This window comes from Rhipicephalus microplus, unplaced genomic scaffold (assembly GCF_043290135.1).
Source record: "Rhipicephalus microplus isolate Deutch F79 unplaced genomic scaffold, USDA_Rmic scaffold_274, whole genome shotgun sequence".
Taxonomy (NCBI): domain Eukaryota; kingdom Metazoa; phylum Arthropoda; class Arachnida; order Ixodida; family Ixodidae; genus Rhipicephalus; species Rhipicephalus microplus.
In genome coordinates this window covers 58,329-194,000 of record NW_027464845.1, presented here as the reverse complement: position 1 = coordinate 194,000, position 135,672 = coordinate 58,329, and the positions used below count along the sequence as shown (strand labels likewise).

The 135,672-nt window shown below is 45.6% G+C and overlaps 1 protein-coding gene, 2 long non-coding RNA genes and 2 pseudogenes across 3 annotated transcripts; 2 read left to right on the top strand and 3 right to left on the bottom strand.

Moving 5' to 3' along the window:
• Nucleotides 1-16,187: 16,187 nt before the first annotated feature.
• Nucleotides 16,188-104,167, top strand: LOC142793090 (uncharacterized). Its single transcript, XR_012891435.1, has 2 exons — nucleotides 16,188-16,400; nucleotides 103,122-104,167. It is a non-coding gene; the product is annotated as an uncharacterized LOC142793090 (long non-coding RNA).
• On the bottom strand, nucleotides 40,022-41,381 carry LOC142793089 (uncharacterized; annotated as a pseudogene).
• LOC119187655 (uncharacterized) lies at nucleotides 69,873-73,013 on the bottom strand (annotated as a pseudogene).
• LOC142793087 (uncharacterized) lies at nucleotides 88,729-89,733 on the top strand. Its single transcript, XR_012891434.1, has 2 exons — nucleotides 88,729-89,361; nucleotides 89,469-89,733. It is a non-coding gene; the product is annotated as an uncharacterized LOC142793087 (long non-coding RNA).
• Nucleotides 89,357-90,894, bottom strand: LOC142793086 (uncharacterized). Its single transcript, XM_075885733.1, has 3 exons — nucleotides 90,391-90,894; nucleotides 90,137-90,238; nucleotides 89,357-89,667 (listed from the first exon to the last, which is right to left on the bottom strand). The coding sequence occupies exons 1-3, from the start codon at nucleotides 90,794-90,796 to the stop codon at nucleotides 89,471-89,473; spliced, it is 705 nt and encodes a 234-aa protein (XP_075741848.1). The 5' UTR covers nucleotides 90,797-90,894; the 3' UTR covers nucleotides 89,357-89,470.
• Nucleotides 104,168-135,672: the final 31,505 nt, after the last annotated feature.

The following is a 135,672-nucleotide window of genomic DNA, read 5'->3' as shown; positions in this document are numbered from 1 at the left end:
CCCCCTTTCTTGCCCCTATTTCTCCACCCCCAGTGCTGGGCAGCAAACCGGATGCCAAGATCTGGTTAATCCCCCAGCCTTCCTTTCTCTGTCTCGCCATCTTACTGCCTTGGCATCTTCATCCCGGATATCTGATAAAGGCATCAAATATTTTCTGCAGCATGTTGAGATGCTGCATATAAGTGGTCATCCTCGAAAATTATCAACTTTAACACCACGGACAGGTGACGATATACCCTGAGTAGGTTCGAGCACGTATTATGCCTCGACGCTTCTAATCTCCATCAAACTTCTCCCTTTCGATTCCATCCTTCGGGGCTTTGCGTAGTTCTTCACCTAACGCGCTGCACTGCTACCATTTCATTTCTTCTGTGTATACGCCCTGTTTCGGGCACGATCATAGGCTGCCATCTTGGACTGCTTATGATGCTGTTTTGCATCCATTAGAATATTCGAATAGTGGTACGGTGAACTCACATGCATCAACACGCTGGGCCAGTACATTCAACGTTGTATGACCAAAATAATTGCTAATTACGACATAGAAAACCAGCAAAAATTGATTTTAAGCCTAAGATTGCAGCGTCTATGCATTACTGTAACTGTTACATTTATTTTTTGTCAATTTGTCCAATATGTCATTTCGTGCAGCGGCCGCCGAACTTGTGCCGGTGTTCATAGTGGTACTCTCGGTCTGTGAAGCTGGATGAAGATAACGAGAAGCCTGTTTTTTACTGGCTACATAAATGTGAAACGAAGCTATAAATCAAGATGAAAAAGAAAGAGACAAATCTGTGAAAATTCGGTACTGGTGCATAAATGGCGCGCCGATTGCGCCGTCGGCGCGCCGATCAGTTCGCGTCGGCGGCGGCAGCGTGGCGAAAACTCTCGGCGGCGGCGCGCCGACCAGTCAACGCACACCTCTATGCGCAAGCCGGCGCGTTCCTCATACCTAGAGGTGTGCGCCGACTGGTCGGCGCGCCGCCGCCGAGAGTTTTCGCTACGCCGCCGCCGCCGACGCGAACTGATCGGCGCGCCGCCGCCGCCGCCGACGTTTTTCATCGGCGTAATCGGCGCGCCATTTATGCGCCAGTACTGACTTTTCACAGATTTGTCTTCTTTTTCATCTTGATTAATAGCTTCGTTTCACATTTTATGTAGCCAGTAAAAATCAGGCTTCTTAGTTATCTTCATCCTGCTTCAGAGACCGAGAGTACCACTATGAACAGCGCCACAAGTTCAGCATGAATTGACATATTGGACAAATTGACAAAAAATAAATGTAACAGTTATAGTAAAGCATAGACACTGCCATCTTAGGCTTAAAAGCAATTTTTGCTGTTTTTGTGTAGTGATTAGCTATGGTTATGGTCATGCGACGTTGAATGTAATGGCCCAGCGTTTTGATGCGTGCGAGTTCACCATAGCACTATTCGAATATTTATACGGATGCAAAACGGCATCATTATCAGTCTAAGATGGCAGCCTATAATTGTGCCCGAAACAGTTCGTATATACAGAAGAATTGAAGTGGTAGCAGTGCAGCACGAATGCAGCGCGTTAGATGAAGAACTACATAAAGCTCCGAAGGATGAAATTGAAAGAGAGAAGTTTAATGAAGATTAAAAGCGTCGAGGCATAATACATGCTCGAACCTACTCAGGGTACATCATCACCTGTCCGCGGTGTTAAAGTTGATAATTTTCGAGGATGACCACTTATATCTAGCGTCTGAACATGCTGCAGAAAATATTCGCCATCTGTTTTATTCTTTAACTTATCTATTTGTACCGGCCTTTTAAGGCATTGGATATCCGGGATGAAGATGCCAAGGCAGTAAGATGGCAAGAGAGAGAAAGGAAGGCTGGGGGATTAACCATATCTTGGCATCCAGTTGGTTTGCTGCCCAGCACTGGGGGTGGAGAAATAGGGGCAAGAAAGGGCGCGTAGAGAGACAGAAAGGAAAACGCATGTGAATTCAGGAGTAAGATGGCAAACTTAACAGAGGATTTATTACATTCTGTACAGACAGGGCGAGAGATCTCTTGCGAATGAGCTGGGTGGCTCACTATAAAGTGTGCGTTTTGACTAAATCAGGGAATGGGTCCAGAATGTGCTGTTGAATCACGAGACACACACCATTTCTGACGGTGCCGCTCACACTCGCTCAAGCCAAGATCTTTGATTGGGGCGTGGCCACCACACTGCACCTGTGACACCAAGAAACCACTGTGATCGCCTCATCGAACGTATTATGTTGTCGGAATGCCACCTCACTTCCCGGCTAAGATGGACGATACACGGCGGACAGCAGGCTGGCAGCCCTTCGGTGGCTTGTTTGATGAACAAAGAACACGGCCCTCTCCCTTCGGCCCAGGCGCCGCGCGTAACAACGGCTATCCAGTGGTTAGAAGCGACGTAATAAGCTTGTCTGAGGCCACCAGTTTTAAAAATAACAAAACAAATTTTAAAAAAAACTTGCCAGTAGAGACTTAACAAAGGCGGCTGGATTCATCAAAAATGCAGAGACCGAAATTTGAGCGACATGTCATATCTGATATAGTCCAGCAATCTGGTTTTCATCACATAACTTGAACGGACCTACTGGCACTGGGAGAGGTCAAGAATGATTGTCGCTGACAGATGTACTTCTGTTGCAAAGATAATGCTCAAAATCAACGAAATAAAACTTAACATTATATTCAAGTCTTGATAAAAAAGTAAGTCAAGTTAGAAAGCTCCTTAGGTGGCCGAATAATAAATTACTTCACCATACTTTATGAAGAAGTAATTTGCAAATAAATAATGCAGCCGCTGTTTAATTGACATTCAATGACGTGACCGCAATCAACGGTGTGTCGTCACTATAAAAACTGGAAAGTTATATGTGGACACGATCGGGCGAATGCGGTGGAGAGCGAATATGTCACGTAATAGAAGCGATGTGATGTTGCACATTTTCATCTTAACAACTCCGTGCCTTTTTGCTTGCTCGTGATGTATTCGAAGGAGCTAGCCAAGTGTCAGGTAGAAGTCAAGAAGAGTAGCCGGTGCTGACAAGAGCAACGTTTATATACACTATTTACACACTAAAGGTAGCGTAATACTATATCTTGATGGTAGCATCATGGAAGCTTGATGAGAGCTTCTGAGAGCTGGTTCAGAGCGTCTCGGTGCTCGCGTTTTAAGCCGTGGTCTTCCTAAAACTCTCTGCAGGAGAAAACATTGGACAGTTTGCAATAATCTGCAAGGTAGCTTTTCTGTAAGGTTAGTTTTCCAACCAAAAACTCTCGTTCAGAGACTGCTTTTCTCGCTCATTTTGTTTTTGCCATTCACCTTTTTGAGATCTTGTTGTGCTCGCGTGCCTTAGCTGGAATTCGGAGAGGTGACATTTTGTTGTACTCGCGTGCTCGCGTGCATTCGCTGGAATTCGAAAAGGTAAAGGCACAATGAGGGAGAAAAGCAGTCTGTGAACAAGAGTTTTTGGTTGGAAAATAAACCTTACAGGAAAGCCGCCTTGCAAATCACTGTAAACGGACAGACTGCAAGTCCATTCAGTCCAGGGCAGTCCAAAGAAATTGTCGTCTTCATCTCCGTCCCCCAAATGGGGGGGTAGTGGTTAGAAGAAGGCGCCTAATTTCTGCAGCCCAGCAGGGAGCATGGCACAGCGAATAAGGACTAAAAAATCGAGAGAGGTAGAAAGAGAGAGAAAGTCAAACACTGCCTTCTTTTCAACCCAGGAAAGAGAGAAGATGCACGTTCAGTTCGTCGCACGGCGAGAGAGAAACATAACGTAGGTCACAGTGCAATAATACGCACGACACATCACAGTGCAATAGGGAGTTTTAGTGCTGGGTACGCAGGCGGCTTGCGTACGTAGGACGATGGGGCGGCGGTATTGAGCATGCGCGAAGCCCCAAAGAGATGCGTCGCAAGATCGCTGGGGCGATGCGTCTGTGCGGCCATAAACAACGCTGCCACCACTGGCCTCCTAGCGGAGATAAGCTGCCGTGGCGCACATGCTGGCGCATCATGTTACCTTGATGGCGAGCAAAGCTGAGGCTGGCCTGAGCCACCACTTTGACTTTTAAGTTTTAAGCGCAAATATTATAGTGGCTAGCCACTATACGAATAGCATGACACAAAGGCGCGAAATCTCGGACAGCATGGATCGGCCGCCTTGTAAGGTCCACCTTCGCGAAAATTCACGGTATCCGCACTGCGGATACTCTTGCCGTCGAGTTCAAATAAGCCAAAGTGCGATCACTTATAGCGATTACACGGTTTCAGCCAGATTTCCACAGCTAGAATGGCCTGGAACATAGAACTAAAAATTTGCCATCTCCCGACCAGCTTACTAGGTGGCGCCATCTAGCGAGGTCATAGTGAAACAGACAACCACACTTCTGTTATTGCAGAAACATTGTGCATGGTACATCTGGTGCAAAAACTGCGCAGCGACAATATTACAAATGAGTAACGATTTTATTCATTTTCACCTCAGAAACATTACGCGTAAGCTAACATGTTCATGACTGTGGTTGCACGAAGTGTCACAAGATGTCGACACTGCCGTTACATTAACTTTGTCTTTTCACTTTTTTGCGTATACCAGGATACTGTACACAATAAAAAGTGTCCTGATCGCTATGTATGTTTAATTTAACATTTTAAATCATAAAAATACCTAAATAATACTTACGCGACAAGACGCTATGGCGCTGCGAGCGCGTGTGACCTTCGTGCGGCTTGCGTTTGCGTGCGTGGCATGGTGGCGCCAACTAAAAGGCATTCCGGTTGGGTATGGGTTGGGCACGCAACGCCGCACGCTCCCAAGCCCGCAAGGCCCCAAGAGAATGCGTACCCAGCACTAAAACTCCCTAATAACATTGCATCGCATGCGCAGAATAGGGTCTGCAGCGCTAGGCAGGCTAGGGCTTGTGAGAATGGAAGACTTGCAAGCGCCACAGAGTGTGGGAAACATACCTAACCAGGCATCCCAAGCTCTCGGCCAATTGTTCAGCACGTCTCATGGCACGTCGAACAAATCAAGCAGCCTCGATTTCAAACAGCTCTTCCTAGGCCGTCAGTCAGTCAGGCGTGTTCAAAGAGTCTTTGACGAGGGGAGCCAACAGCCCTAAATAATTCGAAGAATGACTTTCGTGTTGTCGCCGCTTTTGGCGCACCTCGAGAGCGTTGATCCGGAACAAATCAGGGTAGGCTTAGCTGCAATCGTCCAAGCGGCGCCTAGCCAGGGAGGCCGATCTCAACATCTTTTACAGACACACACACATAAGCACGAACAGTTTCACTCCAAGAGAGAATTGGCAGTGGTCGCAATGACGTATGTAACGTGCATCAACTATAAAAAGGCGTGCAGTGTATGTCATAGCTTATTTTCTTTGAACGTCTTGTAATTATAGTATATATTCATTATATAGGTGAGGTAAGAGGCGGTTGTTAGCCGCATATAATTGGGTTAAAGTACTACAAATATTTATCCGACGTGCATGACTTCTAGAAATGATACCCCGAGAAAAAGGAAATCGCTCCAACATTTTTAAAACTAAGTTTGCTCGTGGGAGTACTTGTTCTTTGTCTGCGCTTTTCTATGGTTCATGAGTGTTAAGCCCCCCTGGCGCTTCTATAGAATGGTGTACAATAAGCCGTATCAGCGCAGTTACAAGAATTTCTACAGACTACCAAGCATACGATCACCAGGCATTTTCCCTCCGGCATATTTTGATGAAAAGAAGCGACATATTTTTGCTGAACACCCGATTTATGCACTGGGGCCCGGTGCACAGATGTTGCATGTTGTAACTCTTGATAATAGCGAGTGCGAAGACGGCAAGTAAGAGCCTCTATGCTATTGTCTGCGCATCCGGTGTGACGAAAACCTCTAGTCTTGAGAGTGTTGGGTTAAACCAAGCACTTTTCCCATTACTATTTTTCATCATGGCGTTTCTGAATAAAATTTTTGAGTGGTGCTATGTGGAGCACGCGGAAGTAGTGCCGGTGTGCTATTTGGTGCTGGTACAAATAGAAAACTAGCTTGTATCTCTTCTTCAATGAGTCCTTCAATTAAACCTATTTTAGGGGGCTACATAGAAGACTATACGCATGACGCAGTTGGAAAAGTAAAGCACGTTCTAAGAGACCACTTCTGCTAATTGAAGGACTTGTAGACCATCAGCATCTAGACTGTGGTGTTCTGCAGAAAGATGTTGAGCCAATGACGCGCCGCGTTAGGTTCTGAATTTAACATTGATGTGTCCAGAGCGCATTTGCTAGCAGCCTGCCCTGTGTACCGACTGTAAGTTTTTTTTTTCAAAAAAGCTTTATTTTGTTTTTAGTCTGCTGGATAATTTTAAATTGGCGTTCTACTGATCTCAGTCCTCGCATGTGTTTATACTAAGGTGGTTGTTTGTGGTGGTTTCTAGCATTAAGTGCAATCTTAGCATTAAGTACAAGCAGAGTGGACGTGAGAAACATATAGACAGTATATGCAGCTCTCTAAGTACTTATTCAAACTATTTCCGCGCAAGTAAGTTAGCTTTGGTCATCGAGGAATTCGAATACTTTTAGAGTGCACCACGTGGATCTCTTGTGACACTGTGAAGGAATACTGACGTGTAAAGCACCTCGTTAATTACATCCGAAGAATAATAAATTGATAGAGAACAACGAGCAAAAAATCCGCGAAAATAAAAAAGGTATGTTTCGCGGCGGATGAGTTGCAATTATAAACCAACGCATGATTACTGGTTAATTAAACATGGTCCCTCCAATACTATTCAGTTAGTTCAGAACTGTGACTTTGCTATGCAATATTTTTTTTCATGAATTATTTGCTTTTGTCGCACAGGTTGGTATCACTTCCCGGTAAGCGGAGCGCTGCATGTGGTTTAAATGCACCTTGGTAGAGTTCGCATTTTTTGTTGACTAAAGCTATAATAATGCGGCACTCGAAACGCCGAAAATCGAAATGACGAACAATTGGAATGCCGAAAGTTAGTACACCGAAAAATCAAAAAGCCGATTAAACAAGATACCGAAAGTGTAAAATGGCAATGGCGCTGTTCTTTCTTCTCTTCTGCTCTTCCTGCTTCACGATATGTTTTTTTTTTTTTTGCGCCTCAGTCTTCTGCACCAAGTCGAAAAATCAAAACACCTAACTACCGAAACGCCGAAATATCAAAATGTCTGCGCCACCTAGCTATACTGGAAGATGAGGTACCTACCTAAATTAGAGGTTACGCCAGCACACTCTTTCACCCTCATTTCCAGTTGTCCCTTTACATTTATCTCAACTCTTCATACAAATAGCAAACTATATATTTTCCACCTCTAATCGCACATCAGAGTGATTTCTTGCTTATCGCAAACAGCTTGTGTGCAATTCGTTGTCGAAAAATTGAAACGTCGTCATTGTCCGGTTTGCCCAAAGCAGCATCAAGCAATTTTGCAAACAGAACGCAAACAGAGCATTTCGGAAAGATTTCTGGATGCTTGTAGGACAGAAAAATAGCAGCAATATTGTTCAGCTTTTAACACCTGGAACAAACGATTTTGCTTAATATGAAAACCAAATTGCATTGGCGCCTCCTAATGTAAAGATGATAGCATATAAATCTCTCATAAGGCCGATCCTCGAGTACGCCAGCATTGTTTGGAACCTCCACCAAAAATATCTTTCCGACAAATTAGAAATGGTCCAACGCAAGGCCCTTCGCTTTATCTATTCTAAGTATTCGAGGCATGACAGTGTCACTGAGCTGCGCAGGCGGGCATGCTTGCCGACCCTTGCAGCCCGTCGCCGTGTCTCTTCCTTATAGTTTATTTTTCTTTTGTATCACAACGGTTTAAACATAGATAAAGACAACTATATAAAGCCGCCTAACCATCACTCCCGTCGTACCAACCACAATAAGTGCATTAGACCATTTATGTCACGCTGTGACACTTTTAAATATTCATTCTTCCCGTCAGCAGTGGAAGAGTGGAACAAATTGCCACGTGAATGCGTTAATCATTCCTCTGTAGATTCATTTGTTCGGAATGTAGAAAGCCTGTTTTATGAAGACTAAAAGCAACTTTTGTTTTTTTTTTATGTTTGTGAGCGCTTCCTCTGTAGATTCATTTGTTCGGAATGTAGAAAGCCTGTTTTATGAAGACTAAAAGCAACTTTTTTTTATGTTTGTGAGCGCTTCCGAACACACTGATCACAGTACCCCCTGCTGATACCTTGATGTTTTGTGACCTGTCCATGATTTTGTACAATTGCTTTCATCGTACAAGTTTTATTTTCACCATCATCTTGTGATTCTGTTTCTTCCGCTATGTGCGATATTGCCTGGTTTGTACGCGACTGTGTATATTTGCTCGCCCACCCTGTATGAGCCTGAGAAAGGCTTACAGTATTAAATAAATAAATAAAATAAAAAAAATTCGCCATTCAAACGAGCAAAGTTATAGTAAATTTCGCAAACAACACTCAGACTACACCCTGCGGAATACGGAAAGATCCCACGTACGGCATAGGTTGGCAAAATAAATGGAACTCACTCAGAATAACTCAATAACCATATATAAAAATATTTTGCTTTGGACTCACTCGGACTAAAAATGAGCGATATTCGACGTGGTCCGGCTCATACAATAAACGTCGAAGGCTCACCATTAAAAACACATGTGAAAGAATTGCAATTGTATGTTGAAAGCTGTATATATATATATATATATATATATATATATATATATATATATATATATATATATATATAGCTTTCAACATACAAAAACAAGTTATTTCCCCTCTACATATTAATATTAAAGAGAAACCTAACATAACATGCAATTTCCGCGACAGGCACATGCGCGCTGATAGCACTATATACAATGAGTACCACATGAATTGGCTGCTGTAAATACCTGTGCTATTTTGAAAATTGGTGATACTATGCTGGTCAATACATTCGCCTACGCTTGTAATTTGGTCATTGTGCGGAATGGTGTAATATAAAATTTTTGTAGCATAAAATCTGAGAACCATGACTTGACAGGGTCGCGTTCTTTAAAAAGTCTGTTACCTGTCGTGAGTTTCGAATCAGGTAAGGTGCATTCATGGTTCATCATTCATCAAGTCTTCCTGCAAAACACTGCAAGAAAAACTTGTCTTCATTGTATGCTCCAGTGCTAGTGCACATGTACGTGTTATCCTACATAAGCTGAGTCTTTCGACAATACCTCATCAGTTGCAATACAGCGCCTGTGTTTGCGTTTTTTTTTAGGTGGGCATGATTGTGTTGTATTGTATGATGCTTCCTCAAAAATAATATAATGGATAGGTCGTTAGCTACCTGGTGCAAAAAAAAAACCAAGATGCAACACTTTTTCGTCAGTACTCCTCTCTCTACCCCCCCCCCCCCCTTGCACACACATGCACGCGAGAGCTATAAGCGTCCAAGAAGGAAGAGGGGCTGCTTACGGTTGCGCACCTGTCATTGCTTCTCTAAATGTTTCAGTGTGAGGGGGTTTGTCGGGGCAGCGAGGATATACGACTGTAATCAAAGGTGAACATTCGACATAAGCCGGTCTGTAGGAATGAGAACTCCAACCAAAATATATTTAAGGGAAAAAAACCGATGTTTCGAAGCTCGTCCGGCTTCTTCTTCAGGGGTGAGAGATTGGCTTCAGAACGTCGTTTTTTTTTTAATATGTTTCGGTTGGACCTTTCTCATTACTTCAATGTACGAATAGAAGTGGGGATGGTGGTAGAGGAAAGGGTTGCCCCAGTGGCTTTCGCAATACTTCATTAGGCAAAATATCTTCTCTTTTCATCTTTCTGTGTAATCTAGCCTTCTCGTGACTCTCGGCTAAGCTTTGTATTGTGTTCGGTAGCTCAGGGTGAGGTGAGTTTCCGCGAACATTACCTGCCTTCCAAACCAGTTACTGCATGCAAGCTTCCCCTGAATGGATGAGTCTGTGGTTGAAGAAAAAAAAAAGACACTATCTTTCCTTGCGAGACCACGGCTCAGTCGCTTGAAGGGAAAGGGGAGAGTGGAGAAAAGAGTTTAGAAGTAGGTAGGAGGAGAAGGTTTGGAAGAACGTGACGGTCATGGCTGCTAGAGCAGAAAGAGAATAGGGGACGTCGGCAGGGCAGTCCGAGTCGTACGACTTGGAAATGTGGAGCTGCAACCACATACGCACATACCTATGGTCATTCCCACGAGAAAAAAAAATGTTCTGAATCACCTTTCTTGGGCAGGAATACAGAAAACTAGCTAAACGAGAAAACTAAAATAAATAAAGAAATAACCGATAATCTAACCACCTATTGTCACCACAGCTGCGGAAGGAAAGAAGGAAAAACGTAATCCGTGACCTTGGCACCAGCGGCTAAACAGAGGCATTTATTCGCAGAACACTGTGTATAAGAAAAGACACGGGAAACACGACACCAATGGCGCCGCAACGACGCCTCGTGTCGACCCAACTTGAGCTCTGGGAACAGCGAACGGAGTGCAATGGCAGAACACTGCGAGACCACTCGCACCAAGTTTGCGCCATGCATACCAGTCCCGACGGCACGGTGTAGAGCTCGTTGGGTTTAGAAGTGTGGCAGCTTGGGCTAGTTGGTATGGCATGACGATAGTTATAGCGCGAGAGCAAAACGACGACACAGTTATAGCGCGAGAACAAAACGACGACACAGAGACAAGAAGGACACTGTGTCGTCGTTTTGTTCTCGCGCTATAACTATCGTCATGCCTCTTTGGGTTGTTTTGCAGTCTTTCTGCATTCCTTGAAGTGCACAAAGAGCGCGAAAGGATGGGTACGAGGAACTTGAACATGGAAAACGACTTTGCCATCAAGCCTTTTCCAGTGTGTACTGGACGAACGCAACGACGGGTGACGAACGACAGGAAGTTCTTACGCGCTTCAAAAATGACTATGAATGGAATCGTTTTTGAATGGGAATGAAAAAAAAAATCTTCAGAAACTTGGGCGTTGCTAAGTCGGTACAACAAAACTGCAGGACTGTTGGAAAAATATGGCAGCAATATCTCGTAAAGAGACTCGAGAATTAAAAGCCTCTCTGATTGCCGAGAAGTAACAGAATTCTTACACCATGTTGCAGCTTTAATAAATTTATTTCCGCGTGTGATGAAGGATCACGTATGGCATGAACGGTGCGTTTCTGCCTCCTTCCTTCTTGAAATATGACCGTGACAATTTTCATGGTACCCTAAATTACGCCGCCGCTGTTTAAATGGTAGTAAATGACACGACAAAAGCCCATGGTCTGTGCCATCGCCACTTTTTAACAAAACTTGAAATCCAGCCAGATGGCACATTGCTATCGGCAAATTTTGAGCACAAACTAATGGTTCCACACGACGTTCGCAAGCATCCGTCCTGTCTCTCTCGTTCTTGTTAACGTCTGGTTTGGCGCTCACAACTTTCCCAATCACCTCAATTATTCAAGAAAAAACTGAAGTGGCATCTGAGGGCACAAGCAGTTCAACGCAATAGAAAGACAGAACGGGTGCTCGATTGCTCATGGATCGTGCTGATTTCTCGTCTTTGAAGCCACATTAATAATGAAACCGGAGCTTAGCACTCATTCTCAGTTGATTAGGTACATAATCATAGATCATGCTCAGTGTGGATTCCAATGTCACGTAATAAAGGTGACCTGAAGTGGCACATGCGTCACAACATGCTGCAGAACCCAATTCCATGCCTTTGTACCGTCATGCTCGTTTAATATGAACGTTTGTAGATTGGACTACAGAAACAACGTTAAAGACCGAGAATTATTTAATTCTTCCGTTCTTCGTTATGCTCTTCGTTATGCTCTTCGTTATGCATTCTTCTGTTCTCTGGGAGCAGGTCACGTGAGTTTTGTAGCATGAATTAACATAAATTGCTGTTTCTATTTTACCACAGTCAACGAACGGTGTACTCTATAATAAACTGGTTTTTATAAAAACCTCTATATAAGACTGGTTTTTATAAAAGGACCAACCCTAGAACGAGTTCCGGGGAGGGGGGAAATATGAACAGTCTTATAATTTGAAAAATAAAATTTTCGGCTTTACCAGCCGGAACGTCAATATGACAACAAGGCACGCCATCGTGGGAGGTTTTAAATATTCGGAACCATGGGTCGGCAAAATAAATGGAGCCTACATAGACTCACTCAGTAAATGTTCTTTTATCTTGGGACTTGATATAGGGCCCAGCCTATTGCCGGAATTTTGGTCACATATAGGTGACCAAAAACATTTTTTCTCTGCAAAACATTTTCGCAATAGACTGCGTTCAATAGAGTAAATCAGCCCGACATTTTTCGAATACACCTGAGATAGTCGCCAAAACGCCTTGGACGTTTGGCGTGGAATGACCGATCGAACTTTACGTCGATACCTATCACTTTTCGTCCCCACTGTCTCTTTCCAAGTTCGTGTTCTTCCTTTCTTCACATTCAACTTCACAGTAATTTAACAAATCCGCATCATATTGGTTCTATAGAAGAAAATAGCTTGTGGTATACGCATCTCAAATCAAACTTGGGCGTGCACTTACGCCCCATCTCACTGTTTTGTATCGATCATTTCAGCGCTCTCATTTCACTTACGGTATTGCCACGTGGTTGTGACGTTAAAGAAGATGGTACGTGGGTTGCTCAAGACGACACTTTTTATTGAGTGAACATGTGCATAGGAAAGTGCGAAGTGCTAGAAATTCGTGCTTTACACAGATAGCAGTAATCAGAGCATTGGTCGTTGGTAATATGATCTGCGCGAAGGTACGTCGCCATTTATACACGTGGCATCCATATCGTAGGTGTCTCGAGCTTATCAGAAGATTCTAAAATCATGTAGAATTTTCGCAGACAGCCAAGCGTCCTTTGCGCAAGGCAACTGATTAATATGTGGTGTTTAACGCTTCAAAACCACCACATGATTATGAGAGATGCCGAAGTGGAGGACTCCAGAAATTATGACAACCTGGGGTTCTTTAACATGCACCCAAATCGCAACACATGGACCTACAGCATTTTCGCCTCTATCGAAAATAAAGCAGCCGCAGGTGGGACTTGATCCCGCGACCTGCGGATCAGCAGTCGAGTACCTTAGCTACTGAACCACTACGGCAGTGCCTTTGCGCAAGACAGTGACATAAAAATACAAGCGAGCGTGGCAGTATAATAATGTTGCGATAAAATTTCAGCAGATGCAACATGTTTCACTGTGGATGCCATTTTCATACAGAACCGCAAGCGGGTGGCCACGCGTTGCAAGGTGGATCGACGTCTTTGGGTATTTTGAGTAGGATAAATTTCTACCTAAAACATACGGCGTGACGACAGGACTCACGTTGACTGGTAAACTTTAACGAAACGAAGTGCGCGCTTTGGTGGGATGATAGGCATATCATTAAGAAGCTGTTGTGTATTTCTCAAAGGTCGAGATCCTCAATGGTCAAGCAACCCTTCCCTATCAAGTGCTGGGTGAAAGGAATATATCCATGTAATGTTTACAGCCAGCCTATAGACCGCAACAACAACTGACTGTGTGGGCCGACATCACTCCAGTAAGTCTATTTAGTGATGTATCCGTTACAGTAAAAAGTAACTAAATACCTCACTCGTTACTCTAATAAGAAAAAGGGGAACGTTTCACGGCTCCACGTTATATAAATACATAAAAAATGTAACGCATTACCGTTACCGTAACCGAAAAAAACATAACGAATGTTACCTCTGCCGTAGCTCCGAAGTCATCAATTTTAATCAATGTGTCTTTGCTACAGAAACCCACAAGGAGAATCTTTAAAACTCAAATTTATGTTTCACACATGCTAACCCAAGCAAGGATTATACTCAAAATGTTCGATTAACGAGAATTATTTGTACAAATGTACTGAATCTTAGCAATGTTATATATAAGCTTAATGGTGCCTGCACATGTGATGGCTTCTGACTCTGCAGTGACACAGGATGAAACCATTTTTTTTTCATTGTAGGATTACACTCAAAGTGAGGTTCAATAATCCACGGTATTCACAAAGAAACTATCACTGAACTCTCAAGAAATTTACAAATATCGGCGTTTTCTTGATACCTCAGCACCTCCAATAAAGCAAGTCGAAATCGGCACTGTTGGTCCTAGCCACCGGAATGGCCCGCCACGCACCAGTAGGCAATCACGGAGGCCTACGAAGGCCTACATTGGTGCCTTTTTATTAGAGAGGGAGGGGGGTGATCGGGAGATGTCGTGGGGAGGAGAGGGGACACTTGCAAGTTCGTGACACCAGATGTGGATTGCAAGGCGTAAGTCTAAAAAAATCACGAAGAGGGACACACATCTTGCAATAGCAGCCATTTTGTTTTAATATGTTACAGGTTTTATTTTTGTTTATATAGGAAATAAAATCATGCCTAGAAATCAAACTGACAAACGAACATAGGTTCACAGCACTCGTAGTTGTATTCTTCTATTGAGTCTTTTCAGGAACAAGTCGAGAGTGGCAGTTGCTATTTCGATTGTCTCACACATCTGATGGGTATTGAGCACGTGTACACGGTACAAAAAAAGCATGGAAAAGTTGAATGTTTTATACATACTTATCAAGCATTCTTATTTCTGACGTTTTTAAGGAAAATTTTAATGGGGCCCACTTTCAAGGGGTGTCCTCCTCCCCTGACCAAACACCAAGGGGTCGGGGAGTCAACGTTGAAGCAATACTTTCGAGTCAACGTTCTCGGCAGGCGTGGTCAATGGACGCCCAGCTTGTGACCACTAAAGGCTGTGAATCTGAGCAAATATTGCATTTGCTCTCATCTGCACATATGACCATCGACAGGTTTTTGTCTTGGGGGGACGCAAACCCTTCTTTCAACTTGCATCACGACTGAGGGAGTGGGTCGTGTTGGTGTCGCTAGAGTGAATAGCAAGTGCTGGTGGAGCTTGAAGGGTTCAAGTGTCCGTGTTGCACCACCCGCATCGCCCACGCCCATGTCTACACTTCATTCATTGAACACCGTGCTGAGAACTAGTTGAATAAATGCGCAGATTTGTTTCCTTCCGCATCCTATACCGCTGAATAAAAAATTCTCACATTGTGAAAAGTAGGTATTTTGATTCGTTTGAAGGAAAGTTACATTCAAAGAATGACAGATACTCAAAAAAGCGGTTTCATGCAATCGCAATAAGAAAACTCGAAGCAGAGGTGCTTCTTTTTTGTGCCGCGTACAGTGTAAAAGTAAGATCGGATTCGGAAAAAGCGAAATGAGTGACGTGCGTCACTGCTTGCTCATTGTTCAATGAAAGAAGGTTTCATAAAGTATGACGTAGCCAACAACAGCAACAAACTGCTGTATCGTAAATTAAAAAAATCAAAGTGCTGCACATTTACGGTAGAACATGAACATAGATTAAAATGCGCGTTATTTTTTTATGAATGGAAAATAAAAACTATTTTACAAAACGCTTTGCATTCATCGGGATGTCGACACCTCTGTGTAGTGTCATTTATGCTATTTGGATGAAAATCCCTGAATTTCAACGAATTCAGTAACCTGTGGCAGAAGAGCCTTATGAATTTTCAGTTTCGGTTTCTGCGCCGCCGACGCCGCCGCCGCCGACGTAAGTTGGGCGCACGCCGCCGCCGATGAAAAAACTGGCGTGCGCCGACAACGCCGCCGACTCTGGACGACCCCCACGCCGCCGCTGGTCAAAATCGCCTCGGCGCACACCTCTACTCATACCACAGAACACCTACCATACTTTTCTAGTCTAGCCACTTAAACCAGGTTCCTCTCTACGGAACAACTTGTATGAAACTCTATGACCCAAGAATAACCTGTGTCACTTGTCCTGACACACAAACATTTTAAGTAATCACATATTTCATCTTGTTTTTGTTCTAAGTGCATGATCTGTTTTTTAATGAATTAATTATTTCTTCGTGAATGAAATAGTTTTGTGTCAGTTTATGATAATTAAAATTGTTTTATCTTGATTTCTTGTTTTTGGCTCTTCGGGGCTACTTTTTTGAGTTACCTAAGTTTCGTTTGGTTATTTTTGGCCTATTATTGGCCCTGAACATGGTGGGTTGCTTTCCGAGCACCTGGCAACCCCGTCCAATCCATGTGCGCGCCCTGCGCGCGCCGAAGTCCAATGCGCCGGCGCTGATCCGCACGCCAAGATGAACTTTGCTGCACTTCTGTGCGCGTGAGTTATGCTGATATTGCGGCCGCGAATGCCTAGGCAACACAAGGTGCCCAACTGCATCGTCAGGCTTCCTGCACCACGCAACTAGAGCAGCAATCATGGCGGCAACAAAGAGTGCGTCGACTTCGCTGCGCAACGTGAGGCGGTGGTCAGGTTTGTGTGTGTATGCTGCATGTACATCTTTTACCGCATGTGTAGTACTTACAGCATTCTTGTCCATCAACAACAAGAGCGGGACGTCACCGGCTAGCGGCGCCTGCATTTTGATAAACTGTCGTGTGTCCGGAACATGCAGCTGTCGTAGTAAGCGCGTTTTGATTTTGGTCCCACGTGTTGCTCAAACCTTACTCACGAGAGATCTATCGAACTTTTAAGTAGGAAATTGCCAAGGAAAGGAACTATGATAATACTCTGGGTAGTTCTCTACTGTTTGAGGCTTGGACGGGAGTATAGGAGGGTTGCACAGGGGCGTGGCCCACGAGATGGCGCCAGCGTCGAAGAGACAGCGCATCCATCTTTGTGGTCTTCCTCCCTGCCGCCGCGGGCAAGCAGTCGCAGAACGTACACTAGTACGAGGTACACTCACGGCTGCGTGCCTGTGCAAGATTCCTGTGCTCATAATTGTGAACTGTGCCTTATTTGGTTGCTACAATCACTCGAGGAAGAGGCTGGTCATGACAATGCGTCTGATGTCGGCTTTATTTTCATGCCTAAAATGATTGTAAACCAATCGAAGAGGTTTGAATGGTTCAGCCACACACTATGCCACATCACAGAGGTTCGCGTTTGTGGTGAAAAACTTAAGTTTTCGCGACGTGCGCTATGAAGCTTTGTTTACACAGCAAGAGACGAGCGCGCGGACTACGACCGCGATCGCTGCTTATCACCGGTATCATTCAGGTAGATGTGACGTGTTACTGATTTCGGTGTGTTAGTAAACAGTCATCGACGCAGTGCGTTCTCGTTTACCCATGCCTTAAAGGGCCGAGCACATTAACTTCGATCAGTTACAATCGAGACCGTATGTGATTTCTGGGTGCGCAACTGCCCGACGCGCGTCATTGGACCCTGCAGCAAAGAGCATTTTTGATCGCAAGCGGCTTGGGCTCAACCACGAACGAACTATGACAATTGTATCACCTCACATGCTCTTGCAAATGGTGAAGCCCTTCCACACAAAGAATTCGTGAAGCGCCACCACCGCGGTGAAAAAAAATTATTCGTCCGAGCACTGAGCAAGAAAAACGAGTCACATTTCCGACGACGACGCGGTGGCCGTCTCCGAGGTCTCCAACTCGATGCTGTTGGACCCATCCGCTATTCACATAGTTGTGGACGTCCATAAATTTACAGGCTTTAAGCTCGTCCCTTGTTGCGAAGCTTGTGCTGCCAACAAGGTGGTTCTTAATGTCCGTGAGCTCGATGCGGGAATAACACTTCACATCACACACAGCTTCATCGCTGCTGAAGTCGAACAGGGCGATATCCGCCGAAAATGTGAACCTTATGTTCGTAGCGAAGTTTCACCGGACTTCGGAAGTCGCGCGCGTAAGCACGCAGCCGAGTTTCACCACGTTGGTACAGTACGTAGCGGCACGTACACAACCTCTTACTGCTGCTCGCCGCTTCAAAAAGGGCGCGCTAAGACCACTGACATGGCGGTAGAGGCAAACGCCGCTAGCGCCTCAAGCGGATGACGTCACGTGCAACCCTCCTATTGCGAACCAAGACATATCGGGTTAAATACGGAGGGGTAGACACGGTATGCAGGGCGTGTGGAGAGAAGAAAGAAACTGCCGAACACTCGATAATGTTCTGTAAAGGGCTTCACCCTATAGTTCAGGATGGTGGCGCAGAGTTTTTCAAAGCACTGGGGTTTAGAGACTGGGAGGGCAAAATAGAATTTAAGCGGGTAGAATTAACTAGAAGGAGGTTATCTGGTTGGTGGCTAAAGTCAAGGCACGAGTGAAAATTAAACCCTTCACTGCAAAGTATGAATCCTCAACCTCACTATTTAAGGGAAAAAAAAATCTAGTTTTTGGTTTAATAATTATTACGGCTTGGTGGTGCCAGCCACCGCCCGATCTAAAGGGTACAGCCATATCCATCCATCCATCATCATGGCGGCGGATGGTAACAGCTGGGAGAGTCTATTTGCACCTCAACAGCTCGGGGTCACGTGACCCAAGTTGCAACGTCACATATGACGTCATTGGTTAAAACGATCGGCTTCAACTGGCTACGTCTTATTGTGACTATGTCTTGTCAAGCGACTCCGAGGTCACGTGATAAAAAAAAATAACGAAGGCGCGTTTTGTTGTCATCACGGTTCGTGTGCACGAGTTCCAGTTATCATGTGACCGTCATCCACACTTCCACGCTGCGTGCCCTGGATTAAAGAGCTCGACCAAGGAAGCCCGCGTTATCGAAGTCACTCCACTGTGCCGCTCATGAACTTAGTGCTGTCGAGGAGAGTGCCAAGTGTGTTGTGTCACAGGTTGCGTGTAGGGAGCCTACATGAACTACCGGTCATGTAGGCTCCCTAGTTGTGTGGTGCTACGAAGGCTAGGGCACGCGATAGGAACAGGTATGTTTGCCGGCATTTGCTGCTACCGCTGTTAGCGCCATATGCTCTACATCGAAGGAATTTACTGAAGTCTACAGGTGTACAGCCCGAAGTCCTCCCGATGACCATTCGGCTGAGCTTCGCGTCGTTACACAGATAGCTGATTCTCATTTTCTGAAGAACCAGTGAGCAGTCGACTGTTAAATTTCATGTGCAACCTACAGAGGTCAAGTGGAAATTATAAGGGCTCGTTTTTCTTTGTTAGACACAATATTAACGAGAGCTGGTCGCGTACTGTGAACTGGTCGTGAACTGAAACTTGTCTAGAATGCCGGAATGGCACGCACCAACACTCTCTGGCGCCATGTATACCGATAACTAGTTGACAGCCCTCACTCAAGCATTAAACCTTAGCGGCTTTGCATGCAAGAATTTGGGCTCTTTCTAACCAGTTGTAATCAGAAAATGCCGTCAGCGCAGTCCGGAGCGTGCCTTTTCGGTGTTTTAGACAAATGTGCTCACTAGTGACCTGTACTGTACTACGTTACGTATCCGCACGGCAACACACCTGACTCGCCAGTGAGACGAGCACTCGCTCTGGTCCCTGCTTAGGTGATCTAGTGGTTATGGCGCTCGGCTGGCGATCCGAAGGTCGCGGGACGGAATCCGCGGCGGTAGCATTTTCGATGGAAGCAAATATTTGTTTGAGACCCGTGTGCCGAGATTTAGGTGCCTGGTAAAGAACCCCCAGGTGGTCGAAATTACCGCAGCCCTCCACTACGACGTCCCTCATAATCTTATCTGCTCTTGGGGCTTTAAACCCAAACAAATATTACTCTTTGGTGGAGTGGCGAGGCGGTATGAAGAGGTGCAAAAGAGAACAGGGTACCGTGGCGCAATGTAGCAAACTAAGGGAAGAAGCAGGAGACCGTAAGTGAATTTGGCCCGCATCCTAGCGTCTTTTTTTTTTCTTTATAGTGTAGTCTACGTACATTGCATCATAGTTCACTGATTGATGTGCACAATCTTGTACTACTTGCCGCACTTGAACAACTGCAATATTCTATGAACTTGCCAACGCACATGAATAGTTGCAGTACACAGTGTCAGTTCAGGAAGCACTACTTTCTTGTACGTCAGTGCTCGTATCGTACCATATGTAGTTCCTGAGCCACAATATTGGCATGAGGCTGCAAAGCTATAGCTTCTTTAATGACAACATGCACGAGGAGGTATAGTGCTTACCAGTAAATACTTGGCAGGCATTACCTTGGAATTCAAGGCGACTTTAGGGGTATGTTTTTACTTGCAGTTTGTCACATTGTTTCTGAACCTGTATCTTGAAGCTTGAGTTCGGTATGGCATGACTGGGCACTTACTGTAGTTCCCGCTCAATTGAAATGCTCAAAGCAGACGTGTGTTTTACATTTTCATCTATAAACTAACTTATATGTAATTAAATATTAGCAAACTTTAAACTGAAATAAAGGTGCATAGAGGACAGAACACAAGTAGAAGTAGACATGACAAGTGCAATCCTGTCTACTCCTTCTTGTGTTCTATCCCCTGCATGGCTTTATTTCAGTACCAACTAGCCCCTCAACTGAACTATGTTGATTGTTTCCAAGTGAAGAAAAGTACTAAAATAAGAACTGCCAGATATCTAATGTAATGCATTATGTTCAAGTCTCGTAACACTCTGCCACCTGTTATACAATACCATAGTTTATAATGAGTTCTGACATGACACTTATGCACTGTACACTTTAACACACTTCGGTCAGACCCTGCTGCTCAAACAACAGCGTCTTGGCAGACTCACACGCTTCAACTTCAGGCTTGGCCCTGCAATGCTTGAAAGGTCTTGAAGTGGTACATTTCAAATTTTCGTTGACCAGTCGACCTGTGTGGGGTGTGTTGTGATGTTCAGGATGACTGACAGATTCATTGAGAATACAGAGATATGTGATATAAGGACAAGCAACCGTTTAATTAGAAAGAGGGCAATGGCAAGAGACACACAGTTAACTAAGAGGAAACAAAAATATGTGCAATGAAAGAAAGAATGGCACCAGAAACCACACTGAATAACTACAGATACAAAATACAGACAATGGGGTAGGTTAATAAAATAGAGGATTGACTTGAAAATAAATGCAGAGAAAGAAACACTGTGCTTATACTGCAGAGCTTCTCGTGCAACTCAAATGCAAAGTTGGCTAAATAAAATAGCAACAAAAAATAAAACACTTAAAAGACAGTGAAGCTGGTCGATTCTCAAGTTTTTAGAAGGTTTTTGCTAGGTTTTTGCAGATGTGACAGGCGTGCCCAAATTCCGTGCTCAGAAACTCTTGACGAAACCAGTTATCCGCTGAATCAGTACTCTGCTGGACCCTGCCATAGAAGCTCTCATCCACATGCAGGCCGGGCACGTACTCGCAAGGGTTTCTGTATGTATTCCCTTTGCCAAGCAGCACACCTTGGCTCTTCCGCTTAATGGCGAAACTTGGTAGCAGCCTCTTCGGCTTGATGTCTGAACATATTCCCACTTCGCGGCACGTTGTCATTCTTTATATGTGGCTTCTTCTTCCGAAGTTGATTTATTTACGTCTACCCATGGCGAAAGCAAAGATTCAGCACATGATGACGACATGGCTCCTGCTGGTACAATGTGGTGACAAGTCAGTGCGCAGGAACGGTCATGCTTAGTATCAAGGCAGGTGCGCACAGCTTCGTGAAGGTTGTGGGCGATGTGCAGATGGCCTGGTTGCCATGGCTATGCTAGGCGACATCATAGCGAGGCAATGTTTTTGATCGACAAGCACTGTTTTGTGGATAGCTCGAACAGCTCTGCTGTTAAAATTTCAATAAAAGGTTCCTCACAGACCATGCCAGCTTAAAAGAGTGTGAATACGAGCCAGTTGGTACGTATCTATAGTTAAAAATAGCGCGAAGTAGACGCGGACAAGAATTGACACAGGACCGCGCTGCCTGTGTGAATTCTTGTCCGTGTCTACTTCGCGCTGTTTTTAACCATGCCAGCTTACAGTACTCGTAGACGAATCGACGTGGTGCCCGCCGCTCGACTCTCTTGCCAGCTTCTGTAGACGAGGATTCCCGACGGGACAGTCAACTCTATTCGTTGCACAGGACACTCCACACTCGCTGCCTACTTGTGACACCGATGACCACACTCTTCACTGGTTCAAAGACAACTGCCAAAGCAGCCAAAAATTCTTCCCTGGCTTGTGCATCTCTACCGTAGGTGCACTCCCCCAACACATTCCATTTGTTGCAGCTGTGAGAAAGTCCCGGAGGTGCCGATTACCCAAAGCCAGCCATGGGAAGTTTCTTTTCCAACAAGTCGCCCTTCCCTCGACGAAGGGTCCATCGCGGTGAAGCAGTGGTTATGGTGCTCGGCTGTTGACCCGAAGGTCGCGGGTTCGATCCCGACTGCAGCGGTCGCATTTTGATGGAGGCTAAATGGTAGAGGACAGTGCTGTGTGATGTCATTGCATGTTAAAGAATACCAGATGGTTGAAATTTCCGCAGCCCTCCTCTACGACGCCTCTCCTAATCATATCATGGTTTTGGGATGTAAAACCTCAGATATTATTATCCCTCGATGAAGGGGCGCACGCGCGAGCATCAGACGTTTATGGTGCAACGTTAAATGTTGCTCTAAGTTCGCTGGCTTGCTTGCCTACCCTGCCTCTTGTTTTCCAGCTCTCCGCATGGCGTCTTGCATGCTGGAGTGCTTTTAGGCGGATTCGTTTTGCTTGTTGTGTAGTGCTTGCCTGGCCAGAGCAACCCTTTGTCGGAGATCCACGAATGACTAAGCCACTACTTGAACTCTCACACCCACTTCTCAGAATGTTGTATGCTTGAAGCATCAGCTCATGTGCCTCCTTTCTCTTTCTTTCATCTTTGCAGTAGATGACAACACTTGTAATTTTGTGGGCTGTGTCTGTGATCATTCTCCTGGATAACTTGCTAGTTTCCCGGATTTTCTTTGGCAGTTCAGCAACACATTCCTCTTCTGAGGGCACCTGCAAAATGTTGTCATCTGTGCCTTCGGTAGAGAGTGCCGGTAAAATGCACCCACTTTCTGGTGTGCTGAGAATGTTGCTGTGCAAACTTAGCATTGGGCCTTCAATGTATTCTCTTGGGAGCTGTTCAAATGACCATTCTTTGAAAAACCGAAAAATTGCACAGAAGTGCTTGCATGGCAATTTATGTCGAAGAAAATCCTGGCAGGTACACTGTGGTTTATGGAAGTTTACCGTGTGTAGCAAGCCTGGATTGCTTGACTTCACAGAAAAAATGCCAGGTTCAGTAAATACAGCAACATCTTCAGGCTCATAGTCTAAGGCTGTGTCGATACGAGCCATGATATGCCTTATTACTTTTGGAGGTCTGTTATGCAGGTACTTTGGCACATATTCATGGTACTTGCGGTACATTGCCGATCTTTCTACATTCTGCTGAATAAAGACGCTTTGTCTCTCTGGAAGAAACTTTTTCACCACTACTGTAATAAGGCTCGAAAGGCTCCTTCTCCCGTGACTCCACCTCAGGTAATGCTCCTTGAGGATGCGGTTCTGTGTCTCTGTTCCGTTGTTTGTTGTAACGACGACACCAAACTTCATTCTGTGGTATTGAACCCACATCTTGGCTGCTGGCATCCACTGCGTTTCAAAGTAGCTAGCTACTTTGTCGTTCCTCCAAAAGACTGAGTTCTTCAGACATTTGTAGGCCTCGTCAAATTCCTCCCTGCTGCTTGAATTGGCTATTTTGCGAAAGAGACCAAGCAGGGCATCTTTTTGGTCTGGAGGGACATCATTTTCCTTCTTTTTCACCCACCTCTCCCAAGCCTGTTCACGGTGAAAGTTGCACAGCATGACTTCACTCTGTGGGAAGACTTCAGAAATCGCACTTATTTCAGCCTGGCAAAAGTCCACCATGAAATACTTAGGCAAGTACTCAGGATCCCAGCTTTTAAACACACTGAGTGCCTCACTGATGCACGCACTTGTTTCGTACTGCACCACAAAAACACCTGCCACCATGTAATTCGTGGGTGTTTTTACAACAAGGAAAAACAGTGGCAAGCTGTAATCTGTTGTCTTGTTTGTGGCATCAAGGCATGTCACATTGTTGCCATACTGCTTTAGTAGTTCTGCCATGAAGCGAGACTGATAGCAGAACAGCAAGGTCCTGTCGCATTGTTTTGCCAAGGTCTCCTCTACATTAATCTGTCATCGTCGGCCTCGGGGATTGTCGTTTTTGCTTCACTTGTGTAGCAATATGGCCGGAAGAGCACCTTTGATGTTGGTTCTTCTCTCTCCAGTGCAGATACCAGCATTGCAACATTCTCCTGATCCAGATTGCTACAGCGCCCTTGCCTCAAAGATTCCTGAATATGGTTGCGGATGTCTTTGGATGTCGGGTAAAATGCTCTGCAATCTAGATCAGGTTTTTCCTTGCCATTGAAGAGCACGTCCTGTACATAGTAGCGAAGGCATGTCTTCACTTCATGCACAGACGTAATGCCTTCCTGAACGAGGTCATTAATTCTTTCAATAATACTGTGGTCCACCGTCTGTCCATACTTCATGAAGTTGCCAAAGTCATGTTCTGTGTGGCATGACATCTTTGTTATTGTGACGTAAAGTTGCATTTCTGACCTTGGTGGATTGTCTCCATTAAGTTGTTGTGACAAGTTAGTCAATGCAGCAGACTTCAGCATGGTGATCCGGTTCTTCGTACATCCTTGCACTGCAATCTAAGGGCGATCAAGAGAACAAGTTATGCAAACATGTTAAGAATTTTTTCAAAGGCACTTTTCTTGGCAAATATGTAGCACTACCATAAGATATGCAGACTTTACAGTAATGTCGCCGCTGTTAACATAGTGAAATACAGCTAGCATTGTGAAGTGTTATTGCTGCACCTAATTCACTAGTGATCACAAGCATGCCGAAAAAATTGGGGGACCTTTAAGCTTCGCCTTTAAGAGTTGAACGCAACAGCGAAATCTGGCCCCTAGTGCGCACTTCAACCACTAAGTGCATACTTATTAATGTGTGTTGTTACACACACACGCACATAGACGCGCGCGCGATGTATCTATAGTAATGGTACAAGTTTTCGATCTAAAGCACTTCCCTGTGCTAGTCAAGACATATTTCTCACAATGCCTCGCAGATGGCAGCACATTATCTAATTTTTACTGTTTGCTTGATCAATGCCTCCTCTAGAAAGGAGGCGTTGGCTTGATATGTTTTCCGCTAGATGGACATAGTTGTCCATTTTTGGAGCTCTTTGGAAGTTCGTCTGTGTTTTTAGCGGCGATGGCTGCACTATCCCGGCTTTTTTCGAAGCATGGCGTCGCGCAAAAAACGTAGTTTGATGGCCTCGCCAATGCGCCTACAAATTGCCGAATGGGCTCATTTTCGTCGCGACACCTGCCAAACAAAATGCGTTAAGGAGACTCCTTCCACTACATGACATTTATGTAGTGTTTTTTTCCAAAGCAGTTGCAAGTAACATCGTGGCTTTGTGGTAGGACGCCTGCTTGCCACGCAAATGGCCCCGGGTTCGATCTTCAATGGGACCGAAGATTTTTATTGTTTATTTTATTTGCACCTTTCTCGATTTTTCGCTCACAGGCGACGCTGTTACCGACGTCGGCGACGGGATTTATGCGAAACGAGCTCTCCAACGCTATCGCGTTAATATAGTCGCTAGGACATTGTGCACAAGCCTGAATGATCTCCACGAGGTAGATATATGTCGGCCGTAACCCACCATGAATAGGTCTTGTGTTGGCAAAGAGTGCTATATATGAGAGCTGAGAATATAACAAAACATGAGGGCAGTGCTTTTGTGCTATTCCGAGTCCTGCTTTTGCACCATTTACCGCAAGATGCAATACGAAGGTGTGACAAGTATGGTGAAACACTTGAAACAGAGGCTTATCATACTACATCTTGGGTTAGAATATTTATGAAGCTCTTTAGTTGAACAGCATGCACATTGAATGCATTGAACAGAAAACTAGATAATGTAGATGGAATGGCCGCCATTTAATGGATATTCATACCTCAAAGTCTGGGAACACCTCAACCTTCTTAATGTGCATAGTTGCTGTGCATCCCTTCTTCTTTGTGCTTTGGAGTTTCACTCTTTTTTTCTTGAACGTCTCTGCTGTCCAGTCCACATCAGGTTGGCCTCCATTGTCTGCCATCTGAGTGGAAGCCATGCAATGAGCATTAAAAAAATACAAAAGCTATTCATTGTAGCGTTTTATTAGATGGCAGTAGGGAGCAACTTGTTTTTTATGCTTGAGGGTAAACATGATATAATGCAGTATAAAATGTTCCACTGTTCAATTAACTGAAGAAATTGTTTGCCAGCTTTTTTGCATACATTGGCTTTCTTGAAATACCAAACTAGTTTTTACTAGTTTCTCATAATCTGAACATGTGCAGGGGTGCAATAGCCAAAATAGAATTTGAAGCAGTTTTTGTAGCAGCAAAATGTTGCTTTTGGAGCACGAAAATCAAGATTCGGATTCAGAAGAGCTTGTGTAGGGGCTAGTTGCAACATAGGGGAAGATAAAGGCAGTGCCGCAAAGTTAGAGTGCCGACAGGAATGAGACACAAAAAGTGTATCTCTAACAATTGATTTAATGAAACAAAAACACCAAAAAGGGGAGGGCAAAGACTTGAAATTCAAAAGAGGGCGCTGTGGGCAAACTGCGAATAAGCAAACATGAATGCTAAGAGTAAAAAAAAAAATTGCATTTATCTCTTGGAAATTAACATTTAAAAAATGCCTTATCAAAATCAAGGTGAAACATGTGCAGCATTTAAAATTATCTTTGTTTTCCTAGAAATGCCACTTGCCTGTCTGTAAGTGCTGTGGACGGAAAGCTCATGCATGCGGTTAGCTTCTCCAGCAGCATACAAGATGTTTCTACAATTGTTCTTTTAATTTTGTCCTTGCTGTATACCAAAATAGTTGTCTCTGAAATTCGGGTTACACTTACAGGCAGAGCAGTGCTGAGCAAGATTTCCGTCGATTTAAATTCTACTGCATAAATTCTTGTGTTCCTGAAGCCTTTTGTTGAGGCACCTGCTCTTCTGTCCAATGTAGGGTGCCCGGCAGGACAGAGGGATTCTACAAACTTCTAACTTGCACTAAAAAAATTTCTTGACATGTTTGATGTTACATGTTGCACCTCTAGTGCCCTTCATTACTGCTCTGCATGTTACCTTTTCAATACACAACACTACCAATTTTTGGGGTGCTGGGAATATCACCTGCACATCGTACCAGGAAGACACTTTTTTTAATATATGTGCTATTGTGTGCATGTACGGTAACACAATAAAAGTGCCCACATGAAAGCACGCAACCCTTGGCAGCTGCAACAGGAGCCAGCTGTTCTGGCCGTCTTGGCGGCAAGGCACGTTGATGCAGACAGCACTACTGCATTGCCTTTGAGCAGTCTTGACCTGGTGTTTTGTCATTGAGTCTGCAGACAAGCCACCTGTCTAGGTGTGGATACAGGGCTTGACAAGCACCAAATGCCAGTGATATCAACAAGGGGTGGTGTCGCCAGTGCACGGACATGCTATAATGACATTTACGCCACATGAACTGCCTCCTGTTCACAGAGCACATACATAGTGTGTGCTTTGCTGGGGGATGTAGGGATGCTCTCGTTCCCTGATAGCGTTTACATGCCTTGTCAGCCAGCTCCCCCACAGTGGTGCTACCTGATAGTGAGGACACGTAGGGCCCAAAGGGATGAATGCCTCTTTTTTGTTCTTTGGAGCGCATTGCATGTCATAAGGAGCTCCACAGGCTCCTTTCCATTGACCCGAATACACCTCTATTTGTGATACATGACCCCAAACTGCATATGCTTGGCTTTCTTGCAGGGTTAAACTTTACTCGCTGCTTAACTGGGCATGGTGAGTCAAACATTGTCGATTCTACAGCGTGTTACACTGACATGCTATTATTTGTATAACTCCGCTAGCGGGCTTGCTGTGTAAAAGGTGCAAATAAATGCCTATTTCTTGGTTTGCACTGTGATGTACTGTGTCCTTTGTTCCTTAAGTGTGTGGAGATAGGTTTGCACGACGCTTAACCTACGAGGCGACCGGGCAGGGACGCGACGTTCTCCACTGCCGCAGCGAACAAAGACGCTGCAGCTGGGTTCGTCGACTCTCCAACACGGCGCAGAAAAGGCACTCGAGGCAGGTTGTCAACAAACACGGGTTTATTAACCCAAGATGCAGCACAGTGCGACAATCATGGGTTTGCGGGCCGTCAGGGTAACTCCCAAGACCGATCATGTACGCTTGCCAGTGGCGCTACGACTATTACACAAAGGGGCAGCAGTCGAGTGCACGAACGAGAAGCCGCCTGCCAGAGCAGCGCGTCAACCTCTCGTGCGGGCCTGAGAGCATCTGACGCGGGCAAGCCCGCGCCAGACAGAAGCGAGCTCAGGGGGAAGGGGGTTGTCACTGGCGGCCAATGAGGACAGGCGTTGCACAGTGACGTAAGCTAGCGCGGTGGCTTGTCCAGATATGCCCGGACGTGTGCCGCGCGCCGGGAAGCCGACACATGGCTCGCACCAGACAAAGAGGCCTGGCGCCACCACCGTGGTCGCCATACTGCCGATTAGCAGCGGTTCCCGGCGCTCGAGCCGCGTGGGGCCAACACACACGCTAGCTGGGGAACGAGGCGCCAAAGGGGACGGCACGCTCGATTCCCACATTCCCCCCTCCTAAAGACCGAGGCCAGCCTGTGAAAGAGGCTGTCCGAGGCCAAGTGGCAAGGTCAGCTCAGCCGCAAGGGGACTGGCAAACGGGGCAAAGTCCAAAAGGGTGATGTCGTCTTCCCGAAGATACGAGTCCATAGGTCGGCCATGGTCACACTTAACGTCCCACCAAAAGTTCCACCACCAGGGAGAGCCCACTGCAACGCGATATGCCCGTGCGCTTGCTCACTATCATACTGAAGGTAACCATGTGCTCGAAGAAAAGAAAGCGCTCACATGCGCATGACATAACTTCTTTTTCCTGTGCGAAATTCCCCTGCTTAGCTTCCAGCGTGCTTGTGGAGACGTAATAAGAGAGGAAGTGCCTACAGAGTGTGACAAACCTAACTCCACTCGTACTCAACAGATTCTAAACGCTTTTGTGGCAGTTGATTCGTGAGGCGTGCACCTCTAGCAGACGCTGCCTGCGTTGAACGGTTGTGAACGATAGGAGCCGTTGAATGGCTCCTATCGTTGCGTCTAGAAGTAGCTCTTGCGTAAGGTGTAGTTACGTCCAGCCGTAACGATAATCAGCTGCTAAGGTTACGTCCACCGTCTGCTTCACAATGCACACTTGAGTTTAATAATTATCCAAGGCGATTTCCTTAAAAAAAAATATTACGGCGCCCGGGAAGAACTAAAGAAAAAAAAAACGAAAAGAAAAAAAAGTGTAGCACAGCAGCGAGGTTCGAACCAACGTCCTCGCAGTTTCGAGCACGACGCATTACCCTCTGCGCCACTGGAGACGATCGGTTCAGCGAGCCTAACAGACTGCATTTGTGTTGTTGTCACGCTGGACGTAACTTTAATCTTACGTAAAGACGTAACTGCAATGGCTGCTGTCGTTACGTCTAGACGTAACGCTAGACACTCCCTTTTGTCTAATGGTGCACGCGCGTCAATCCCGGAGGTATAGTGAACTATGGGGTTCGCAAAGGAACGCAGATTTTATCCTTGAGAAGCGCGCAAGAAAACACAGGGACAAAGAAGAGATACACACCGGACAAGCGCTTTCTAACAACTAGTTTTATTGAAGAAAACTCAGACTTCTTATCCTAACAGAACTGCGTAAGGTACATGTACATATCACCGCACTTAGTAATACTCGTGAAAATGGCTAAACAATCACAAAAAAAGCAGAAATGCCCTTAGATTTTAATAATCAACGCTTATATACTTACGCTTTCCTGCCTTATGTAGGTTTTCTTCGGCATGTTTCCTGGAGGATGTCACCTTGAATGACACTCCTAGGCCGAGAAGGGCTCTTTCTAGGTGCTCCAGTTCTTGATCGGTCTTCACGTATCCACGCCAGTTGTGTTCGCCACTCTCAAAGTCCAGGAGATGCGATCGTACGATTGCTTCATCTGCCATAATCAAGCCGCCAACGAACTACGCAGCGTGGATGACGACCACGCGTAGTAGAGTAGAGTAGATCCTAGAAACTATAGGCACACAACCACGCTGGGGGATTCGCGAACCATGACAACAAAACAAGCCTTCCCTCTTTTTTTTTTTTATCACGTAACCTTAGCAACCTTAGAGTCGCTTAACAAGACGTAGTCACAATAAGACATAGCCAGTTGAAGCCGATCGCTTTAACCAATGACGTCATACGTGACGTTGCAACTTGGGTCACGTGACCCCGAGCTGTTGAGGTGCAAATAGACGCTCCCGTAACAGCTAGGCGTTTTTCATATGCGGCGCATAGGGGCTCGTCAGTCGAGAGTTGTTTAATGTCCCTCCATAATTTTCAAGGTAGCGACATCTGCCGCGCGCGCCACCTAGAAAGTTCCTGTAGCAGACGACGCCCAGCTTTAAGCACGGCATTCAGCTGTTGGAAAAATATCTGACATGCCAGGAAATAAAAGCTACTGATGCCTGACTGTGATGAAAGCCGAAATAAGGGCCCAAAATGTTAAAGCTGTGCCTTTATTTCAAATAAACATTGAAAAAGAGAGCGGAAAAAAATGTTTGATCGCCTAGATTCGGCATGTTTACATCTTGTTTATTCGCGTTCGTATTACATTGCGTTGTTCAACCTAAATTAGCTGCATATAATTAAAAAAACGAAGGCGCGTTGATTCGCTTTCATTTCACAAAATAGTCGAAGCCCTTCACGGAAAGAACAACGAGCCGGGACCGAAGACAACACGAGGCGAGTTTACCCGCGGCTGCCCATGGCGCCTGCCTTGGTCGCTGTATTGGCCATACCTTCGCGACTGCGTGCGCTTAATCCGATTGCTCTCCGCCTTTCTTGCTCGTAAGTGTGCTGTGTACATATAGCGGTCACTTCGGTCGAACAATGCATCTGACAGCCATACGAAGTGAAAAAATTTCGACATGGCGTTGCTGAAACGCGATCCTCGCTGAAAGTAAACATCCTGCGCACGTGTGTGGAAGCTAAAATTTGGTGGAAACGCTTGCGCTAACAGTTTTCTTCTCACTGCGTGCGGCGATTTCCCGACCACTTGAGTGTCTTTTGCTATTCTGTGCTACAGGTCAACGCAAGCGCCACGACATTCCAAAGCGGCGTGTCATCGCCGATCGTCGAATTTGTTCGTGTTGCAAATGCGACCTACCTGCGCGGAACACCATGGTGTAGTTAAATTTCTTCGACAAGGCTTCTTGTGTGCGCGTGTGTGAATGCGGTTGTATTCCTGATATTGTAACGGTAGGATGAGAACGACGAAGAAGACAAAGAGAAAGACGATGTTGTCAGATCTGTGAGCCAACTGGGCGCCATCTTGTCCACCACCGAGTTTATTCCTCGTTTTATAAAGTAAAGTTATTCTTCCGTAACATCATTGGTGGGAGGTGCGGGGTACTCACTTCACGCAAAACGGAGCTTCGTAGCGGGCGCCTAGTGGTCTCCCCCATGGCGACTGCAGTCAACAATGCCGACCCTTCCCCGACTACCGTGCCTTCTCCAACTACGTCCGTGCTTTCTCCAACTGGACCGTCAACCCTCATCTTGGAGCCCCCGAGAGATCCAGGTACCTTTTCTGGCACTGATGGCATTGACGTAGAAGCCTGGCTGAAGTCATACGAACGAGTGGGTGTACGTATGCGATGGGATCCAACGCTCATGCTGGCCAACGTGATTTTTTATCTCAGAGGTACCGCAAAGGTCTGGTACGAGACGCACGAGGAAGAACTGACTAGCTGGGAGTTATGCAAGCAAAAGCTCCGGGAGCTATTTGGCAGGCCTGTGGGAAGTCAACGCGCCGCCCAAAACGAGCTCGCACGTCGAGTTCAGACGTGCACCGAATCATACCTCACGTACATTCAGGACGTGCTCGCTTTGTGCCGCAAGGTAGACTCGCAGATGTCCGAAGCCGATAAGGTTGGCCATATTATTAAGGGCATAGCAGATGACGCCTTTCACCTTCTTGTGTTCAAGAATTCATCTACGGTCCACGACATTATTTCTGAATGCCGGCGCTTTGAAGAAGCGAAGAGCCGCCGTGTTCTCCACCAGTTTGCCCGGCTTCCAAACACGGCTGCAACATCCACATGCGAAGACCCTCGCCTGCCTTCTACGGAAAGTCCCGGTGACGTTGTCCGTATTGTCCGTCGGGAAATAGAAGCCGCAGCTCCACTCGTGTCAGCCTCCCCCAACTCCGAAAGCTATCACGCCACCGTCTCTCTCATACAGACCGTCGTGAGGCAAGAACTGGCCAACGCCGGCTTAAACGTCTGCTCCATTCATCGTCCAGACTACGCCACACCAAATCCACCCGTGACTGTTCCGCCCAACCGACGTTTTTCTGCCAGCCCACATTATCGCGACCCGGCGGTATGGCGCACCCCAGACGACCGGCCGATATGCTTCAATTGCGGTCGTATAGGCCACATTTCGCGTCACTGCCGTGCTTGGTCCAGCTCTGCTCCGTGGCCTCACCCTCCGCCCCATCGCCCACCTGTCTGGAATTCACGCTCATCACCGAAAACAGAGCCGCTAACGCCTGAGAATTCCTCGCGCCCCCGATCCAGCCGCTCCCCTTCGCCACAACGCCGTTTCTCCCGCTCGCCCCCATCTCGCCGATCGCCGTCCCCAAGCTCGTTCCGGCGTTCACCTCCGGAAAACTGACGGGAGCAGCTCTTGGAGGTGATGCTGCAATACCGACCCGATGCCAAAATCCTCTACTGACCTTGCCCGCACATCAGAACCTTATCAATGTTGACGTCGACGGTGTACCTACTACAGCCCTCATTGACACTGGCGCACACGTGTCTATCATGAACGCTGACCTTAGAGCACGGCTGAAGAAAGTCCTTACTCCTGGCCCAACTCCTGTGGTCCGAACGGCCGATGGTGGAAAAGTCGCCGTAATTGGTGTGTGCTCAGCTCGCGTCAGCGTCGCCGGACACCACACATCAGTTCTGTTTTATGTTTTAGAACACTGCCCTAATGACATAATTTTGGGCCAAGACTTTTTGTCTGAACATTCGGCCTTGATAGACTGCTCTGCCGGTATAGTGCAACTCGCTCTACCTAATGTTGTTGATCCTCCAAGTTGCCCTCCAAGTCGGCTTTGTTCTACAGAACACCTGCGTCTCCCTCAACGAACAGTAGCTTACATAGGCGTCTCCCCTGTTCCACCTGTCCCAGACGGTGTTTATATTGTGTCCCCCAATGTTGACGTCCTGCTTTCGCACAACGTTGCGTTTCCTCACACCGTCATCACTATTACGGCCAATGCATCCTGCCTACCCTTAGTGAATTTTTCACTATGTACACAAGTCCTCCCTCGTGGTATATCTCTAGCCGAGATCGTGCCGGCGGCAGAGTGCCATATTTGCACTCTAAGTTATGACAGCATCCCGAGTGCCGAAAAAACTTCGTCTACTCCTCCATCAGACCAAAGTGTGTTAACCAAGATGATTGCCCCCGACTTGCCGAAAGAACAAGCTAACGACCTGCGTTCCCTGCTTGCATCTTTTTGGGACATCTTCGACCTTGGCGACCGCCCACTCGGCCAGACGTCCATTGTTAAGCACCGGATTGATACAGGCGATACGAGTCCCATCCATCGGAGACCCTACCGTGTTTCCCATGCAGAGCGGCGCATCATCCAACAGGAGGTCGACAAAATGCTTTCTCGGAATATCATCGAGCCTTCATGCAGTCCCTGGGCGTCCCCTGTTGTACTTGTAAAGAAGAAGGACAACAGCTGGAGATTTTGCGTCGATTATCGCCATTTAAACAAAATAACGAAGAAGGACGTCTACCCTTTACCACGCATAGACGATGCCCTGGATTGCCTTCACGGCGCAAAATATTTTTCCTCCATTGACCTCCGCTCTGGGTACTGGCAGATTGCCGTTGATGACATGGACCGTGAGAAGACGGCGTTTATCACTCCCGACGGCCTTTACGAGTTTAAAGTGATGCCATTCGGTTTATGTAATGCGCCCGCCACATTCGAACGTATGATGGACGCTCTGTTGCACGGCTTCAAGTGGTCCATCTGCCTGTGCTACCTGGACGACGTTATCGTTTTTTCGCCTTCTTTTGCGACGCACCTTGAAAGGCTATCGAAAATCTTATCTGTCTTTCGTAAGGCGGGCCTGCAACTCAATTCGGCAAAGTGCCACTTCGGCCGTCGTGAAATTTCTGTCCTCGGACACCTCGTTGATTCCGTGGGGGTTCGCCCTGATCAAGATAAAATACGCGCAGTAAGAGATTTCCCTGTACCAACCTGTACCAAAGACGTTCGCAGTTTCGTTGGCCTCTGTTCTTACTTCCGCCGCTTTGTTAAAAACTTCGCCGACGTAGCACGCCCTCTCACTCAACTTCTCAAAAAAGACGCTGGCTTTATCTGGGGCCCTGAGCAAGCAGATGCGTTTCAAAATCTAGTGTGTCTGCTTACGTCTCCGCCTATCCTCGCCCACTTTGATATTTCATCTCCAACAGAAGTTCGTACAGACGCAAGTGGCTATGGCATCGGTGCAGTCCTCGCCCAGAAACAACAAGGACGAGACCGTGTTGTTGCTTATGCCAGCCGCCTTCTTTCGCCTGCTGAAAGAAAATATTCAATAACCGAACGGGAATGTTTGGCACTTGTCTGGGCAGTCGGTAAATTTCGTCCCTATTTGTACGGCCGGCCATTCACAGTAATCACAGATCACCACGCCTTGTGTTGGCTTTCGTCCCTTAAAGACCCTTCAGGCCGTCTTGGCCGTTGGGCGCTGCGCCTTCAAGAATTTGATTACTCAGTCCTGTATAAAACCGGCCGCCTGCATCAAGATGCGGACTGCTTGTCCCGGTATCCTGTCGACCCTCCAGACGGCGACTCCTCTAAAACCACCCTTCCTATCGACGTTTTCTCTCTATCCGCGTTTCATGACATTGGAATCGAGCAGCGACGAGATACTTTCTTGGACGGTATTATCCGAAGGCTCACATCGGTGAGGCCCGACCCTTCCCTTCGAATGTTTGAAATACATGATGGTGTATTGTACCGTTGCAATATGCGTCCTGACGGCCCCGAAAGACTACTCGTCGTTCCCATTCAATTGCGTCACACTGTTCTCGCCCAGCTTCATGATGCACCTACAGCGGGTCACCTCGGCGTGTCACGGACCTACGACAGAGTTCGCCGGCGCTTCTTCTGGCCTGGCATGTACCGCGACGTCTGCCGTTATATTGCAGCCTGCGACCCTTGTCAACGACGGAAAAAACCAAATGCCCCTCCGGCCGGACGTCTTCAGCCACTGCACATCCCACAAGACCCATTCTACCGTGTTGGCGTGGACCTGCTTGGCCCTTTTCCTACGTCAGCTGCGGGTAATCGGTGGATTGCAGTAGCAACCGATTATGCTACCCGATACGCGATCACACGGGCCCTTCCAACCAGCTGTGCAACTGACGTGGCCGATTTCCTTTTGGAGGACGTCATCTTACATCATGGCGCCCCTCGACAACTCCTTACCGACCGAGGCAGCTACTTCCTTTCCAAAGTGGTTGATGACCTCCTCCGCTCCTGCGCCACTAAACACAAGCTCTCGACTGCTTACCATCCACAAACAAATGGTCTAACGGAGCGCCTCAATCGCACTCTCACCGACATGCTCTCCATGTATGTCTCCGCCGATCACCGCGACTGGGACACTACGTTACCGTTTGTAACATTCGCGTACAATTCTTCCAGACACGACACCGCTGGGTTCTCTCCTTTTTTTCTGTTGTTCGGCCGTGACCCTGCGCTACCTTTCGACACCCTCCTGCCGGCCGGACTAAATGACAAGTCTCAGTACGCTCGTGATGCAATAATGAAGGCCCAAGCGGCACGCCAAGTTGCTCGACGACGCTTACTCGACTCCCAGGACAATCAGAAGAGCGTATACGACGCCCGCCATCGTGACGTCCACTTCACACCCGGAGATCTCGTTCTGTTATGGTTCCCCTCGCGCCGCGTTGGACTTTCGGAGAAGTTACTCCCACGCTATTCAGGTCCCTACCGTATCTTACGCCAAGTAACTGACGTCACATACGAAATCACCCCTACGGACCCCGCCATCCTTCACCCTCACACTGACGTAGTGCATGTTACGCGACTCAAACCGTATTACTCCAGTGCCTCCTGATTAGCACCGGGTCGGTGCTCCAGCCGCCGGGGAAATCATGTAACGGTAGGATGAGAACGACGAAGAAGACAAAGAGAAAGACGATGTTGTCAGATCTGTGAGCCAACTGGGCGCCATCTTGTCCACCACCGAGTTTATTCCTCGTTTTATAAAGTAAAGTTATTCTCCCGTAACAATATGAGCAACGTCGGTACGTAACCTTGAATCACCGCGTGGATTTTTAATAGTGTGTTTATGCTTTTTCGATTTGCCTTTGTGCCTCCCTGAAGCGCACAAGCTTCTCAAGAATTAAAGATCCTTAAGTGAAACGCCCGCGAATTGGCCTAGCTATTGTTGCACTTTATTTTGCTGACGATTTTATATCGCTTCTGATGTTTTTCCTATGTTAGTTCGCAGCTTGGTGCTTTTCATCAGTGAAATAGCATTGCTGCTTACCGAGACATTTCGTTTAGTATCCGAGTGTGAGGGTAACCTAAGAGTAACAGAGAAGACAATAATGTACTTTATGATATAGTTTTATTATTTGGTGGCCAGTAGCTGTGGATATGGGGTATTTATTTATTTATTTAAGAAGATACTGCCTGTCAGAATGCCATACTTTAGGCAGTGGTGAGCGATACATATAGGAAATATACGGTGATGGCCAGTGGCTATAGGAGGGTTGCACTGGGGCGTGGCCCACGAGATGGCGCCAGCGTCGAAGAGGCAGCGCATCCATCTTTGTGGTCTCCCTCCCTGCCGCCGCGGGCAAGCAGTCGCAGAACGTACACTAGTACGAGTTACACTCACGACTGCGCGCCTGTGCAAGATTCCTGTGCTCATAATGGTGAACTGTGCCTTATTTGGTTGCTACAATCACTCGAGTGAGAAGGCTGGTCATGAGAATGCGTCTGAGGTCGGCTTTTTTTTTTCTTCCATACCTAGAATGATCGTGAACCTATTGAAATGGTTTGGATGGTTCAGCCACACAATATACCACGTGTGCGTTAAACATTTAATTTCCGATAAGTGTTCAGAACCTATGCAACATCTTAGAGGTTCGCGTTTGTGGTGGAAAACTTGGGTTTTCGCGACGTGCTATGGAGCTTTGTTTACGCAGCAGGAGACGAGCGTGCGCACTACGACCGCGATCGCTGCTTATCTGCGGTATCATTCAGGTAGGTGCTACGTGTTACTGATTTATCTGTGTTAGTAAACAGTCAGCGACGCAGTGCGTTCTCGTTTACCCATGCTTTAAAGAGCTGAGCACATTAACGTCGATCAGTTACAATCGAGACTATGTGATTTCTGGGTGCGCAACTGCCCGACGCGCGTCATTGGACCCCGCAGCAAAGAGCATTTTTGATCGCAAGCGGCTTGGGCTCAACCATGAACAAACTATGACAATTGTATCACCTCACATGCTCTTGCAAATGGTGAAGCCCTTCCACACAAAGAATTCGGGAAACGACATCACCGCGGTGAAAAAAAAAAAGAATTATTCGTCCGAGCACTGAGCAAGGAAAAGCAGTCACGTTTTCGACGACACGGCGGCCGTCTCCGAGGTCTCTAACTCGATGCTGTTGGACCCATCCGCTAGCGACATAGTTTTAGGTGTCCATCAATTTACAGGCTTTAAGCTCGTCCCTTGTTGCAAAGCTTGTGCCGCCAACAAGGTGGTCCTTAATGTCCGTGAGCTTGATGCGGGAATAACACTTCAAATCCCACACAGCTTCATCGCTGCTGAAGTCGAACGGGTCGATATCCGCTGCAAATGTGAACCTTATGTTCATAGCGAAGTTTCGCCGGACTTCGGAAGTCACGCGCTTAAGCACTCAGTCGAATTTCACCACGTTGGTACCGTACGTACAGCATGCACACAACCTCTCACTGCCGCTCACCGCTTCAAAAAGGGCGCGCTTAGACCATTGACATGGCGGTAGAGGCAAACGCCGCTAGCGCAAGCGGATGACGTCACGTGCAACCCTCCTATATGGTATTTATTTATTTATTTAAGAATATACAGTTAGTCCGAATGCCATACTTTAGGCAAGGGTCAGCGATACAGTGGGAAAAACACAATTCAGGAAATACAGTGATGGCCAGTAGCAATGGCTATGTGGTATTTCTTTATTTATTTTAGAACATACAGCCAGTACGAATGCCATACTTTAGGCAGGATCAGCAATACAACGGGAATGACACAATACAAGAAATAGACAATGCGTACAGAACAATATGAAATATAGAAGAGATCATAATGTAGGAACAAGAGTATTATTTGTTTAAAACGAAAGCGTGAATGATACACAAACTTAGACAAATTTTCATAATACCACACAATTATCACTACATGAGCAGTACAGTAACAGCAACTACCACCTATTTACCATAACGGCTTGACATATACACATTCCGCCTTGCAGGAGCTGAACAAAGTTTTTCATCCATCCATCCATATACACATGCAGCACAAAAATATAATGACACTAAGTTGTACAACTCCGTAAGGTTATGCTTGCAGACAAAAGCTGCGGCACAGGCCACCCACAATGCAAAGTACAGAGTAATGCAGGTACTTACTAGTGTATTTAATTACACATTCAATGCATGAAATACGCTCAGGATGTGCTTCCAAGTGAACAAAAGGACATGACACGAAGCTGGCACTGAACAGTAAGGGTAGCTTAAATAACTATTAAAATGCAAAAACAAAGAATAGCCACACTTACAATAGTACAAGAGACATCATACATTTTACACAAACTTTTCTACCAGCAGGGTGTCTAGCAAATTATTATTTTAAGATTCCCTGACTTCTCCAGGTTTTCCCTGACAATTTCAAGTGAAATTTCCTGACCTCTGCATAGGCGGCAATACATGTAAGATCATTAGTGCAGACGACAAAACATTGTTTTATTTATAGGGCAAACATAAATAATTCACCGCAAATTATAGTCGCTGACTAGAGTATTATTGCACAAAGTCTATGCAAACACACATCGGCTTCTGCTGTGTGTGTCAGCCACTGCACAAGAGTTCTTGAAGCACTCATCTGTTACTTCTTAAGAGCATCTATTTTTTCTTGCAGGAGACTAGCTTCCGTCAGCGAGTCACTAAGCAGCCTTCGCTTCTTTTCTTCCAGTTCTTTGACAAGAGCCACTCTTTTCTTGTTCTTCTGAACACCTGACTCCACTCATCTTTCTGCCTTCTTTTTCTGCAGTTCCTCTCTGAAGACGCTGTAGGAATTCCGAACCATCTGCAGCATCTTGTCAGTAATTAGAACTTTTTCCACGCCGCCTGCCGCCAACACCGCATCATGCACCAGTCGTTGTGCTATCAGCGAGTCTTCTTTCAAGTTTTCGACGAGGCATTCTTTGTTGACCGAGAAGCCTCTTTCTACGGCAGTGTTGCCGTGAGACAAACAGAGGATGATCTTGATAAAAGACAGCAGCTCTTTGTGATCATGTGAGCAGAGATCTGGCCACAGAACGTCCAGTCTCTGCTCTTTCCTGTCAAAATTTTTCAATTTTTCTTGGTTGAGAGTCGATGAACAGACCTCTATGTAAGAACGATGGGCCCGCTCTGCTTGCAGACCAGTGATCCACTGCTGCTCTGACTAAGCACTTCAAGTGCCAGGGTCAATAGTTTTGGGCCAGCCTCTGGAGACAATGCAAATGTGGGGTCCAAACAGCTGGCACCCCTTTTTAGCTTGTACTTCAATGGTGACCTCTCCGCCACCTTCTGACAGCACGCTTTAACAAAGGAAATACAGTCTTTCTTGAATTGGTGCAAAGTAAGCTATGGCATTTTGGGCACCTTGCGGAGCTCATTCTTCGCAGCCAACCCAATGTCGAAGGTAGGTACGGGTATACAGTTCTCAAGCTTCTCTAAGTAAATCTTGAGCAACTTCGCGGGTGTGTCTGCAGCAACAAGCACTTCCTTCTTGACAATCCTTGCAAGCAGTGACCGCAGTATATTGTGCAGTGCAGTTGAAAGAAAGGGCACCATTGGATTGTCAGTTTGAAATTCTGCGAAAAATGGCTCCAGTTCCTCACAAATTAACAGCATGAAGGCCAGTTTTACTGGCAACAGCTGATCCCTCACTGCGTTCGCAACAGCACTGTAGCTAGAGCATCTAGGCTGCTTCTTTGCCTTCACAGAGCCCTCCACAAACTTTATCAGGTTAGGAAGAAGTTCTAACGCCCTGGTGATTACCTTCCCATTTTCGAGCCACCTGACAGCACAGAATTTGAGGGAAAATAGTGCACTTCCTGTAAAGGTGACGTAGTCAGCACGACGTGCAGGCACACATTTGAACAAGTTGTAGCTGCTGCGAAGAAAGCCTATCACATCCCAGCCAGTTGCAGCATGACCTGCCTTGTATGCTCCATTCATTACGTGCAGCCTGCAACTTCCAATATCTAGGATATTGTGACTCTCATCCAACTCCTTGAGTTCCTCCTTCAGTGACCTCAGGAACTTCATGTTCACATTCGGCCCATCCATTGAAACTTGTAGTATCTTGGCTTGCTTGAGCTCTTCTGTGGCCTTCCTGAATGCAGATGCCAGGTCCTCCGCACACGTGTGCCCCAAGAAGCATGAAGTTAGGTACTGCGTTTTCACAGTACCATCAGTAGTGTCATCCCAATATCGGACGAGCACATCCATCTGTTGCTTCTGGGTCACTGTTCAGCGACTCGTCAAATGAAACAACTAAGAACGGCACACCGGCAAGGCTTGATAGAAGATTCTTACGAAAGTAAGGTGCAATACCGTGGCAAATCGTATACCCTACCTTGTCCTTCCCTAGATGAAGTTTTTCAGTGACTTCACATCCTGGAAACATGAGAGGGAAGAGCGAGGCCGACGCCGCTGTTGACCGAAAAGATCCGTGAGTCGCTACCGCGTTTAAGCACCACATTATTTCGGCCTTTGTCACAGCGCTCTTTAGAAGAAAGCCGCTCATCAATGTCTTCGCACTTGTGGTGGGGGCAGGCTCCTCGGGCGCAACTGTCCGGTCTTCGCTACATTTGGCCGAAGCGTTCGTCGCTGGCGTAAAAAAGGACAACATACCAGTTTGCGAGGCGCTCGACCGACACTTCAAACCAGCAAGATGCTTCTTGCTGGACGCGTGACTGGAAAGTGCAGTTCCTCCCATGTTGCTTAAAGAAAACGTTTTGCAGCACAGTGTGCAATGAGCACTGTGAGGATCACTCTGCACGGGCTTAATCCAGCTTGCATATTCCGAAATGTTCTGGTTCGTCCAGTCCGAATTAACCCCTTAAGGGCTCATTAAACAAATATATTATGCACCAATATGGCCAAATTTTTTAATGATGTGATATGCTTCAGAAACGTGTTCAAAACACAAAAATATTTGCGAAAATTGTTTATAGTCGATAATCATGTTTAATTGGTCATTCTTTACCCCATATAATACCCTATATTTGGGGCATTTCTGGTGTATTCACAAATTAATTTCTGCAACTCCAGAAAGCACGGGTCGGGTTTGAATTGCCTTGCAGAAAACAAACAATTTCTTGATAGTTCACTTGAAGCTAGTTGAGGCTACCATCCGGGTGGTAGCGTTCAAAGCACGGCACTGCGCAGAGAGCCTTCTCGCACCACCTGCACCAGGTCCTGGTTTCCTTGCGGATGTTCTTGCCATTTACATCTCGCTTCATGTAGCAGACTACGCAGCGGCATGTCGGTTCTTGCTTCTTCTCTGTTAGTGGTATGTGCGATGGAAAGTGGCGCTCACCAAACTGTTTTGCGTTCAGGGGGCGCCCTGGCCGTCCTTTCTTCTTGGTGCCGGTGTTGGGAGAGTACTTCGTGATGATCTCATCAATAAGCCTTAGCCTATACTTCAGATGAGATGCTCGGCCTCCTCCTTTCTGGTACAGAACGAATGAACTGTAGGTCGCCTCATCCAAGAGGTGTTGGAAGATCTTCTTGTAGGAGATCTTTTTTCGTTTCCGTGGCACTGAGTAGCTCGCCAGCATGTGATCTGCTCTGTCAACTCCTCCCATTGTATGGTTATAATCAAGTATAACTTCTGGCTTCAGGGTTTCTATGCCCATTTTGTCAATGAATCGCGCCATTTCAGCACTATGTACTGTAGATAGAACCGTCACCAGTTTTTTGTCCATCCACTGAACAGCCAAGCACTTGCCCCTTTGAAAGGCAACCATCTCGCCTTTCTTGAGCTTTGCCTTGGCGAAACCAGGCGGAAGGTCTTTGCGAGTGGCTCGCGTCGTGCCATAGATGTCAGTTGATCTCTTCAAAAGAAAGTCAACCAGTTCTGGTGAGGTGTAGAAGTTGTCAGTTGTGACGCAGTAGCCTTTGTCTAGCAGGGGCTCCAGAAGCTTCAAAACAACTTTCGTCGCCATTCCTAAGGTTGCTGCTTCTTCTGACGAGATCTCAATGTTCGTTTCTTTCCCTGTATAAATTACAGAGTTCCATATATACCCACTTGAAGATTCGCACAGCAAAAATGACTTTATGCCAAACCTCCCTCTCTTCAGGGGCATATACTGCTTCCAGCTGAGCCGGCCTTTGAAGAGCAGCAAGCTCTCGTCGACACTGACGTCCCGCTCCGGCACATACAATGTCCGGTATTTTTCAAGAAGTGCCTGATAAACCGGCCAGATTTTCCTCAGATGAGGTTGAGGGTGTCCTTCACAATTTTCGATTGTCGTGTTGTCGACAAAGTGCAACATTCTCATTATTAGTTCGAAGCGGTTTCTGGACATTATCTCGCCAAAGACCGGAGTCTCAACCAGCCGATTTTTAGACCAGTACATCCTTTCATTTGGTTTTTGCACAATGCCTTGCAGCAACAGGAGGCTCAGAGAAACGCGAAGTTCTTCTCGCGTAAGTGCATACCATTTTCGGAAGCGAGAATGTTGTCCCAGCTTGCTAGAATTCAGAAGCTGAGAAGCGTACCGGTTTGTCTCCACGACGATAACATCAAGCAGCTCATCATCAAAGTAAGCTTCAAAGAGCTCAAGTGGATGAGGGGGAGAGCTTACTGTGATCTTCAGTCCCGTGAAACCCCTGAAATCAAACAGTGGAGGTCTGGCTGGGATGTTGTCGAGGTCTATGCGAAACCATTCACGGGAGCTAGCCATTGTATCATCGCTACTGTCTTCTCCTTCAGAGTCACTGTCCGTAAAAACGTCATCACTGTCTTCTTCACTTGAAGAATAAAACACTACGGTGGCATCCTTATCACTCTCGCTTTCATCGTCTGAAGAAGGAAGATTCTCCGCATCAGAACGCCGCACGGATGAGGCCATGTTTGTAAAACGCGCGGGAAACAAGCGCACACATTCCGCCATCTAGTGTGCAAACTATAATTTAATACCACCGCCAATGACGGAACTTGCGGTGCTTAAACATAGATGGCAGCACAGGTTCCGTAAATCCCCGTTTGACGACCCGGGCTCGTCAAAAGCCTGTAGGAGCATTGCGGAAAACTCATGACGACCACAACTCGTCATAAGCAAAATAGTGGCAACTGCTCTTGACGAGCGCAGGTCGTCATAGCCCTTAAGGGGTTAAAGGAGCACTTTCTCGCCGCCGACATCGTCAGTGAGAAGGCTTCTCTTCAGAAAAAAAATGAAAACACACCGCCACGGGAAGGTTCCGTCCTTCAAAACATGGCGGACAGAAGAGGTGGTCCAAAACAACAAAAGTGTATACCCAGCATGCCCAGCGCGCACTGCTCAAGGTTGCCAGGCCACGGAGAAAAAAGGCCAAACTTGTCAACTTTGGCACTGCTGCCCCACTGGCTTGGATTGGATCTGTCCCCGTTGGCTGTTTGTGCCAATTACGATGAGCTGAGTGCGCGCTCCGCACCGGGGAACAAGTCGCGAGTCATTTTCCTTTACTGGGTTCTCATTTTGGCAACATTCCCTGACGATTCCCTGATTTTTCCCGGCGTGTATCATTTCCCTGACAATTCCCGGTTGCTAGACACCCTGACCAGTACTACCTAATGCTACCTGCAGCAACATGCATTCCAATGCTTCGGCTACCACACTTCTGTGAGCTTTGAATTTTTGTCATAAGGAGATGGTTCTTATTTTTCACGAGAATGGAGATTCTAGTTCTTGAAAACGTGGCAAGGAGTTTGTCCGATATGCAGTGTCATGTAGGGAAGCAATTGCCCAAGTACAGGGAACTTTGAATGGTACTCTGAAGTTTAGATGCAGAAACTCTGTTTGCAATCAATGCATCTTCATTTAAGCACACATAATTTTCAGCAGCCTCTATTAACTGCAAGACAGCTGGTGATGGGACTGTCAATGCCGGCTTCTCTTTGTTGTAGCACTTCAGCATTCTGAGCTAGTTTTCCTCGGCTGAGCTTGTGATCGCTTCAACACAGGCTTGACAGGAGTTTGCCTTCTTCACTTGTGCAACAACATAACCAGCAAGGTACTCCAAGGATTCATGTTTTAAGTCTTGAATATCAAGGAGGTCAGACGGAAGAACAACATATATTTTGCTTTCATTTGGTTTGTTGTCATCGGCCTTGCCAGTCAAGAGAAAGCAGTCTTCTTCAGTGTAGGTGCCGTCCTTACTTGGCCTCAGAAACTGGGCTATCGTAGCAGCTCGAAGTGAAAACTTGAATTCAAGTACACGAGGCACCGGGTTCTTACACCTTAGTGTAGAGAAAAGATTCTCTAGGGCATCTTGGCCGAAGCTGCTCAGGAGCAGAAAGTTATAAAGTTGTACTTTTCAAGAAACAGTGCCTGCAGTAGCAACACTGATGTTGTCGCTAGGATAACGCCAGTCTGCACTAGTTTCCAGGTGGCTTTTTTTCATCACCAATATATATTTTTTCAAATAGTGCAATTGTTTCTTCAAGAAACTGAAGGGCCTTTCCATACTCAACATCATCAAAATGGCTCAAAACCAGTTTTGTTGTTCTGAAAGTCATGAGTCTGAACCATCGAAACATCATCTCAAGAAATCATGCAGTTGTCAAGGCTGGTTTATCTAATGTTCCATTAAGCAAGCCTACTGCAGCAGCAGTGTCGCTGTTGATAAGGCTGAATGCTGGTCCCACCTTCATTTTATCATAATGGCTGGGGTCAACTGAAGAAGTCTTCAGGTGGGGAGCTAGCTTTATTTATTTTTTATTTATTTATTTATTTAAATACTCTCAATGCCATTTGCGGCGTTACAGAGAGGAGTGGTTACAAGTTAGAGATGGCAGTCTTGAATGATGCATGATCAGGGTTGCTGGCGATGGAGGCAGGAAGGTGGTTCCATTCGGATGAAGTCTTCGGCACGTAGGAGTGGAAGTATATGTTGGTATGGCAGAGTGGCACATGGACTTTGAAGTTATGGTCGATGCGAGATGAAACGTAAGAAGGTGACGAGAACAATGTGCCCTTTATTTCAGGATTCATAAAAAAAATTTTGTGAAAGAGACAGAGTCGGGCCTGTTTCCTCCTGTTAGAAAGGGTAGGAAGGTCTAGGGAATTTTTAATTGATGAGATGCTAGCGGTACGGGAGTAATTAGCGACAATGAAGCGAGCTGAGCGATTTTGGATGGCTTCCAGTGCATTAACAAGTGAACAAGAATGAGGATCCCAGATTGATGAGGCGTATTCGAGTTTAGATCTGACTAGTGTTTTATAAAGAAGAAGTTTTAATGAAACAGGTGCTAATGAAAAGTTACGGCGCAAGAAGCCGAGAGTGCGGTTAGCATTGTTAATCACATAACTGACATGATTATTCCATGTTAAATTGTTATCTATGTGAACACCAAGATATTTGTAAGTATTGACAGACGACAACAGAAAATTAGAAATTGAATAAACAGGGCTAGTGCAGTCAGTACTTCCTCGAGAGATCCTCATTATTTTGCACTTGCCAATATTTAGTTTCATTGACCAGAGTGAGCACCAAGATGTAATGTTGTCAAGATCAGATTGAAGTAGTGATGAATCATGAGAGTTAGTTATTATGCGGTAGATGACACAATCGTCGGCAAATAGCCTGATTGTTGATGTAATGCTGGATGGAAGGTCATTAATATAAATTAGAAAGAGTAAGGGTCCAAGGACAGAACCTTGCGGCACACCAGAGATTACTGAACAATTGCGTGAGTCATGATCGTTAGCTGTTACATGTTGGGTTCTGTTAGATAAGAAGCATTCGATCCATCGTAATGTGTTTGAGTCAATATTTAGCATGCTTAGTTTTAGTAGGAGTAAACGGTGAGAAACGGTGTCAAAAGCTTTTTGAAAATCAAGGAAAATGCAATCGATAATGGAGCCAGTGTCAGAAGCTGAAAATAAGTCGTTGGTGAAGAGAAGTAGTTGGGTTTCACATGAGTAGTGTTTCCTAAAACCATGCTGACTGTTGTGAAAGAAGTTATTTTCTTCGAGAAATATAATTAAGTTAGAATAGATTATGTGTTCGAGAAGCTTACATGGAATACTAGTCAAAGTGATGGGCCTGTAGTTAGAAGGATTAGATGAGTCACCTGGTTTAGGCACAGGAACCACCTTCCCCGCCTTCCAGTCACTGGGCAATGAGGCATTTTGTAATGACTGTGAAAAGAGCTGTGAAAAAATGACTGAACAATAAGTGGCAGTTTGTTTGAGAAATTGGGGAGCGATTCCATCTATGCCAGGTGCCGAGGCTTTCATTTTTAATATGAGGTGAAATAGCCCCAATTGATCAATGATGATTGGTTCCATTCGGGGATATCCAGGATCGGCTTGAATTGGTAAATGATTGGAGTTGTCAACGGAAAATGATTTTTTAAATACGTCTTGCAAAGCCTCGCAGCACCTGTCACTTGCAATCGCCAAACCAAGTTCGTCACAAAGATCAATGTTCTTATTTTTTGGACCATTTACTAGACACCAAAACTTACGAGGGTTAGACTGTAGAAGAGAGGGAAGGGTATCGCTGAAGAAACTATGTTTAGCAACTGCATAAGCTTTTTTGTATTCTAATGTTGCGTTGTGATAAGCCGCCCATCTCTCCGTGGTGTCAGATGATGAAGCGCTGCGGTAAAGTCGTTTTTTTTTATTACGTAAGCGAAGAAGTGCTGATGTGAACCACGGAGAGCGGAACGCCGTTCGAACAGTTCGTAAAGGAACATAACAATCTATAAGTGAATTAAACTTATTTTTGAACGATACCCAGTTCTCCTCTACAGTGTTATCAGCGGCACATGCAATGTATTTTTCAGTGAAAACTTCCAACTCAGTACATATAGATGCATAATCAGCTTTCGCATAATCTTTTATAACTTTAGTTGCGTGCATAGGACGCTGTGGTTGCATTGCGCAGGTGAAGTGTACAATGCGATGATCACTAAGCCCGGGTAGGTAGTGAATCGATGAAATGACCGAAGGATTAGTTGTGAAAACCAAATCAAGTATATTTGAAGAAAATGCTGTGATGCGCGTGGGTTCATGGATTACTTGGGTTAAATTAAAATCATTGCATATGTTTAAAAAGCAATTACCTTCCGCTGAAAGACAGCTAGCCGTTCCATCCCCACTGCCCCAAGTAACTTCTGGGAAATTAAAATCGCCCATGACAAATATATGAGAATTTGGGTACCTGACAGAAACTGCGTGCAAACAGTCATGGAAGTTTTCGCAAAAGTCTGAGGGGCAGCGAGGCGGTCGGTAGCAAACGCACAAAATCACGTCCTGATACGCAAATCGAACGCACGCGCATACAATTTCTAGTGGCGAACTTATGGGAACAATATGAGAGGAAAATCTATCTGATATCGCGATAAGAACACCGCCCCCTGTTCTTGTTATACGATCTGATCTGTAAAAATTGTAGGTGTTTTTGCAGTGTAAAACCTCAGTGTTGCGAATTTTACTTGACAACCAAGTTTCTGTTAACACTACTATGTCCGCAGAACAGTCATCAATTATAGAAGATAACTCGTCACGTTTACTTAGCACACTTCTAATATTTGTAAACAAGACTGAAACTGGTTCAAGTGTTGCGGCACGTTTAGTAGGTTGGGATTGCTAGGAAGAGGGAAGAACACTGCTAGGAATATTGGTACTTGAAGGGGAAAGTGAAGAAGTAAATTCACGGGTAAGTTCACAAACGCTGTCGGTTTGACTGCAGTAAACGAAGCATTTTTTGTTAATGAATAACTTGTTGTAACGCACTGCAAACTGTTGACCAGTCGACTTTCCGTACTCGTACAATTTTTTACGCGTGTTCCTAGTTTCTTTGCAAAAATCTTCACTTAAGCTGACACCGATACCTTTTAATTTGGCCTTATTTGCCATAATGCTTTCCTTAACCTTAAAATTAGAAAGCTTTACAATTACAGGACGGCACTTCTTATTTGCGTATGAACCAAGCCTATGCGCACGTGAAATGGCATCGGTCGGCAGTTGGAGACCTAGAGTGGACATAATCTCGCGAACCTTATCTTCGGACTGCGACCATGTTTCGGCTGCAGCATCAGGTATTCCGAAGAATAGAAGGTTTTCTCGCCGTGACCTATCCTCGAAATCATCTAGGCGTGAACGTAATTCAGCGTTAACCCCACGAACAGTATCACTTATAGTTTGCTGCAGGTTACTTGGAGGCATTTTGTCGAAGGAATTTACACGAGCTTCTACAGCAACCAATCTTGAGTTAATATCTGACACAGTTTGCTCCAAAATCGCCTGACTGGACTTCAATTCATCAAGAACTGTTTTTAATTCTTTATGGCGTGCGTCAACGTGCGCATTAATTGCCTTCACGACTTCAGCCAGCTCATCAGGAAGACTAGAAGAATTATTGGGACCTGGATTGGATTCGACGTCACCACTCAAAAGCAATAGTTTCACAACATGAACACATTCGCAAATACATAAAAAAAAGTACACTTGGGCATGGTACAAGCAGCAGACACAGGTTGTTTGACTTTTTAGAGTGGCATGAGTGAAATTTACCAACCTGGAGTAGAAGAAAAAACGGGTTCTTAGTCGACTGCATAGCTGCTGCTCGACCATGCCCACTGAAGTCGCGCGGGGGATGACGGCTGTTTATAAACTTGTGGCTGGGTGATGACGATGCTGATGAGCATTCGGAGATTATCGGAGTGACAACAGGCAGGCTTGTTGTGCTATCAAACACGGGGCACTGCCAAGCATGATTCCAAGCCGAAGAAGAAGACTGCAGAAGCGTTGGCGGTCCGCCCTGAACAACATGCACCCGTGACGCAAGGCACCACGAAGAGAACCTCGCCGTGTCGCTCCAGTTGGAAGCGCCCTTCGAAGGTAGGTGAAAGCCGTCCGTTAGAGCTTCTTTGCAGGGGGCGGAAGCCAGCATCGTCAGCAACTGGAGTAGAAGAAAAAACGGGTTCTTAGTCGACTGCATAGCTGCTGCTCGACCATGCCCACTGAAGTCGCGCGGGGGATGACGGCTGTTTATAAACTTGTGGCTGGGTGATGACGATGCTGATGAGCATTCGGAGATTATCGGAGTGACAACAGGCAGGCTTGTTGTGCTATCAAACACGGGGCACTGCCAAGCATGATTCCAAGCCGAAGAAGAAGACTGCAGAAGCGTTGGCGGTCCGCCCTGAACAACATGCACCCGTGACGCAAGGCACCACGAAGAGAACCTCGCCGTGTCGCTCCAGTTGGAAGCGCCCTTCGAAGGTAGGTGAAAGCCGTCCGTTAGAGCTTCTTTGCAGGGGGCGGAAGCCAGCATCGTCAGCAACTGGAGTAGAAGAAAAAACGGGTTCTTAGTCGACTGCATAGCTGCTGCTCGACCATGCCCACTCAACCAGGCTTAGTGTTGCTCTGCATTGCTGTCTATCTCGATAAGCTTCTTTATAGGCTCGATGGGTATTTCATTTCCCGGCAGATTGTTTTTTTTTCACTACTTCTTCGGGCAAGTATATCTTCTGGCCCTTAGTTAAGTGGCTCCTCAGGTTCTTAAGGAGATGAGGAACACCAGCCATGGAAAAAAGTTGCCTAGATGCATCACATGGGTGGGGACACGAGGTTTTAGGCTTGCTGTGCTTGCCTACAATTATACCGAACAGTTTCCAGACGGCTTGGGTCCCCCCTCTCATGTCTGTCACCACAACATCTACTTTCAGAGAAATTGCCTCACATGCTTTTATGATGACAATGATTATATGCTTAACTGTTTTGGCATGGAATGAATTTCCAGTCAAATGGTAAGCAACTGTTTGCTTCCAACGGGTTGTTATCCCACCGAGCATAAATACCAGCCCATGAGTGGCCAAACAGTCGGGTGGCAGTGTTCCGTCTGCAAGAGGTATAGTTGGGGCTCCAAGCACTGTTCCCGAGGATGGGTTGTACACTAAGCCTGGTGCAAGCTGCATCTCATCGAGCATTAAAGTGGCTTGCCGCTCCTCTGGTGACATGAGGCTAACCTGTGGAGTGGAAAGATTTAGTTAGGCGATGCAAACAGCGGTGCTATGGTAACAAGACAGGTCAAGGGTCATGAGGACCTGTCTGTGCACTTACCTTTAGTGCGAGAGACGCCATGATGTCCTCCAGCAAACCTGGTGTGAACTTGTACCCTTCCAAGTGACGATGTAGGGTGCGTTCTGTTGGCAGAGGTTGTCCAAGCTCCCTGACTGAGTCATAGCCACGTGCTCCACGGGAAAGTCTCATTTTCAATGCCTTTATAACAGTCTTCTTAGTCCATCGAGTCCCCTGCATTGTTGCCATCTTCAGACATTTAATTTGGTCTTCATTCAAGTATTTGTTTAGTCCTGCGACAAGGCGCTTATTTGCAGTTAGTGCCTGGAAACGCTGCCTCTGAGCAAGTTGAAGCTTCCGTCGCGTCGCCTGAAGTTCAATTTCAAGCTGGGCCACCCTCTTCTGTACAGCTGCTTGTATCAAGTGGCCTGAAATAGTGCACCGAAATTAGGTCTAAAGCAGTTGTCAATGCTAAACAGGCAAGACCGGGGGCTAGGTGGTGCTTCATATTGAAGATATCACGCTGATACAGAAAGCGCATGCACGGAACAGCCTGTTTGCTGTTCTCTGTATGTGTATTCTTTATCAGTGAGATATCTCCCCTAGTTTTAAATAGCATTGTTAAGAATGCGTTGCTGACACCAAATGACCTGCATGAGAGCAGGGAAGCGCAACACAAAAACATCAGATAAGCGCAGGAATATCTAACATTCCCGCATGTTTCTTTTCCCTTGTTCCCTTCATGCAGTTCATTTTTTCTCACTCTGCACGAGTTGCACACAAATCGGTACTGTTACGGGTATAATGTATTGCGATTTACGAAACAAAGGGCCTCGACCTCCTAGTAGCATGGAAACTTGCATTGAAAGAAAGGTTGTGTCAGCTTCCGTAAGTATGTCGCTATGTGCAAAAGAGGCATTGAATGATGGCACACAAAAAAATTCGAACAAAACTGTTAAACTCACCAGCCTGTGTACTTTCTGGCTGGAATGGAGCAGGGATCTGTAGGTCTAGTTGCATATCAGGAACATCTGCGTAGAGCACAAAGCAAGTTGACAACCAGCAATGTAGAGAGGCATTGGTATCTCACATGGGGAATACACATGCTTTGGGCCACACAAAATATCTGCCTGTTTGCTTGGATCAGCTGTAGACACAGCTTTATTAGACGTGAAGGTAAGTTTTAACCATATTTTGCAACATAAAAAAAGATTGTAAATTACAAAATATAAAATATCTCTGTGCTCTCTGCACGGCATATATCGTCTGTATGTGAACGGATGAAGAGCATAAGCACGCAATTTACCAGCCGATGAAAAGGTAGGAGCCCACAGACGGGAGAAACTTGCCATTCTCAGTGTCGACTGGCTGGTGTTCGACATCGTCCTGTGTGTTTTGCTTGACTTTGGGGTCATTTGGGTAGGATACATGACCATAATGACAAATGATAACTCAAGGATTGTTCTCATTACAATAATCAAATTTGACTTGAATGCTGTGAATAGCATTCGAGATCATTTGTCCTAATGAACACCCTGAACATACCAGTACTTCCCACTGTTGTCCTTTTAGGGGGTGGCTCGCGTGGCTTTGCAACTGGTCGATGCAAAAAGATGCTTGGCGTCGCAAATGGCCTTAGCTTCTTTTCACCCGTATTCTTGAGAATAATCAGCTCAAACTGGTCTTCTGTGAAATGATCCTGTAGCAGAGTTGGAAGCGACTTTCTGAACATGTTGTAAAACGAAGTTAACGTGCGCAGAGATAGAGAACTAGAGATAGTAGAACTCACTGCTGAAATTTATGAATGTTTATCGCTATAACAGTAATAATAATTGCTGGGGTTTTACGTGCCAAAACCACGATATGAGTAAGAGGCATGTCGTAGTGGACTGCTCTGGTAATTTCGCGACTACTTGGGATTCTATTACGTGCACTGAATACGCGCCGTACACGAGCCTCTAGCATTTCACCTCCATTGAAAATGCGACCGCCGAGGACAAGATCGAAGCGCGTCTTTCCGGTCAGCAGCCGAGCACCGTAACCGCAGTAACTGCCATACCACGACGGCGGACAAATTTAGGTCGCATGCAACACAATGTGGATATCTGTCAGCGAGTTAGTGCGCTTCCCTCGCTTTATTTACTCTCATGCTAGGCTCGTAGTGCATGACCTACGTCAGCGGGTTCATAAAGCACTAAAATGAGTAATCTCGACAAATGTGGGCCATCAAAACCAGCGCGCACGAATGAAATGCTATTGCAGCTCGGTACATGCACGCGTATGCTTTTTCTTGCGCCTTTGTGTCGCGTTACTTACCTCGCCTAGTCGTGCAGTGGCCGACGGTTCGAAGTCTTTTCGTCCAATTCTGTGCAACCACACTTTTCTTCTGGTTAGGTTCTGCTTGCCCCGCGGGATGCAAAATAACTTTTTGCCGTCTTCCGTCCGGTTTCGGTGCCCAAACGCACAGCAGCACGGCATATCGGACCTTCCTGAACTAAATCACTGCACAACAGGCATAGCGGAACAGGCGAAGCGAGCGCTCTCCTCCCGGACCGCGGGAACCTTCATGACGTAGCAAGGTCACGTGTCACAGATCAGCCTATCGCAAGCGCCGTCGGCTTCATGAAAGCTTTTCGATACATTTGAATTTATTGAGGGACTTTAGAGTTGTTCGAGACCTGCAACTGTACACCAGTGTTTCGGAGGCTATGCAAAGTGTGGCGTTGTTGCACCGTCCGCCACAGGTGGTGCTGGCGACCGAGAACATTCTAAAATGAAGGAGGGAAAGGGTGTAGCAGCTGTTATTCTTTTCATGCGCCAGGCATCTTTCTAGAGGAGGTGTTGTTAGTGCGCAATGGTCCCCTCTTCCGTGTGCGTCAAGGAGCAAGCAGCGTGAAGGCGTTCGACAGCTTCCGGCCATGGACGCGGCAAATTCTCGAAACCTAGCTCGTGACCAGCGCGCTCGTGAAGGTGCGACTAGGAAGTTACTTGTATCATTTCAGCGCGACTTGGACGAAGACAGGAGATGCATAAAACACATACGAGCGCTCGTCTGTTTTATGAGTAAGAGGCATGTCGTAGTGGACTGCTCTGGTAATTTCGCGACTACTTGGGATTCTATTACGTGCACTGAATACGCGCCGTACACGAGCCTCTAGCATTTCACCTCCATTGAAAATGCGACCGCCGAGGACAAGAAAATGGACCGCGTCTCCTGTCTTTGTCCAAGTCACACTGAAATTATCCAAGTAACTTCCTAGTCGTCCAAGTCAAAGAGTTATTGTGACTAGGAAGGCTGGAGTGTACTAGAATATCGTGGTATGGCCGTGGCCGTCGAAGTGCGTACTGTTCGGCGCGAATAGAATATAAATTCGCAGCAAGGATTTGCTCGTGTATCCGCGCATCGTTGAAACGAAAAGCGAGCGGTACGACCAAGCAGATAGCATTGCCTGCACCTCCGCACTCGAATCAACAGCGCACGCTAAGCTCTACACACGAGGCAATACAGTTTTTTCCCTCACCCGACCTCGCATGTTTTCAGACACCACGTGTACGGCCAACACCACGTACGACTGGAGCTAAGTTCTGCCTAACTGCACATATGTGTGGTGTTTCAACGATTAATTTCGAGGGGGGGGGATGTCCTCCCCAGCCGGAGCGCAAGGGGCGTCAGGGTGACCCTCCCAAGATTTACGCCACTGCTGGCGGCTGCCCGTTATCCTGAAACATGCCCTGGAAATTAACCAGACATGGGAGAGATGAAGCACCCTTTTTCGAGAGGCTTCCGATTAGGGCTACCTTTGACGGCAGCCAAAATGTCACGCAAGCAGACAAGCAACTACGTCTACCAATATTAAGTGCTATCGGCAGGGTAATGTCTGCAGTTAAAATTGCATGGTAAAATAGTGTTAACGCTGATGTATTTATTGCAAACTAGCACAGCCTGTGCACCTTTGCATTATTCTGCCACGCAAACCAGTTGAACTTACGAAATTTGCAGATGTCAAGACCACCAGGATCCTGTGGCATCTGTCTGTAAATGTGCACAAAAGTGAGAGGGGGCAAATAGTTTTATTGACCTTGGTTACTTTGGAGTTATCAAAAGTACCCCAGGCACATGGCATTCATTTGGCAGGTGCTATTCTTAACAGGCTGATGGCTGAACTTAATCAGAGACCACAGCTTCTTTGCAGCTTCCTTGGTGATCCCAGCACATGGCCTGAAATGAAGAGGGCTGTGCTGTGAAAATTATAGTAAACATACTATGCAAAAATAAATGAAGTGAATAAAATTTTGATTCAGGATGACAGCAACAGTTGTGGCCATTGATGATGAACTTCAAGAAAAACAACTTTACAACTGTTTATCTCAAAATTGTTGGAGATAAATGCATTTCATCACATTAATGTAGTGTTTTTTCATCAACTATAGAAAGGGGGTCTTATGCAAAAAAAAAATGAAAAGGAAAGAACCTATGTAGTCTTGTGGCTGAAACCTTTTTTCACACAGTGTAACATTTTCTATCAAAATATTAGCAATAAAGTTCCCAGAAAACATGCCCTCACCAGTGGAGCCACTCTAGGCATGGTCGCAGCAAACCATACTAGTCTGCCCATCGTCGATAAGCTCGAAAAGGCCACAACTCCACAGCCCTTTCTTCTTTACAGCAACTATGAACAAAAAAAGAGATTTTCAAAACGAGGCATTGAAAATGTTACAATAATTTACCCGAGGAAGTTAAAAGAGCCCATGCATCAGGACTGAAGTATTTTTTTAGTTAAGGCAAGGATACTCTGCAGTCTAGCAGAGCACTGGGGAGGACTTCTGGATGAACTTCCAGGTCATGCTCCTGTAAGATGTAGACACCATCTAGCACCCTTGGGCACAGGCCATCACCAATGAGGCCAGACAATATCACTGGGGAGAAAGTGCAATGAAAAAAAATCAGTTAATGCAAACACAGTGCCTAGAATAAATGCAAGCTTCAATAGCAGAATGCAGTCTTCCTTACATTGTGTTTGCGACTTCTCAGACAGCTGCTTAACTGGCACTGGTCTGCCATCATCTTGTTCGCTCAGTTGCTTTAACCTGCTTTGCAGCACCAGCTTGCTTGGACAGCCTCGACTCTTGACTAGGGGGAGTTTTATCTCGTTTACTGGGCTGGATGCGGTGCCCTCTTGGTTTGCAGAGCTTCTAGTCTCACGGCCGCTGATTGAGGGTCCCACAGAGCACTTTTTGTTCGCAGAGCTTCCAGTGTCATTTCCGCTCATCGAGGGTCCCGTGATGACACTGGCCTGACTCTGGTTGAGCAGCTTCTGTGCTCCATCAATATGCAGCGTATCTCCAGAGCCTACACCTTGGCAAGTGGAATTTTCTGGTGCTTGCACCTCGTCTTTTTCATGATTGCTCAGTGTCACCTCTTCCTGCCTTAGCCAGGCTGTGTTCAGACTCTAAGAAACTGAGTCGTGCCGCAAAGACGTCTGGCTGGGAGTCAGCCAGATTGTCTGCAATAGCTTTCAGCGTCCTCATTGCGTAATTTAAACGTTGGTTTCTATGCATTTTTTCAAAGGAAGGCCCTGGCATTGACATAACTTGCACTTTCGCAAAGCTGCCCGTCGTGGACTCCAAGTCAGCGTCAACTTCTTCATGGTTGTTCACTGCAGTGGTTCCAAGGAACTCCACCTGATATGATTTGAACCATCGCCTGCTGACAGCTTTCTCCAGACATGGTTTTATGTCAAATTTAGCAAAAACGGCAAGCATGTGCCGGCAAAGCAGCCTCATCCTTTTGTACGTGGTGCAGCTGCATGAATGTTTTTCAAATGAGACATCGTGCCAGACATCACTGGATGTAGAAAAAACGGCATAGCTGTGCGCTGATAACTTTTTAACCTCTCGAGGTTCATTGTGCAGTTTTCACCAGCTCACTGCTCAACAGCTTGCAGGCATACGGTGTGAGGACTTGGCGACACTGCTCCTGCACACCTTCATGTCCTTCATCGCTATAAAAGTCGCAGGTCTTTAGAAGGATGGTTTCGAGATGTGCTGCGTGTGACAAGCTTGTGGAGGCCACAAAGACAAACTTTAAGAGGCCACGAAGAGCTTCATGAAGCTTTGAAGACTATGAGAGAACATTTTTTATGTTCGCGTTGTGCGATTCAACGTGGTTGTTGGTATTGTTTCCTCCTGTAAACTCTTGATTGCAAAGGTGCCGTATCCACATCTTGGTGACGTTTGCCCAGTTTTTAGTGAAATAGCTGGTGGATTCTAAACTGGCGTACCTTCCGAATTCAGCTTTTGCTTCATCATATTTCTGTAGTGTGGGAGCATGCAGCATTTCACTAAAGCTGGCTAACATTTGATTGCGTTCATCTGGTGACTTTCCGAGCTGTGCGGCTCCAGTTTGAAAGGCTTTCTTTGCATGAAATTCGCACAGTTGTACAGCTGAGAAACCTGGGAAGGCTGCTTTGACGGCGTTCACTTCCGTAAAATCTTTGTCTATAATCACAACTTTTGTACTAAAAAACGTGTCTAAAAGATGTGTCACAACATACTGCTGCTCAGATGCCACAAATGCATAGGCGACCACATGACTCAAACCGGATCCATCTTGTACAACCATTGCAAACAGAGGCATGCGCAGCTTGTTGGTCCGGTATGTTGCATCAAGCAGGACAACTTCTGGGAAGCACTTAAACACCTGCTGCTTGTGCGGAGTTTGGAAAAACAGGATCTGTAGTTCCTTGTTTTCATCTGTTATGGGAAGCACTTTTGCACCATACTTTGCTTTCAAGTTGTTCATCTCCTGCAGCAACTGGATCGCCTCATTCTGTCCTCGCCGCGCACACTTCAGGTTCTGTATATCCTTGGCGATTACTGCTTTCCTTGCACGAACATAAATTAAAGAGAGAAATAAATGACAAATCTCGCAGAAAAAAATTCTTTCCTGTCGCAGCTTCTCCACGATGAGGCTAAGTCGAACATTCAGCTTTATTAGGGGTCGAACGAAATCGACCTCCTCCTTGTGCAGCTGGCGACACTCTCAGTACGCCTTATATGTTTCCGGGCTGACCTCATGGTTGTGCTCTAAGTTGACAACCGTGACCTTTAGTAGTTGGCTGGCCCGGCACGCCGTTATGATAATTTTGGCTGGGCAGTCCTTCTTCATAATCCTAGGAGAAATCTTTCTGAGTTTTACAGTTTCTGCTCTGACCTCATGGCTAAGGCGAGAGTGGAGGTGGTGGAGGCGCTTACCTTTGTTGCGGACGAATTCCAGTCCCCGTCTTTCTCACGACACCTCAGTGCTTGCAAACATAAGTTAGGTTCGGGAATTTTAACTTTGAGTCAAGCTTAGTTAGACTGGCAGAAAGCCGAGAATTCACGTCCGCAGTCTTGCTTGCCATTTGTGACAAAAAGAGTGTTTGTAGCGACTTGAAAGTTTCTGAATGCTCGATCAAACTCGACGTAGCTGTCAAACTTCGCATCAACATTTATGTCGTCTTCGAGACTGGCACGCTGCTTCGCGCACAGAAGAGGGGACCGTTGCAGACTACAGACACTCACCCAAAAAATCGGGGGAACGTACGTGAATGAGGAGGGATAAGTGAAGGCCACCGACTGGGTCCGCACTCTACTAACGCTACCACGAAAAAAAAACTGCTACTGCTGCTACCACGCTACCACTAAGACCACAACACTGCACAACACACACCACCACGTGAGCGCCATGTCAGCATGAGCTAACATGACCCGGCGCTAGATTGCGTTATACGCCGCGTCGTGTGTACAGCCTTTTCCGGTTTGCGCGCACGACTTTCTGCGTGCAGCATTGTGCTTTCGTCCCACGTGTTGCTCAACCCTTACTCGCGAGTTGGCACGTATGAGCGCCCATTTTAATAAGAATGTAAATTGGATAACTTGATGAAATCGCATGTTAGTGTTGGACACGACCGACGTTTGCGTGCCCAGCGTTGTGGTAAGCAAAATACGCACGGCGCGGCGACCTTTTGTCCTGCGGAATTCCCCCGACAGGTATTCATTGTTTTTTGAAGAAAGAGACCATTATGGACCATAAAGATTTGAATGTGTAAGCCCGTCAGTTTGCAGATGTTTTAGGAGAAACTTTTTTGGAACAACGTCAATACATTTGAAAATGGATGTGCGTATGTTTCCTTGCGGATGTGATTTGCTGAACCTAAGTGAATGATCAGGGCACTGCACCCTGCGCAAGTTTTGTCAATAATTATTTCATAACCCCTTTGCTGGAGGACCTTTGGAAAGATTGTGGATTATGCCAAAATTGTTGATGGGATAAAGCGCAGTGATGTTCGTAGCCATGACACGGTCGTGTTGCTAGGTAATAAAAGCCTATCCAGGCTATCTGCAGTTGTTTCATAGGTAAAATGAATAAACATGTGTTGCAGTGAAGCTAAGTATTGTGTTGTGTCACTTAAAGTACCCTTCTAAGGTCGTGTGCTTGCTTTCAACTGATAATGCATATTGTTCATGTGATGTCACTTTCGCCGTTGTCGCCCTCTCCCACGATGCCTGGGTACCTTCCCAGACTCAGACTGCATAGCGTTGCCGCCGTTCGTGCAAGCTTCCTACAAAACCGTCTTCATGCGGAAGAGACGAAAATGACGAGAGGCGGCACATACCGAATGAGCTGAAGCACAGTGCTAACGTAGTTTAAGTGAAGTTTATTTTAATACAGTGCACATATATTTCCTTAGCTTTCTCGCTTATCTTCCTCCATCTCTTCGCTGGTTTGCTGTCCACTTGAAAAAGCCATCACACCAGTGGTAGAGCATACTGGAAACAAATTGAATACATTAGACACTTTTGAAATAGCATACCCATAATACTGCGTACTCCATTTCTTTGAGCGTTGTCGCCGATTAGCGGTGAAATAATTTTTTTAGGAGATAGCGTTGGTAACCAAGCAGCTAGGGGTCCAGGCTCTTCGTTAACGTGGTTTACTTACGGTCTAGGTTGTTGCCCCGCTGATCGACGGCCTCGACATTTGTGGACTCCTCTTCGTTTTTGACGACCATTGCTTTTCCGGGATTCTGAAAAGAAAAGAAGAAATGTTGAGTGACCCTAATGTACGCCCCAGAGAACTAATGACATTACCTTCAAGTGAAGTTGCTTTTCAGTCGGTCTGTCAGTTTTCTTGATCTGCTGCTCGCGTAGCGCGCGCAATATATGTTGCTCCTCTATCTTCAGCCTGTTTATTTGTCGTTGAAAAAGTTCGATTGTTTCTAAAATAAGTTTCTCCTCCTCCTTGAGATACTCAAGCAAACGACGTTCTGCCATGGTGACTAATAAACGTGGAGCACGTTGTGGTGCACACGTATCCCGAAGGAGTACAGCCACCAGCGTGGGTCCGGTCTTAGCGAGCCGCAGGGCACGCGTTAACCGTCGTTGTTGCGGGAAACACGATACTGCTCAAAGTCGCAACACTTTATTGTGGCAACACCAAACGCAGTACAGCCCGTTGCAAAAGGCGCGGCGGGAAAGCAAATAGGCTTATCCACGCCACGGGCACAAAAGTACTACACAGGGTGCCACGAGCACGTCTCCGCGGTAAAGGTGATCCACGGAGACACCGGGACCAAGGCCCGGTTCTCGAGCGAGGGCAAAGGCACTCGCGTTGGCTTCGAAGGGAGACGGGTCGGCGTAGCTAGGCCACGCACTAGGACACCGTACCACCCCTCGGCCGTGCATACGCAGCGAGGCAACAAAAGGTGAGCGTACGCATCGGGCGCGAGGCACCGTCAGCGAAGTCCGACGAGCCCCGGGCGACGGGAGTCGACGGACGGAAAAGATTGCTTGGCTCACCGTTTCCTGTCCCGGAGTGTACTGCCTGCCCCTGACCAGTGTTGCCAAATGTCGGCCAGCAAAAATAGCTAGATGGCAACGTGAAAGTAGCTAGAAGTAGCCAAAAAATCTAACAAGGAGTTAAAAGTAGCTAAATATTTTTTGAAGCGCTTGTTTAACACATTCTGAGTGTACAAAGCATTCATTGACAGCTGTTTTATCTGAAAAGATGAAACGCAGCTCTCAAGTTATATTGTCCTGGAGGCAACTACGCAGAACATGTATGCACGAATAATAAATGTGCTCCTATAGTTAAACTGCAATAATTTATGGCTGGCGTAGTTTTCGCAATGAGTAAAGGCTTGCCCGCTCAGAAACGACGAGCTCCGAATGCATCAATGCTGTGTAAACCTGTTAAACATGAAATTAATGGGCGTAACCAAAGGCCTAATCGAAACTGAAATTCTGTTCGATATACAACTGTAAAAAATAAAAGAAACAAAAATCGCTTCGTTACAAAGAACTTCTTTAATCAAGTATAGAATTTTCAGTGCCTGTTTTATAGCCTAATACGAAGCATTTCTATATTGTTTTTTTTTGTTGCCATATGCAGTAGCGCGTGCACGGCCAGACAGATGAACACAAAATTATGTACGCAAGTGAGCACAAAACGAACGAAACAATCTAAAATAGCATTTTATGCACATAATGTACAAAAGAGATTTCAGCGCACTTCTAAAAGAGCAATCATCCACATTGGCGAATGAAAACAGAACCATCTTTTAGCAATTCCAGCAGAAGGCGTAGGGCAAAACAATTATAATCAATGATAGTACACACAAACAAACAGTCCTGCTGTACACACAGTTCTTCGATAATGTCTGCAGCTTGCAGAGTATCGTCCTCTGCCGTTGAGTACGATGCCATCGTACCGATTTTGGCCACCACATCACTTGGCAAGCTATATTCATGGCTTTTTTTTATGCCTCCGAAGCCGGTTCCTTACAGTTAGCAGGGCATTCAGTGTGTAAATGTCCAACCTATTACGACGCTTGCTCTTCACGATGCTCATATCGCTGAAGCATCTTTCTACTCCATCGTTTGAGAACGGCAACGAAAGCACTGTCAGTGAGATTCTTTAATGGGGAAAGTGAAGAGAAAAGCGCGGAGCTGTTACTGTCTTTCTATACGAAGTCACCGACACGGCTCCGCGCGGAGGAAGGGGGAATGGGACGTAAAGATTGAGGAGGAAAGGCTAGGAGGAGAAGGACACAGAGGACTGTCTCGGAACGCAGCCCGCACTGCCCCCGGGAAAGGGAAATCAGTCAGGCGAGCCGGGATGGAGAGGGAACAGGAGCACCACGCGGCAAGAGTGAGAGGAGGTGGGCGTGGCCCGCAGTGTAAATAAACACCGCCACGTGGATGCGGGGCGCGCGATGAGAGCGAAGCCACAGAGGTGGGGGGCGTAGCCCGACACGTAAACAAACACGGTCACGTGCATGCAGGCCACACTAGAGGCGCACGATGAGAGCGACGTCGCCGAAGAACTCAAGTAGGGCCTCGAAGGCCCGCATGAGGCTCGAGCGGGGGGCCTGGGGAAACCGGAGGTGGTCGAGGCTCACGTGTGGAAGTCCCAGACGACCGTAGGCGTCGAAGAGCCGCCGGCGTTGTTCAGTGTAGCCGGGGCAGTGAAGCAGGATGTGCTCGATGGTCTCCTCTGCCGGGCATTCGGCACATGAAGGGCTCCCGCTGCTGGTGAATCGAAACCGCCTTGCAGCCGTGCGGGAACAGTCGGTGCGAAGCCGAAGCAGGAAGGCCCGGGCACGCCTGCTGATGCCGGTCCGCGGCGATGGTCGTGGGGGATATCCTGTAGCCACACGTGAGTCCGGGTGTAAAGCGCGCACATGGCGCGCAATACGTAGGTGCGCAAGATCGCTCGCGCAGATGAACGTCGAAATTGGTGTGCTGGGGTGGTGAGCCTCCTTGGCGAGTGCGTCCACTGTCTCGTTTCCAAGTAGTCCAACATGAGACGGCACCCACTGGAACACAACATCACAACCATTCCGGACGATCACCGCGAACTTCCGCGCGAGGCGTTGGGCAACGGGGGCGCCACGTTCTCCACGAGCAAGTGTGAGGAGGGCGGCGCGAGAGTCACACACCACTGCTACCGACTGGGAGTTCAGCAGCAGTGGAGGAGGCACTCAGGGGAAGACGGCACTTTACACGGATGCCGAGGGATGGGGCGAAACAAGCGGCTGCCACAGAACCGTCCGCTGTGACTGAGCCGTCGGTGTACAGCAGAACTCGACCGGCGAGCCGCTCCTCTATCGTGGCGACAGCCTCCTGGTGGAGGGCAGACCAAGGTGTGTGCTTTTTAGATCTGATGCCAGGGATGGTGGTGTTGATCTCGAGACCAGGATCTTGGTGCGGCGGGATCGAGATCAAGCCGCAGTAAGGCGGGTCGGGCACGAGCGCAGCGTACTCCAAGGCGCGCTGACCCATGCCCGAGTGGGGACGATCAAGGAGTCGTCCAGCCAGGCGTCGTCTGAGGTACATGCGGTGTATGTGGCGCAACGCACTGCCTCTCGCCCGAAGTGAGAGGGACGTCTCGCCAGCCTCCGCCAGGGTGGGGCCGATCGGCGACGAGCGCGGCAGGCCATACAGGCGGCGTACAACGCCACGGTGGAGGGTGTCCAGCGCGGCCCATTGCACAGGTCGTAGTGTGACAAGCGGGACGGCATAGAGAACCCTGGCCGACGCTACCGCATTGAAAAAGCGCAGCGCGATGTCCGGGGAGCAGCCCCTGCTATTGGCAAGGATGCGGGAGGCCATGCCGCCAATCCTCCGTGTGTCGCTGCGGATGGACGCCAGCGCGGGGCTCCAGTTAAGCCGGTGGTCGATTGTGAGACCAAGATAGTGCACTTTGCGCTTCCACGGAAGTCGGTGGCCGCGAAGGACGAGCTGCGCACCGACGAAGCACCTCGTGCGCTCCGGGTGGACGCGCATGGCCTGCGTCTTGGCGGCTGAGAGCTGGAGACCGATGCCTGTGACGAAACCGTCAACTGCGTCAATGGCAGCTTGGAGACCCTCGCGGACTTGTTGACCACAAAGGGTGGGGCCACTGGTGAAGAGTGCGATGTCGTCCGCATAAACCGCAGCGCGCACCTCGTAAGCAGTGGCTCGCGGGATGTGGTCGATGAGGCGTGCGAGAGCTGCATTGAACAGAAAAGGGCTCAGCACACTGCCCTGCGGAACACCCGCTGACACCACCCGAGGACTGCTGAGTTCGCCGGCGACGCGCACACGAAAAGATCGGCCACTGAGGAAAGCCTCAACGTATCGGAGCATGTTCCCGCACACACGCATCTCACGAAGGACGTTGAGGATGGTGTTGTGTGGGAGCGAGTCAAACGCACTCTTTACGTCGAAAAGCACGAGGTATCCCGCCTCCCCACGGTGCTTGGCTTCCTCAAGAAGGCTCACGACGTCCGAGATTGAGTCCGCTGTCGCTCGATGTGCTCTGAAACCGGACTGTTCAGCCGCGAGGAAATCCAGAGCAGAAGCGATCCATTGAAGGCGCTGGAGCGCCATAGCTTCGAATGTTTTCTCCACGGCCGAAGTGAGCGAAACCGGTCGGTAGGATGAAGGCTCGGACTCCGGCTTCCCTTTCTTGTGGGTGGGAATTACTAAGGATTCTCCCCACGATGCTGGTAGCGCCCCCGTGCGCCAGATGACGTTGTAAGAGTCAAGCAGATTCCGAAACTGGGTGGGATCCAAGTTTCGGAGCATCTGATACGTGACGCCATCACCCCCCGGCGCTGAGCGGCGCCCCCGAGAGTCGAGGACATCGCGAAGCTCCCGGATGCTGAAGTCGGCTGTGCACAGCTCGCCGATCGCTTCCACAATAGCTGGTCTGGAGAAGAAGCGAAAGGGCGTAAAGAGTTCGGGCCGTGCATGTGGCGGCAGCTCGGGCATGGTAGAAGCTGTACTGGCAGTGGGCGCACTCGCGAAAGTGTCAGCCAACAATTCGGCAAGTTGCGCGGTGCCGATTCCAAGTGTGACCGCGCTGGAGAGCTCCGGATGCCGAGGCACACGGGGGCGGAGGAGGGCTCGGAACACGCGCCAGGCACGCCGTTGGTACAGCGGGTCGTCGAAAGTGCGGCAGAGGCTGGACCAGTTGCGATTCCGTTGTTTGTGGGCGTGGCGTCGACAGACCGCGTCGATGCGGTTGTAAACAGTCCAGTCCTCTGCCTTGTCCGAACGTTCCGCTTTGCGCTGCGCCCGGCGGCGAGCTGCGCGCAGGTTAAGGAGCTTAATGTCGGGCACGGGCGTGCCCGTCGGCACTCGCCATACCGTCGTGGCGGCACTCCCGCACTGCACAATGTGTTGGAGAAAGTCGCCCACGACTGTTCACTCCAGCACACAGTTCGCGGAAACGAGGCCAGTTCACAACACTGTACACATTGGTGCGCGGGGCGCCGGTATAAAAGGGCTCCAAGAGGATCGGATAGTGATCCGAGCCCTCAGTGTATGGCGCGCGACGCCACGAATAGTAGCAGTCGTCCGTGACAAGGGTGAGGTCAAGCGCACTGCGCTTGATACCGGGTTGCACGAAAGTGTGGCTGCCGTCGTTGAGGATGTGTAGGCCAGCACAGAGGGCGGCATCCATTAAAGTGCGGCCACTGGCGTTTACACTCGCGCACCCCCACGCCGTGTGATGGGAGTTGAAATCCCCACACAACACAGCAGCACCTCCGAGGCGATTGACGAGCCGCACAATGAAGTCGGCGTCCCACTCGCGCGACGAGTGAACATAGACGCTCGCGACACAAGTGTCTGTCGTGCCCACACGCACCCTCACTGCCACACACTCGACGCCCGCACCGACGATGTCAGATACGTCGAGATGCACTTGGGGAAGGCGCGCGCGCACAAAGAGAGAGGCCCTTGCCAGGCCCTGTGGGTGCGCCGGGTCGTTGCAATGCGTGCTTAGGCGCACGCTGTTCCTGCAGCTCGTGGCCCCGTGGTAAGCCACATACCCTGGTAGGTTGAGGGCCCCATCACGAACTCGCGTTTCTTGCAGTGCCAGGACGACGAGGTCGCGCTGGGGAAGTGAGCGGGGGAGCTTAGAGATACGGCAGCGGAGGGAACGCACGTTCCACTGAAAAATCCGCGGCCGTGTCTTCTTTGACGCACTATCCATGGTGTGTTAGGTCTTGATGTGCGCGCAGAGCTGCGAGGCAATAGTCGCGCGTCGTCGTGCTGCACACCGTGGTTTCGAGGAGTGCGCGAAGAGCCGCGGCCAGTGCCGTCATAACCGTATCCCTTGGGTCTTTTTTGGGAGGGGGGGGGGGAGGGGGGGACATGTAGGCTGTGTGGCGGCTGGAGCCGGTGCTGCGGTGGCATTGCCCTTCAGGGCATCGCGGAAAGAGCAACCAGAGCGTGTGGAAGCCGTTGCTGTCCCTGAGGCCTCCCGTTGAGTCGCAGCTTTGGCTTGTTGGATGGCCTCGCGGCGCGTAAGTTTGCCGCCTGAGGAGGCGAGTAGAAAGGCGGCCTTTCGCTGCAGCTGCCATGACTCGCAGCGAGGTTCGTTCGCCGGGTGGGAACCCTTGCAGTTTATGCAGCGGGGTCTTTCTGACGTGCAGGGACCCTCCGTGTGGTTCCTGGCGCAACGGAGGCAGCGCCTGTCGCGCGAGCACATTGCTGTGGCGTGTCCATACACACCGCAACGCGCACACTGCAGTGGACGCGGAAGGCGCGCCCGAACCGGCCTCCGTTGTTTGAAGAGCGAGAGCTCGGCTGGCACCACAGTTCCCTCAAAAGTAATAACAAGCGTGGAGCCGCGCCGCGCACACGAAAGGGTCTTTGCCGCTGAAGAAATGTTCGCGGCAATGCGGTCGAGGGGAATGTTTTCATCCACCTCAAACACCTCCCCAACACACGAGTTGAAGTCGAGCACCTTTGCCTTAACTCTTTCATGCACAGAACTTTATTATTGGAGGGAAACAATATTTTATTGAAAATATAGATTAGCCTTCGTCCAAAAATGACTTTTATAACACGGCAAAAAAAATCGGCACATTGGTCTAAAAGAAATGAGGTGGTCACCTGAGAGAGAGAGAGAGAGAATAAACTTTATTGGGTTCCAGCATGCGGGATTCCCTCCGGCCGCGCAGGGCGTGGGGTTCACCCTATCTCACGTTACACTAGAAGTCCTAATGTCACGCGGGCCTAGACCTCAAGGCCTTCGTGCCCCGTCGCCGCTCGGGTTACTGAGGGTGTCCCCCTTTCGCCTTTGCAGCGCCAGTGCGACCTCGAGCTGCCGGACGGCCCTTCGCTGGTCTTCTGGGTCCGTAGACCCCACACGCTGTTCTACTTGCGGCGGTAACACCGGACCACCGTGCAGCAAGTGTCTACAGTGTCTATAGATTAGCCTTCGTCCAAAAATGACTTTTATAACACGGCAAAAAAAAAATTGGCACATTGGTCTAAAAGAAATGAGGTGGTCACCTGAGGTGACCGCCGTGCAGCAAGTGTCTACAGTCACTTTCGGTGGAACGCTGCAAAACAGTCCTTGCTTCCCCTCAGGCACAATGGGGCGTTGCACATCTCGCACATCCATGTCGTTCTCAAAGGCTGCGATTTCGTGCTGCACATACCACACCTGCGCTTCGTGCATCTCTTTGGCTGATGCTTGCTGTGTGTTAGACGTATGGCTGTATCCACATGTGGCTTAGATTTTTTAATCTGCACTGTGTTGTTTGCGCTTGATAATGTGCCCCTCTTACAAACCTGGCCTTCCGCTGTGAGAGATGTCGTCACACTTCTCCGGAAATCTTTCATGGTAAAGTGCTCCACTCCTTCAAGTTCACAGTGTATCAAAAAAGCATTCACAACGCAGCAATCCAGTAGGTGGAAAAAGATTCTGTGCCACCACTTCCATGATTTTCTGTCTATTTCATATTGCCCTTTGCGCTGATCAAATTTGTCTACAAAATTCATATTATGGTTGTAGTCTTGCAAAGCCGCCGGACAGGACACCTTGCTCAATGTCCCATCCTTGTTTTTCCTGTCCACTTCAACTTCATTGGAAGGGTCATGAAAATTTTTTAGCAAATAAACAGTCCTCTTGTCCTTCCATTTTAGACAGCAGAAGCCGTCGTTGCTGACACTCCAGTCTGTGTCGCCTCTTTTCATCGATTTGTCAGCCTGCAAGCATGGCAAGTTCTTTCTACTGGAATTCACTGTCCCACATGCGAAAATGCCATCGTGCAGAAGGTCTTTCAGGAGGTTGTAGCTCGTAAAGTAATTATCGAAAAAAACATGATGCTGCTGGCCCACAAGGTCATGACATAACTTCCTCACAACTTGTGCACCTAGCTCCTTCTGAACACCGTTCTCAGATTTACCGGTGTAAATATCAAATTTTAGATTATAGCCACTGCTGGCACAAAGCATCCACACCTTGTAGCCACGCTTCACAGGCTTCTTTGGCATATACTGCTTCAGCGAGCTCCTTCCCTTGAACTTTATCATAGATTCATCGATGGCGAGCAGCTCGGTGGGCAAGTAATTTTCCGCAAATGTTTTCGATAGTTCAGTGAGGAGTGGACGGACTTTGTACAACTTGTCAAAGTTGGGGTGATCCCTCGCTGGCTGCAAGATATTATCATTCAGATGCAGGTGTGATAAAAGCCAGCCGAATCTGTTGACAGGCATAACTTTCGAAATGAAAGGATCATGCAAGTCAGGCGCAGTAGACCAGTAATCCCGGTCTTCTTGGGCTTCTTTTGATCCCCATCAGGAGATTGAGCCCTAAGAAGGAACGCATTTCTTCCAATGTGGTGGGTGTGTATGGCTTGCCCTGCTGCTGAGCGTAAAGATTTGTTTGAAATACCAGCAACTCCATCAAGGACGGCGTCCAGAATAAGCTGAAGATGTCATAAGGACTTGTTTTCTCTACGTTTTGGATAGAAAGTGGCACCCCACTACATAATAAAAAGTCCAGCGGTGGCGACATTTTATAGGAAGGACTCCACACAGGTACCTTCGCAGTCATGACAGGAACGTCATCTTGTTCGCTCTCTGTATCGGAAGACTCTCACACTGCAGAGATGGCTTTTCTTGCCTCAAGTCTCTGTTTGCTCGTTTTGACAGCTTTATCATTTACTTCATACTCAGGGTCACTGTCACTGAAGTCGTCACCTCCTGCGAAACTGTCCGAATCCGATGGTATTTCGACAAAGTCTTCCGCTGAAACACCAAAAACAAATCATATATTGCCGGCCGTCCAGACCCTTCATGCATGGTGGTTACCCTAGGGGACCACAAACTTCAGCAACAAAGCGCTCTCGAATAAAAGAGCGCAGCACTTCAATTCTACTTTCCATAGTATAGGCAACTTCTACAACACTCTATCCTGTGATATTAATTCACTACAAAGAGGACTTACCTTTCTTTCCATAAAAAACTCTCGAGTCCATCGCGTGCTCGAGTCGAGACCAGCCGGAAGAAAACAAAGATAACATGTGACATCCGCCGTCGAGGAAAGTAGCGCCATCTCTGTTGTAATGTCAAAAGCTTCAACCGGCGCGCTGTTTGAACGTTGATATGCGAGACCTGCGTACTTCAAGAGAAAAAAAATGAAGAAAAGGTGGTTACATGGGGTGACCACCATGCCGGAAAGAGTTAACTCTGACATCAACGATGGCGCTGATCTCAAGGAGAGCACTGACATCGGAGTTCGGGGCGGTGTCGACAGCGACGAGGTTGCGGCGATGATTGACCCGCACGCGTTGTGTGGCTGGGAAACCGGCGAGAAAAGCAGCAATGGCGTCCCTCGATGCAGCCAGGAAGTGCGACTTACGGCCGAGTGGTCTAAAAATGATCGTCCGGCCGTTGGGGTCAGCGGTGTGCTTCGGTGGTGTCTGCCGAAGAGGGGCGTTGACCTCCGCAACCACCTGAGAGAAGACCGGGCGTGGTGCCCTTTCCTGCTTTCTTTTCGGCTTTCTCTTCTTTCCCCATGGCTTTGGCAGGGAGGGTTGGAGAGTCGCGCAGAGTGTTTCGTTGCCGGGCGCCTCGGTGGTGGGATGAGGAGGAAGGCCTGTAGAGCCAACACCCTCTAGAAAGGCAAGGCCTTAGCTTTCTTCTAGTGACGTCAGGCGATAGGGCGGACTGGTAAAAGTACGGAGCACTGTTCAAGAGAGGTTTTCGCATAGAATTACCAAGTGGGCGCTTTTTTTTTCTTGCAAGAACGAGCATGTACGTAGTTTAAAATAAATTTCACTCGAAGCAAATTATAAGAGCGAAACATTTATTTACACAAACTAGTTTCGTTTTGTGTTTGCGCTTTATCAGCAGCTGTTCACCTATTTGTTCTGGAGAGTTGTGGCTTTCCGTTTTTTTGCCTTGTCAGCAGCGTCAAGAAGTTTGTCGTTGAGCTTTCCACAAACGTTCTTCAGTAAAATGTTAGTGCTGCTCCGCAGGATGTGTTTCAGCACTGATTCGCTTGTGTGACCGTTCTCACAGGTGTCGAAGTCAGATGGCTCTTCGTTGGCCAGCAAATGCAGCGTCAGCTCCGTGACGACCTGGTGCTGTTCGTGCATCAGGAGCAGTTCCGGTTGCGTAGCGAGCTGCTCTACGACAACGTAGCGGTGAGCAACAGCATTAAGCGCAAACATCGATGGGTAAACTAGACCTCCACGGTCCAACTGCTTCACGAGATCGTAGTGTTCATGGGCGGCCGACACTGTGATTGTCTTATTCACAGTCAACACGTCCTTGCATTTTGCACAATTCAACCTTTTTAGGGTGGCGTACACGGCATATCCTGCAACGTAGACCAGGATAGGAAGGACTTCCTGTATCTTCGACAGCGTCTCGCTGCTGACAACTACGTTGCAACTGGGATGTAATGCCTCAACCTGCTTTCGTACACATTCCCAATGCTGCTCAGTGGAAATAGTCGGTAAAGTGCTCTGCAGGCGCAGCTTGTTTTCCACTTCATAAATCTGTCTGATAGAAACATGATATTGCGCACCAGCCAGTTGCCTATACTTTCCAAAGCGGTCCTCTAGGCAGTCCGTCTGTATCTTGCCCAAAAGAATATAGGTCATTTTAAGCTCTTCGAAGCAGTACCTTGCGAGCTCCACAAGCGCATAGGTAGTGTGCTCCAGGGCAGCGTGAGTCTCCTTTGTCAGAGTACCTTTGTCAAGGCCTTTGTTTTTCCACTTATCCAGCCATTTCAAAAGCAAGAGCAAAAAGTCAACTTTTGGATCGTTATCCACGGAAAACACTGGCTGTTGAAACTGGTCTCTCAGCCTCTTCCCCTTCCATGGAGTTTTCACATTCACAATTTTCCACCACTTGAGTATGATGTCGATGAAAGTAGCAGTGGCCTCAAATGAGAACAGGTTGTGCTTCGCTCCAAGAGCACGTAACGCCACAGGTAAGGCATCATTGAAGATTTGCAAGGCAAGCTTTACGTTTTGCCTTTCAATATTCCACGGGTAAAGGGCTTTTCTCGACAGCCCATAGCCATATTTCAACAGCTGGTCACACTCTTTGCTGTGCAGATCCCTGATTGTCGAAAATGACGCTGTTTGCATGCGCTCTGATTGTGCTGCGTCTGTTTGCATCTCAGGGAAGTAGAAGCATACTTGGTCATTCTTCTGGTTGATCCAGTTGTTTCGTATGCATTTTAGTATGTCTACCGGGTCTATAACGAAGAACAGCGGCCTCGCAGGGTCCGACGGGTGTTGATACACAATTCTGTTGGAAGGGGTCGATTCGAAGTGAGACATCGCTTTCTTGTTCACGGAGTTGTTGTCACTCACAACACACACAACGCGGTACCCAATATTTTCCAGCCCGCAAATCACATTTTTCAGCATCTTGTGCAGGAACTCCGCGTCTAGTCGGTGCACGGGCACGATGTGCGCAACTTCTTTGAATTTGCATGTCAGGCTGCGCACCATGAAAATTAGCGCACAGTTTGCAGCTTCAACTGAGTTAAGCGCAGCTCCGGTGATGTTACCCCCTTTATAATCAAAGTAAGGTTTAATATCGATTTCATCGACCATTACGGTAACAAAGCGCTGGTCGTCTTTGAGGTCAGAAATTCTTCTCGCCATGTAGGTGAGGAATGTTTCGCTCTGATGCTCTTGTTGAGGGTTCATGCCATAAGAAGAGCATACCGATCTGATCGTCATGAGATGCGGCAAGATGATACTTCCATGGCTGCGTATGTAAGCGTACGCATGGGGCGATATGGTGAAAAGAATGCAACAGAACACCATGAAATCTGCAGAGTAGCGCCTGCGCTGTTTTTTCGCTTGGAACAAGCTGACTTGTTCTCGCAGAAATCGAATGCAGTCGCCGTCGTCTTCTACGTGGGGCGTGGACAGCTGATCCAGCAGCAAACAAACAGCCTCGCAAATTTCTGCGACTGAGTCGGACATCAGGTCCCCGTCCCACTTCTCGATGCCTTCGAGGAGTTGTACGATACGGCTCTTACTGTCAGCAATTTCTGGAACGACCAGATTTGCGCCAAACTTTTAACTTTCTTACCGCTGTTTTCATGACATGTACCGTCACGCTCATGTCTCCTTTCACGCAGACAGAGTACTTCAGCCACGGTGCTTCATCGTCGACGATGTGTATAATGACAAGCCTTTCCTCTTTTTCTATTATGTTCCAAAACTTCATCTCTTTGCTCCGCAAGTGGCCGATAAGTTCTCCTAAAGAATGGACGTTGTCCTCTTCATGTGCCCTGTTAAACATCTCCTCGGACTCCGCGATAGCTTTTTGCATAGCAGCATGCTCCATGCGCGCCCTCTTGGAGTCGGGATCTTCTCTTCTGGTAGTTTCCCTAGACAGGTAGGTCGGACAGCTCGGGAACTTGGACGGTACAGCGTCCGGGCGGAGGCGAACATGGGATAATGGCACTGTAATTGTGCGGCCAGTAGTTACATCGGTATGCGAGGCTTCTCGGATGATGTCCTCCTCTCTGAAGTGAAGTTCGCATACCTACCAAGGAAATTTACATACAATGAGCAAACCAATGAGTATTTGACAAAGTGCGGCTTGTGAACCACTTATTCGAGCATATGCAAATATTGAATTTACATTTGCAATGAAACAACAATGCTCTACCAGAAAGAAAGCTTACCCTGGAATTCTCGGTCACGGAGAGGTCTTCCCGTGGCACAGCGCGTATCCACGCGTTCCTCAGAGTTTGATCCCTTGGGAACTTGAAAACGTGCACTTTCGTGTCCACGGTGTAGTTGCCACGGCATCGCGGCACACAGCATTTGCACGGCATCTCACCGTCGCACCTTCAACATTCTGAAGCCGCACGTGCGTTGCTGCGACGTGCTGGGACCGGTCGGCTTATCGCTCCCGCCGAACCGGTCAAGCAGGTCAAGCCGCCTCTTGCAGCCGCCCCATTAGCTGACGTGGTGCGACTGGAAAGGGAGGAGAACTGAGGCCTTCTCCCTTTCCAGTTGATGTTGCTCCAGCTGTTTGCACAGACGACGCTCCGCCACTCCCCTTTGAGCAAGAGAGGAGGAGGGGGCCTCCTTGCCCAGCATGTTGCTCCTTCGCTACGTCACCCGGAGTGGCGGAAGAGAGGACAGCAGAGAAACTGGTTCTGCTGAGAGAGGGGGCTTGCTCCTGGGCAAGGGAAACACTCGGAGCGGCCGGCGCGCGGCCTGCCTCTGTCGTTTGGCTGCTGGCTGCCTGGCTTTCTCCCCTGACGTCATCGTGGTGGGCCGAGAGTACCACAGCAGGGGTTTCCCCGTTCTCTAGAGAGGCTGAGTCATCAGAGGGCTGCCGAGGCTTCTGTCCCCTCCTGAATGATTCGAAGAACTCCCAGTCTATTTCGATGCCATGCATGACGTCAACCTCAAAGTCTGTGTTTGGCAAGGAGAGGGTGCCTGCTGGGGAAGAAACGAGACGGAGCTTCCGCAGTATTGAGGCCGCACGCTTACGGCGGGCTCCTGTTGCTGCCAGCTTTTTCGGCTTAAGCCTGTTTCACATGCGAGCGAACGAGCGGCAGCGGTCGCAGCGATTAGCGGCGGGAGGACGCCCGGACGCGCGTTCGTTTCACATGCGCCGCTGCTACCGCTGCTCTTCCGCGACGCCCGCCGCTCTAGCGGGCAGTGTTGTCCGCGGAATCCGCCGGTTGACCGCTGTTTTCAGTGGTATCTGAAAGCCGCGCTCTCCTCCAAGTGTCCTTCCTTTGGCGCCCCGTGCTACGAGGTTCATCATCAATAGCCGCTCGACTTTTAGGCGTCTGTACACTGATTGAACTATTTGTAACACGAATCTTACAACAAATAAGCAACGTTTGCAGTTGCTTTTTGTTTTGTCCTGGCTTTTTCAGGTATGATTCGTGTTGCGCGCTCATATAACCGACCATGGAGAAGCAAAAAAAAAAAAAGAAAGAGTTTGCTTGTATGGGTTTATTATACAGCTGTTCCGGGTAGGTGAATGCTTAGGAACTGCGAGCGTGTTTTGCGCAGCACTTCCCATGTTTCTCCGATTCATTGCTTTTGCTTTCAGCGTTTTAACATTCAATTGGTAGCCTTCGGCCGTGTAACTTAAATGCATGCCCCTAGGCATGTATTGCTATACTGATGCCTGAAATCAACGGCTGTTCTTCGTAATCTGTGCATTGTACATTGTGTCCGCTACCCAACGTATGTTTGCTGGCCAGCCACGCATTCCGGCACTATAAACTGGCCAGTGCCGCAGGACTTGTCGACAGCCTGCCAGCTTGAGCGCTGTGCAGCGCAGTAGGGGACGTGGGGACGCGAGTTTGAACACCAATGTGCTTGAATTGGCCATTCAATAAATACAGATACTGACGCATGAAGTTCACTGCCTATTTCTATTTTATTTTCAATCTGCACTCGCCAATCGTATGAACGCAGTGAAAGAGGACGGCGCCCCTCGCTATAGGTGGAGCAAATATGGAGTAGATCCATCTTCAAATCTGTGCGCATTTCTTGTGGTGTGCTTTGCAGGTATGGTTTCAAAGACAAAAGAAATAACCCGTTAGCGTCCATCGGCTTTTGAGCCACAATGACGTTGCGCACTGCGTTCAGTTCATCGTCGACAGTTTCCAATTCTCTTTTTCGCTGCCGCTTTGACCTTTGTTGTGGCGTCGATGAAACTTCCTCACTTTCTCTTGGGCAGCTGGCAGCCTGTAATGGATTGGAAAGTGGAGGATTGGAAGGCGGTGGATTGCAGGGAGGCGGATGGTGGGGTGGCGGATTAGGTGGTGTTGTAACCCGTTCTGGTACGCTAGGTTGTTGGAATATAAGTTCAAACGGATTTCTTGTGGCGGGGCAGTTATCAACATCTGAACCATTCCGGAAAGCTTGTGATGGGAGGTCGAGTGGCTCCACAGGCAAGGATGTTGGAACCGCTGTTTCCTCACTGGCATCCATGTTACTGATGCTCCTGAAAGCAATGTATAATTCAGTAAATAAATGACTATACATTACAAAGACGACAGCAAGCATACGAGTACTATGTTACATTGGCTATTTAAAACTCGTGCTTAATATTGCCACCTGATATTTACGATCACGTCACGTACCGCCTAGGTTCCAATACGTCTCTGAGGAAAGTCATCTGTACAGTGTGCGGCCAATATGCTGTCTTTAATGGAGCTGCAGCACCGCTCTTTTTGATTTTTTTCTCTTCTTTTATATTTTTCCTGAATGTGTCCTTGAGGTTCTTCCAACGTGCTTGAAGTTCGTCTGCTGTCACTGAATAAGAAAAATTTCACATTAGAGCAAATCTTTTAGAATAATATATGCCTGGCACATCTATTTTGAAACTATAAGTAAAAAAAATAAGTCTTTACATGAACAACGTCTACGAAAAGAAAATGTTCACGAACGGTAGAGAAATAATCCCATGTGTCACGTGACGCATCTCGTTCCTAAATTTTATAAAAGCAAATGGGAACGTGTGTGAGCATTCAAAATGATGAATTGATGGACTTTAGTGCCACCCCATAGCTCCATGCTTGGTTCTTCAGTTATGCACACACGCACACATGGTCGTATACACGCAAAAAGACATTGTTTACTTACCAGATTCATCGACTTCTTTAAGAATCTCGGCAACTTTTTCCCAGAGGATCATCTTCTTCTACTTATTCCGGAAATGTTTAATCTTTACGTCCCAAAGAATAGGTCGTTTAGCAACTTCAGCAATCAACAACTCATTGAAAGTAGCGCGAGACATTTGTGGGCTGGGGAGAGGACGGATGTCGTCTGCTACTCAGTCGGAGCGAGTTGTTCTGTGGAACCAGTTCCTCGCAGCGCGCGCGTCAACTTCTCGACTCCACCCCCGTCATCACGTGTCAAACGACGTCACTGGTCGCTCTGCCGCTTGTGCCGCTAGCGAATTTTTCCAACTCGGGCGAATTTCACAAGGGTGTCTAGTCGCCGCGGTAAAAACCTGTTTTAGCCTTGCGCGGCGGCTGTCGCTCCGCTGTTGGACCAAAATCGCTCGCATGTGAAACAGGCTTTAGGCCACGGCCGGGCTAGAGAGCGAGCGGCGCGCTTTTACGGCCTTCGCAAGACGCCTAGTTCCTGCCTGCGGCCGCTGCTAGGAGCTGGCGCTGCGGGCCAACCAGGCGGACGCGCTCGTCTACCACTCCGCGCGCGGGCGAGCTATGCGCGACCTCTGCTCTTTTTTTTATTTTTCACTACAATCACCGCTACTGGCGTACGCAGAAGGGGGGTTAAAGGGGGCCGGGTAGGAAGAACCAAACGAAGACTGCGTGCCCATCCCCGAATAATGGTTTCTGATCTTCGGCTGATTATTTGTGTCGCACGCTACGCACCAGCCCACGGCCGGGCTAGAGAGCGGCGCCGCTTTCTCTCTAGCCCGGCCGTGACCAGCCATACGCGACTTCCATGTATGTTCTCAAAGCGACGATGAGCCATTTTGCAATTTCTCTGAAGAAATTAATGAAATAATTACAAAATTCGACAGAACGTGGAATCGCCCTAACTTTTTAGTGTATCGTGAATAAATTACAAGCTTTGGCTTTTTTCTGTTGTGTGGTTTAATTTTTGTGTACTTTTTTGGTCTTTCACGCTGCCCTCCCTGCCCCCCCCTCTCCACCTTTTCTGAACTGAAATCCTAAGTACTCCGCTATCGTGGGTGCCCGCCATCGGGTGCAACAAACAGAATTGCTGCAAAATTTTGCTCTCAGTGCAGCGTGATTCATTCGCCTTGGCTAGTTTCAATGTTTCGGTTTCATATGCAGGTTGAAGTACTTAGCGGCGTACTCTAATTGTCATAGGTTACGACTTAAAACTTGCAGAGCGTTAGTTAGAAATCTTTAAAAACGCATGCCGAAGAAAAAGCATCGGGGATAATCTGTGAACTGAAAGGCACCAGGCAAACTGGAAACGAGTTTATTATATGGAAACGAGTTCGAGCACCAGAAAAATCGTCTTCGGCGTGACAGAACAGTCTTGCACAAAAGAAACGTTGTTCGAGCTGGAGAAGCTTCACAGTCGGAAGTGCTTCCTCGACGGCTTATGTGTATGGTTCATGTGCTTTTCATTGTCGTCGGTGACTCGAGTGGAGTGATTCACTAAAAGGACCCTGAAGAATTTGTCAGCAATCAAACTTGCTGACCGTCTTCCGTGACTATTGTCAACACTTTCGGGGCAGTTCAGCAGAGGTACGTTCTCAAGATGCGGTCGTACGAGCAGCTGTAGAACTTCGAGAACATGCGTGCATGGCAGGTGTTTTGCCATTTTCTCGAAGAATGTGACGATCCCGTTTAAAAGTGCAAGGAACTCTGGCCTCGGGTAGGCAAGGCCGCTTCTGTCCTGGCCTCTCAGAAGCGCGTACAGTGGCTGATCTTTGTCGCTTGTAGTGAGGAGCATGGCGCAAGATTCGCACCAGAAGTCCGTGATCAGTTTCGCGATGTAACCGCCGACGTAGGCCAAACCAGAGCATGTCACAGACAGTGGGGGAGCGGAGGTACATTCCCTAAGCTTTTTCAGGTCGTCAGAGAACGTCACCGACAGGCTACTGACTAACTTGTCAACATCAGTGTCGCACGTCACGACTTCAGGTGGCCTTGCAAACTTGGATTTTACAATTTGGTCCAAAGCAGCCGTCACAGCCCGGGCGTCGAGCATGTCGTTTCCACCGCACATGTACCTGACTCTGCCGAATACTGCTTCTATGGGGTCGCTGTTTAGCTTCCTTATTAGCACGTAGTTGATGCCTTGGGTTAGGAGGTATCAAGTTGTTTCCACTGTTGACTTTGTAGTGAAAAGCAGGGCCTCAAACGTTTCGTCGGTGAAAGCGCCCTTCCCAGAGGCGACTGAGCTTGCTTGTACTTTCTTTACATAGCACGTGAAGTCATTTTCTAGCCACAAAAGCCGGCCATCGTCCACGTCTGCAATGGGGGCCTTCTGCCCCGTTCCCCCGAAAGAGGTGTCGTGCATATCAAACCAATCTTTCATTGTCCTCATGAAGTGCACGGTGGAACTTGCTCGCCTAAATGCGGAGAGTGCAGGGTCATTGCGGGAGTTTTCTTCGAAGTGTTCCAGTGCTGCACAAACCTGTGGGGAGAAGATCTGAACCGCACGAAGTACATTCATCTTCTCGAGGTTTGTAGGGTAGACGTGCTTCCTCGTCAGATTCCTGGCAAGCTTGATTGTCATATTCTTCTGGTGCTCGTACAGCTGTTGTACGAAGGTGCCACTAATCACACCTGAGCCATCCGTAAGCTGTCGCTCCAAGAACTGGTTGCGCACATTCTTCAGGACGTGGCAAGGATCGAAGCTGAGCAGAATGATGCGGCTGTCATCGTGTGGGTGCCTCACGACTGTTTGCAGAGAGCCACTCCCCAAGTGTTTAAACAAGGTGACATTGGCTGAGTAATTGTCAGTCACAATGCGGGTCACAACGAAGTCACAGAATTCCACCGCAGCGATCACCTCTTTTGTCCACGTGAGCAGGTCCCTGCCGCTCAGCTGTTTTGTGAAGTAATACGAACAGGGAATTTTGTACTTGCTTGACAGGCCTTGCAATACAAAGCACAAAACTCTGTTCGCGAGCACTTCCTTCGAGCTGCTGGGCGTATCACCGCCGGGCTTGTCTTTAAGGCCAAACACAGCGTCGGCCTTCCTGTCATAGATGCACTTGGGTCTGATGCTTGCTTCATCGATTATCAAGGAGGCCATATGCTGCTTGCTGCTCAGCATCGACGCCTCGGAAACGAGCCTCTCCTTCATCGAGGTGCTCATTCCGGATGTCGTCGGGGATGGACCCATGTACCTTTGTAGAGTACACTTTGCAGGCAATGTTAAAAGGCCCGATGTGTGAGCGTAGTCATATCCTTTCGGCGAAATGAAACGCCATATTACGCACTCTCGAATGAACTCTTCAGGGTAACTGTCATGCTTTTTCCCATACCTTCCGATCTGATGTAGAAGGAAAACGGCCTTTTTTTCCCCTCGCTCAGCGTCTGCCACAATTTCCTCAAGTGCAGCCAAGTGCCTGTTTGCACGGTATGCCTCGCTTGTCTTTTGTTCAGCTCTTAGCAGAGACAGAGACTTCTGACTTTGAGAACGGTGATAGGCGACTTGAGAACGCAGTCTTCCAACCATAGAAAGGTACCGACTTGCTCGCTGCGCATCATTGTTAGTGGTCTGGGTGGAAACATTTGCAGACGGCTTGTCGAAACTCTCCGGAGCATCCAAACCCGCAGGTAGTTCCTCTGGCTCTGCCTTCCGCTTAGTTGGTTTGCGAGGGGGTAAAGATTGTCTTACGACTGGTTCTTTCCGGGGCTTCTTCGCACTTGGCGCCAAGTATGCGGGATAATCTTCAAAGACAGTTGGCACGGCTCCGGGAAGCAGCTTTCTTATCCTGCAGTCAGGAGCGTAATCGATCTGACGGAAGTGCCTGCTGCATACGACAGTCGACGGCGACCTGTCGTTTATTACGAGGTTCTGCCTTGAAATGTTCCGCTGCCATTTTGAGCACAGTTCTTGATCCACAGGGAACTGGTGGAACGAAACCCCCGGCGTTTTCCCGGCACGCGATTTGCAGTACGGGACACAACAGTACACCATCACAGCACCTGTCGAAGCATATACACTGAGTTCACTTTTTTATGTTGAACAACATGCAGCGCACTGCGATGAATTTCTGAAAACCCACGCCTTCAGCCTCTCTCCGACCGAAGAAAAGTAAGACGATGTGATTGCGGTTAAATCACAGAAGCACAAACACTGCGAAAACAGCCCGCACGTGCGTCGAAAGCAGCCTGCAAATGCAAGCGCGCAAGCAGCGCAAGTGCCAGGCAAGGGTTGGCTTGCGTAGCCCCCGTGCGGAGACCGGCGGAACTGTACGTCGAGACTCCTCCCCTTTGTTCTCGCCGCCGCTGCGGAGGCCGTATGAAAGCGCGCGCGCCGCTCGCTCTCTAGCCCGGCCGTGCTTAGGCGACGCAGTTTCCTCCTTCTCGCTGTCTGTTCTTGTGTTGGGGGAGGAGGGTGGCGTTTCGTGCTCCCATGAAGAAGACGACGAGGGAGAGGAGGTGGAGGACGAGGTGGTGCTGCCTTCCTCGCTATCATGGACGTCGTGTTGGGAACACGACAACATGGCGGCTTTGGAGCACGTGGTCGTGGGGACTACCGGCTTGAAGCTGCTTGGTGTTATTCCACTCTTTGCAGTACGGCCAGAAGACACTGGGGCGGCTCGGTTGAGTGGCCGTGAAGTGGGTGTGGGGATCCCAGTCTTGCCTGTGGTGTGGGCAGTGATGCCAACCTGAGGCAACGCTTTATCCCTAGAATGACCCCTCAAAAATCCCTAGATAACAGACAAAATCCCCAGATTGAATTTTTTTTTTCTTTTCGCACGTTGGTATTCACCTTTATTAGTCTAAACGCAGCTTGCTCTTCGCCTCGTTTGCTCTGAATCTCATTATAGTTAAGATATAGCTTACTAGCAGCAACTGCAGCTCTTTTTTTCAATATTTTCTGTGGAGCGATGTGAATTCGCTTCTTCAAGCAGACGACTCTGATTTCACAGCAACGCCTCTGGAAATGCTCTTGCAACAGTCTCTTCTCTGTATTCGCAAATTACTGAGGCAGCCGGCCGAGGCTTGCAGGACGACGAAAATGCTGGACATCGTGACACGTAACCCTTTGAAGTCTTAATCACCATACATTTCTTTCTTCATCCGCTTCAAATGCGATAAAGTGATCTGGAAGGTGTAGCAGGAGCTGTCCGTCAAGGTTCTTTTTGCGTGCAGCAAGCCGCACAACGCGTCTGTTGACAGCCTGTTTCTTTGCTTTGTTTTCAGCAGATTTACTTGCGAAAACACACGTTCGACCGCAGCGCTGGAGTGTGGTAGACACAAAATGTTTTTCATAAACGCTGACAACAGGGGAAACTCTTGTGATCCATCGCCTCTTCGCATCTGGGATACGGCGTGCCAAAACTGGCTCGCAGTCAAGCCAGCGTGCTCACTCAGGTCCATGTTGCGGAGGAGACGCCACTCCCTGTCCAGTTTATTCACTTCGTTTTCTCTCACGATCAGGGGAAATGAGACCGCAAGGGGCGCGATTGATGGAATCGTCTTTCCCATGACAACTTTCGGGTCCAGGACTCGAAGGTTCTTCAACTGGTGACTTTTCAGGGGGAACCGCAAGTATATCTGACGAGCGGCTTCGATGAAAAACTCTAAGCACCGCAGCCTAAAGTTGTGAATCTGGTCATCGTTTAGGCCGTGTGTGCCACCGGATAGCGCTGCAGTTGGCTTTGCTCCGAGATATATTTCCTCTAGTGGCAGGAACTTGGCGGGGTCTTTGTACTGCACATCGGACCACGGCGTGGCCTCCAAGTAGTCCCGCTTGATGTAGCATTCGAGTATGCATTTTAGCGTGCCCGAAACCTTTTCGTGCAGCAAGTGGATTCTGGTTTCCTCAGACTGCATTTCTTTGTTTAGGTTTGTAAAAAAAGGCAGCACGTACTCAAGAAACTCGAGGTAAAGTTTAGTCGACGGGTTGCTAAGCTTCTCGAGAATGGCTTCTGCGGCAAGCACGCGGTCCTCAGTGGCTGCTTTTTTGAAAAATGAAATCAAGGCCGGCATCTGCTCAAGTAGGCGGGTAACAACAACTTGGAGGGACAGCCACCTGGTTTGGCTCAGGTGCAGTAGCTTATGTGGCTTCACCTCTGCGAGTTTTGGACCTCCTGGTATGCAGACATCTGCTTGGGAGACAAAAAGTAGTTGTACACATCGCGGGCCAGATCCTCCACTCCTCTCGGTAGTGTTTTGCACGCGTAGGAGGCACAGAGATGGAAGGAATGGCAAATGCATTTCAGAATGAAAATTCCTGGAATTTGTGCTTGCAGCATCGATGCGACGAAATGATGAGCACCCATCATCACGTTTGCTCCGTCCGCCGCGAAACCGATCAAGTTTCTCTCGTATAGAATTTCTGTGCTACTAAAGACTGCCTTCAGACTGCTGAAGAGAGACTGGGCGGTTCCGTCGCTGACTGGTACCAAGTCAAGAAACGCATCCACTACGTCGCCATTGGCATTCATCACTCGGACGACAAGGGACAGATGCTTCACTGTTCCCTTGTCAGTAGATTCGTCGACAAGCAGAGAGAACTTCTGTCTGCGCAAGAGTTCACAGATGTCTTGGCGACTCAGCTCTCCAAGAACATTTTTTACGATGGCAGTGCACTTCGTCCGGCCACAGCTCACATTCTTTGCAATTTGGGAATCATCGCATGCTGCTTTGACAACGTCAACTAAATGCCCCATGACATTAAATGGCAGGTTATGCTCTGTGATGAACGCTGCAAGCCTTATTTCCGCCTCTTTGACAGATTTGTCTAGCTGAGTTTGCCCACTTACTGCAGGCATAGATGTCAGCGTGCGGGTCGATTGCAAGCTTGCAGCACTGTTCCTGTGTTTGGAGCTTGCGAGGTGGCGGTCGATTTCCGATTTTCCACCTTTGCAATCAGCGTTGCATGACTTGCAGTAGAAGTACAGGGGCCCTTTTTTACTCGCTGCTAGCCATCCCTTGTACTTTGGTTCAGCTTCCCATCTCGTCAAATATTTTTGATCGTATGCTTTCGCTTTCTTTCTACTCGGCTCACCTTGCTCAAAGTCTCTTCGTCCAGAAGTTGCCATTTCACATGGAGCGCGCCTTCACTTTGCACAGTGAAGGTGCGCGGCGGAGGTGAATTTCGCGCGTTTTTTCGTGCACTGTAACTCACTATTGCACTTTCACTCGCGAAGCCAAGTAGTCACTCGTGAAGACAAGTTCGGAAAAGTTCCTTCCAGTGTACAGCACACCTCAGAGTTTCCACAGTTGCACTTCACTTGCAAAGAAAAGTTGTCACTCGCGACGACAAGTTCGGACAAGTTCCTTCGACAGCACACATCAGAGGTTGTTACTGCGAGAACCTCGCGTCATAGAAAAAGAAATTACTTTCTCAATGCTCGCGTTACAGAACCAAAGTTGCCCTCTCTCGGCTTGCACAACACCAATGCTCTTTTAAACGAAAAAAATAGAAATAGCGAAGGAAAGTTAGAAATGAAAAATAGAAATTAGCAAAAAATTACATTCTTTGCAGTTACTTATTATTAAAAACGCGTGGTTACTCAGCAACACCAGTCATTAAGCTGCATAGCGTTTCATTTCAACACTCTAAGAAATCCCTAGATTTCACAAAAAAGATGCCAAATCTTTAAAAGAGACAAAACACCCCTAGGTCTAGGGATAAATCCCTAGGGTTGGCATCACTGGGTGTGGGAGCCCTTGGCTGCCTGGAGTTTCCGAGCCCTGGTGAGAGCCGGGCTGGGGCAACACCACCTAGCACTAGAGAAGGCCTGTGCAGGGCTGCGTGACGTCACCGCAGTGAGATCGGCCTAAAAGTCGGCTTCACCTAATGCTACGCTTTTTCTTTTCAAAATGGCATTTTCCCTACTTTATTATTATTATTTTCACGGTTTTGGAGCGCACAGAATATTTGCATTAAGGAATATTTTCAGTATGTTTTAACTAAATGCTGGCTTGAAATAATTCATCAGGCACTCGTGAAATTTTTAACAGCATGCGCAGCCATTTGGTGCAGTTTAAAAGAGGCTTAAATTTTCGTTGTGAGACATATTTATTCGTGATACATCATAATCCAAACAAGCAGAACAATTCATAAGAAAGAAGATTATGCTTGAAGAGTACTGAGCTTCCGCCTCGCAGCCTTGCTTTCAATTCCTTTATTTTCAACTTTGTTCCGCTTTGCAGCCTTGCTTTCATTCAGCTTGTTATTTTGAACTTTGCACAAATTATTCAGCAGCGTATTGGCAGCAGCACTGAGAACATAGCTTAAGACAAGTTCAGGTGAGTGGCCACCATCGCAGAAATCCAAGTCTTCATTGCACTCAACAAGGGAAGTCGCGAGGCTTACAAGAACTTCCTTTTGCTTTGCGCAAGCAAAAAATTGTGATGCGTACTTCGGACTTTTCAGCTTGTCAAGCTCAATTTCCATTGTGAGCACGGCATTCACAACTACCGCTTGTGGAAATTTCAGTCCACCACGCGTTGCATTAGCTATCAGCACATCATCATCCAGTTCAATGGTTCGATTCTCAAGGGTCAAGTTTTCCTAGCAGGAAAAGCAGGCAAGTTTGCTAACTGCAGCATATGCACAATATCCTGCTACATATGTAATAGCTGGTAGCATTTTCTCCTTCTCCTTCACATCATCGTCCATCACTGCAACATCAAGCTGCTTAACAAGGAATTTCAAATCAGTGGTAGGAATGCAAGGTGCAATGGTATCCAAGTTGGGAAGATCAAGTAGCTTCTGAAGTCTCAACTTCTGCTCGGATTCATAAATCTGACGTATCGAAACGTGGTATTGGGCACCAGACAGCTGCCTGTACCTGCCAAACCTGTCTTCCAAACTGTCGGTTTGAAATTTCCCTAGCAAAACATATTTGAACCGAAGTTCTTCAATGCAATACGTTGACACCTCAACAAGGGCATGTGAGGTATGTCGCAGTGCCATGTGCGTTTCGCGAGTTAACTGGCCAGCATCATGCTTCAAGCTCTGCCAGTGGTCCAACCAATCCACAATCTTGTTTAGAAACTCAATTTGGTGGCATTGCAGTGCACTTATCGGTTCTTGAAATGGGTCTCGGAGACGCTGACCTTTGAATGGGGTCTTGACATTCACCACGTTCCACCATGTCAAAACAATGTTAATAAGTTCCAATGTACCAGCTTTATGCTCAAGTGCGACTTTGGTGCTTCTTAGTGCTGCAGCAGTTGAACTGTTGAAGATCCTCAGTGCGAGCTTTACATTTTGTCGCTCTAGATTGGATGGATTCAGCGACTTGAAGGACAAAGTTGGAGCTAGTCGCAAAAGCTCATTTTTTTTCTCCTTCATGCAACTTGCATAGTGTGTTAAACGAGGCTGTCAGGACAGATGGGTTTTCCGAGAGGGCACTGAAATTGGGAAAGAAGATGCACCTTCCACAATTACGCTGATTCAGCCAGTTATTTCGGATACACTTTAATATATGCACTGCATCCGGAATAAAAAACAAGGGTCTTGATGAGTCTGACGGGTGCCTGTATACAATGCTCACTTTGGGAGGATCAGCAAAAATTGACATAGCCTTTCGGTTGATCGAGTTGTTGTCAGACACCACTGCAACTACTCGTATTCCAATGTCTTCTAGGTGCCTGATCAGCAGATCAAGAAATTCATGTAGCTGTTTCGCTTCTATTTGTGCTACTGGAAGTATATGCACAACATCCTTGTTTGATGATAACAAGCTTTGTATCATAAAGACGTATGCTGTCTTTGCCGCATTTTCATTGTTTGTCGCTGCACCAGTGACATAACCACCCTTGTACTGAAAGGATGCCTGCAGGTGGATCTCGTCCATCATAAGCGTCACAAAGCGCTCATGGTCTTTTAGTGTTGATGCCAGTCTCCTTGCATAAGAAAGGAATGAATCCTCTTGTTGCTCTCTGGATGGGCTAGCACGGTAAGAGGCACAAATGCGTCTTATTGTCTGTGGATGTGGGAGCTTTAATTTTGCTGTACTCCTGATGAATCTGTATGTGTGCGGCGATATTGTGTACACAAGGCTGCAGAACACCAGAAAGTCAGCTGGGTAAGTTGATGCCTTAGTGAGGAGAACTTGAAGTTGCTGTGTCACAAATTTGACGACTTGCACTTGCCACTCATGCGGGAGAGCTGAAGATGACAGTTGCTCCAGGAGTGCCACGACACGCTTCAGCAGAATCTCTAGTTGGAGTTCATTATTTGTGGAATCCTTCGTGACGTCTTCCACATCGCACAGAACTTTGTGAAGCACTCTCAAGTCAGAAATTGTCATAGGAAGCACAGAGGAACCTAGGATTTGTAACCTCATTTCACCAACATACACTGCCAAAGAAAGGTCGGATGCCACTGTCACTGCACGATGCACAACTGGGGCACCTTGGTCGCTGAAGTTGAGGAAAAGTACTTGTTTCTGGGTGACCACCTTGGTCCAGAAGTCAGTAAGAGAGAGGTCACCTACTGCTGTCAATAGGTCTTCGAAAGTGGCGATGACATTCTTCTTTTCTTCCGCTTCGTGAGACTGCTCTGATAACCGTATTGCTTCCTGCAACGCTTCTGCGTCCACGCGAGCGCGCTTTTCTTCTGGGCTCTCGCGTGCAGAAGTTTCTTGGCGGGACAAGTAAGCAGGGCAATTAGGGAAAACGCTTGGGATTGCAGAAGGCTTCAAGCGCCTCAGCTTGAGGGGTACTTCAATTACTTTCCCAGTCATGCTGTCAGTGTAGCTGGTGGAGTGTACGAAGTCACTTTAGACCTGGAACATAAGCACAAACAACGAAGTATAAGATGAAAGCGACAGAATTATACATAACAGTTTTACAGAATTAAATGATCCCAGTGCGCCGTTTGTAAAGATTAAGACAAATTCTTTCGCTTTATTTATCTGCTTCTGTACGACAACCAGGACCACGCAGTCAACAAGAATGACGTCTCACTTAGCGAACCTTGCTTTGAGATGGTAAACCACGAGCCATCGTTTGTTTGGCGCTCAAGTAGTGGCGGACGCCCCACATGTAAAGTAACTACGCCGTCTACATCGTATGTTCGACGCAGGCAGTTTTACTCGCGAATACATTGCGCTAAATCAATTTCTGATTAGGCAGAACCGCACATGAGCAACCTGAGGCGTAAACATGGCACTATACACTTTACGGCACGAACATGGAACAATATTACACTGAAACACACCATTTGCTCAGTTGTCAATCCTTAAGGTGCATAGCGCGTCGTAACGGTTTCATGCGTCACGCAATTAACTAGACTCTGTTCCCACGAGAAGCACGACTGCCGGAAAACAAACGGGAACATGTGCTTACCACAGTGTACTTCGTAGGTGTGAAGTTTTCCCGCCGCACAGCCTTCGTCCACGCTGCATTTTGGGCGGGGTCCAGCGGAAACCTGTACAAGCGTGCTCGCGGTCCATTAGCGTAGTTCGATCGACAGTTCGGTGCACAGCAGCACCCAGGCATTTTCGCCAGTACACCAGCAAAAGTTCATGCAGCACGCCTGAGCAACTGAGTACAAAGAAAATGCACGCCAACAAGCTGCAGCTATGGTGGCTAGAAGGGGCAGTGTGACGGGCAGGGGCCAGATGGTGCACATACGTGCAATGAAACATGGCGGCAGGTCTAGGTGGCGCTGCGCGCGTCGGGAGCGCGTGCAGCGGTGTTGGTAGAGCGTGGCTGAAGGCCAAGTATGTATATATATGTTTTTTTTTTCATATTTGTTCGTTATGCGGCATGCATTTGTTGCACGCTAAACTTCCCATGTATGCTGCAAATGAGCAATTTTATTGAGTTGCCAGTCTGCGCGAGATATGCGATACATACGGCGAATGGGTAGTTGGCAGTCGCCCGTGTTATGTAAATTTGTGTTAGACGTTCGTCCCGGATACGACGTGCTCCTCAAATTATTTTATTCTTGTTGCTCCCTAGTTACGCCCCGCACTCAATAAAAAAAAAACAAGCTCCGGTTCGCGCGGGAACTATACTAACTGCGCAGCTGCAACTTGAATGTTTTGAAGAGGGGCATTACATTCCCTTAACATTTACAACTTGTGCGTGTCGTGTCACAAGGCTACAACACTCTGGTCATTCTACTACCACTAAGTATATTGAGCAAGTGTTTCTGGAAATGTAAAAAGTTTACACGGTGCATCCAGCTGGTTCTTCAGAAACATTTTATTTTTGACATGCTCATGCATCAGTTCCAACACAGTGCGAAAAAATGCACTAAAACAAATCAATCAGCACAGCTGAGAATTCTAAGGGAAAGTACTCACAAAATTTACTGGCACCTTCGCAACTTGAGGTGTTTCTGTTTTTGCCGCTGGACAGATCGGTCTTTATTCAGCGATTTTGTATAAAAGTGCAGGCCCGTGAGCACAAAAAACTGCACAATTTTTGCAGTTAGTTCTTTGCCATGATTAGCACAGCCAACTTGATGAAGTTTAATGGTACTCAGAAATGACATGAAATCATGAATACTGAATGCCTGCAGCTTCTCGGTAGAGAAAAAAAAAGTAAATGCTTCTTCTAATGTTGCCACAAGGATGGCCAAGTCATCCCCAGGATATAACAAACCCCCTCGATCAAAATGTTTGGTGAATTCATTGTCTGCACTTTCTGCTACATCCTGTTTTTTCATGGCTAGCTTTGATGCACATGTGCCACAAGAATTTTTGGTCCTGAACTTTCTAGCTACATAACCAGACAGGTAGTAAACCAAACGGCTGTCACTTTTCTCTACCACATAGCTGCTGTGGTCGCTTCTAAAAGCAGACTGAATGGCATCGCCAGCACCATCTATATCTCCAGCCTCGAGCATGTCCTCAATAATCTCTCTTAATCCGAAAACGGCACTGTTACTTGCACCTGCTGAAGACGTCGTGTCCAGTAGAGCGTTCACAACCTGTGCCGGGGAGTTTCCAGACTTTGGTGGTCGCGCAAGATTGTAGAAACTGAGACAATTTACAGTTATAAGAAACTGCCCCGGGCTTGGGTGGTCATTTGTACCCGAATACTGTCTTATTATACCGAATAAGTTTTCCAACTTGTCTTGACTTAATCTTGATGTCAGCAAGTATTTAAACGCCACTGACGACGTTAAATACTGCAGAAGTGAGAGTGTACTGCGTATTGTAACTCTCATACCCTCAGCAGTACCTTTGCTCATGAAGCCACCTCCACATTTTTTGGAAGCTTCTTCCCATGCGTCTAAGAAGACAAGAAAAGCCTCAAGCTCAGCAACATCTTGTGATGACGGTCTAAGTCCTCGCTTTGGACACCTTGACGTCATGATTGATATTAGCCGACTGAGGCGTCTCACAAGTTGTTCAGTCGCGGACACTGAGCTGGAGAACTCTGGTACATCCGATCTGTACAGAAACATACCTTTCAGAACTTCCTCACTGAAAAGCGTGAAAGCTAAATTTACTTTCATCTTTTCAAAGGAGTTTGGTCGAATATGTGCTTTTGTTACATGGGGCATCGCTTTAAGTGTTAAAGAGCTGTTGTCTTTGGCCCATGCTACCTCTATATCTTCAATGCATGCACGCCCATCCGGAGTCGTGAACCCAGTGCTGACAAACGTGTTGCGGATGCACTTCACTAGATGAGGAAAATCGGAACAGAAGTGCAGCTCTCTTGAAGAGTCTACAGGATGTGACACCTTGCACGTGATGCCACCCGAGTGTGCTGAAAAAAAAGTACGTATGTATGAGATTGTTGAAATTCCTAAGCACAAGGACCAGCAAATGTTATTTCAACACAGTTAGCCCTGCAATACTGCTGACTTCAGTGCTCCAAATTACAGGTTCAACAAAGTATCATACCACCGATTCCAAATGACTTCCACATGCTGCGATTCCAAGTAGCCCCGTCACACGACACGAAGTCCACGAAGAGACCGGCTTTTTCTGCCAAAAGAATCGCCTCAAGAAGCAGCTTGGAAAGCATGTCTGCCTTGATATTTCCTTTTGAGGAAAACACACCTAGTATCTGTGTCCAGTCCCCTGCAGAACAAACAAATAAAAGCAGAGCCAACAAGCGTGAATAAATACGATACATTGAACCCCTTAGAGGCGCATGTGAAAAATTCAAAAATTGAAATTTTTGCACAATTTTCTAGAAAAAAAAAACAATAATTTTTTGAGAAGTTGAGGCAGAATACATTAAAAAGGTGACAATCAGCTAATATTTGAGCTTTATGTTGCAAAAAATAACAATAAGGAATTCTCATTTCCAGAATATGGCACACTTTTGCTCACAAACTTGAAAACAAAAATGACAAGCCGTACAGTTGCTCTGTTTGACGTGGTTGTACACAAAAGTACGCACTTCACAGATGCATTTGTTTTAATGTCTTCATATGTTTTAGTTAGTGCGAAGACATGTTTTGTACTACGGTTTCCAACTTGGTTAAACTGGTGCCTCACACATCATACGGAATGCACAGGAAAGATACTACACAGAACTACTCACCCTGAAAGGGTTGAAAAAGCATCACCATCCCATGGTCTGCTGGCGTGGATCTTTGCTCGTCTGCTGTAAAGCTGCCCAGGTCAACAAATCCTTCAACAAACCCTAAAAAAATGACAAAAACTTGTAGTTAACACGATAACAGACTTATTTGGCATATGCGCTGTTACTGAAAATAGGGAGTGTGATTTTCGCATCAAATAATTATTTTCATATTTAAATCGTGTAGGGTGTAGAGAAACGTAGGCACTACATACCTGCTTGGTTGACACCAAACTGCTCAGACAGCTTCAGTTCATCGAAAATGATGCCACCATGTCGGCTGCAGACATCCATGCTTTCAGTCTTCGCACTAAGTGCCTTAAACACAGTGTCATTAAATCCGAAGCCACTTTTGAAATTGCGCACATAACGCTGTAGACAAGTTCGGCTTGGCAGGACAAGAATTTTCTGCTTCCGAAGGTGCTCATAGAGCTTCGGACTCCTCATGCGAAGCAGCACGCACTCTAGGATCCAATTCTTCTCATACAGCATGCCACATGTCGATTTTCTTTTAGCTGCACTGAAGCATGCCATAATTGCCATCTGTTGTTTCTGAGGCAACTTTTTAATGCGTTCATTCAGTGCCTCATCTCCAATTTGCTCATTGGCAGACTTCATCATGTCGAGTTCCCTCTGCACGTTCAGCAGCTTTCGTTGAGCAGCTACCAGACGGCGGCGAGTGTTGGCGTGCCTTACAAGGCGTTTAACTGAAACGCCGTGTTTCTGTCGTGATTGCTGATTTTGCAAGATCGCGTGGAATTTCAACCACCTCACCATTGATAACATGACGATAAGTCCTCCGTATAAACGTAGCCTCGAAGTGACGTTCACAAACGACGCAGTCGTTGGTTAGTTCCTTATCGCCCCGTTTTACATTACGGGCCCACTGCTCCCGTTTCAATGCATCCTTGGGAGCTCGAAACGACGACACCCTTGCCGGACACGACTTGTACCCACTTTTACAACCGGGTACAAAACACGTACCTGCTTTCGCTGGCATGGTAATAGTGTGTCGCTATCCGCAATCATTCACATGGTGCACGTCCAGGAGTCACACAAAAACAGTTGCACGTGCGGAAGTTTGCTCACAGTGCCAAACACACGTGGCTGTAGCAGCTGTAGCAATGGCTGTAGCGGCGAAGATCTCGCGCGCTCCCGACGACCGCCGCGCCCCTAGCGGCGTAAAAAATGTCATCGCGTTTTGTGCGCCTCTCTTCCACGGCGTGCATATGGCGACCGTCACACTGCCCTTCTAGCCACCATACTGCAGCACTGGAAATCGTGTCTGCGTTGCCAGATGCTTAGGCTGATACCGCTAGCATTGGTGCTCTTATGTATTCAAGCCTGCAGTATATCGCAATTTTTATAACCAGTACTGCGCCGCATGAATAGACCATGATGTAAATGAAAACACATATAAATTTTCCTTATTTTCTGCATCAAAAAAACACCTTGTGGCTGCCACATTCAATAAACAGTTTTCTACCCACAACGCGCATGCTGGCAGATGGATTCCGTACTAGCCACAGCCGAAAGCCAAGCCGAGCTGCACTAGTTCCCGTGCGCGCCGTGCGCCCTCTCTGCTCGCGTCGTCGGGCTTGCAGATCTCGCTGTGGTGACGTGGGGGACATGCGCGGGCCTTCTCCTAGTTCTAGGTGGTGTTGGCCGGGGCCAGTCTGTCGGGGGGGTTGCTTTACTCCAGCTGCTTTAGATGAGGTGCTATGCATGGTGTTGATGGCCGATCTCGATCACGAGGTCGTGGAGAAGAAAAAAAAAAGGAATTGACAAAATAAAAAAAGGGGGGACTACATTTCCCTTTATTCTTGAAGCCCTGGAAAGCCCTGAAAAGGGCTGATTGGCGAAATTGTCCGCATTGAAAGGGACCGGTAGACCCATAGGCGCGCCTGCCGGGGGGGGGGGGGGCGGAGGTTTATTTCAGGGCGCCTCTTTCCTATTGAATCAGTGTATGAGGCACATTTTACGACCCCTTTTAGATAACTAAAGAGTGCCCCGCTGCCTAGTCAATGTATAGAACAGCAGATTTAGCGCCCCCCTCTCAGGTGGCCAGCCGCTTTTGCCCCTCTCGTGCAGGCGCCTATGGGTAGGCCTTTCGGAGAAGCTGTTCGCATTTGTAGACGCCTTTGAAATCACTTTTTCAAAGTGGTTTAGCTACACAGTGATAGCTTGATAGCTTCACAGTGACAGCTTGCAAAAGCTTGTTTCCTGCTTGAAAAAAGAAAAAAAATGTCACACTGGGCTGCGCACAACATGGTCCGAGCCTCGCCAATCAAGTAAACAAGTTTTTTTTGCTCACCTATTTGCGTTTTTACACAAAGGTACTCCAAAAGGAGCAAGCATCAGAAAAGAGGAATTACCTGAAGCTCAGGCGCATCACCTAGGCTTGCAGGCCAATGTTCTGTGAGGCGCTTGTGAAATATAAAACATTTTTTCTTGGGGATGAAAAAGGGCGGGCGACATATTATTGAGAATGCATTGTTGTAAACAGATAGCGAGTCACTACTCGGAAATTCGTTGTATGACGTGTGTGCAGAAAATAAAAGAACTTCATCCAGATACCGCTCGTGATTCGTCTGAGTATACGTTTTGAATAATGGGCTTTATTTACAGATTAGTGCTTAAAGAAATGTTGGTTCGCCTTGGAAAGTGTTGCAAGCAATGGCTCACAACTGAGTTTATCGTTACACTCTTCTACCACGTCTCATTAACAAAATGTTTCAGTGCTGTCACACGCTCACTTTCGGCATCTTTTGAATTACCTGATGATATTTCAGTTCAGTCGCACACCTGCGTAGGTATCCTGTTCTCCAGAAGCTAATTAACATATTTTCTCAGTCGCCATTTTAGGCCATGCACGAGCAAAAAAAAATATTATAAATGTTTCACATTAGCCGCGCGCGTGGTTGATTGCCGTCTCTGTGCAGCGCATCACCGCCTTGGGTGACGTGGATGCATGGATTGATATGGCTGTACCCCTTAGATCGGGCGGCGGCTAACGCCACCTAGTCGTAATACTTAGTGAACTAACCACTAGATTTATCTTTTTTTTCCTTTAAATAGTGAAGTTGACGACTGGTACTTTGCAGTGAAGGGTTTAATTTTCACTCGTGCCTTGACTTTAGCCACCAGTCCGATAACCTTCTTCTAGTTATTTCTACACGCTTAAAGTCTATTTTTCCCTTCTGTCCCTAAACCCCAGTGCTTTAAAAAACTCCGCGTCATCATCCTGAACTATAGGGTGTTGCCCTTTACAGAACATTAACAAGTGTTCAGCAGTTTCCTCCTCCTCTCTAGATGCACTGCATACTCTGTCTACCTCTTCTTATTTGGCCCGATATGTCTTGGTTCGCAACACTCCCGTCCTGGCCTTAAACAGTAGAGAACTACCCCGAGTCTTATCATAGATCCTTTCCTTGGCAATTTGCTCCTTAAATGTTCGATAGATCTCTAGTGCGGACTTTTTATTCATGCCAATTCTCCATATATCGGTCTCAGCTTCCTTCACCTTCTTCTTAACTGATAATTCTTTTTGGTTTGGCCTCTTGCTGTTTTCTAAGTATTTACCATTCAATTGTCTGGTTCGCTTCCTCCATTTTGTACCGACATTCTTCATGTACAAGTAGCTGAAACCTTCCTAGCCCAATGCACCTCCCCAATTTCTCTCAATCGCTTCTCTAATTTTATCTTGCTGCGAGCTTCCCTGCCCTCAAATGATGTCCACCCCATATCACCTTGTACTCCCTGTTTCGGTGTCCCGTTAGCTCCTAAACCAAGCCTATCTATTCCACATTGCTTAATTTCTAATCTTGCTTGAACTTTGATCTCATGCACAAGACCGCATTGCCGAACATCAGCCCAGGAACCATGACCCCTTTCCATATTCCTCTCACAACATCATACCTATTGTAATTCCACAGTGCCCTATTTTTCATTACCACTGCATTCCTGTTACCTTTAGTCATCGCGTATATTTCGTGTTCCCTTAGGTCCTCAGTCCCATTGCTTCTCCATACACCCAGATATTTGCATTTATCTGTTATCTCTAGCGTGACTTCCTGTATCCCAAGCTCGCAACCTTTATTTTCATTAACAATCATGACTGCTGATTTTTCCTTACCGAATCTGAAATCTCACCTATCTCCCTCATTACCGCAGATGTCCGTCAATCTCTGCAAATCTTCGTTGTTGTCGGCCGTTAGCACTATATCATCTGCATACATCAATGCTAGTAGTGCCTCTTCAATGAGTTTTCCTTGTTTGATGAAAGAGAGGTTGAAGCCCAGTCGACTTTACTCTAACTTGGCCTCTAATCCTTGTAAGTACATCATGAATAATAAGGGCGACAGAGGACACCCCTGTCTAAGCTCCCCTTTTATCTCTGCAGGCTTGGATACCTCTTTTTCCCACTTTATAACTACCTTGTTATTATTATAAATACCCTTTAAAAGATTAGTGACTTCATTTCCCACGCCTAGTGTGTCCAGTATTCCGCACAGTTCCTCTTGAACCGCGCTATCGTACGCTCCCTTGATATCCAAAAATGCTAATCACATGGGCCTGTGTTCCTTTTCTGCTATTTCGATGCACTGCGTCAGTGAGAACAGATTGTATTCCAACCTCCTGTGTTCCCGAAACCCATTCTGCAGTTCCCCCAGCACCCTCTCATCTTCTATCCATGACTGCAGTCTTTGCTTTATAATCTGCACCGCCAGCCTGTAGACCACTGATGTCACTGTTATAGGACTGTAGTTGTTTATGTCAGTTTTGTCACCCTTTCCTTTATAGATCACGCTCATCATGCTGAGTTTCCATTCATCGGGGACTTCACCATCAATTATTCTTTTTCTCACTGCCTTTTTCGAAGTCGGCCTTGACTTCGGACCTAATGTCTTTATTAGCATAATTGGAATGCCATGTGGGCCTGTTGATGTACTACTAGGAACCCTCTTTTCAGCCCTTTCCCACTCTTGTTGTGAAATTGGAACCATTGCGCCATTTGATTCATCCTTGTCTATTGTGGTGCATAAAGCACTTCTTTGTTGAAGTTTTTCTGTCGCCCTTGTTCTTATATATTCAATAGCTTCGTCCCCTTCTAGCCTAGCACTTTGAGCTGTAGTCATAAACCTCTGCTCAAAAAATCGTCTCATTTCTTAGGGAATTTAGATGGTTCCGAAATTTCTCAGTTGTCTTTCTATCTTTTCTATGTACTTCTGCCAGCCACTGAGCTTCCTTTCTTCTAATCTTTTCATTGATCAGCAGGGATGCATCCCTTCTACAGCTGAGAAAAATTTCCCATTTTCTTTCAACATCAACTGTCGGTTCATCCCGCTGCTTAGCATGTCTGTGTTCCCTAGAGGCTTCCTGACGTTTTGCTATGGCTCTCTCAACTTCCTCATCCCACCAACCTTTGAGTTTGTTTCTTCTTTTCCGGCGTGACTTGTCCCGTGCCTTAGCAAGCTCTAGCTCAAGTAGTCTAATTAGATTCGTGTATGTCCACACTGTTTTATTATCCTGAGTGATTACTTTGTCAATTTGTTTAGTAGCTATTTCTATTTGCCTTTCTGAATAAAAATTTTCCTGTAGTTGCTCATCTTGTCTCCTTCCCACTTTCACTGGTCTTACAAAACTTAGCTTGATATATTTGTGATCACTACCCAGACTTCTGGAGCGACCTTCATCTATGTGCATTCCCCTGAGCTTATCATACATCCTATGTGACATCAGTGCGTAATCTATCGTCGACTGCAGCCTTCCTACCTCCCATGTTATTTGCCCTTCACATTTCTCGGTACTGTTTCAAATGATCAAATCATGCCTTTCACACATATCCATCATCATTTTGCCTGTCGGGTCTGTATACCCATCTATACCAACCCAATACCAACCCCCTTTCTGCTGCCTTCTGTTCTATTACAATATTCCCACGCGTAGTCCGGATTGTTAGGAGGTCGTTCCATGTCTCTAAGATGTGTTTCTAGAAAAGCGTACACCATCGGCCTCTCCTCTCTTAGCTGTTCTTCTATCTCTTCCCATTTCAGTCTGTTCCTTCCACCCTGCAAGTTAATATACCCCATATCTGAATTGGCTCGGCGCTCGTGGCTACGTCTATTTCTGCCTCAGACTTTATCTATCTTAGATACTGGTGCCACTTTGGAAAGGTATCTGTCCATACCACCTGTCAAAGAGTATCCCTGGTTGTTTTCCTCATTACTAGCTATCCTGCATCCGGAAGGGCTCGCGTGCCCCCCAAAAAAGCTACTGCGCGTCCTGCAAGTCCCCAACCCACCTCATGACCTAGCCGCCCGTCGAAGTGAATTCTGTCTCTTCGAAAACCACCCCACTTATGCACCTCTCTGTTTATTTCCACCACCTCAAAGCCTCACCACTCATCCGCCACATCTCTTGGTTTGCGTTGACAACCGCTCTTTGCAGGTTGCTGTTACGCACCGGTACCTCCGGTATCGTGCATATCACTACCTGTACCTGAGGAGAAGTGGTGCGCATGTCATCGACCCTTTTTGCCAGTGTGGTTGCTAGTCCTGCTGTATCTTCATTTAAGACATTGTTTAAACCGCCTGAAATCATCACGAGGTTTCGTCTATAAGCTGTAGTTTTGAGTTTTGCGCTCGCTTGCCTCATGACTGCTTCCAGCTTGCGTCCTGAGAACGCCCCTACTACAACTCTCTCGTCACCCCTTACCCTCTCTTTGATTGCTTCTGTGCATAGATTTAAATTCAAATCCCCGGCGATTATCTCATGCTGTGACTTTTCAGCTGGAGCGTCCTGCACCGGGCGTTACTTGCACCTGTGACGCCAGCTGCTTTGTCCCCTCCCAGCCCCACCAGTACTTCGCTGAAGCTGGGCCTTGCGACAATTGAACTGGCTGAACCTGTTTTTTCCAAACTTGCTTGCTCTTTCTTCTCCGCCATTCTGGTTGCCGGTTCCCTACTGTTCTCTCTGTGGGCCGCTCCTTTGTTCAACCTGGCTAGTGCTTCCTCGGCGGTCTTCAGCCTTTCTCCCATTGCCCTCGTTTTCTCTTGCTCTGTCGCCAACGCAGTCTTCAGCTCGGTGATTCTCATCTGCAGTTCACTCTAGACAACCATCATTTTCTTCATTTTTTCCTCGACCTCCCCTTGCCTACACTTCGCGTCAGCCTCTTCTTTATCAGCTTCTACACTTGGGTCCATTTTCAAACCCACCCGGATTCTGAGCTTTTTACAGTCTTTTAAACCAGTCAGGTGACTATAGCGCCATGGCGAGCCATGGCGCGAACTAATAAGAGTAGCCTCGCGCTAGGTGCTTTTCTCACAACTGCTCGTTGCCTAGGTACCAAATTTCGTGAACATCTCTAGGCACTTTATTCACTAGCGGTGCGCCTGCGCTGGCTGGAGCAGTGGGGGTATGTAAAAGCGCTGCTGGCTGTGTTATGTGTTCAGCGCTTCCTCTATATCAGTGTTGTGCGGCGGTTTGTATTATTGCGATATTATTCCTTGCGAATATGGTGATGCGTGAGTGCTGACTGTTCTGTCTGGATGTTAGTTCAGAATGCGCGGTGCGCTGACGCGCTTTAGTGAATACTGTAAATAAGCTGCAAATAAGCTTATCGCTCACGCTTTTGGCAAATTGTGTTGTTAAGGCTCTGCTGACATGAGCCGCAGTGGACCACCGCATTATACATATATTGTATGATTAGCGTGTGAAGTGGTCACCTGTAAATTGCGATCTGCATAAAAAGTGAGTGCTTTGCCTTCAGTGCAATTTCGCAGGCTCACTTTTTGCTTAACACCTAAATCTAAACCTCGTCGTACATTGAAGGAGTCATCATTATCAGCCTGACTACGCCCACTGCAGGGCAAAGGCATCTCCCATGATTTGCCAATCAACCCTGTCTTGTGCTTTTTGTGTCCATGTTATACCTGCAAACTTTTTAATCTCATTGACATACCTAACTATCTGCTTCCCCTTCGTGCATTTGCCTTCTCTCGGAATCCAGTCAGTTACCCTTATAATGACGAGCGGTTATCTTGCCCACGTGCAATGTGCCCAGCTCATGTCCATTCCTTCTTCTTGATTACAACTATGATATCCTGAACCCTGGTTTGTTCACTGACCCACTCTGCTCTCTTCTTGTCTTTTAACGTTATACCTATCATTTTCCTTTCCTTCGCTCAATGGGTCATCCTTAATTTAAGCTCAACCCTGTTTGTAAGCCTCCAAGTTTCAGCTCCGTAGGTAAATACTGGCAAGATGCAGTTGTTATATACCTTCTTCTTGAGGGTTAGTGGCCAATTACCATTCATGATTAGAGAATGCTTGCTGAATGTGGTCAACCTCATCTTTATTCTTCTAGTCACTTCGCTCTCATGGTTCGGCTTCGCGGTTACTACCTTTCCTAAGTAGACATATTCCTTTACAACTTCCAGCTTCTCTCTACCTATCGGAAAAGTGCTGTTTTTTGCCGAGACTTTAGCACATTACTTTAGTTTTGTGCACATTCATTTTCAGACCTATTTTTCTGCTTTCCACGTTCAGTTCTGTAATCGTGAGCTGTAATTCATCTCCTGAGTTACTCATCGAGGCAATGTCATCAGCGAATCACAGGTTATTAAGATACTATCCATTAACTCTTATTCCTAACTCTTCCCAAGCTAGGGTCCTGAAGACCTCCTGTAAACACGAGATGAATAGCACTAGAGAGATTGTATCTCCCTGCCTTACGCCCTTTTTTATTGGGATTCTGCCGCTTTCTTTATGGTGGCTGCGCATCCTCTGTAGATTTTTTCCAGTATGTTTATGTAGCATTCTTTGATGCCCTGATTCAGTAGTGCCTGCATTACTGCTTATGTCTTGACTGAGTCAAACACCCTCTCGTACGCTATGAAGGCTATGTATAGGGGTTGATTGTATGCGAAGGTGTTGTTTGATATATTTATGGCACACGATAACGTTAATATTATGGTGCATTCCACAGTGCAGTTAAGCGCGGCGTATTTCGGTCAGTGCACCTTCTTTTCATGATCTAGCAGTAATGTATTTTGGGCAAGAAATATCTGTTATAGTCTTGTTGCTTTTTACTACTTCATAATGCAAATTATTTAATAAAAGATCACATGCCATACAATAATAAAAGGGCCAGGGCAATGGAGGGCCTTGACACTTTGTTCATGCACTACCATATTGCAATTTTCAACTGCAACTCAAATACCACTGCTTGGCATATTTAATGCATAATAAATTCTATTGTTGCAACATTTGTCTGTGTAAACTTTTGGTTGTGAAAACATGCTGAGACGATCGACAACAGCTGGTCCATTAGTTTTTAAAAAGCACCCCAATTGGTACTCCATGCCTACTAATTATAGCACAGGGTAATAGCATTTGTCGAAAACATGTGGCCAATAGGTACGAAACAACAGCTGCGGCACTTTAAGCAAGTTATTTGCAGTTAAATAAAAGCTGGGAGCACTTGATCACAGCACTATTGGAAGTCTATCACCATGTACAGATCTTTTGTACTTGTGTAAGTTTCTGCGATTGCAGGCTCATGCACAGCGAAGCAGAAGGAACCTACATTGCTCTCCGTTAAAAGCATAATAAAAGAGTTCGATTTACCTCTTGCAGCCATAAATTTCAACTAGAATGGTTGTCTGGTTAGAGTTAGTTGTGGAGGTAAAAGTACTTATGATCTTCAGATGCTATAACACCCCCTGAGGAGGCTTTGGTGGTCAAAAAGAGAATGCTTTCTTAGCAGAAAAATCAAGGCAAGGCTTCTCTTGATTGTGATTAAAAAAAGCCTTTGCTAGTCTTTGGCAATAGAGTTTTAACGCCCTTTGCTAACACCAAGGAAAGTTAACTGTCTTTCTAGGTCTTAAGCTCTTTTGCTGGCCTCCAAACAATGTTATACTAAGCTCTTTTTTTACTCTTTATATAGCTTCTTTCCTATCCGTTTTATAACAAACTGCTAATACCTGAACATTAAATGTCTCGAAATTCAAATACGTCTGAAGTCAAGATTGTCACAAATTATTGGAATTTTCTTTAGCGTGTCAGGATGGTGTCATAAGATATTGAACTTCACTGTAATAAATATGATATTTTTGCTCCGATTGAACAGGTGCTGTTTCAATTGTCATGCATTTGCACAGATTGTCAAACACATCACAAATGATCTAATCACAAATGCCTCAACTTAGTAAACAGAAAACTTACATAATTCAAATGTGGTGTTTTATTGTATCTCATGAAGAGGGTAGCATCATTCAGTAAAAACATTGCTGGTGAGCTCCATAGTCATAAAACTAATTGAATTTAAGTAATTAGTATTGAGGTTCCACTTTGTTGCATGTACATATAGTAGCACCATATTTATCCTCTTCTTTATGCCTGTGCATTTCATTATAGACATTTGAACAACCCGTCAGTGTCGTATTATTATTGCCTGTCTTTGTCATATTTCACTCCGGCTTAGCATAGTGTTTGATGCTAGATGCCAAAAGAGATTAATATGTCACATTTCCCATTCCCCAGGAAGATGTTTCTTTTTAAGCTGTTGTTTAAGGCAGTGACGTTCTTCAGCATTCTGCTGTAGAGCATATGAGCAATACTGTTTGTTTTTACAGGAAGCTATACCATTGGTCCCATATAAATGCTTTTTTGGTCTACTCATGTAGCTTTAAAAATCATCAGTGTAAATACGGCTGTCTTTATTTAAATATGAAGTAGTGCATTAAAAGAAAGAAAGTCTGTATCTCTATTCTGACCCTAAGGTAAAGGGAAATGGTGCCGTGCAGTCAGGGGTGGATTCAGCCAATCATTTTAGGGAAAGGGGTGGTTGCTTTATTGATTGATATGTGGTGTTTAACATCCCAAAACCTCCATATGAATATGAGAGACGCCGTAGAGGAGGGCTCCGGAAATTTCGACCACTTTGGGTTCTTTAACGTGCACCAAAATCTGAGCACACGGGCCTACAACATTTCGGCCTTCATCGGAAATGCAGCCACCGCAGCCGGGATTTGAACCTGCGACCTGCGGGTCAGCAGCCGAGTACCTTAGCCACTAGACTACCGCGGCGGGGCAAGGAGGGTTGTTTAATGTAACACCGGAGAGAGGTGCATGGTCATTACTTTTTAGTTTTTTTTTTCTAGCGTAAAAACTCTATCATGGCATAAATACTATTAATGTGTGCTTAAAGGAATCTCAGTCATTTGTTTTAATTGGTGATAACAGGTGGACGGTAAGCACTAAAGAGAGGGGGAGGAAGCACTGACAGGCTTTGGGGTGGGGGCGATCGCCTCTAGCGCCCCCCCTTCTGGATCCGCCACTGCGTGCAGTTCTGCACGAGATCACAGGATTGATTCCGAACCTCAGGAGTCGCATTAAAATAGTTGTAATATGTACTAGTTCCCTAGTTCCACGCACTCAGAGAGATTATGAGGTCAAAATTATTAAGCTTTATCTCGAAACAGTGCATCTGGTAACCAGATTTTAGTTTTACAACATGAAATCCTCGAACTTAATTTTATTAATTCTTCTCTAAACCAGTATAGATGTACAGTGCTTGTGAAATTCTGCTCCCAGTTTTTTTTTATGTGAATTTGTGGTTCACCACAGAATTTATGGCGTTATTTAGCAACATGATTTTTCAAGGCCTTCCCTATTGCCATCACCTTTTTTTTTTTCACATTTGTTCAAACCAGAAGACAACCAGAAGAGAAGTTCACCAGGGAATATTTACTGCATGGGAGGGTGTTTGAAACAGTTGGTTATGTTTTCGTGTTGGTCCATACACACACCTTTTGCAAATCAACAAAATTTCTTCGTCTTCATTAGGCAAACTAAATTCTATATAATTGTGCAGCAGTCATGTAGCTATACTGTTAAAGAAATAATGTTCAAGAGAAATAGAAATGTTTAGTAAAAGTCACAGACAAGAAAATGTAAAGCCATGCGTCTGTTATAATCATATGGTGGTTTGGGGATAATAAACCTCACATATCACCGGAAATAAGGTAACCTTGCCAGAAAAAGTTGCTTATTATTTACTACATGCCTCAAAGATCAATATGAATTCTCTGCAATTAAAGACAAGTGCATCTTAAAGCCAAACGAGGGAGCAGATAAACAATATTGCCACTGAGCACTTTTACTAAATATCCTATCCAAGATTGCAGCAAAATAAGCACCTGCAAACATATGAGCTAGTATTAACAATGGAATGCTCAGCTTGAGGTTTTTCATGCAGGAAAAATAAAGGAATTATGTAAACGACCACATGTTGGATGAAGCCAAGACAATACTTTATTAGCAGTTTTTAAAATGCTTATCTTGTGGTTCATTTCAATAATGTTTCTGACTTAGCTCGCTGTGCACTTGGCTGGAGTGCAGATTCATTTCCGCCACTGTCACTTATCCTTCTTCGAGGTGCTTGGTTGCAAGTACACCTACCTGTAACAGACATGGCAAATTACCCCACCTCCTTTTTTATTTTTCTGTACAATTCAAGCAGCAGCCTATCTTTCCACTCCTAAATAAAGGTGGCGGTGAGTAAGCTGTGCATGCATGAACTTCACTGCACGACTCGGGTTGCAATTCAAAGCATAAACTCTCTAAGAAACTCTAATAAGTGTCCACTTTGTTCAAACTGCAGATATTTAAGCAAAATTGGTTGAAACAAAAATATGAAAATAGGTGTGGATTTTTACTGTAAAGTATCGCACAGTTAAAACAGTGTGAAGAGAACACTCGCAGATAGAGCAGCTGAATTGGTGGCGAGCGTTCCTTGGTTGTACGGGTAGTCACATTCAATGGGCCTCTCGTGCAGCCCTGGGAATGCTATGAAAAAAAGCACACGCTAGTGCCTCAATTCCAACTTAATCGCGAGTGGGCACTGGAAAATACAGAGCAAGCGCCCCTTTTTACTTTACAGGAGATCTCGAATGTGTGCCGACGACCGAGCAAGCGCCCTCTCCCCTCCCGCAGTAATTTTTCAACCTGTTCTCCACTACGGAATTCTGCAGCAGCAGTTCTTTGGAACCAAAGTTCTGAGAGTCGTTATATATGCGCAAGATTTTTCTAACTCTTTTACAGTGTGATGCCTCGAGGCGGCATTCCGAGTTGTCACAAATTGTCAGAACATTTGTAGAACATCTTTCCCGCCTTGTCATAACACCTTGTCTTGTCATAAAACGTCAACGTCGTCTTCATTCTCGGAGTCCGAAATACCGGAAGTTTCCCGGTCGCAAATTGATTGCAATACTTCGTCTGCCTTCTTGGTGGATAAGCCTGAAATTACAAAGCAACGTGAAGCTAGACTTGAATTTTCACTGGTAAACTTTCATAAAAAAGAATGTGCTAGTCGGCCATCTGACTTCAATATAAACACGCACATGAACCCAATGTCCCTTTGTGAGGACACTAAACTTAGTAAGCTGCGAAGGTCCCAATAAAGTCGATGGTTTTCTCTAAACGGTGTCAACGTGTTCTCCAGGCATTAAACCTTTGCACGCCGTTGCACTTCTTTAAAATGAAAAGCGTTAAGATTAACGATAAAGTGACTTACCTGGCCGTCTCGCATAACACGTGCTGGCGCTGATTGCCGCCATGTTTTTTCCGAGCGGGAAAGAGAAATTTTGCCGAGCTCAAGGTAGATGGCGCCACAGACCTTGTCCTCCTAAGGTCCCTAGATAAAAAAAGTTTTCAAGGTAGCGACACCCTCCCTTTTCCTCCTCGCTTATTTGCCTGAAGCGCCCCCAAGAAGGGTCAAAGCCTGCATAAAAAAGGGAACGTTTGTGTTCAGTTACTACGGCGGATAGAAACAATTATACCAAATGAGAAGTAAATGAGACCTAGGATAAAAGGTTACTTAGTTGAAAATAACCGGTACAACATAAGAAGCGGGATGTGTGTTACCCAACTGGCAACATTGTGCAAGTTCTATATTTCACACCATTAGCCATGGTGTCTCGCATCGTACGTCGTAGTTAGTCCAGTTCTCCGAATGTGTTTTGCTCGTGTATGTGATGTGGCACAGTTAACGTTCTTCTTGCTGCATCCTGTGACCCTGACTTACCACAGGGCAGCACTTTGTTGTGACGTTGTGACGAGTGATCATAGCCGCTTGTGAGCACACAGGGAAAAATTGCGGCCAGTCTGGAACGAACGCTTGACTAGCAGCACTGCGATCACAGCTTTTTTTGAAAAAATACGTCCACTTTCGCAATCAGGACGCCAGGTAATCGTGGTGCATGTTATATTAGCTGGGTGACTATGAAAGAGACTGCAGCACCGCAATGCGGGTGCACGCAACTTAACAACAAGTTAGGGTTCTACGAGTGGGGTGTCCCGGCACGTAGTGACACTACAGCGTGCGCGTACAGAGACGTTTGTGAGTGATGCCCACAGACACGCACGTTGTACCCTTTGTGACTCATCGCCGCATTCACTGTCCCGAAGTGATGAACTTTGCGACGATGTCGTCGCCCCACCATCAGCGGCAAGTAGCAGAAATGTGCTGGAATACCGAACAATGGGCATTAAAAAAGCGTGATAGTGAGCGCGGCCTTTCCAGCAAACTCGCTGTAGCACTGGTCTTCCCGCATGTTAACCAAATGCTGGCGCACCACTAGCGCTTCTCTGTTGTGCACGGGATTGTGCCGTTTGTAACCGTCATTGTGAACTCGTTCAACAGAGTGGCTGGAGTGGCTACATTCCCGCACACCTGAATACTTTACAGAGTGCACCCGAGCCAGTACGGGCTGCAATTTCAGTCAGAAGCACCGACCAGCACTTCGCCCTCACCTCACCTCCAGCATGCACCCCCACCCTATGCCACCCCTTAGAAAGCGATGGAAGGATCTTTCCAAGGTTCCTTGTTTTAACTAGGGACCTTAGATCTTGCTGCCCAGCCCTGTCTGCAGTGGAACAATAATATTTAGCATTCCAGTGTAATTTCTTGAGAACTTATTACCATTTTGTGAATATAATCTTAGAGACAGCCCCATAGCTAAACCAACCTTTTTCCACAATGGTATGTGTCCACTTTTTGGTTAATACTTTAAGCAGCTGTGCAGTGTTCAGCTGTTTCCCGTGATATTCAAAGTACAATGTAGCTGGGGTAACATGCGGGGCTAATTTCAAAGCAAACCAAAAGCTTGACAAGTAGTTGAGCAGCCCCCGAAGAACAATAAAGTAAAAAATGTTACTGTAACGTTAACAGACAGCTAGAGATGACAGACGAAGTGTCGAATGCTGCTATTCTGGTGGAAATTGTGAAAAAAGAACTGCAGATGGGTACGGCTAAGGCGCCTAGATAAAACAAAGTTGCTTAAATAGGAACCTTAGGCGACACCTGTAACTGGTAGGGATGATAACTGATACACATACGCAAATATAGAATGAGCGGTTATGAAATTATTAAGCGTGGAAGTGCACGCTCAATTGAGGGGACGCAAGAAGCGTCAACACAAGAACACTGGAAGGGCGTTTGTTCTGCAAAGGGCAAAAATAGGGCGCTGATGCATCAATAGATGCACTGAGCTACGTACAACGGCACTATTTCAACATCCTATGTAAATCAGGACACTGGAATGTTGCAAGGAACAAGGAGGCACAATGTTGACTACAAATATTTATTCTTGTTACTTCGTTACAATTTCTGGCAACATTTTCATAGCAGGCACCTATGAATAAACAAGCATTTCCTGGGCTGTTGCAAAGACACGCAAACCACACCAAGACACTTCATTTGTCAGTAAACAATAAAACTACGAAGAAAATTGCAGCATGTGACATTGAATGCAGAACATTGCTTGATCATTGCCTGAACAACAGGTACCAGAGGAAGACTCACCGTTACATTTTTTTCAACATGAACATGCGTGCTTTGAAACATACGATGAATGGCCTAGCAACACACTGTACTGGCAATTTACACAGACACGAATGCCTTAATGGCATGAACAAAGGTGAACATGCAAACCGATTTCCGCTGCAGCTTGTCATATACATGAGGTGTATTATAGCAAGATTCACTGAGTAACTTTCGGATCAATAATATGTGTTTTCAAATATACAGGTAGCAGAACACAGTAGAGCATTGCACTAACCATTTCCGCAGACTTCCATACAATTGTCTGCATGGGATCATGAAAGTTAAACAATGCACACTACATCCACAGAGGTGTTGCAATACAGTTTGTGATGTCACATGACATACTAGTGAAATGCGAATTCAATAATGCTTGCAAAATGACCTGTGTGATTTGAGATGTCTAGTAAAACACTGGAGTAACAATTTCCACAAACTTATACACGAATGTCTGCATGGCAGGAACACTTCAACGGTGTATGTAAACTGCAGATAAGTTGTTGCCACGTTGTGCGTATGCCTAGAGGACAGTATGGTCAAGTGACGTTTGGAAAAAAACTGATATTTTCAAAGTGACGGGAAGTTGCATTGTAACAGTTAGCTACCGTTTCCACTAGCTATACAAGTGCCCTGTGGCATAAACGTAGCAGTACAGTTTATATATCCACACATTACCGCAAAACCTTGGTCGTACGTTACATAACAGATAAGAGATAGGCATGTTCATCATGGCTTGGAGGAGTAACTAGACTGTTTGAACAAGTATTTAATGGACAATTTGTACTTACAATTTGCACAAGTGATGGTAATGCCTTCATGGTGTAAATGAAATGAAACATTACCTCGTGTAAAGAGATGTTCCTAAGGTGCCTCTCGTTCATTTGTCGTGCGAGCTTATAGGAAGGTAAATTGGGCATTGTGTGTATATGCGTGTTTTGAAGAGGATGCAATGAGTACATGAAAACATTGCACGAAAAATTTTCGTATTGGACATGACTGCCTCCGTGGCAGAAGATGGAAAGGTACAGGTTATTTCTATCGCGCTCATCTATGTGACTTGCTGTCATGTTACATTGTAAACTACAGAAGGATACCTTAAGAGTTGTCCCGTGCCGAAAGCATGTTCTAAAATGATGAAAAATACAGCAATCACATACCAAAACAGGTTGTGCTTTGGTCCTTATACTTGCGCTCACTTGAATGGCACGGTACACGTGGGGTAGTGCTGTGAACCTAGGCAGCACAAAATTTTTTAAGGAATGTAAATCTAGTCAGGATGTTGTCAACAAGTTGACAATGGCAGCATTAAGGAACTTGGACAGTATGGCTCTTGGTATTTCAGTTTCTCAAGCACGCACGACGTGCAAGATGGAAAGATTTTGACAAGGCTATTGAAGGTGCGCAGGCAGCTAGATAGAATAAAAATGCGTTCTCCAAGGAGCTCTCCTGGCACGCACGCCACATTGGCTGCAAGGGCGCTTTCTACACTGCTATTTTTTTAAGGAAGCTTGGCCACAGCAGCTCTCATTCCTACACTTTTACTTCCACATTTACTGTCGATTTGCACGCTTCGAGCCAATGTCTCTTTCCTTACTTGTATGTGCATCCTTGCGGAGAACACGGAAAGAATAGCCTCCAATACATTATGACAGCGTGGAAACAAGGTATTACACGATATCGCACTTTTAACAGCAATTTTGGTGGCTGATACAGGAACATAATTATGGATATGCTGCTCTTTATTTTTTTGAAAGTGAAACTCCACTACCTTTAGAACTTCTACAACTGCTTCAGAAGCTACACAGAACGCTAAATTTTCTTTGTACGATTTCAGCCGTGTGAGTCGCGGAACGTCTTTGTTCCCTGTCATGGCACTTACACAAACATCACGAGTGTCGTGAGTGTCGTGCGAGGGTCGTGTTTTCTTGTCCTTTATGTCCCCATGAATTTGCGCTACTACACCATATGGTTGAATGACAAACATCACAGTTTTTTACTAACTTCTTAGCACTGTGAACAACATACCCTGCAAAGTACAAAAATGACTCGTGCTCTAACATATTCATGTCATGAATGTCAGCAGGAATTAAAACTGTTTCTCTGGTGCTGTCTTCATTGTCTGAGCTCAAACCAGCAAGTAAAAAGCCACTGTCCTTAGTGTAGCTGCCATCAGCATAGCGTGTAGAAACTGTGCTAATGTTGCGGAACACAATGCGCACCTAAATTCATATAACCTGGGAATCGGATGCTTAGCTCTAAGAGTAGAGAAGAAATTTTCCAGCGCATCTTGACAAAATCTGCTAAGGAACAGAAAGCAGAATTTGCAAAATGATAGGAAATACTCCTGCAGCTCAAGTACAGAGAGCGTACTGAGAATAGCCCCTGTCTGCACAGGCTTCCATGGGGCATTTTTGACGGTGCTGATAGAGAGCCCTTCAAAAAGTACAACAAAATTCTTGAGAAAGCCAATACTTGCCTGCCTCTCTGTCTCAACAATTTTACTTAAGGCAAGTTTGGTTGTTCGTGATGTCATGATGCGGAACCACTTGGCCACAGTTTCAATAAACCAAGCAGTGGCAAGCGCGGACTTCTCTAGCAAGCCCTTCTCAACAAAAATGCGCAGTGCTGCCCCAGTATCCCCATTGAAAAGACTGTAAGCAGGGCCCACCTTCATTTTTTCGTAATGACCAGGGTCAACACAAGTTTGTTTTAGGTGCGGAGCGAATTTGAAGTCTCCTTTACTGTCAATTTCAATGAGTTTTTTTATTCTTCTTTATTCAAAAAAGACCTTACAGGCCCCAGAACAGGGCATTGGATAAGGGGGGGAGGAATCGGAATGGTACAGACAGGTAACGAACAGTTTACAAGTAGGATCAGTTCAATGAGAACCGCATTTGTGGAGAGACCAGCTTTTACAACAATGTCATCAGGAAGATACAAAGTTTGGCCCCTGGTGAGGTGATTGCGCAGATTTTTCAACAGGTGAGGGGCATCTGCTATAAACCATAGCTTCCGATTCTAATCGCAGGGGTGTGTGGCACTGCAATTTGGCCGACTGTGCTTGCAGACTCTGACAAGAAATAACCTGCATAGAGCCTGATTGCCACCACCCATATCTGAAACAACAGCATCTATTTTAAGGCCAATGTCTTCACATTCTCTTATCATTTTCAAGAGTTCTTGCTTGACAGTGAGTGCATGAAAACAATTTCCAGTCAAATGGTACCCAATGACCTGCTTCCATCTGGTAGTAACACCACCCAGCATAAATACGAGGCCATGGGTAGCCAAGGTGTCTGCAGGGAGGCTGCCATCTGCCGAGGGAATCGTAGGTCTGCCCAGTACTGCGTCAGCGGAAGGATCATATATGAGGCCTGGGGTGATCTGCATCTCATCCATCATGAGGCATGCATGGTGCTTGTACTCTGTCATGCAGTTGACCTGCGCATGATTGGAAGATACGAATAACTAACATGAAAGGTTAGGCAGGAAATAAAAGAAGTGTTAGTGGTTAAGTGCATTACGTCGCACAAGTAGGCTGCAATAAGGTGCCATAACTTAAACAGCCCCACAGTCAAAGGTAATCATTCCGTTAACGTTAAGGTCAACTCCATAGAAGCACTTCCCAACCAAGCATCCGTTTGAATGAGGTCGACCAATGTAATGAAATAACTGTTTATCATGACACAAACACACGAGCCGTCGAAAGATACCACTGAGAGCTTGCAATGCGCAAAAGCGTCGTCAGGGATATGCATGTTCAGTCAATCAGTGATGATTCGTGGTTTTGGCGCAGCGCACCGATTCGGTACGCTTGCTATAACCAGAATGTGCAATGAACACTTTCGTTACTTTTATAACAACACACTTTATCTGGCCAATATCTCGCGCTACCTTACACTATAAACTATAAGCTTCCTATCACAAAACTCTCTTGCATCCTGTCATGATCAGGCAACTATCAAATGGATGTTTGGTGGCTTAGATTGTATTGTAGTGTCCTGCAAGGCCTAGGTTGTTATTAGATGGGTTGCAGCTAAAATGACAACTCTATGCTATCTAACTTCCATTCAGGCAACCATGAAGTGCTACACCGTGATTGTATTATGAGGCATGCCAGCATGAGTACAGAAAATACAAACAAAAATTTAAAATATCGGAACTTCCATAAGTTGCAAAATGGATAAATTCGTTACGATTACCTTAACAGCGAGAGAGTCCATAATGTCCACCAGCAGTCCTGGACGAAACTTGCAGTGCTCGATGTGACGTTGAAGTGTACGCTGTGAAGGCAATGGCTGGCCGAGCTCCTTGACCATATCATAGCCCCTCGAGCCGCAGGATAGGCGAATCTTCAGTGCTTTGGTCAATGTTTCCTTGGACCACACTGTGCCTCTTGGTGAACGATGCAAGCTGGTGAACTGGTCTTCATTTATGGTGAACTGGTCTTCAGGTGCAGCATAAGTTTCTTGTGCTCCCGCTCTTTCACCTTCGCCTTAGCCTTCGCAATAGTCAGCTGTCGTTCCAGAGCGTTTATTCTGGCCAACAGAGCTGCATGTGAGGCTGTACGTGCAAGTAAAGGATGTATACCTAAATAAAAAACAATGACATCTGGGTTATTCTACGTGAAACGTCCAAGTCATTTCAGCTACCATCTCAAATGTATTCAAAGAATAGTACAGATCTGTTGAACTGAAAACAGTCTGCTGCTAGATTCTCTTGGAGAAAATCTCTTTTTTTTCATCGCGTGGGAATCCTTCCGAATTTTGGAGAGTATCGTCGGAGTGTTGTTTACGAAAATAATTTATGGCGAGAGTGTTGCACCTCCTTGCAATAACAAATTTAGTCTTCATATTAAGGAAAGGCTTTTGTGTAAAGCAGGGGTCTCAAACTCACCTCAGCCAGCGAGCTGAAGACACTACATAGAGTACTGCAAGGGCAGGCGCAGTGTGAACTAGTGGGCGAGGGGATCGGTGGGTGCGTTTGAACAATATGACAGCTATAGTTGCCTTTTGAAAGAGCGGTTTCTCCATATCACATATTTGTCTAATAGAGTAAGGGTTCGAGAAATAATGATACCTATCTTCAGAATGACTGAAATCGACGCCAATTCTTGAGTGGAGATTTTTCGTTCCACGACCATGTTTTAACGTGTGATGGCCTAATGGACTGCGTCCGAAAAGAATGCTTGAGGCCGGCCATGTCTGTGTAGCTCATGAACACACTTACTAAGAAAATGAAAAAGAGAAATACGAGACGAAGACGGTCCTCTGCAGGCTGCAGTCAGCATGTTTCAGACCCCTGGAGCAAGTTCGCAGCTTAACAATACATATTATTGCTTTTTTAACACGAAAGAGTTATATACTGGGGTTCACCAAGCCAAGTTCAAGCAAAAGTTCAGCATCGCTGCAGCGAAATTCAAGCACCCTTAGAGCGAATGCTGTGTCTTTATACAGCAATAAATAAGCATGGCGCCGATCAGCTTAGCTGTGTATCGAAGATTGCGTAGATTAGGGCAAGCTTCGAGCCATTTTTTTAAAAAAGCTCTTCCATTCAGTTCCACGCCGTCATGGAATTCGTGAAGCGTGTATACATCTGTAGCTTCATATGGACAGTGATAGCTAAAAACAATCACGGGAATGAATAAATTTATTTTCGCAACAAAACGTAAACAAATTCCCTGCGCATAAACTGCAGCGTTACGAGTTTCAAGTACTTTGAAGCTTCAAAATACCTGACGCTTCACCTAAGCACATGCAGTGTGAATGCGCTTCCTTTAATAGCACTGCAAGTGCATCACATAGTATCATAAATTAGAGTAAGTTGCATAACTTAGGTCTGCTTTAAAAGACAACGGTGCGTCAGCTTAGCTGTACAGTGAAATTACAATAAAGTACTAGCAGCCGATACAGTTTAAGCAGGTCTACCTTTTTCAGTATTCTTTGTTTACAACCATTATGTGTGTAGCAACGAACTCCAAGTGGCCCAGCTGTGCTTGCGCACAATCACTGCAGTGTTTTTTCTTTTTCGTTGTGCAACTACGCAAGCCAATTTCATGGTCATGAGGAGATACTTCCACTAAGATGATGCATTTACGAACACACAAAATAAAGTTCTAATAAAAAAACCTAAAACCATGTAATGCGAGTGCACAACTTTTTTTTTTTTATGCAGCAAATTCAGTTGGTTTCTATTGCCCCATAGTAAAATTGTGCAATAGTGGGACTAAACTTCAAAAATTGTTTTCTCCACTAAAAGAACAATTACTTCGACTAAACTTGTTGTAATTCTCATTCATATGCGCTTTTCCGGTGATTGTTTCTTGGATCACCTTATAGAGTACTACAGGTGTCTCAGCTTGGGCTGGAGTGGCGTTTTTGCCAACTTTAGGATTTTAATTTAGAGCGTAGGTGCCACGCACAGGGACAACAAAAATATGAGGAAACATTAAGTCTTATGAAGTGTTTGAATAAGTAATTTATGCATATTACTGGCAATAGTTTTTTGCAGAAAAGTTTCCAAAAACGCTACAATTTACTCAACTTTGCCTACGCGCCAGAAAATGATTAATTTAAAGTTACCATAAGAAACTGTCGTATATTGAAAGCACTATGCTCGAAAAACGCATAAAAGCAAGTGTTGAAAGAATGCACGACGTGGTCAACTTATAGGATTTTTTTTTTCGTGCCAGCTTTCCCACCATTTCGCAAATTTCGAATGGTGGTCATGTGCGCAAAAAAAAAATTGCCGCTCAAAATATTTTGGAAAAATGCTCTAGAAGTAATGTCTATATTTGTTTAATTTTCTCAGATTTTTCAATAGAAACTGATTTTTGGCGAGCGCCACGATTCAAACAGTCGGCGTGGGATGACCCTTGTAATAGTTCATTGTTTAAAAAAAAGCAAAGTTCACGCAATCAACATGTGCCTTCTTACCCGATATGTTGCACGCAGATCTCCTTTGCACAATGTCAAGTGTACCTCGGCGAACCACTTCGGCTTCACTCGAAATGTGAGGCACATTCTCTGGAGACATTTCTACAAAATAGAAGAATGATAGCTCTGTTAATATACTGCATTTCTTCCACGTCTGTAACATGAGCGGATACTTCTACTGACATGAAGCATCTGCGAACTTAAAATCCAATCCTGATAATAAAGGTCATCTATTTCACTAACAAGAACAGTTCTTTGTTAAAAAAAAGCAAAGTGTATGCAACCAACATCATAGCTAGGCATACTCACTCATGAGTGCACTCACTCACACTCATTTGAAATGCGTGAGTTTTAAGTATGAGTGAGTACTCATGAATGTGAGCAGGCGTGAATGTCAACGCGAGTGAGAAGAGGTGTGTGCGAGTAGGTGTATGAACGTGAAAGAGTACCAATGAGCTAAAAGTAATGTGTGAGTGTGAGTGAGTACGAATTACTGCAAGTACATGTGAATATGACCGTGAGTAAGGGCCTATGAGGGCGAGTTAACGTGAGAACCAATTTGAGTGAGTTCCTGCGAGCCTGAGAGAGTGAGCTGATGTATGAACGCGAGTTTGAGTTTGAGCGTCTTGAATCGGGCTGTTTGGTACATACTGATCTTGAATGAAGAAACAGCGCTATAACAGGACGAGACGAAAGGACACAAACACGCCGCTGTGTTTGTGTCCTCTCGTCTCGTCCTCTTCTAGCGCTGTTTCTTCATTCAAAATTAAATAAGCTGGTGTGAGTGTGTGTGAGTTGATGCAAATATGAACGTGAGCGAGTACCTGTGAGTGTGAGTTGCATCAACTATGAACGTGAGTGAGCACCTGTGAGAAAGTTGACGCGAGTATGAACGTGAGCACCTGTGAGTTTGAATACATGTGAGTATGAACGTGAGTGAGCACCTGTGAGCGAGAGTTGATTTCTGTATGAACATAAGTACTACATATGGGTGTGAGTTGATGTATGAACCTAAGTGACTACCAGTTAGTGTTACTTAATGTGAGTATGAATGTGAGTGAGAACATATGGGCGCGAGTACACGTGTGAGTATGAAAGTGAGTGAGTAGCTAGAAGTGTGAGTGTACGGGGATGTGAACGTGAGTACGTGTGGGTGAGTACACGTGAGTATGAACGTCAGTGGGTAGCTTGGAGTAGGATTATGTGAGTATGAACATGAGGGAATAGCTTTGAGTGAGAGTACATGTGAGTATGAACGTGAGTGAGTAATATGGATGCGAGTACACGTGAGTGTGAGCATAAGTGAGTGCGATGCCTGAAAAAAATTGGGTGAGTGAGGATTCTCTTGTAATGCCCACCTATGATCAACGTAATGAACAAGTAGACCGGGCTAGTTGGTACAGATTCATCTTCGTAGGAAGCGCAAAGCTACACACAGGAACAGCAAGGAAGAAAGACACTACACAAGCGCTTAACTGCAACTAAGCTTTTATTTGGATAAGCAAACATATATAAAGGTAAAAGAATGACGACAAAACAAACGAAGAGGCCTACGTGTCATGCCAGTCATCACTCATCCATTCATGCCTAAGACACCATCCAAAAAACAAAGTTCTTTTTGTGTAAGCGAGATAGACGGTGCGCTCACACAATATGATTCATCCCGCTTCATTTCTGCAGCTTCAACGACCAATCTCGTTAACCATCAGTCTTGTTAACATATCCCTGTCGCGTTACAAAATGAAAGTGTTATCAAAGTACGGTACGCAACCACAATCATTGCTGTGGATAGCCAGGTGGCCATCCGCGCATTTCTGCACCTTATTACCATGTTTTTTTTGCCCGCTCATTAATACACCTTTCAGTTTCTCCAACGTATACGCGGCCACACGACGAGGGTATTCTATACACAACTTGATGTGCACACGGAACTGTCTAAACTGTTTAGTGAAACTTGCCCTGTTCTGAGAGAAAAGAAGCGTTGCAAAGTCAACCATCGCAATGACTGTGTTACGTGTGCACCGTCTGTTGTGTATAGGATACCCTTGTCATGTGGCTGCGTATGCATTGCACAAACTGAAAGGTGTATCAACGAGCGGATAAAAGAATGCCATAATAAGGTGCAGAAATGCGCGGATGGCCACCTGGCTATCCACAGCAATAATTGTGGTTGTTGCGTGCCGTACTTTGATAACACTTGCATTTTGTATCATGACAGGGATATGTTAACGAGACTGATAGTTGAAGCTGCAAAAATGAAGCAGCATGAATTTCATTGTGTGAGCGTACCGTCTATCTCGCTTACACAGAAAGAACTTCATTTTTTGGATGGCGTGTTAGGCAAGAATGGATGAGTGATGACTGGCATGACACGTGGGCCTCTTTGTTTGTTTTGTATTCATTCTTTTACCTGTAGATAGGTTCGACTATCCAAATAAAAGCTTAGCTGCAGTTAAGCGCTTGTGTAGTATCTTTCTTCCTTGCTGTCCCTGTGTGTAGTTTTGCGCTTCCTACGAAGGTATATGATCAACGTACACGTTCTTACCTGTAGAGAACTCCATTGCACAATGTCCAGAGTGCCTCGGCCAACTACTACTGCTTCACTTGGAAGGTGAGGCGGATTCTCTGGGGACATTTCTACAAGACAGAAGCAAGACATTTCAGTTAATAAACTGCATTACCTCCACGTCTCTGTCACGAGGGGATACTTCCACTCGCATGAAGCATTTACGGTTATAATACGCAGTCAGTAAACTGCATTACTTTCATGTTTCTAACATGAGGAGATACTTGCACTCAGATAACGCATTCACGATGATTAAATACAACCCTGACGATACAGGGCATCCATTCCACTTATCTATAACAGTTCATTGTTGAAAAAAAGTGGAGCACATGCAATTAATATACAAGTTTTTACCTGGTATGTTGCATGCAGGACTCCATTGCGCAATGTCCAGAGTACCTAGGCCTTACCTAGGCCAACCCCTTCAGCTTCACTTGAAAGCTGAGGGGGATTCTCTGGGGACATTTCTGCGAGACAGAATCAACACATTTCAGTTAATGAATTGCATTACTTCCACGCCTTTAACATGAGGAGATACTTCCACTCATTTGACACATTTACGAACATAATATCGAATCCTCACAATACAGGGCATCTGTTTCTCTTCTCTATACCAGTTCATTGTTGAAAAAAAAAAAAGTTGCGTGCATGATGCAATAAACCTACACCTGCTTACCGGGTATAATGCACGCAGAACTCTGTTGCACATTGTCCAGAGTACTTTAGCCAACCACTTCTGCTTCAATTGAAAGGTGGGGCGTATCCTTTGGGGACATTTCTACAAGATAGAAGCCAGCCATCTCGGTTAATTACAAGCATTACTTCCACGTCTACACCATGAATGTCACCGCAATCGTACCTTCAGTATCACTCTCATGAGATCCGTGAAAGTAGCATTGGTCATGTCCTATTGAGCTGCTGTCAATGCTCATGCCATTTCCTGAAAATGTCGTTCATAAATGAGCAGACACTATAAAATCAAACGAGACAAGGATAGTATAATTGATTGAAATGCCGTTTCATTCAACCATTCTAGCAGCTGCTTTCACTTAAACCGCTCCAAAGAAGTCAACGCTTTGTTAACAAACTTTGAAGTCTCCTTATACGCCGACCTAGCGAATTCACTGCACTCATTGTATTAGTGTTTCAATTTTTATTGTCACACAGTTCCTCAACTCCGGCATCTGAACACAAAACTAGCGTGTATACCACACTGATGGGATGCCTGATGAATACGTGAGACACAACATTGCTTCGAGTCTTACGCGTATGCTTTCATGTACACATAATCACAATCAATGGACACATTCCTTTTTGCTGTGTGCACGTAACATTTGTCGCTACAAATATGGCAAAGGGCGCATCGATTGCACAAACCAGAGGCCATGTTCAGCTGTGAAAATTAAGGCAGGGCAGTTGAAGTTCATGCAACAGTGCACGTAATATTGCTGCAAGAATTAAACATGCACAAAAGGAAAACAAAATGCATTGGATTTTGTTGCATGCCCTCCAACTGCTACCACGTGGATTGCATGCAAATATGCGTACATGTGTTTTATTTGTGCACCAAAATGCATTTCTAACTTGGTGAAATGAAGCGCTATAAACGGACCAACAAAAAGAGAGACACAGAGAAGAAATGACTGCATTTTCAACTGTTTGCAGTAGCAAGGAGCGCACAATCCTTGAATGCTGTTTGCTGCCAAGGGGCTGTCATTTCAAAACTCCGAATCTGTAATGCGTCATTTCAGCAATGGTGGCCTCAGCTTAAGACAATCAGTTTTCGATTAGGGGACGTCCGAAGCACTCAACTACTCGATGGCCCCAACGGGCAATGCACAAAACAACCAACACGGAGGGCCTGGTGCCCCAAGCACCGCAGTGGTCTCGGCGGTTCACAGAGCTTCGATGCGGTATCTAACCCCTGTCGTCACTTACACATGACATTATTGCAACTGATCATGCGGTGTGCTTCATACGTGCGTACATCTTTAATGAGTCCCTTTGCTGCAGCCCCAGAAAGTTATATTGTAAAATTATGCGTAACGCCCAAAGCATGCAACTTTTCCCTCGTCAATGCATGCGAGTCCGTAAGAAATACACCGGGTTATTTCGAACAAAGTGATTAGCTCTTGCAAGTGATTCCTTGTAACGTATCGATGACATAAATAACGTTAAAACTGAATTTTTTTCTCTCCGTACATGTTGATTTTTTTCACAGTCTATCGATTTCTTGCGAATGCAGAATGTTCTTTAATTCAAACGTCAAGACAAAACGTTCCTGTGCCGGCGCTACCACTCACAAATAAAGTGGGGGTAGGGGGGGGGGGGTTGGGATGGTATGCTGGCAATGCAAACTAGCAATCTTGCAGCGTCACGTGAAAGCGAGATCAGCTGTGATGCATTTTTACTCCACTGCGCCTTTCAGTGTAGTCATCCCGTGCTCACCGCAGGAACCAACTATCGGTCGCGCACAGCCCGACAATCTCTTTCAGTAGCTATGTTCAAGTTGCTGTTTGTCTACCTAAAAACTAAACGTGTAATGCTCCTACAAGATATCGAGCAGTGCGATTATTCAGATAATGCAGCACGAGTAATACAAACAGCGCAATGACATACCTGAAAGCAGAGGTCTTTTCGTGTGCCTTCGCTACCGGGAAGGCTTAAAAAGCGTTGGCACAGCGTTGCGTCTGAGCTTCTTTACGCCGCGCTCAAGAGCAAGTGGCTCAAACTGGTCTGGCGTGAAATGCTTCTGAAAGTGCAGTCATTTCAGCTGTATTAAACCGTACATGCATACGCACAAATATTTGTAACGAAGGTCACGTACTAGACGCGCATTGTGTAGCGTTTCAACAAAAGGCGATAAATCAACTCACCTCGCAAAGCCGCGTCGACGGCGTTACACAGAAGTCTTCGCGTGAAATGTTTTGTAGCCACACTTCATGGCGTGCACTATTCCGGATGCCACGAGGTATGTTGTAGAGCGAGAAACCATCTTCTGTTTTGTTGCTCCAGCCTACAGCACAACAACCCGGCATTGTTCAAAAATTGGCAAGTACTTAACGTATTCAAGATCCACTGCGAAGCATGCTTGGCCGAGCGACTTCGCACCAAATGGAACGCTCCTCTTCTACAGCTTATGTCTTGGATACGATCTCGTCTTTCGTCGCAGCAAGAATCCAACTGGAATCATATGCACATGCGCACTCTTTTTAAACCTTTTTCTTTATAATAAATATCACCACCATCCGCTAATACCGTCACGTGCAACGAATTCACCTATCACAGACGCAGATGATGGAGCAAAGGAGGAGTAGGCGCGAGAGTGAAGAGGACGGCGCAAAGAACAATGAGTGTCGCTACCTTGAAAACTTTTTTATCTAGGGACCTTATGTCCTCCTAGAGGTACATTGGTTCTCACCGCTGCAACAGCCGTCGTAGTTTTCGTCGCCTGTGAACCAATGTCCCTGTGGGGGGACAAAAGGTCTGAGGAGGATAAATGTTTCAAAGAGGGCAATCGAACCGATTTGACATGGCACATACACAACAAAACCTATAAAAAATGAGCCATTCTTCAAGGAATTATTAAGGCTAATTATCTCTATTGTCAGGTGGTGCTTCCTCGAGGCAAACATAATTCAGCAAAATGTCTTCTCCTTTTCTACCCATCCATGCAAAACACTTGATCCCTCCTGCCCCTCATTTCTTTCTGTTTCCTGGGCTTTTGATTGATGGCCCCTTTTACCCTGACGCAACCCATTACGGGGGATCGGCTTTTAACTCACCCAATTCAGCATGCCGACTCCTCGTTTTCATCTCCCCGTTTTCGCATCTAGCCTTCCCTGCTTTGTTTAAGTTAAGGGAGAGGGTATGAAGAATATACAAAAGGCACTAAGGTAGGCAAGGGATGAATTTTGGCCTTGTTGGTACAACATGTGAAATGTTTTGTGGTCATTTGCCGATTGTTAGCACCAGTGTATGTAGGTTCCCTTCATCTTGATAAATCTGCCCTACAAAATTCAGATAGGTCGGCAGTTGCAGCCTTGCAAGAAGTCTGCATGTTGAGACGATGGCACTAGTGACAACCTGTGTTCACAAATGTTTCATGTCTTTAAGCTTGTATTCCTCTCAACTTCTGTGTTTTTTGATTTCATAACATGACACTTCTGATTTAAAAAAAATAATAAAATTGGTACTGCCTTGTATAATCCGTGTTAATAATAGCTCATTTGTGTCTGTATTTTGGTAGATTTTCAATGCACCCGTTGTCTTAGTTTCTTTTGAGCGATCATTTGACTGAATTAGTGAACAACGATTGCTCTTCATTATTTATTTCCTTCCATATTTTGTTTATTTCCTGCCATCTTGCGTATACAGAACAGTACGTACTATACTAAGACTGAAAATATGAAAGAAACAAAAAGAATGTTGTTTTTACACTGTAGCACCAAAATTAGGATATTTAGTAATTGCGTCTTTTTATTTTATTACCAGCATGTCAAGTGCCGGAGGCATGATTGCTGGCTAATTAATGAAGAGTTCATTCCTGGGCAAAAGTGAAAAACACTTACCCCCCCTGCCAACGCTCACCTGCATTTTTTTCGGTGATTTATTAATTGAAATAGCATAACAATTTGGAAATTGGGGCCAAATATGACGTATCATCCTAATTTGTTATGCAACACTGAGCAGCTGACTCATCCGTCACTCAGTGTCAGCGCAGCCAATTTTACCTGGTTTAAACGCTCTCGCTGCAGATTGGGCGCAGCAGAAGAGTGACACATAATCCTAAAACCAGCAATGTGTTTAAATTACACACACAATAAATGTACTTAATGAATGCACGTATCGCAACAAGAGAAATACGCAACACGTACGGCAGAAGTACGGTAAACAATGAAAGTCTTACTTTTATTCTCGAGATCTGTATTAGCCTTTACAATAATCTCACCAGGCTGCTGTACAAACCGAGCAACTTGCGCAGCGAGAACGTTTTCAAATTCTGGCACATTAGCACAGAGCGGTATTACCATCACTGCCACGAAATTAATGGTGCAAAAGCGCGTTCACCCGGACATTAGTTAGAGGTTGACAGCTTACCTGTCCTTGACACGAGGTGCACTGTGAAGCTGAGAACATTTGTGTTCATCACTGTCATCACTCAAGAGTACATTTATCGCGAGGAAGAGTGCTTGCCACAAATAAACACGTAGCTCGAACTTCGCGCTCACGGAGGAAGGAAAGGTCCCTCCTTCCTTTCCTTCCTCCGTGTTCGCGCTGGTCCAACGACGAGACCGGAAGCCGCCATGACACTTTTCCTCACAGAAAACAAACGCAGTGCTAACGTAAGTTTAAGTTGTTGTGAGCAAAATTCAATGCAGCTATCTCCTCAAATACAGCAGCGATGACCGGCGATTAATCCTTAATACATTTTCGTTTTTTATCTTTCATTTTAAATGTTTGACGAAAACGATCTCTTCACATGCTTGAATACCATAGTCATCATCATCAGTAAGCCCGCCAGAATTGAATGTGGAGCTTCAAGGCACCTAAAAATGCCAATAATAATAATAATAATAATAATAATAATAATAATAATAATAATAATAATAATAATAATAATAATAATAATATTATTATTATTATAATTATAATTATTATTATTATTAATATTATTATTATTAATATTATTAATATTACAACTTGCAGAGAAATCGCAAAGCTCCTCTGAAAATGAAGCAGAGCAATAGTCACTTGCATTCTCAGCACTGCCTTAGAACACTCGAGGCGTTAGCACAAGAAAAAAATTATGACATAGAGGAAATGAACAAAACCATAACTACATTGATTTCTAAAATGCATCTGCATTTAGGTTAAAGCACTAGGACAAGAAGTAAGCAAGCTCTCCCAAATCACAAAAAAAGAAAAAAAAAAAGAAACAACAATCTACAAAAGCTACCCACTCAAGATCTAAAGTTGAATTAACTGATCTAAAAGGGCTGATTAACAAAAACAAAATTGCCAACATGGGGATTTATAGCACCAAAGAATTAGATGAAGAATTCAAAGAAAGGACAGAGCATGACAACAGGAAACTATATACGAATGCACACTCCAACAGATAGAGCAACATAATCAGCAGTCTTAACATCTATAGTAAAGTGGCAGAAGACTTTTACTACAGCTCACGAATAAGCCACCTAACAGAGAAAGAAGCCAAAGTTAAAAAAAAACAGTTAAACTCCATGAGTAAATATAAAGAAAGTTAGAAAAAAACATGAAATCAGAAGTCTAACCAGGAACGAATCTTCTTGGATACCCTACCCTGAGAGAATGGAATAGAGCCCTACAAAACAGGACCAACGAAAAATCATGCAGTGAAATTGTTGACCCGATTAAAGATGGAGATCTCGTGTTTAACAAGCTTGTGACACTTTCTGCATAATGCCTCACGTACTGGCAAATCAAATGTACAACTGAACTGTAAAAACGCTAATAAAAAAATACAGAAAAAAAGAGATGAAAGATTTGAAGAATTATATACAGATAAACAGATGTCCCCCTGTGGATCATAGTCATGCGCTGTCAAACTGAAAAATCTGTGAAAAGGATCACATCCATTTACTTAGCTTGCAGAGACTAATAAAAGGCATTCAACACTGTAGAGATACCAGCAGTCTTAGAGTAGCTAGTGCATAATGCATGTATGAATATCCTAGCCAATATCTATAGAGAATCCACAGCAGACAGACAGACAGACAGATACAGACAGACAGAAAATGAACTTTATTAAGGTCTTGAGGGGCGACTAGAAAAGTCCCTTCATGGGGGAGGAGCTGTCACAGAGCAGAAAAATTTTATTCGTAAAGTGGATCTGGCAAGGAGACGAAATCTAAGCAATATTTACAGTGTGCTTTGCAGAAGTATTTGAGCCACCATGTTGATAAGAAACACGAATAAACATTTACAAAGAATATCTCGGTACTTACACTTTGCAAATGATATTTTGCTTTTCAGCAGTGGTACCGTTCAACGACAATGAACTGAGGGTCTAAACTGAGAAAGTGTTCAAGTAGGGTTACAGATAAATAAATAAAAAACAAGAATCAAATATTAGGAGGCCAAACGAGAGACCGAGTGTTCGCAACGGCACACTAGAATCCTTACAATATATATGTATTTAAGTCAGATATTCATGGGACACACTACTCATGAAAAGGAAATTCACCAAACAATATGGATGGGCTAAAGCTTTGATGGCAGGCATTCCCAAATCATAAAAAGGCAATTTGCAACTGTCCCTAAAGCAGAAAGTGGTCAACTATTATATGCTGCAAGTACTAACATATGATGCAGAAACTTGAATGATAGTAAAAAAAAAAAAAAGAAAAGAAAAAAAGTCCAGAACAGACCAAGAACTATGCAAAATAGAAGCAGAAAATGGTTAGCATAACAGGTATATTAAAAAAGCAGAGCTCAATAAAGAACAAACAAGGCTAGATGACATTCTAGCTGACGTTAAGAAAAATAAAAGACGGACCTGGGCAGGTCAAGCAATGTGAGGGAGAGACAAGTGACCAGTTAGAGAGATTGTGTGCCTACGAAAAGATGGAAAAAATAGCTGAGAAAGGTGGAAGGTTAGATGGGATTTGCATGCATAAGATCGAATAAGCTTGCACAGGGGTGGGAAAATTGTAGGTAACTGGGGGAAGCCTTTGTATAGCATCGGACATAAAAAAAAAGGCTGATATACAAGAAGAGCTTGTGTTATCGAGCTGTTGCACATCGCAGGTTGGTTTCAATACCAACAGGTTATTCAACTCACATCACAGTGCTACTGCTTACATATTGTAGTTGTACTACCAACTGCTTTTTGACAGGTTTCTAGCAACGTTGAAACATATCTGAAACATTTAGCAGAACCATGTACAGCCATCTCCCCGACTCTGTATAGTGCATCTGCAGCCAGGCTTAATCCGTGCGACCTTGCGAAAGTTGTGGGCTCTGACGTGGTGTGCCCAGGAGCACGCGTGACCTAATAGACATGCAGGGCTGCTTTGCACAAGAGTGACCATGTTGAAAGGTGTGCCTGTTTAACCATAGGTGCATGGTTCCTCAGGGCGCTTTCAGCACGTAAATTCTGAGAGATGACGCGTTTCAACTGATAACACATGCTTGACTAGGCACTTGTTATTTTGCCTTGTCAAGTATGATATGGTTGGCATTGTAAAACTTCTTTAGCACCAACCACTCCAGTTCCAAACTAAAGCACATTGCATGAAGGAGGTAAAAAAATAAGCCCGCCTGCCATCACAATTCGCATTTTAAAATTTTACATATTTGCTAACACAACCAAATGAAGGCATGACTTCCCCAAAAGGCCATGTTCTACAAGAAGTGAGTGCTCTTTTTGGGGAAGTGCACACCTTCATCTGGTCATGTTACGAAAGTATTTGAAATCATAATTTGTGGCAGCAGGTGTGCTTTCTGTACCTGCCTCGTGCACTTTGCTTCAGTTTGGACCTGGAGTGGCAGGCACTGAAGAAGTTTCCCGATGCCAAGCGTTCAGCAGCCCACATCACCGAGGCAAACTGGAACCTGAAGATGAGGCATGCCCGCTGTTTCATACTGAAGAAGCCTGCTCGCACGACCTGGGAAGGCCTCACTGGGCTGGGAAATGTTCACATTGCAGAAAGTGTACGCTATGTACTCAACAAAGGCCTAAAATTTAGCCATGAACCTCTGTTTCTGGCTCACTAATTACTGGCATTGCACTGACGAGTTGCAGCAAAAGTCGAAGTTGCAGTTAGGGACTATTACTTACAAGACACTGTCTAAGCTCTAACAAGAACAGGGGAAAAACCCTATTCGTCAGGAGGATACATTGGTGGGTGTTGTCATTCTTCAAGTGCAACAATTTGTGCCCATTTCAAGTGGATAAAAGTAGTGGCTCCGTAGTAATGGATGTAGATTTGTGTAACTCCAGGCAAGACAAGCAATCTACATGAACTTCGTCAAGTTGAAACTCGTCAAAACAAGAATTTTGAAAAGCAAGGCAGTGGCTCTGAGTAAGGAGTTGGAACTTACACAACTAGCAGAGTCTATTGCATACTGCAGCTAGCAAAAAGAACACCCTTTCTGCATTTTTTACGGCCAAGATGCATAAGCCGGGTGTTTCATTCAGGACAATTGTGAGTGATTGAAGCATCTGGCAGAGCATGATTAGTCAGTTTTTAATGAAGCGGCTAGACTCGGTTGTCATGAGAGACGCATTTTAAATTGAGAATTTTTCATACATCATCCACTTTCTTCAAAGAATCCTTCGATGGGTACTTGTTTTTGGTAGATGTTGAGGACATATTTTATTCTGTCCTGCATGGTGAATTGTTTTTCTACTTAAGAAGTTGCACAGACGAGAATGGTGTGGTTGCCCTCAGGAATGCCGCGGGCATGGCAGTGTAAGCTTTTATGACCCTTCTCAAGTTTTATGTTAAAGGTAGCTCGTATGTTGCTCCTGTTTAGTAAAATTTTCTATGTTTGACCGTAACCGCTTTTATTACGTTCCACCGACATTTTAATTAGTGGGAGGTTTTGGAAGTTCTTATGTATGATGATACTTTTTTTATTATTTTAATGCACCTAACCACCGTCACATATTAGCCCATTATTAACAATGTTCTAGCAGGCTTTCACAGACAGAAAAAGGATTGGTGTTTACACATGAGTTGAAGGCTTGTGGCTTTTTGCAGTTTTTGGATTAGTGCGTTACCTTGCAGAGTCGTCATGGCTGTTGGCTTTTTTGTCTAGGGGTGCTGAAAAATTGCTTCCATATGAGTTGACGCATTTTAAAACTGTGAAAAAGGTTATAGCTGAACAATGCCCAGAGTATGCATGAGCAGGGTCGTGCTCACACGTTACGCAGAAGACTTTTCAAAACCAATTGGACAGCTTGTCTGTGTTTGGTTTCCTTCGAACGCTCCTTAACGCTGTAGCTGAGCTGCTCCACCAGACTATCAAGAGAGAACAACACGGTACTGGGGTAGAGCAAGAGCGCAGAACAGCGAGACCTGAGGTTGTATTGTGTATGCACCGAGCGGCACACGACCTAAAAATGGTTGCAAACAGATATGGTATGCCGATTCTTTTTTCTGCGCCACGAAAATCATCTAAGCTTTCTCATGTATACTATCTGATGGAAGCAACAAAGGTGGGTACGGTAAAAGGCATGCCAATCATACGCAAAATGTGTCAACGTGGTCGTTTATGAATTTTCACTATCCTACGGCAAAAGGTGAATGTTGGCTGGGCAAGAATATGGGTTTATGAGCATGCACAGAAACATGAGATTTCGTTAAAAGACAAAAATGGGGCACATTTTCTGACATATTGCGATTCTCATAAGTGTGAGCCATACCTGGATAACTCTAATTCCGGCTGCGGCGGCTGCATTTCTAATGGAGGCAGAAATGTTGTAGACCCGTATGCTCAGATTTAAGTGCTTGTTAAAGAACCCCAGGTGGTCATGTTTCCTGTGTTTCCTGCATCATGTTTCCTGTGTTTGAAGAGAGCTTTTATAGTGGGCGCGTGTGCAGATGTTTTTTTGCGGTGATTAATTCAGAGAATATAACATTTTACCCATTGATCAAATACACAGTTTTAATCTTATGATGAAATACAAGCAAAGCTTGCTGTCATACAATGCTTGTTTAGTTGAACTATGTAACCTTAAAAAAGCTGCACAATCCCATTATAGCATTAGGCAAAGTCCTTCCTGGTTTGTACCATATTTGCAAACTAACTATGGTTTAAAAAGACCTGAACACTGGATTCGCGCTTGTTTTAACATTTTTGAAAATAAAAACATTGCCATCTTTGATATATAAAAAAAAACAACTTAAGAAGTTGGTCATACAGAATGGCGGCGTGTAAGGTTTAATTTCTTCTGTTTGGCAGGATCACTGTGCCTAAAACAAAAACGCCTATATTTATAGTCATGTGTGTAATCATGTCTTCCTACATTGTTGCAACTTATGTAAATGCTCTTTTTTTTTATTTTCGAGTAAAACGTGCAACATTTCATTTATCAGTGTTTTCTATTGTATTTCTTCGGAAGTCGTATTTTTTTGTATACCTAAATGTTGTACATATTTTTTTATTATTCGTACTGTGTTGTAAGCGGTTTAGCAACACGTATTGTTTTGATGATTGACTGAGTGCCATTTCATTTGTTTTTTTGTATGTGCCTGCTAATTTTTATGTAAACCTGAAACTCTGATGTATTGTGCTGTTTGGTATTATTTGACAATTCAAGGTTTAGAATAAAATTAAAGAAATACGTGCACGTGACCGCATAAAATTGAAAAGGACTGAGGACTAAGAGGAGCGGAAAAACATATATCTGACTCACACCACTGCACGGCCGAGTTCTCTTCTTTTGTGATTGGAAGGCATGTAGTGTTTATGTGGTGTCATGGGGGTAGCTGTCATCGAAGTAGCCTCTTTTTTTTTTTTTTGTTGAACGTTTGTTCGGCTCACCTTGACTCGGCTTAAGGGGGCAGCCCAGGGTTCATGCGGGTCTTTGGAATCTCTGGAAACCATTCAACTTGAAAAGTCTATTTTCAGGGCCTTATAAATGCTGGAATTTTCACAAATTCTTGAAAATGCTTGCATTTCATTTTTTAATAAACATTGCCACACATTTCACAGTGTATTATTTGGGATGCTGCAAATATAGGTGGCGTATGTAATTTGCCCATCACAAAAGAATTGAGAACATTGGTAGCTTCTGCGCAGAACCTACACTGTGCATTTCTGGAAACTTAGGAAAGACAGGAGCAGCAGGGTGAGAAACAGAAAAACTATTGCATTGAGAAGGAGGTCAAAAGGCTGAAAAAAAAGGATGAGAAACTAGAGCTGTTTATAATGTATTAACTACTACAGCAGTCTCTTGTGCAGAAAAAGCAGAGGCAATTAGTGACCTGGCATTCACCATCAAATCAAACAGCCTTAAGAAGACTGGCAAGACCAAGGAGCAGCAGATCAATGGATATTGATATGAAAATTGTGAAAAAACAAGGCGTTACTTATTAACGAAAAAAATTTGTGGCTTGTGTGTTACTGAAAATGATTACCTATGCAACTTTAAGAAACTCTGAGTAAAAGTTGTTTAGAAAGTAAATGTCATTAGACCCATGTTTTTGATATTTGCTCCAGTAATTTTAAGGTTTTTCAAGAATTATAGTTATTTCAAGCCTTTAACCTCCCCTTAACATGTTTTAAATGGGTTCCTAACAGACAGTGCGGTCCTTGAAATTCTGACACATAGCCATGAAAGTTCTTGAAAACCCTTGAATTTTGTCGGGTAAACAAGCATGAACCCTGTCTGCTACGGCAACCTTGGGAGTAACGGGATGGTATGACGGACGTTTGGGAGTCTTGTAGATGCTCGTGAGGGATGTGCATGTGCAATTCACACCTGTTAAACCGGTATTTAGAGACCATACAGAATGTAATACATAGTGATAGACGCGTATGTAAAAAAAAGAAAGCACTGTAGAAATGAACCGTCCATATGGTGATCCTACGGCATTTGGCACAGTCGATGGTGTCTAACTGCTTAAGCCCGGTTGACAAGGCTTGGCGAAACATGGGAGCTGCTTCTTATTCCCTCTGTGCTCCACCTTTATACAACTGTCGTTGGCTGTTTGTTCCGTGATAAGACAGTACACTTAACAAAACGGGAACCTACCCTGAGGATTCCACTTTCGTGCACACGTGAGGGCTCATGCCCCTCGCTCAAAATAACACAAAAGCAAAATGTAAATAGAACAAGACTAAACCGAGGTTGTAGGGGCTAAGGCAAGCTCTACAGGTGCACAACTATAAAACTTAAAGCTACACATTCTGGGATTTGTAGCCATAAGAAATACATCCCTGATAACGCGTCAACTTATTGCCAACGGGACAGTCAATTGTCTGCCCTCTGTGCATTGCATTGTAAGTGGAACTGCTCGCTCTCCTCATGAAGTTCTACGTACAAGCTCGTTCTGCTAACTTTTGCCATGGCGGTTCTCTACGAGCTGACCTGAAGGAGTAGTGCGGAAAAAGCAGAAGGCATGCCAGTGCTGACCAGGCCGACCAGGTTACTGTTTTACCATGATGTGGGCTCGTCCGCTTTAGAGAGCTACCTGACGCACGACGAACAGTGTAGGAAAGTAGCCGGCGATCTCGCTCTGTCACATTGCACGCCGCCTTAACTTGGCAGGGACTTTCAGGCAGGCGAACAGCAAACGGTCAGGCCGTAAGCCGAACCGATGCGAGGGGTCATACTGTTGCACTCGGTTCCAGAAGAGGCCCATTCATGTGCAGGCTGAAAGTGCGGAGATTCATTCGAGAGGTTGTCACAATGACGTTTCCATTCCATACATTAACTGAGATTCAACGTTCACGGTCACATCAAGCTGATTTGCACCGCCAAGCAATAATTTCTATTGTGGCCCCACATGGGGGTTGGTTTCTTTGTCCACTGTTAACAGAAACCAGAACCTCTAGATAATCGCAGGCACACCAGCACTACGCGGGGCGCTGTGTGGGCACCACGGTGTCAATCAACAATAGGGACAATAGTTATTGTGGGGTAAATAGAAGAAAAACATAAATGAACATACCCCGACCCATACCACAAGTATAACGGGTTTGTATCCAATAAAAATAAATAAATGAATAGGGCAGATGCCAAAAGAGAATTTTTAGGAAAAAAAAAAGTAAAAGAAGGGGGGGACTACTCCTAGCGAACCACCACCAAGGGATTGGGCCCGGCAACCGCGAGCATTTATTTAAGTTTTTCTCTTTTTTTTTCTTTTCTTCCCCTTTTTTTCTCTTTTTTTTTCTAAAGCGGTGTCTTGAACCTTGAATCTTGAACCTTGATTGGGAAGTTGTCTTGCTTCCAAAGTGGCTTGAATCTTGAATTTTGAAACTTGAAATTGGGAGGTTTTCTTGATTCCAAGTGGTTTGTTGATTCATAGTGGCTTTTGGCTTGTGGATCCAAGACCGGGTGAAGATTATTGGTATGTGGTAGTATTTTCGCAAACTGGGGAGTTTTCTTGCTTCCAAAGTGGTTTGTTATCCCAAGTGCCTCTTGGGTCGTTGATCCGTTCCAACGTGGGTTTCCATCCAAGGTAACTTTTAGCTTGCTGATCTCGAGGCCAGGCGAAGGGTAATGGTATGAGATGAGGTTGTAACTGTCGGTCGAGGGGGCTGTTGTCTTCATCTGTTTTCTAGGTTTGATTCCTTGAGACGTCTTCACTCGTGGTTAATTCTTTATCACCCAGAACGCCCCGAGTAGCCCGCCAGGACGAGAGAGCGGGAAGCGCTGCCAGCTTTATTGAAAAGAAATAGATATAGAGGTAAGTTGAGTATAATATAAGGAAGAGTAGAGTGGTGCTATGTTATAAGCTTTATTGGTTCGTAATTGTTTGTCGATTTGGTTTGGTTTGTAGGAGCGAACCCCTCATTGAGGTATTGTTCTGAAGGATATTTAGATACGGTGACCTCCAATGGCTAAGATGAGATGTCGACCTCTACAATGGGGTCGAATATAAAACAATTTTGTCCTTGATGTCATTTTCCTTGTAGATGTCTTCGAGTCCAGTAGATCTGAGTATGAGCCCGGCCCTGCAACCGTTTGTCCAATTGGCCTAGGGCTCAGTGCTCGTTACTCATTTGTCTTGAGTGGTTTTCTTCCTTTGACGATGTGTATCGTATTGGACCGGACTTAAGTGGCAGGGATTTATCCCTGTGAGTCCGGTTGATTCCAGGTAGTACTCCGCTGATGTCAGGTCAGTGGAAGTTGAACTTGATGGCTTGTTTTCATCATCAAAATAGGGAGTGTGTTATATTTTAGATGGCAAGGTGACTTGCTCATTTTAGTATTTGCACTAGAACATAAAGAGAAAGTTTGTGAATTATTGTATAAGGAATGAGAAAGTGAGATGGAAATAAGAAAAGAAGTATGAGAAATGAAAAATGAGTTATGTCGGGCAGCACCCCACGCCCCCAATCGTCCACCGGGCCCCCCCCGCGGCACTCCGAGGAAAAAAAAAATTTTTTTGTATTTTTCTTTAGATGTTTAAAACAGAAGCCTTGTCTATGCTGGGAGTGAGGGGGAGGGCCCCACCTCGTTTGGTTGAGCTCACTTCCAGCTCGACAAAAGACCTTGGTTGTTAAATTTTTTTTTTTTTAAGTATGATTATGTGGAATGGATTCATTAATGTATTTGATCATTGTTTCCAATGTATTTAGCTACCAATGTTTTTAGCTGTTGCAATTCTTTTACTATTTCTGGTTTGTTAACTAGAGTGTTTCGAGTAAATTTCGAGAGTTCATCTCTGAATTTAAGTGTGCTTTTGCATGTAGTTAAGTAATGATCAATATTAGTGACGCTTTCTCTGCAAGTACAAATATTGTCATTTGTTTTTCCAAACCGCTGCAGGTAGAATGTGAATCGCCCATGTCCTGTTAATAATTGACTCGTATAGTAGTTTGTTGGGAAGTGTTGTGGGATGTGGTAGACACTTTTAATCCAGTCGTGGACTGTTGTCTTATTATGTTCTGATTGCCAAGTTAAGTTCCATTTGTTAATTGTTTCTTTCTTTAACTGAACTTTGATGAAATGTTTCGTTATTGGAACTGTCAACGTTGTCCCTGATCTACACGCTTTGGAAGCTAATTCGTCTGCTAGCTCATTGCCGAAGTCACCTGAGTGGCCCTTAACAAAAGAAAATGTAATTTTATTTGATAATTGTACAGATTTTACCAGTAACTTTATTTCATTAATAAATGTATTTGTGTTATTTCATTTTTTAATCCTCTAAGGCAAGACAAACTGTCTGTGTTGATTTGAAATTCTTCATTACTTTGCAAGTCTTTGATGTATTGAAGTGCTTTAATTATGGCCACTGCCTCTGCTTCAAAATTTGAGCTGTATGTTGGTAACGCATATTGTTTTGTGTTAATAATTTAATTATTATAATCCATGTGAACGAATGCCGCTACTGTAGTTTTATCTGTTTTAGATCCATCCGTGTATATCAAGTTTTTGATTGAGTTTGATTTTAATGATTTCGTTGGTATAGCCACTCTATCTGCAGGATGTGTACTCCTTATGTCATATTTATTGGATATGTCTTCACTATTGAATATCTTGTCTTCCCATGTGAATGTCTCTTTATTGTGGAGGATTCGATATATTTTGATTTTCTTCTCTATTGTTAGGTGTACCGGCGGGGCATTTGCAATAACCGGCAATACTATGTTTGAAGTTGTGCGAAAGGCTTTTGTTATTTTGATAAGTGGTATACGTTGAATTGCTTGTAGTTTACGTAGAATATGTGAGTGTGGTCTGTACCATGCCGGTGCTGCGTATGTGATCATTCTTTCTGTAGCTCTAATATATATATCCCGTATTTGTTTGCTTGACATGCCCCATGTATTGCCAGAAAATCGAGCTAGATTCGATGTTAACTTACTAACCTTGTGTTTAATTTCATCCAAGTGTGGGAGGAATGAGAGTTACTATCGTATGTAACTCCTAAAATTTTCAGGTTATTGGAACATTGTATTTTCTTTTCTCCTAGTTTAATAATTGGTGGTCTGTTTTGATAATGTTTTCCTATAATTAGAAACTTACTTTTCGCCAAGTTGAAGGTCACTGTTTTCTTTTCTGCCCATTGTTGTATTATTTTTAAAGCTTGATTTGCTGTGTCTTCAATTACTTTGCGAGTGGGTCCTTGTATTATAAGTGTTATGTCATCTGCAAACGCTTGAATTTTTGTATTTTCGGGGAAATCTGTTTGAAGTAAGTCTGAAATTGTTATGTTCCAAAAAAGTGGGCTTAGTGGCGAACCCTGTGGAGAGCCTTGTTTGAGATTCTTTTTAATGTTTAAGTGTGGTGTGGTGTAGGAAATAACTCTATTCATTAATGTGTTCAGTGCTAGGGTGCCAATATTGCTTGGGCACTTAACCCTTTCGAAGTATTCTTTAATATGTTTTGGTTGTATATGATTAAAAGCATTCCTAATATCTAATGAGATTAGAATTGATTTGCATGTTGTGTTGCTGGCAATAGTGTTTGGTATTTCTTCTAGAGCATCTGTCGCTGAAGTGCTGTGTGTAAATCCAAACTGGTTTCTTGGGAAAAAATTGTTTACATATAAAAAACAGTGTATTCTATTATTAAGAAGCTTTTCTAACACTTTTCCTAGTATGGAATTAATTGCCAGCGGTCTGTAATGTTGTGGTTTCGGATTATGTATGTCCAGTTCCTTTTTTAGTATTAGTATTATTTTAGAGTTCTTCCAAACTGACGGGAAGTGTCCTAGCTTTAATGCAGCATTGAAAATGTTAAAAAAAATTTTTATGTTTCAGATAAAGACACTGGATTAATTGCGTAGATAAGTTATCAGGGCCTACTGCGACTTTTTTGTGAAGGTTATTCACCACATTATCTATTTCTTCCTTTGTAAAAGGTTTATTGTTATCAGTATTTTCTAATCTTATCTCTTCCTCTACCTTTGTTCTTTCTGTTAATGTGGGGAATGAAGTTTCCAATATGTAGGTAAGTGATTCTTCTATTGATTTCGTTTGTTTATTTCTGGATAACTGCATGGACTTCATTAAAATGGGTGTTTTTAATTTTTCTGCTGCTATTTTGTATGGGAGTGTGAATGGATTGTTTTTTGTTACTGTACTGCAAAGATTTTTCCAGGATTCATCTCTAGCTTTACTGACTTGTTCTTGATAACTCTTAAGATTTTTAAGGTAGTTTTCTTGATATATAATTCTTTGTTCTCCTCTTGCCTTTTGAAAACGTCTTCGTAATGCCCTAACTCGTTTCCTCTCTATTTCTAATTTTGCAGTCCACCACTTATTATATGTGTTTGAACAGTTATTTATATTTTTTGAATATTTCTTTTTTAATCTGTTAATTTTTTCATAAAAGTGCTTTGTGACAAACTCTAATCTTCTAATAGTGTTAATTTCATATTCTGCTGTTTCTTTCATCCAAAGGTCTTTTTCTAATTCTTTAAGTAGCTTGTGCTCTCCATTTTGCGTTAGTCGTTTTCTCTGTTTTACTGCTTCATTAAATAAGTTATATTCGATATATCTATGGTCGCTAGAATTTTCTTCTTCATTAACGTGCCATTCATATACTTTGGGATAGAGGTCTGCAGAAGCAAAAGTTAAATCTATCCAGCTTCTCCCGTTTTTAGTTTCGAATGTAGGTGGTGAGTTTGGTAGGTTTAAAAGTTGAAAATTATGTGCTATTATGAATTCAAATAATAATTCCCCTCGTTCATTATTTTGGGTCCCACCTCAAATTTCGTTAAAGGCATTGAAGTCTCCTGCGATTAGTATTTGGTCCCTAGATTCTGCTATAATAGGTTCAATTATATCTAAAAGCTCCTCAATATTTCCTTTAGGTGGTGCATAAACATTTATAATTAGGACTTCCTGTTTATTCCAATATATTTTTAGTACTATAACATTTGGTAAGATTAATATAGGGAACGTTTGAATATTAGGATTATGTATTATAACTGCTACTTTTGGGTTCATTTTGTGGCTTATAATTGTGTGTTTAAGGAAGACACCAGTTATTTTGTTTTTATAATGATAAGGTTCTTGGAGAATAGATAGATCGAATTGGTTGCAGTTTCGATGAACGTTAACAGCTTCATTTGCTTTGGTGCAGTGGGCTAGGTCAACTTGAATTATTTGGAGAGAGTGTATTCTTGTGTTTGTTTTAATACTTGCCGATGAGCTGTTTGGATTTTTGACGTTACAGGTGTTTTTTTGCGGGGTTTGCATGTTTGTTCGTTCATCGTTGTTGTTTTAGAATAAACTTTGTACTTTACTCTTCCCAATTGCGTTCTGCCCGTTCATGCCACTCTTGGGCTACCGGGCAGTTTGGGTCTCCGATTGAGTGATCGTCTGCGCCATCGGATCCCCAACTTAAGCATGCAGCGCACCGGGAAAAGTTGGCTCTGCACTCTTCAATACAATGGTTGCCCGCACACTCTATGCAGCGTCTCTGCCTCCTGTTGCAATTTTTTGCAAGATGTTTAAAACTAGCGCAATAATAGCAGATGAGGGGGTGGTTATCGTCATAGATGGCTGCGCGAGACCATCCCACATTAACTGTGTACAAATTCCTCAATTGTCGCCCTATAGCTGGGGAGGTCTTCAAAATGTTTACTCTGTTTTGTTTCTGATTTATATATTCTGCCAGAATTGTTATTTCCTCTGGGCATCCTGTGATGTTGTTTTGCTTTAGGATTTTTTCTGCGATATCGTCCCTTGCTGTGTCTGAGTCAACACCAACCACTTTGAATGTTGGAAGTCTTGGTGAAGGTGTAAACACCTGCATTTCATTTGCTTCGGGGAGTCTATTAAGACATTCCTTTAACTGTGTCATTGCTGCCCCATTTGTGGTGCTGATGGTGACAGCTGCGTCATTTACGTTGAGTTTCATGTCTGTTAGTTTTAACTTTGCCGGATCAATATCCCTGACAATTCTCTCCTTTAGTTCTTTTGTTGTCACTTTCCCTGTTGTGGGTTTTATGACCAAAACGGATCGCTTCCCCGGTTTCTTCACTTTGTCTTGTTCATCACTGTGTTGTAGGACACTAGCATAAGTGCGTTCTGTTACCTTGCTATTTGGTTTCAGTTCACTCAGCTGGCCCCTCATTGAGGCGTTGTCAAAGGCTATCTCTAAGAGATTTGTCTTAATTGCCTGAAATGCTTTCATTAGCTGTTCGCATGTGTTTGTACCTGCACCCTGTTGCTGTGCAACCAGGAGTGCCTGATAGAATGCTGTTTCACTTCCATTTATTTGTTCTGATATGGGAGGCTTTTTTCGCTCTTGCAGCGTCTCATTTACTGGAGGCTGTCTGACTGTCTCTGTTTTTTCCTCTTGCTGCCTTTGAGTATCAAGGATTTGAGACCTTTCTGTGTCTGCTTTGTTGTGCACGTTTTTTGAGGATTCATCCTCGCTATCTGACTCAGAACTGTCATGCACATGCTTGCTTAGTTCTGCATGATACTGTCTCAT

Excerpts from the sequence above, each read along its gene's own strand:
- LOC142793086 (XM_075885733.1), bottom strand. The coding sequence starts at position 90,796 with ATGATGAAGTCTGCCAATGAGCAAATTGGAGATGAGGCACTGAATGAA. Across the intron at positions 90,239-90,390 it reads GTTTGGTGTCAACCAAGCAG|GGTTTGTTGAAGGATTTGTT; the intron begins GTATGTAGTGCC and ends TCATTTTTTTAG. Across the intron at positions 89,668-90,136 it reads GCTTTTTCAACCCTTTCAGG|GGGACTGGACACAGATACTA; the intron begins GTGAGTAGTTCT and ends TTTGTTCTGCAG.